The 115,994-nt window shown below is 51.5% G+C and overlaps 3 protein-coding genes and 1 long non-coding RNA gene across 6 annotated transcripts; 2 read left to right on the top strand and 2 right to left on the bottom strand.

Annotated features, from left to right (window-relative positions):
- Nucleotides 1-11,784: 11,784 nt before the first annotated feature.
- Nucleotides 11,785-45,182, top strand: RASSF4 (Ras association domain family member 4). Of its 2 annotated transcripts, XM_010967079.3 has the most exons (11): nt 11,785-11,928; nt 21,017-21,109; nt 23,277-23,352; nt 34,342-34,484; nt 35,868-35,959; nt 36,627-36,784; nt 40,322-40,423; nt 40,693-40,744; nt 41,362-41,483; nt 42,342-42,439; nt 43,660-45,182. In XM_010967079.3, the coding sequence occupies exons 2-11, from the start codon at nt 21,048-21,050 to the stop codon at nt 43,718-43,720; spliced, it is 966 nt and encodes a 321-aa protein (XP_010965381.1). In that variant the 5' UTR covers nt 11,785-11,928; nt 21,017-21,047; the 3' UTR covers nt 43,721-45,182. The 2 variants fall into 2 exon arrangements, with proteins under 2 accessions (XP_010965381.1, XP_010965382.1); XM_010967080.3 differs by lacking the exon at nt 42,342-42,439.
- On the bottom strand, nt 28,954-30,399 carry DEPP1 (DEPP autophagy regulator 1). The gene is made up of 2 exons (XM_010967078.3): nt 30,161-30,399; nt 28,954-29,639 (listed from the first exon to the last, which is right to left on the bottom strand). Exon 2 carries the CDS (start codon nt 29,610-29,612, stop codon nt 28,986-28,988), a length of 627 nt encoding a protein of 208 aa, XP_010965380.1. The 5' UTR covers nt 29,613-29,639; nt 30,161-30,399; the 3' UTR covers nt 28,954-28,985.
- Nucleotides 45,183-49,309: 4,127 nt separating the features above from the next.
- Nucleotides 49,310-75,406, bottom strand: LOC123619300 (uncharacterized). 2 transcript variants are annotated; one of them, XR_012510347.1, is made up of 3 exons: nt 71,423-75,406; nt 62,173-62,365; nt 49,310-51,382 (listed from the first exon to the last, which is right to left on the bottom strand). It is a non-coding gene; the product is annotated as an uncharacterized LOC123619300 (long non-coding RNA). The 2 variants fall into 2 exon arrangements; XR_012510348.1 differs by lacking the exon at nt 49,310-51,382 and having other exon boundaries at nt 60,666-62,365; nt 71,423-71,531; nt 72,825-75,406.
- ZNF22 (zinc finger protein 22) lies at nt 51,756-56,473 on the top strand. Its single transcript, XM_074374401.1, has 2 exons — nt 51,756-52,014; nt 54,455-56,473. The coding sequence occupies exon 2, from the start codon at nt 54,544-54,546 to the stop codon at nt 55,219-55,221; it is 678 nt and encodes a 225-aa protein (XP_074230502.1). The 5' UTR covers nt 51,756-52,014; nt 54,455-54,543; the 3' UTR covers nt 55,222-56,473.
- Nucleotides 75,407-115,994: the final 40,588 nt, after the last annotated feature.

The following is a 115,994-nucleotide window of genomic DNA, read 5'->3' as shown; positions in this document are numbered from 1 at the left end:
TGCAACCAACAGTGCTCAAGGGTTTCCTTTTCTCGACACCCTCACCAACTGTTATCTCTTGTCTTTTTATTCTTTCACCTTTATTGAGATTCAGGATTACAAAGTGGGAGGCAAACAGCATTCTGTAAGTTTAGGGTGTATAACATAATGATTTGACTTGCATATATTGTGAGATAATTACCACAATAAGCTTAATTAACATCCATCATCTATGTACATACACCAGTAAGTGCTTAATGAATATTTGCGGCTCATGGACATCACAAGAATAAAAAACTATTTATCAAGATCAATAGTCCTCATGAATATAGACACAAAAGTCCTCAACAAAACACAGCAACTGTAAAACAACCCAACAACATATGAAAAGGCTTGTTTATCATGAGCGGGATTTATCCCAGGAATATAAGGTTGGTTAAGCATTTGAAAATTAGTGAATGTAATAAACCATATCAATAAAATAAAGGACAAAAAAATATGATCATCTCAAAAGATGCAGAAAAAGCATTCCAATAACCTTTCATGATAAAATCACTCAACAAGTTGGAAATAGAAATTTCCTCAACCTCTTAAAAGGCATCTACCAAAAAAACCTAGCTAGCGTCATGCTCAGTGGTGAAAGATGGAATGCTTTCCCTGGGAATCAGGAGCAGGATAAGGATGTCTGCTCTGGTTCTGTTCAATGTTGTAGTAGTGGTTGTAGCCAGGGAAATTAGGCAAGAATGAGAACTAAAAGGCTTTCAGATTGAAGCTTCCAGGAAGCCAGGAGTATGGTCCCACTTGGCTCTGCTGAGATTTGGGGTCTTTGGTCCTTCCTCATACATAACATGAGGGAATGAGGTCATTTCTAAAGATCCTGCTAGCTCCAAGCCTCAGGAACGCCCAGCTGGGCCCATCAACAGGGAGCATTTCCCCAGACTTCAGAGCAGACCCAAGGAAAATTCAATACTGAGTCGAAAGATAGGCTGTGTGATTTTTTTTTTTACAGCATGAGTTTCCAGGAGATTTGTATAGTCTCTTAAGACAGGGATCTGGGGCAGTGGGGAGCATGAGCGCTGCAGAAGTATACCGAAAGATACTGGGGCAGGTGCAAGAACCCATCCAATGAAATGTTTACCGCCTAATGGATATTGAAAGCCTTTGTGAGTCTCAAATCAAATTTCACTTTAAAGAGAAGATGACAAGTAAAGTAAACGGGCAGTGCCTGTGATGATTCATTTGTCCCTAAACAGCAGCTTGTGCCTGAGGCTGGGCATGGCCCAGAGTCGGGGTGAGGGCCCACGAGCCCACGATCACTTCAGTTTCCAGTTTCCAGGAAACTCGATGAGACGTTTGCAGGTCCTGTGTCTCAGGTTCCTCTTTCCAAAGTGGAATACATTTCTAAACCAGCAGCACTGGTATAAACTTAGAGACTAGGTTGCTAAGGACAGGAGACTTTTTAACTCAACAAATACTCATGAAGCCCTTACTGGTGGGCCAGGTGCTGGACTAGAGGGGTGAATTGGGCTTACTGTCCGATCCCATAGATGGACCGTAAATGTGGCCGACATGAGGCAGAGGTAAGTGTTACAGTGAAACTGCAGACAATGTGCCATGAGAGATGAATTCAGAGGGAAATCTAAGAAGGTAGATTTGTATTGAGCTTCAGAAGGACTAGAATATTACCAGGTATGTAATTGTCTATCCTGGGACAAGGGAAGTTTGGCCAAATCCGTTGGAATCTGAAGTCAGCACATATGTTTCCAATACATAACAAAGATGTGTGTGCAGGAGAAAAAGCATAAGGCAAAGAGCCCCACCAACAACAATGACAATGACCATGGACAGAATTGAGACCTGAGTGTGTGCAGGGCATTCAGTGCTTTGCATATTCCATCTCCTCTAGTCCTCACCGCTGTCGACTGAAATAAAACGCACAACCTATAAGTTGAGATTTATGTTTTAATCAGTAGACTTTCTGAGGACTCTATCCTGGGAGGCAGCCTCTCAGATTGCTCTAAGAGACTGTTCCGCGGAGGCAAGGGAGAAGCCAGGACATATAGGAGTTATTGCAGCAAAGACCAGGTTGTTGGAACATCAAAAGATTACTGTTAATTAAAGAAAATGAGATATCTCAAGTTAAGGAATTTAGCGCTCTTCTCTGTACGGGAAGGTGCAAAGGTCTGGACTCATTGAAATCATTCCTTTTATAGTCACCTAGCTGTCTAGGGCCAGTATCCTGTCCACATCCTGAGTTCCCTCAGGGGGCACCATTGGGGATGGCAGCACCAGCTGGGCTGCCTGCTTGTCGGCGTCCTGAGCTCCCTCTGCTCTGTCGGGGGTGGCCGGTAATGGCTGATGACTTGATGACCACAGCATCCTTTGTTTACTGATACAGCTGGTGATATTCTTCATTCATACCACCTATGAGGCAGGGTCTTTTACAATTACATGTTATGAATGGGTAATCACAGCACAGAGAATTTAGTAACTTGCACACTGGCATGCAGCTGCAAAGCAGTAGAGTCAGTATTCATTCCAGGCTCCAGAGATGGGACTCTTAACATGATCAGGAGAAGAAAGTCTTAGATTGGCCACAGACCTCAGCAGCCCGTAGCCTTGACCACACCACCTTCCCCTGGGCCTCTCTCCCCTCTTTTTGAATGAGAAGGGTGTTGACCAGAAGACCCTAAGTTCCCTTCCATCTAAGTCATCGGAGACATTTTTCCTCAGGGGTGGATGGAGAGGAAGAACGGAACAAGGAGGAAGGAAAGACGAAGGCGAATGGGGAGAGCTAACTTAGGAAGGACGAGGCGGAAGGCCAATTCCCCACAGTGGCTGTGACTGTTTACCTCACTTTTCACCCCTCTCTTGGATGCCCGGGGGCGGTTTCTACTCTGAGCACTAAACACTCCCATCCCAACACACAGAGAGCCTGAGCAGGGCCTGACTGGCTCTCCTGCCCCCCAGCACAGTCAGTGCTGTGCGGTCACACAGCCAGAGGCCTGGCACCTTTGGGATTCCCCTGGTGGCTGGTGGGTCTGAACAAAGCCTGGAAGTTGCCAAGCCTGCCCCTCAGTCCCAGGACTAAACCCCCAGCCTCAGCAGGGTCTCCCCTGCCCCATGCAGGTAAGAAGAGGCTAAGCAGACATCTCTTTGACACTTCAGAAGACAGCATCAACCCCCAAGCTACCCTCTGGTTTCCTTCCAGTGGCCCAGGTCCCCTGCTGTCCCTGCTTGCTGCGCTCCAGGCCCTTATAAGGAAGGTCAGCAGAAAGGGGCCAGCCAGCACAGCCTCCCAACAAGCCCCTTGCTCCCCTGAGCCCAGAGCACCCCTGGCTAAGGTCTCCCAGCACCAAGTGGGAGGCCTTTCTGAACTCAGGTCCCCACTGCCACACTTCATTTCTCCACCAGCCCTTTATTATTTTTTTTTTAAGATTTTTGCTTTTTTAACTTTTTGTGTGTGTTTCTATTGAAGCATAGTCAGTTTACAATGTTGTGTCCATTTCTGGTGTACAGCATAATGTTTCAGTCATTCATATACATATAGATATCCGTTTTCATATGCTTTTTCATTACAGGCTACTACAAGATATTGAATATAGCTCCCTGTGCTATGCAGAAGAAACTTGTTTATCTATTTTATATATAGTAGTTGGTGTCTGCAAGTCTCAAGCTCCCACTTTATCTCTTCCCGTCCCCCTTCCCCTCTGGTAACCATAAGTTTCAATTCCCATTTCTCTGCCTTGGGCAGCTCCCTGTGCTCACAATCAGACCACTTTTCTCTACCCAGGGTCCTCTCCCAGTTACCCAGAGCCTCCACCCTGCATACACTGTACTCAGCAGAGGACTCTGCTCTCCTGAACTTCTCTCTACCTGTTCCCTGCTTCTTCTCCTTCAGACCCAGCTCATTCAACACAAGGCAGTGACCTTGCCCCCTGAAGTGGGCCCCCCTCCCACCCCATCTACTGGGACTATGCATTTAGGGCAGGGATTCCCCAGCTTCTTCCCAGGGGCACAGTTGATCCCTCGCTTGCTGGTAGAGCCTGAATTTTCACAGCAGACCTACTTTCCCCACCCTCAGCAGGTCATGTGCTTCACCCAGCCAGTCACAGTGGGTGCATCCTCTGTGTCTCACCCATATGATACTTCTGGACAATGAGAAGTAAGGGGAGATGGTCCAGCACCTGCTGGAAAAGGTTTCCTTGTGTTAAAATGAGCCTCACTGGAGCACACCCTTCCTCGTCTTCCACTGAATGTGGCCGTGTCTGCTGAGAAATATAGGAACCATCTGAAGATGTGAGGGGGAACCAAGCCACTGTGCTGAAGATGACAGAGTGCAGAGGCGGAAAGAACCTGGGTCCTTGAAAATGTCTAAGACACTGACTTAACCACCCGTGGAACTACCCATTCCAGGGACTTTTGAGCTCTGTGAGATAATAAACTTCTTATGTTTTTAAAAAATTATTATTATGTATTTTTTATTTTTTTATTTTGGTTTTTCTTTGTTGATGGGGGAGGTAATTAGGTTTATTCATTTATTTCCTTATTTTAAGGGTGGTACCGAGGACTGGACCCAGGACCTCATACATGCTAAGTGCACACTCTACCACTAAGCCATACCCTCCCCTGCCAACCTTCCTATGTTTTGATTTTTTATTCCTCACAGCTGAAATCATGCTATCCTACAGTGTAATTTACCCACCCTCTTTACCAGATTTTGCGTTAAGGAAAAGGTCCAATATCAACTCAGATTCTTTCTTTACCCCTGGACCAAATCAGGCCCTCTGCTTGTTTTTGTAAAGAAAGTTTTATTGGAACACAGACATGCCATTTGTATACAGATTGTCTATGACTGCTTTTCCTTGAGTAGTGAGATGGTATAGTCTACAAATAACAAAATATGAATGGACCTGGAGACCGTCATTCTAAGGGAAGTAAGCCAGAAAGAGAACGAAAAATACCATATGATATCACTCCTATGTAGGATTTAAAAAAATGAAAAGAAAAAAGGAGGACACCAATGAATTCATCCACAAAACAGAAACAGACTCGCAGACATAGTAAACAGTCTTGTGGTTACCAGGGGAAAGGTGGTGGGAAGGGGTAAATCTGGAAGTTTGAGATTTGCAAATGTTAACCACTTTATATAAAAATAGATAAAAAAACAGATTTCTTCTGTATAGCACAGGGAACTATATTTAATATCTTGTAATAATCTTTAATGAAAATGAATATATGTATATATATGTATGACTGGGACATTATGCTGTGCACCAGAAATTGACACATTGTAACTGACTATACTTCAATTTAAAAAAATGTGTACTATCTGGCCAACTGCTAATTTAAACTCAGTAGGCCAACAGAGGTACAAAAGTTCCTCCAAAATTTCCACAGATTATACAGGTACACTAAAACATGAAATCCTTGGGAAAGAAGGCACTGTCACACCCTGAAGTGTCTTGAAATGCTGAGTATCAGGCCACACCAGAGAGGGACATGATGGGGTACAAACTGTAGGTCAAACTCACTGGTCATGACAGTTAACTTTAGGTGTCCACTTAGCTAAGTCATGGTGCCCAGCTGTTCAAACACAAGTCTAAATGTTGCTGTGAAGGTGTTTTTTTAAAAGATGTGATTAACATTTAAATCAGTATAATTTGAGTAAAGCAAACTACCCTCCATGATGTAGGTCTCATCCAATCATTTGGAGACTTTCAGAGCAAAGACTGAGGTTTCCCAAGGAAGAAGTAATTCTGCCTCAGGGTTTTAACATAGAAACCCTGACTGAGTTTTCAGCCTTCAGGCCTACGGATTTCAGACTCAAGACTGTTACATCAACTCTTACCTGAACCCCCAGCGTGCTGGCTTGCCCAAAAGATTTTGGATACGTCAGCCTCCACAGTCACATGAGCCAATTCCTTAAAATCGATCAACCAATCAATCAATCTCTCATTTCTATCTCAGTAGGATATATACATGTTGCTCTCGAAAACCCTATTACACTGAGCATTCTAATTCTGTCTCAGTTGTAAGATCAACATCTTATTGTTACAATGAGAGTTTTCAAAATGAAAGGCCAGGAACGATTCCCAAGTGGGCACAAAATTTAAGAAGGTGAGTAATTATATGGTGCTACCCTTTCTTAAACACCCAGGTCATCAGTTTACAGTTATGAAGTTTGGGAAGGAAACTTGGGGATGGGCAGCTTTTGTCACACCAGGGGCTAACCAGAAGTGGCTTTGATGGCAGATTCAGAGGTAAAGTCAACTCAGCTGAGCCATCTTTTTAAACTATCTTTTAAAATCTGGCCAGACTGCCCCTTCCCGTTGAGGATGTTCAACATTTCCTGGGAAGCTGCGTGCTTAGAAGTACAGGAGGTTGCTCTTCCCTCCAGGAGGCAAGCCACATTCTCTAGCTTATGAGTCTCCCCAAAGTGCCTGAGGATGATCTGTTTTGAAATTCACAACCCAGGAGCTGGACAAATGGCCCTTGTTTGTCTAATGCTCTGTGCTCTCTCAAGATTCCTTTATTTTCCATCTGGAAGGTCTCCACTTCCTTTGGCTTCTCAATATCCTGGCTTGAGGGAATGTCCTAATCACTTAGGAGTTCTCAGGCTTGACTATCAGTCAGTATCTTGCTATTCATAGAAATTCTGGCTCCCAAGCAACACGAGACTCTGTGTCTTGTCTGTGTCTTGCTATTTGTTAAATGAATCAAAATACTGAACAACATAAAGTCATTTTATATTATTAAAATTATAACTACAATGATAATGTAGTTTGCTCAGGAGTCTTGCATTGCCAGAGTTATTTTCGTCTTATTTTTAAGAAGTTATCAACTCACAGCCATTACAATATCCTTTCATGATAATCAACATACCGGCAGCCCCACATTGTCAGCATCCTCCAGGAACACAGCCACATAGAAGGTGAAATGAAGTATGAGATGTGGGTGGGGAGATGACAGGTCTGGGGAGGCTTGGGAAGGTGGGGAAAATCCAAGGAAGTGAAGAGATGTCCCCTCCTTAGCTGTCTGATTTGTAATGTTAGATGAACCAAAAAAAAAAAAAAAAAAAAAGTATATGTGTTCAGCATCAGAAAGACAGGAGGGAGGGAGTGAAGAGAAAGATTTTTGACTCATCAACAAATCTGGCTTATTTTTACTCTGCCTATAGCTGTTCATGACATCCCTGTCCTCAGATTTTTTTTTTTTTTTTTTTGAGCAGATCTGGGGACATCCTTTTCTCAGGACCAAGTGGACAGAGAGCTTGAGCTAAGCAGTTATTTTTCCCCAAAAGGAAGTTTCAGCAGCAATCTTTAGCTATGTCCCCTTTTAAAGCAAGCTCTCTCTCTCTTAGGAAACCCTGTGTCTAAGCACTTATTAGTTCTACAGCATGGGCTACAAAAACTTATCCAAAGCACAACCTGAAGGAAAAGTGATACATTAAGTGTGTGTGCATGCCTGCTCATGCGCGGGTTTAACAAGAAGGCGCTTAACGTGATATTTATCATTGAAATTTACGTCCATTTAGAGAATAAATTCTCATTTTCAGCCTGCCTCTGAAATGGGTTGCAGAGTTCCAAGTATTATTAACCCGAAGCCATTATTTACATGCTAACAAACAGAGTTAATGAAAACCATGTCACATAGGAAGGAAGGGTAGATGGTATGCAGATTATTTGAGAAATCATCTGAAAACTGATGGCAAACACTGCTGCCTGTTTAGACTATGCAATGGGATGACCTCACTACTCAATGATTCCACCAAAGTGAATGGTGTAAGAAGCATCCTGTAAGTGCCCTCTTCCTGCTGGTGGGCTTAATAAAGTAGAGCCCATTAAAGGCAAAGAAAAGCTGCTTGGTTTAAACTGAATCTTACAGATCTCAATCGAGCGCAATGAACCAATTGTTATCTAAAGAATATACACTTGGAATCTGCAGACTTTTTGAAAAATTACTTTAAAAACTCACTTGTTCAGAATCTTATGTCAGTGAGAGTGAAGGGGAAAAAAAATCATACAAAGTCACCCATTAGAGGCCTTAGGTAATTAACCAGTCATTTTAATTCAAATTCTCATTTACTATTTGAAGGGAATGGCCTCAAAAATGATCTTCATTATTAATATTATTGGTGTTAAAATATGTAAACCTATTTTTCAAGACTCAGAGAAATCTCAGTTACATCTCAACTGCAGGCGATGACACCCAGGCATTTTTACGACTTGCCTCTTGAAGCATCAGGGGGAAGGAGGTAATTTCTCACTCTTCCGGGAACGGTGCCCTGGTGCCGAGAAGCTTCAAGGAAAATCTGAGCAGAGCACCCCGGGGCAGCCTTACCTGATGCAAGAAGTCACACGTGTTTTATCAGATTCAGGCTTCTTAATGTTTCCAAGCTAACAAATCAAATGTAGATTTATTCTCTGTTGCTCTTTCTTGGCTAAAAACTTTGGCTCGTGAATGCTTCCAATTGACTTTTTATGGATCATACAAGTCATTGTGGACTGTTCACAAAATAATGACTGTTCTAAAGACTTTCTGATGCAGGAATGCTGTAAAAAGGGAGATGGACCAAGGATAATGCCCTGTTCCCTTAATGGACTCCCAAAGGTCTGGAGGAAAAAGTCTTGCAGAAACTTCTGGGTGGCCCCAGTTCCCCTGAGGCCTAATCTTCCAACTGAGGCAGATGCTGCTTTACCCTCATCCCCTGGTGACACAAACATGACTGCCAGGGCCACTGGGGGGACAAACCTAGATTCTACCACTTTATTCATTTTGTCCACTTGGACAGAGTAATTACCTGAATCTGGAAGAAAGGAAAAAATAATCAATCATATACCAAATATTGATTAAACACCTTGACATTCAAGGCAGAGTCAGTGTATAAGGAAAGAGAAACCATCTCCCTCCCTCAAGGAGATCATGATGAAGGAGTGAAATACACAGCATGCTAGAGAGTAGTATGTGTGCTCCAGGGAGGGGCATTTTAGATGGTGGGCCAGGGAAGACCTCAGAGAAAAAATAATTTGTGTGTAAACCCTAAAGGAGGTGAACAAGTGGGTCCTGTAGACATTTAGGGGAAGAGCCTTCCAGGCTGAGCATGTACAAAGGCCCTGAGGTGGGAGTGGGCTGGTAAATGGGAAGAAGATTGCGACCAGAACAGAGAGAAGGAGGGAAAGTAGGAGGAGATGATGTCAGAGAGGCAATAATAGAGGCAAGATCATCTATGGAAAGAGTTAGCACACTACAGCCCGTGGATCACATGTGGCCTGCTGCCTGTTTTGTAAATAGTTTTATTGGAACCTCAGCCATGCCCAGTGATTTATATATTGTCTATGGATGCTGTCAAACTACAATAGCAGAGCTCAGTAGTTGCAATACAGACCATTTAGCCCACAAAGTCTAAAATACTTACTCTCTGGCCCTTTATAGAAAAGATTTATCAACCTCTGCTTAAACAAACAGAGGTTTATTTTCCTCCATGGCAGGAAGTCTAGAGTAGGTGGTGAAGGCATTGTGCAGCAGCTCCGTAATGTTAATGAAGATCCACACTTCTTTTGTTTTTGGGCTCCACCAGCTTTAGTATGTGGACATGTATCATAATCTCAAAATGGCTGCCAATGCTCCAGGCATTACACATTGTATCCACAACTGAGACAGAAAAGCAGTGAAAAGGGGTATCCATCTGTTCCTCCTAAAAGGAAAGCAAAAGCTGTCCCTACCCTCCCTTCAACTCCCCTCCTCCAGCACACTTTTCCCTATCTCTTGGCCCAGAAGTATGTCATATGGCCAATCCTAGCTTCAAAGGAAGCTGAGAAAGCCATGAAAAAGATTGTCAAGACTGCCTTAATGGCTTTCAAACTTCTTTGACTGTGGCCCACAGTGAGAAACACATTTTATATCACAGCTTAATACACATAACTAGAACAATGCAAACACATTTCATGAGACACAACTTACATTTACTATGTGTGCTATACACTGCTATTTTCTAGTTTTTAAAATGCTAGTCAAATTTAATTTCATGACACACTGCTGGGCTGTGAGTACAGTATGAAAAATACAAGTTGTCATGACCATGACTAGTGGCTGGCATGTTGCTGCTCCAGATAAGTTGCTTGTTCTTGCTCGCTCCCTCTCTATTTGTCTCTCTCTCAACCTTCCTTTCTTTCCCTTTCCTTCCTTCCTCTCCTTCTTTTTTCCAAAGAAGGGAATGTGTACTGGGTTGACAACTAACAGTATACACAACACCCACCATAAGTCATCCTAAGGCCAAATACAGTTCCATCGAATAGACAAGGGAAAGGTGATCCTTCTTCTGCAGGAACTGAGGACCCTGACAATGGACACTTGTGTCCCATGTAAAATGCAGGTAGTAACACCCACTCCCCAGGAATGTTGAGGGGCTTGTATGAGACCCCTGATGGAAAGCACCTAGCAGAGTGCCTGACACACAGTGGGAGTGCAGGACCCATCAGGTTGCTTCATCAAAGTCAGTCATCATTCCAGGCTAGTCGTGGCCCTGGAGACATAGCATCAGCTACATTAGCAGTCTCAAGTCAGGGAAGGCCCCCGGGAAATTGTATGTTACCCCAGAGCTATGTGCACTCATCCTATTGGATTGAATGAATGCTCAGTGGTTGAGGGCTCTGTTTACTTTTAAATCTTTTGGAAGCACCCAAATATTGCCCTCAGCTTTGATGATCAGGCCTTTGGGCTGTGCAGTAGTGGAGGTCGCTGACCACGGGGATGCACTGAGCTGGCAGAGGATGGGCCATTCTTCATGAATTCTTGGCAAAAGTCAGAGCTGGAAGATCCCCAGCCTACTCATCTTTAGCTCCCTCCTTTTTACAGGTGGGGAAACTGAGGCCCACTATGATGGCAACATGGCAAATTCACACAGGAAGTAGATGGCAGAAGCTGATCTCTTTACCCTTAATCCAGCAGCCCTAACAATGGTTAGCACAGCCTCCCTCAAGTGGGGTCCAGAGATTTTTGTCTATATGGGCCCCTCCATTTTTCTAGAAGGCCATGACTCTAAAAAGATTAGGAACCACAGACTGAATGAAAGTGAAATGATTTATCTTGGGGGGACAGGAGGGGCAGTCCCGAGATCAGGACTTGGAACAGTGATAAAAAAAACAGAAATTGCAAATGTTTCCCTCAACCCCTTCCCCTTCCTTGCTACCCCACACCCCAGAATCACTGAACTATTCCTAGTTCCCCAGAAGGCCTGTGGTCTTCTGTCCTCTCTGCCTCCGCGCAGGCAAATCCTTCTGCTGAGGCGATGACTGGGAGAGAAGTTTATCTCCTCTTAATCATCGGAGGATCTGATTTCTTAAATGCGGTGGAGCTCTGAGAAGCCACGCCAAGCAAACAGCCGGACTGCACACAGGTGGCCCTCAAGCAAAAACTAACATCGCTCGGGGCTCTCTTGATAATCCTATCTCCTAACACGCACACTAGTAATTGCGGGGCCCGCACCGCGACCTTTGTTGGAAACTAAGGGTATCTGTGCCCCCAGGGTCCCTGACCTTAGCCCGCATACCAGACTCTCCAGACAGAATTAATTGTGCGCGCTTCCGGGCGCTCTCGGGGTTGTCCGGGGACACCTAGCAAAGCCAGCGCCCCAAACCTTCCCCGCTGCCCCTTAGGCACCGCCGGGAGCCGACCCTCCCGCGTGCGCCCTGGGCTGAGCTGGCCGAACAAGGTGACGTGACTCCATTGGCCGGTGTGGGGCGAGGGGCGGGAAGAGGAGAGGAGGGGCGGGGCGTAAAGGGAGTGACGGGGCGCCACGATTGGCCGGCGTGGCTCGAGGGGCGGGGAGGGGCGGGCCCGGCGCGCCGAGTCCAGGAGGACACGGGCAGCAGGCGCTGCGGCAGCATCTCGGGTGACAGCGAGGGCACAGCACCGTCAGCAGCTTCTGGACAGCGCGATGAGTGGACGGTGAGTGATGCACCGGCGGGAGAGTTCGGGGCGTCCACGGAGCGCAGACCCCCTCCCATCACCCCCAGGCTGAGGACCTTCCCCAGCCAGGGGCTCTGGAGTCTGGGCACCGCTGCTCCTTGGCTGCCGCGTGCAAAGTCTCCTCCCTCTGCCAGCCTGGCGCATTCTGTGCCTTGGGCCCAATGCTGAGAGTGGGCACTGCGCCAGGTACCTCTTCCAAGGAGATGGCACTTTGGAAGCTACAGTCTGAGCATGGCAGGTGTGCAGGGCCACAGGCCACATCTTTGCCCACCTTGTCTCTCTTCTTAACCAGTATCATAGAAGCATGGATCTTAGAATTATGGGGAGAGGCTCGTAGTGCCTCTGACACAATTCTCAGATTTCATGAATGGAAGACCAACACCAAAATAATAGCAGGACCTCACAATCGTTTATAGAGGATTCACCTTGTTCCCAGACCTGTGTTAAGAGCCTTAGCACAATATGCCACCTACTTCTCACAGCCTTGATACTTTCATTATTCCCATTTTCAGACGAGAAAACTGAGGCTTAAAGGGTTATGGAATTGTCCAGTTTTACCCAGATGAGTCAGTGGTGGAGTCAGGATTTTAACCCAGGTTTTGTTGTGGCAGCTCTCATTCGTTTCACCCACTGACTTCAGCGCTCACCCTGCCTGCCACCCTGCTCGCCCTCGCCCTCGCCCTCTCTCTCCTGACTCTTAGTCCTTCTTCCCACTCTGGAGAGAGATGCCTTTGTTTTATCAGTCAGGCACAGCCCTGGGGGAGGGAGGGCCTTCTCTCACATCAGGATCAGTGCCAGGCCAGTGCCACTGTTTTCTTCAAACACCGTAAAGAGAGCTTTAGTAACCCCACTGCACAGAGGAATTAAATAGGGTCACAACAGGTGAGGGCTGGGATTCTGGAATTTGAACCCAAGCTGGTGGGATTCCAAAGCCATACACTCGCACTTGCAGAAAAGACCCTGACTAGCTTCTCTGTAGTTTAACTGCTCATAGCACAATCTAGATTTGTTGCCAGAAGCCATGAGTAAACAATAACCACAAGGAAGAAAACAGATCTGCCTGCCTTCTGCTCCCCTGAGTAATTCCTTAACCGCTGCCAGCAGGCCGGGAGGGGCTGGGGGAAGGGAGGGAGGAAGGAGGGGCTGGGGAGGGAGAGGCTGGGGAGGGAGAGGGGACGAAGAGGAAGGAGAGAAAAGATGAATGCCTTTAACTCAGGTTAAAAAATTTCTGGCTGGAAGTTGTCTTGGGGTGTGTTTCAATACTGTCAGTACATTTTCATCAGTTTTTGTCATGATTCCGTCTGTGTGTAGTGCAGGTGGTTCAAGACTTTGCAGTGAAAGAGAAATTAAAGCATCACTGAGAGCGGGGAGGTGGGGCCCCATCTCCACCAGGAGATTCCAGCAGGTGGCCTGGAGGTGGAGAACAGAGTGAAGGTCCCGGGTGCCCCTGGGTCAGAGTCAGCTGGACAATGACCTGTGATGATAGAGCATGAACAGAACTCCAGTGTGTGTTACAGTTCAGATCCTGTAAATGGAAAGTCTTAAAGGGGAGACCCCAACCATATGGTCTACCAGAAAGTACTCTGGCCTGGACCCTGGTTTTGAGAGTGAACTCAGCCAGATGCCATGGCTCACAGACACTCCTGCTGAGGTCTGTCAACCTCTCTGAGTCCCACATTCCCATCTCAACAACCTCACTGTCTCTCTGGAGCCCCTGACTCCCATTGTGACCTCTCCTGGGAATTTCTATTCATTATGGGGGAACCCCAAATAAGGTTCTTCTTGCCTGTTTCCTCCTTCACCTTTACAGAAGTCAATGATTCAACTAATGAGGAGTCTGAGGTTCAGAGAGGGCAAGGGACTTGCCTAAAGTCACACAGGTAAAGAGTCACAGAGCAGAGCTTTAAACCCAGATCCTTGCCAAGGCTGATGGTGATCCTATGACAGAGTACACTGGAAAAAATGGTTTCAGATTGTTTTACAGTAAATTAAAGATCAAATAGGAAGTGGCTACACTTCCCAAAGCTTCTGGAGTTTTTTCACTCTTGTTAAAGGGGAACTTGCAGTTTGCTCAGTCTCCTTTTCTGGCTGGCTGACCTCCTTCCCCAGGATGCACTGCTGAGAGAGATTTGGAACCCCCTCCCTTTGCCTGGCCTGACCTTGTGAGGTGAGAATGAGGGGGTCATACAGCTCCATAGCCACAGAGCTGGAAGAGACCCAAAGATACCCTAAACCAACTGCAAGTACAATCCTGGCTAAACTGAGACCCAAGAAATGGCGCAGCAGGCTGAAGTCGCAGGCCAAGTTGATACCCTGGCAGGACTCACACCCAGACTTCTCTCTAGGGTGCCCCTTTGCCTCCTCTCTCTTGCTGTGATGAGTTTCAGCAGAAGCCCTTTACCTGGGATCTGTGGATCCAGGGCACAAGAACAGGGGCTTCCTGACCCTACCACAATGGTGTGCAAATTCAGCGTGTGCCTGTGTGCACACTCATGCACACACAAGCATTTTTCTGGGGAGAGTGTGTTAAGCTTTCAAGAGACTCCAAAGGGCTCCATGGCCAAGAAGATTCTGAACCGAATTGTGTCTCACAGGAAACCAGCTCCTGCTGGTGCAGCGGGGAGCACTGGCTTGGGGGTATGAGATGGGGGACAGCCATGCAGAGCACCCAGTGCAGCCCTGGGGCAGCTGACCCCTAGCATGCAGAGGGCCTGCACCTCTGGCCCCAGGCAATCAGGATATTGGCCGGTAGTCATTCTGAATCCCTGTTTGGCCCAAAAAGCATGGGAGTATTCCTCTTTCCACAGATCCCTTCCTCCACGGCAAGAGGGGAGCCCATTTGGGTAGGGAGATACCCACAGGGCCAGGGACTGTGTGTGTCGGGGCTGGGTCAGGAAGGAGCCAGAGAATTGGAAACACTTTCTTGCCCCAGGTTGCCCTTGCCCTGAAGCAAGGGTGGAAACTGAGATCTGGCTGCAGGGGTCTGAGTGCAAGAGGGCTTCTAGGTGGAGGCTGTCGGGCAGTTTGGGAGGAAAGCCAGCCTGCGTGGGTGCAGAAGGCAGGCTCTTCAGAGGAAGAGCAACGTTCATTGTCAGAGAGGCCTGGTTGCTGGAGGGGGCTCAGGGAGAGGAGTTGGTGGAAGCGCAGGACCTTGGGGGAGGGGTGGGGGGAGGATAAGGTATACAGCCAGGGGGTGGACCCAAGGGAAGGCGGTGGCTGGAGGTGCCTAGTGGCTCTCCCTCCAAATGGACTGTGCATAGTGTCTTCCCTGGGCTCCCAAGCAAGCGCCTAGCCAGGAGCCCTGAGCTGCCAGGGCTGGAGCAGGGAGGTGTGGCCAAGCCAGAGTGCGTAATGATGGAGGAGGGAGGGAGGGTGGCAGAGGTGGGAGCCACAGCTGCTGGGTCACTGCCTGCCATGCACATCCCAACAGCTGGCTTCCTCAGCAAAAATGTGTTGCTGAGGGGTGGCCTATGTCTGGCCAGACCCCCTCGCACAGGCAGCTGGTACCAGCAGGCACTGCAGCTTCCTCCCCAGCCACGCTTCTGCCATTTGCTGGTGAACAGGTGCTAGGGAGGGCCCACTTAAAGGTTCATTGTTTTCCCCGCCTTCCTGCTGGCCTGGCCAAGGCTGGCATTTAAAAGTTGTAGCCAAGGGCTGCAGAGCAGAGGCCTCAGGCTTCCTGGGAACGCCTGGTAGTGCGGCCAGCACCTGCCCTCTCCTTCCCAACCTCCTACCTCCTTCTAGTCTGAGCAGCCTGGGCTGGGAGGCTCCCAGCTGTGCCCCACATACTCTGTCCCCCTTTTTTTTTTTCTCCCTCATGTCACTTTCTTTACAGATTTGACTTTAATCATGCTGAAATAAGAGCATCCGAGTCTGAATTTTTTAAGATGTGAGAACAGAGGTTTACCAAGAGCTCAGATGACACAGACATCCTCAGAACATTTTAATTGGGATTCCGATACCTTTTCCATTTTGCCCAGTGAGGACTTGGAGGGACTGGAATGCAGGCAGCACATCGTCTTGAAATAAAAGGCTTTCAAGTGCAGTTGATTGAGCTTCATGAAAACGCCACCTCCGTAGCCTTCCTTCCCTGCTTTTACCACTGGCCACTAGGCATTGGGCTGTAGTCATGGCCTGAGGAGCCACAGAGCTGCCTTCTCCTGTGATCCCCGGCTCCACAGCCACAAAAGGGGGAAGATGGGCCAAGCCAGGCAGTTGTAAAGGCTTCAGTTTCCTTTGTCCCAGACCAAAGGCCAGGGACAATAGCGAGGGCAGACAGCGGGGCCCACTGTCCCCAGCAGCACCCCCTCACGGTTGGCAGAGTGGCCACTGAAGTGGAAAGCAAAACAGTTCACTGCCTGTTCGCTGCGGACAGGCGACCGTGGCTGGCATGCCGCCCTGGGGCCCCTCCTCAGGGGGACAGGGAGCCCTGGCTGCCACTTGGGACCTCTGGTTAGGGACAGAGCCTCCTCCAGTCAGGGAAGCCAGTGTGGAGGCCTGAGCTGTGTGCCCTGAGGCCTGGGGTGAGGGGAGCAGGCAGGACAAAGAGGGCTGGACTTCGAAGAGCCACAGGGCTTGGCCTGCCCCGCTGCATCTGTCACTCTGGGCTTTGCAGATGCCAGGATGGCAGGCCAGGCCCTCCCATCCTCTCCTGATCCCTGCTTCAACCAAAGCAGCCTTGCTTTAATTCACGTGCAGATTAAGCTTCTCCTAGGGTTTTATTTACAGAGAAGACTGTGCTTTTTATAAAGGTAGAAACACACTCTGTTGGAGATTCACTAAGGATGAATGCCCAGTATACAAGGAGAGTCAGTGTTTAAGGGGCAGTTTCTGGAACGTGTTCCAAATGGAGAGCAATCTCCGTTGGCTTTCTTCCTGGAGCAGGTGTGCTCACTCTCCCCGCCCCACCGAGCTCTCTCATTCAAGTTACCTCGACGATGCCTCTTAGGTACACGTGCAGCTCTCTCTAGAACTGGACCGGACACTGGGGATATCAAAATGAATGAAAACCCCTTCGACCTTCAGTCTGGTAAAGGGCACACAAAGGCAGTGTTGGCGTTTGGAGTGCAATTCTGTGAGCTACCCCAGAACTCAAGTCTGGAAAAGCCAGGAGATGGAGGTGTTGCCTACTTGGGATGAGGGGATGGGACATGGAAGAACCAGTGACCATGTGACTTGCTTTGGGCCACACCTATGATGGATGTCAGAGGACACGGAAGTATGTGGTTCTCTCAAAGAAGAGACTGTTTTTCTATGGGGCAGAGGTTCCTACCCCACAAGGCTTACAGCCAGCTCTGCAAGTTGGAAGAGCCCCCATTTGTGGGCCCTTTGTTGCCTCCCCCAGCCTTGCTCACTTCCCTCATTCCTCCCCTGGGATAGTGTACCCTAGTCTCTTTCTCTGCCCCGTAAGCTGTATACCCTACCAGCTGCCTTCCCCTTTCTCTTTTTACTTTGCTATCTGCAATCCAGGACCCTGCTCTACTTTGCTCCTGATTTCCTCCTCTGAGCAGCTAATGTCACTCAACTCCAGCTAGAGACACTCAGCACGTTGGTCATGTCCTTTAAATAAGCGGTCTCTCGAGGGTAAGGCACTCCTCAGCTGTGTTACTCAGCACAGTGCTTTGCAAACAGTATTATCCAGAGCCCTAGGCAAAGCAGTGGATGGGGTTCCCCCTGTCACCCCCCTCACCTTTAACCAGAGCAGCTCCCTTTCATCTGATTTGCATAAACATCCCAGTTGAACCAAGAGTTCTACAGCTGAGAAAATTCTAACCCCTTGGAGAACAATATTTTCATTTCACAGATGGGAAAATCAAGTCTCAGAAAGGAAAAAGCATGCAGCTAAAGCTCCTCAGGTCTTGAGCATCTCCCAGCCAGCCCAGAGCACTTTAGGAAGCATCTTCTGTTAATAACTAATCCCTGCTTGATTATAGAGAATTCCACTTATAAATGTCCCTACTAAATAGAGCAAAGTGGGCAAAGTCCCCACATGCTGTGGGAGAATGAAAGTCCTGAAAACTGAGTCATGTCATGAGTCAGCAGTTTTATGTGTATATATGTATATGTGTTCATTTTAATTGAATTATTTATTGCATTAGTCAGGATAGTCTAGGTTATGCTGCAGTAACAAATCCCTGAAACACGACGGGGTTCATTTCTCTTTCCCAGTCCACATCTGCTGTGGATTGGCAGGGGGTTTCAGTCCACAGAGACACTTGGGGGCCCTGGCTGGCCATCAAGAATCTGTCCTAATTAGGACATGGGGCTTTCTGGGTCACCACGGATGGGAACAAGATTGCTTCAGAGTCACACATTGACTCAAGTGCACTGGCCTGGGAGTGACACACAACACTGCTGTCAGCGGAGCTAGTCACACGGCCCAGAGCTGCAGAGGTCTGGGGGAGGTGAGCTGCCCTGTGGTCATTCCAGGGGCAGTAACTGTCTCCACCACAGTCCCCCAACTTTAACCAGTGGAACATAGCCTATAAAAATCCAGATTTCTGGCTTCTCATGAAACATGAGAAGAGCTTCCCTTCCGGAGGAGGACTGTGTCCCCAGTTCCCCACAGATTCCACTGCCCGGTGTCCCTCAGCCCGGTCACTTCCCTGGCCCCTGGAGACTCTTACATGATTTATTCCAGCTGTCTGTGCACAAGTCTGAGAAAGCTGGCTTTGGGGGGTGCCATGAGGCTTCTTGTATCCATCCAATAATTTAACAGCCATGTATGGGCCTTCGGCAGGGTGCTGGGGTCACACCCCATGCTAGAAGCAAGCAGTGAGGCAGAAAGGCAGCAGCCCTGCCACACCACGCTTCTCTTCTCCTGGGAGCATCCAAAGAGGCAGGCCCTGCGCTGGAAAGCCTGGGGCAGGTGCTGCTGATGCTGCAGGAGGGGGTGCTGCCTGGTGGAGGGCTTCCTGGAGATGCCGACATCAGGGTATAGGACGGGGAGGAGGCCGTGTTCTGAGCGGAGAATGGCTGTGAAAGCCGAAAGGCAGGAAAAAGCACAGAAGCTGTTAGGGGAACTGGGAGCAGCTCAGAAAGGCTGGAGCTCAGAGCCCGAAGCAGGAGCTGGTGGCGACAGAGGAAGGCCAGAGAAAAAACCACCTCCTGTTATTTCAGGGTAAATCTAGCCCTTCCTCTAATGAGCTTGCGTAAAGCAAGACATGGTTGTCACAGACCCACAGAAACAGGGTGGATGGAGAAACCTAGCCTCACCCTGGGCTGAAGCCAGCTTCTGCAGCGGAAGCATTGGAGGAACTGCCCAGAGAGAGAGGCGGGCAGATCACTTTTTCCATAGGAGAGCTGAGGTGCTAAGGAACTGAAACCCTATTTTGAAATAGGCTGAGAAGAATGCAGCTGGAGGTCCCCAGGTCCAGGCCCCCAAGGTGCCAGAACCCTGTGCCCTGTGGAGAGGGCCTGGCTGCTGGCCACCCCTGGGGGCCCATCCTCTCTGCAGGCCAGTTTGCCTCACTGGAGACCAAGGCATAAGGGAAGTAATTTATGGGATGACCCTGATGTCACTGGGAAGCCCACCTCCCTCAAATCATTCCCCCTCTCCATGCCAACCGTGCGTCCCCTGCCTCCGGAGTCAAACACTCATTCGGGGCCGATGTCAACGCAGAAGGCAGGCTCTTGTCTGTGGGTGGTTTCAAGCAATCAGGGAAAGAGTGTGCGGGGCTGGTGGGAGTCAGTGCCCAAGGGGACAGGTGCTCTGCAGTGACAGGCTCCACTCTGGGGCCACTGATATGATAGCACTTGGACCTGACCCCAACTCCCCCCACAGTGGCACTGGCACACACACAGGTTAGGTACATGTGACTGTGTGAACAGATGTTGGGGCTATGTGAAGGAGCCTAGCGCCATGGCGTGAAAGACACACCACGCGCCATGTCTGTGCCACCTCCCAGTGCAATGGAGCCCCTCCAGTTCCTGGCTGCAACTTGGGAGGAAGGAGTAGAGGCAGGGTCAAGGTTAGAGTATGTGTGTGTGTGTGTGAAGCTGTGACTCAGTGCCCAATGCCTGGGGACCTTGACAAGAGAGTACTCGGCCAGGACAATGCAGAGAGAGAGGGGGGTAGAAATCTGTACGTAAGATGCCAACAGGATAGAGAAAGCTCTGCAGATTTAGCCTCCATGAAGGAATCCAGGAGGGCTGAAGAAGCTCCCCAGATCTTTCCAGGTTGTGAATGAGAAGAGATAGAGACCACTGCATGTGTAAATCCACTAACTACACCATAGGGTAGAGGTTACTCCATTGTACAGGTGAGACCATGAACAGCCCGGGGGTTTAAGTCACTGTCCAAGATCAGTATAGAGAAGGGGTCAAAAGACCAAAATCTAGGGCCTAGATGCTTGTGTTCAAACAGTGAGTTTGCCATTTTTTCACTGGGTATCTCGGGCAAAGCATCTAACTTCTGTCCTTGTTTTCTCATCTGTGAAATGGGAATAGGACGGTACTTACTTCATAATGGTGCTGTCAGGAATAAGTAAGATAACTCATAGACTGTGCTCAGCAGTCTCCAGCACGTAGTGAATGTGGTGCCGATTAGCCCTTCCCTAGGAGAGCTGGCCCACGGATGCTGGCTCCAAAGGCAGTGACAGGGCGATCTCCTCAGGCTCAGTAGGAATGGAGGAGAAAGTCCCGGGGCGATTTGGAGATTCGGGAGAGCGATCGAGGCAGAAACCATCGTTTACAGTGTCCTAGCAAGGAAAGAGCACAGAGTCTGAAACACTGAGGAGACTGGTCGGATTCCTAGGGATTACGAAGAGGTTTCGGGAGGGACAGTGATAGGGCAGTTCTGGCCCGGCCCTGCCAGGCTGACAAATGTGGGCGTGGGGTCCCAGTAAGTCCTCTGGGACTGACCCTTCAGTCTCAGCCACCCTGGGGGGAGGGGGCGGGGGGAGGGTAGGGAGTGAGGTAGGGGATGGGAGAGGCTGGGATTGAGAAGGCGGGGGAGGTGGGAGGTGAGGCAGGGACTCCAGCCTCTGCACCAAAGCTCTGGACGAGGCACTGGCCATCTCTCCTCCCGGCTTACCTGTCTGTGGGCCCTTCCCTGTGTTCCGGGCAGGTAACTCCGAATCTGCAGACAAGAGGACAAGATGAAGGAAGACTGTCCACCCAGTTCTCACGTGCCTGTCAGCGACAGCAAGTCCATCCTGAAGTAAGCGATTGTGCACAGAGTGGGGCGCCCCATGCCTGCCGTCTCCTGTGGCCACTTCCCCGCCCTGGGCAGCCTTTGGGTGGAGGGATTGTGGGCACTTTTGATGGATATGATGGTGTGCCTGTGCCTGCCCCAGGGACAGTGATGGGCTCTTCTTTCTGAAGCCTTTCTCTTTGGTGATCAAGGATCAAAGCATGAGTTTGACCCCTGCCTCCTTGAGTCCACAGAAGCAGGAAAGTGTGACAGTGCCTGCTGGGACTCTGCAGAGATGGCATTTAATTTATTTAAAAACTAGGGGAGGTGGGTATAGCTTAGGGGTAGAGTGAATGCTTAGCATGCATGCGGTCCTGGGTTCAATCCCCAGTACCTCCATTAAATAAATGAAAGAAAGAGAGAAAGAGAGAAAGAAAGAAACCTAATTACCCCACCACCAAAAAATAAAATAAAACAAAAAACTAGAGCAATACTAACACACTTTTACTGCATTAAACTGTTCAGAGGGGGAAAAAAACCCTCAAAACTGGTTTTGGGTTTTTATTGAAAAAAAAGTATACTTTATTGACATAATGATTTTTAACTCTGTCTATTTTTCTTTTATTTACTCCCTGTCTCATCATAAAAAACTGTTTGGGATCCTTTCCCAAATTCATTTCTGAACTAAAGAAAAGTATATTTTTCATTTTATCTTGCTTTTTGAGTCCTGAGTCCAAATTTTTTCTGGCTTTGGGCAGCCCCTATCTGCCAACATGAAGACAAACCAAGCCTCCTTGAAAGGGACTAGGTTTGCTGAGGTCCTGCCCCCTGGGGTCCTCCTAGCAGAGACCCTGAGAAAACAGTCAATACTGCCCACGCCATCATTTTCCTCATTTAGATTTGATAATAAGAACAGTTTTGATAAAAAGCCATAATAATAACCATAATGTGATTAATTTAATGTATCTGTGTGTCCTAACAATTTTACATTCACACCTATAAGCACAGTAAACGTGCAATGTTGAATCCTGCATTGTTAATGCCATTAAGTTGTAAAATCACTTCCCTTGTCTGTTACCATCATCCCACGTCACACAGGGCCGCACACCAGAGCACCAGAGCGCGTTTTGCTCACCCAGGCCCTGGGTTGCTGAATGTGGGTCAGAGCACTGCCTGAGGAGTTTCTAGAGCCTCTCTGTCTAGTAGGGGAGCCACCAGCCACGTGTGGCTGCCGGGCACGTGACTTGTGCCTGGAGACGTGTGGTGAATATAAAAGATACTCCAAGTGGTAAACATTTCTTACAAAATGAAATAATGAACAAGACCTCATTAATAACTTTTACATAGGTTACATGTTGACATGATAATATTTTAGATATATTGGGTGCAGTAAAATGTGTTATTAAAACAAATTTCCCCTGTCATTTTCCTTTGTCATGTGGCTACTAGAACATTTGAAATGACATGTGTAGCTTGCATTTCATGTCTGTGGGACTGCACTGCCCTGCAGAGCCCAGCTTGCATGCAGGGAACTGTCCTCATCTTCTCTCTGCCACACCTCAGCCAAGCAACACCTCAGCCAAGGCACACACGGTGGCTTTCCCTTTATTCTGAGAGAAAGCGTTTGGGCAGAGTGTCCTCCCCAGGGCCCTCAGGATCTTACTCTCAGGACTGTCACCCTCATCCCTTGATCACACCTCCAGAAAGTCAGGATGGGGAAGAGGCAGGCACCTCTGGTACCTCTGGTGGTACCCACCTCCCACCAGCAGTCACCCCAGACCCTTATATGAAGTAATATGGGGAAAAAAGCAAAAGTCTTTAAAGTGCCAATTATCCAAGCCCAAGGCAGTGACTCAGAAGTAAAGTACAGGGAGATTGTTGGGAAGTCTTATCTGTAATTGTGAAAGTGTGCAAACACCCTAGATGTACAATGATGGGGGCCCCTCTGTGAATTTCACTTCCTTCCCAGCCCCACCCCTATGCCTTCCAGAAGCACTGATAAGCAAAACCCTCTAGAAGCCTAAAGGGCGGGTGCCCGATGGCAAAGTCTAGTCCCTCAATGGCTTATACGTGGCTGGAAGGACATCTCCATTATACCCACTTTACGAATGAGGAAACTGTGGCCATCGAGGCCAAACGCCTTAGCCAAAAGCCCCCACATTCCAAAAGCCTGTATGTGTCTCTACCTTTTTAGGTCGGAGCTGTTAAGCCTGCTGAAAACCTACAACTGCTACCACGAGGGCAGAAGCTTTCAGCTGAGACACCGAGAAGTAAGGCCTATTTCTCTTCTTTTTCTTAGGGTCACCATTTATCCTGGCTTGCTGAAAAGACTCCTGTGTTACACCCATTAATCAAGGGTAATTCATAAGACTACCCCCTTCACTCTCAGAAGTGTCCCAGTTTGGATAATGAATTTTAAAGTCATCCATCCCCTGAGTTGGGGACCAGGTTACCAGCCGCCAGGGTATCTCCTTTAAGGTTCCTGCAAGAGGTGCTGAGGGTTGGACCATCCCTGTGCAGAGCAGGTGGAAATCACCTTGTGCGCCTTCCCCTTCCACCTGAGACTTTGTCCAGGTGAAGGCCAGGACACTGAAGTTTGAATCTTTGAGGCTGCACAGCCCAGTCCTTCTGCTCATCCCACAGAACAAATAAGGAATTCAGCCCAAGCTTACAGGGCAATCTAGGAGCGAAAGCAGAGCCTCTGTGATTGTCAACCAAGAGGAAAACATTGCGATAGAGGAGGACTCCCTAAAAGATGCTCCTGGGGCCAGGCGGTGCCAAACAGGAGCAGCAGGGTGGGCGTGGGAAGTGGAGGTCATCAGAGAGCTCAGGTCCCTTCTGCAGCCCACTGCTGCCTGTCCGATCAAACCCAGGTCAGCTTTGTAGGAATCTGGGCTCAGTATACCCAGACCCTTTCTGGTTTGTCTAAAGAAGCTAGATATCTAGTGTTTGATGTGGAATTTCCCAAGCCTCCAAATATCAGGTGGGCTAAACGTAACCCGTCTGTAGGCCAAACACAGCCCATGGGCACCAGCTGGACTCTAGGGAGTGGCCGGGAGGACCCAAGCTCAGAGACCAGGCAGATCACGTGGAGGCTTGGTCTTGCCACAATCCATAACCTGCAGACCTCTCCCATGGGAACCCTGGTCGGGCATTTGGAAAGCCAAATGGGGAGTTCTTATTCATGGTCAGGTTTTATTTGGGGGATTTCCATGGTTGCAATCAGGTTGGCTCTTGGACTCTCCCCAGCCCATCAGGGTCTGGCCAGGGCCAGCGGCCTCTGAGTTCCTCTTCTGCTGTTGAATGTGGAAATGGGCATTTCAAGCGCTGGCAACCCGCAGAGGCCTCCCGCAGGCAGAGACCACTCCGCTCACTGATCTCGCTTCCTTTAGTTCCTCAAACAGCCACCCGTCCTTGTGGCATTAGCAGACCGGAGGGTGAACCCTGTCTAGGCAGCTCTGGGCAGCTGAGGGGTCACCAGTCAGCGACAGGAAGGAGAGCCAATGGGAATCCACCCACCAGATGACCTCGGTCAGCCAGGCCAGTGTCACGCAGTTCGAGAGCCTGGATAGGAGGGGGGTCTGCTAGCTCCTGGCCCAGGCAGTGCTGGGCTGCCTGTGACAACCTGGAATGGCACAGACCTCACCTCTGCCTCCCCTTGACCCACCCACCCTGCATGGGGCCGTGGGACCATTCCTGACAACGTACTTCTCTCTGCAGGGCAGCCTCTCTGACACCTGTCTCACCCGCCCGCCCTGTCCCAGCTTCTTACTGCTGCAGGCAGGACTCTCATCCTGCTATCCTACTGTCTCTGACTTTGCTGTCTCTCTTCTTACTTGAGTGATAAGCCCCTGGAGCCAGGCCTGAGTGCCCTCCGGTTTCCACATCCCCAGGGCTGGGCACAATGCCCATGCATAGGTGTTGGATAACTAACCAGCAGGTGCAGGCCTGGGGGCAGCGGGGATGAGGCCTGAGCTCCAGTGAGCTGGGCAGTTTTGATCTGTGCTGCTAAGTGAGGAGCTTGGCTCACTTCCCATCCTGAGCTGGAGACATGGGGTGGGGTCTTCTGGGTGGACCCTGCTCCTCAGGTCTGGGCCATTCAGGGATTGATCTAAGTCCTTGGTGGTTCTCAACCTGTGGTCCCCACACCAGCAGCTTCAGCATCACCTGGGAACTGGTTAGAACTGCGAGTCTTATCACCTTCCTTCCCCTAGGCCTGATGAATCAGAAACTCTTCATTCTCCCAGCTGTGTTTGAACAAGCCTTCCAGGGGATTCTGTTGAAGGCCAAGTTTGAGAACTGCGAGTCTAAGAGCTTGAACTTGGCACTTGGGATTCCCCAAAACAATCCCCTCTGTAGGAACAGCCATGTGGGGAGAGGGACTGGGAAGCCCCAAACCTGTTTGTGTGATGGGACAGTCCACACATAAGAAGGGAGGACCGTGCAGCCCGGAGGAGTGTTCCCAGCAGCCCCCAGGGGGAGGAGGCTAACATCCCACAGGCAGGGATATTCATGTTCCCATCCCTAAAGGAGGTGTGAGGGTCTGACTTGATCTTCTTGGAGCCCAAAAGCACTTTTCAAGAAACTTCTGCAGCTTGAACAGCCAAAGTGTGCCAGCCTGAGGGACTGTGTGTCTTTGGGAGGTGACCACTGCCATAGAGACAGGCCACCAGCTTGGGAGTCAGGGAACTCTCAGGCCAAAATGTATGACTGGTTCCTGGGGCCCCATGTCTCTGGGTGACCCACCCGCCACCCAGCGTCTGGGCCTCTGCAGTTCCCCCGATTGCTGACCTGGGACTCCCTGGGCCTGGGAGACTCACAGTTCTGGGCACTTGCTGCAGGGCAGCCCCAGACTCACCTCTCCTGGGGCACTGCAGGCCCTGAGGGCTGGGCACACAGGAGGAGCTGTGCCTCTTTTTATTTATTGTAATACAAGAGCTTTTTGATGGAGGAGCAACCATTTTCCAAACAGAAACTGAGACTTTTAAGGTCTCTGGTCCAAGATGGCACTGCCGGCAGTGAAAGACACTAGCGTGGCTCCAAGGCCCAGGCAGAGACGTGTGATAAATACAGCGATACCGCGGCCAGCATTAAGCTTTGGAGGTCTTGGCTATGGCGACTCAACAGGCCTCAGGGACGCAGAGGGCTGTCTGTCACCCTCGATCCCTAATGATCCCCAAGCTAAGCACTGGGGGCTCGGCACTGGGTGCGCCCTCCCAGAGCCACACAGGGCCCTGAAAGTAACCCCCTAACACCGCCCCATTGTCACGGACTGCCGTCAGCAGTCAGTCTGCTGCAGTTTGGGCCCCTTCTCCTCCACTGTCTCCTCTGGGGTCCATAGAACAGAGAGGACATGTGTCCTGGGGTAAGCGTTTCCCTGTGAACTTTCCCTCAGCCTCTAAAGGGCTAGATGCCAGGGACTCCTGGCTCAGGAGGCCAAAGCACCAGCATCCTTCATTGTAAACCTGGCCTTTGAGATAATTTTGCTTGTTTTACAATGAAAAGTGTGAGCGACTGGGAGTAAGCCATGCCTTTTGAAGATAGCAAAGCATTTTAACCAGGCTGGTTTGGCGTCTGGAGAGAATAATGGACATGTAGAGATGCGTTGGGGTGGGGGGTGGTAAATATATCACTGTTGCCTAATTGTGTGAGCAAAAGGCAGTAGGACCCTCATGTGTGATGTGTGGCCCCTCCGAAGGCCAACCTCCCACCCTGCCCTGCACTCAGCTCTCAGCGGGCTCAAGGCTCCCCCTGGTGGCCCAAACACACACTACACCTGGACCTCAGTCCTGGACCTCAGCCCCAGGCGCAGTGTAAGGAAAGGAGCTTCCCTCTGCCGGGGTCTCTGTCTCTCCTCGGGGCCGGAAAGTCAGGATCCCCTCCCCTAGTGTAATGACCACCCTTCTTGTAAGGCCTGAAGGCAGGAGTGACGGGGCTGACAGACCACTGGCCCACGGGTGAGTGCTGGGGTGTGTTCCCTGGAAGTTGCAGCGTGCTTTCCAGCTGCCGTTCCAGGCAGGAGGGGCACTTGTGTCTCTTCTCATACTCAGTGGTGGGTGGGAGGAGAACGAGACTGCTCCACAGGGCCCCGCCACGAAGACTTTCTGCTAGGCTGTTCTGTCCTCGGGAGCCTGGGACACTACCAGAAGCCCCTCCCCCCAGCCCTTCATTTTTTCTCTCTCTCTCTCTCCCTCTCTTTTTTAGGACACCTTCTGAAAGTGCGATTAGCCTCTTTCACAGGAGGGATATTAGCAGAGGAACCCAGAGCCCAGGGATCCCCAAATGCAAGTGTGTGATTTCTGAGCTTGGCCAACGTCATCGTAGTTTCACACTGTTTCTCTGTGAGGCTGGCCCAGTAGGCCTGGCCCTTCCAGTCACCAGCTGGGTGCCTGCTCAGTAGGTCAGCCCTCCTCACCACCTCCTAAGGATATTCTGGCCAAAGCCTGCCCCACACATGTTTGCTGGAGAAGGTCAGGACCCCACAGGTTTGAGCTGACCAGAGAGGTACAGCAGTTTGTGACAGCTGGCAAATTTGTGTACAGTGCTTTTAACTCCATCTCCAAGTTCATCTGTCCAGTTTCCCCAACCACTGTAGAGTACGAAGGACAAGCGTTGGTGTCCCCATTTTACAGATCAGGAAACTGAGTACATTGCTTGTCTGAAACCTTGTCTTTTCAATGTACAGTTTACATTCTGCCTCCCCACAAAGCACACATAAAAGAGGACAGGTAAACACCACAAAAGTCCAAAGCAGTTTTTAGAATATTTTAAATAGAAAGAAAGAGAGAGAGAGGTAGGGAGGGAGGAAGGAAGGAAAGGGAAGCAAGGAAGGAAAGGAAAGAAGGAAAGGAGAGAAAGACAGAAAGAGAGAAAGACTTGGCCCAGGAGAACAGGGTGACAGGTCTCAGGTCTGACTCGATTCTCTGATGTCTCACCTGCCTCACCTGCCTCTCTGAGGAAGGAAACCCACCCCCTCCCAACTCCGCAACTCCCTGCTTGCCAGATGCCTCTGGGAACCGGGGTTTGTCAGGATGTGGGGATCCAGGGCTCTGGAAGACCCATGAACATGTGGAGTGAGGCCCTAGCACCCGAACTTGCCCGAGAGCAGGGCCCCTGGACCACACCCTGCACTTCGCCCCATGGCTGAGAGGGTGGAGGCAGGTGCAGGTGGGGATGGGTGAGGACGGGTCCGCCGTGTGGTACCCTGCAGGCTGAGCTGGTGCAGGGTCTGTCTCGGCCTCCAGCATGGGGAACTCTCCCAATGATACAACAGAACTTGTGAGCCGGAGCCACGGAGGTGCCCAAGGTTGCCCCAGTGACAGGCCCCCCCAAAACACGGCAGGGGAATTTTGCTGAGACCCCAGGTTTTCTCAGGGGCTCGTGGGAGTGAGGCCAAGAGGTTGACTTGGGGGTGCCCAGGGCTTTGCTCTGATCCTGGGGGCTGAGACCTTCGATTTGCCTCTCCCCACGCCTACCTTGTTTCCCCGCCTGTGACACAACCATGCAGACAATAACTACTCTATGTCTGGGCTCCTAACAAGCACCCCACGATGTGTGTGGGTTTTAGCCCATTTACTCGTCGGCACAGCCTAGGAGGCAGGTCCCATTCATTATCCCCGTTTTACCCATGAGAAAACCTAGGAACAGAGACATTAAATTACTCGCCCAAGGTGATCAGCTGGTCAGGGACAGCGCAGATGGGATGAGTAGCTAATTAACACCACATCATGTGAGATAACGACATTATTCAGAGTAGGGGTCTCCCTACGAATTGCCAAATACAGCCCTTGCAGAGAGGCAGTTCTCTCCCAGAGCCCCGCCAGGAGCAGTGCCCACCTCAACGGGAGGGTGGGGAGCTGACACAGACCTGGTGCGATTTACAGAAGCCTTTATTGGGGAGGGGTCACAGTTCATGGATCACTGGGAGGTGCAAATAGAGAGTTCTGAGGACGCTTCTGGGACGGGGGCTGGTGGGGGAGGCTGCATCCTGGCCACATTGCCTGGATGCCTGGGAACACTGACGCCAGTTCCTCGATGGTCTCCCCAGAGAGTGCCCTGGTGCCCTGGCATCACAGAGCCTCCCGCGGGGGGCCCCCTGGGCCTTGCCACTGTCCATCTGTCTGCATGAAGCCCAGGGGTCAGCCGAGGGTGCCGTACTCCTTGGCAGGTCCCTCCTACTTGGCCGCTTTTCCTGAGACTCCCCAAAGAGCCAGTCCAGGGGGTCAGCAGGGCTAGCCCCAGGCAGTGCGGGCTGCTGGCCGCTGAAGCGGGTGGTGATGTCCCGTAGGGACCCAGTGGGGCGGCTCTTCTCGCAGGAACGGGCTGGCCGGTGGGGTCTGCTGGGTCGGGCCCTGGCTGCGGCCTCATCCAGCACCGAGGTGGGCTGGGCTAGCTGACAGATGGACCTCACGTAGTCGTCCAGGCTGGGGGAGGCGGGGGGCTCCTCTCCAGGAACCCCAGGCAGCATCTCCTCCGAGGTCTCCCGAATCGTGGGCAGGTGGGCCACAGAAAGCAAAAGCCGGGACCTCATGGCTGCCGGCAACGGGGAAGCAGCAACCTGTTGATTGACAGGGGACCAGGGGTGAGGGACTGCCGTACCATCCTGACACCCCTCCTGTGTCCCCTCCCCCATCTGAGCTGTCTGGGGGAAACATATGCCTGAGAGCGGTGTAAAGTCTACAGATCCAAGACCAGTCTCGAACTCCTGGACTCTTCCTTCCTGCCAACATTACTTAAGGCTCAATCATTACTGTTGTTTAAGACCCTGTTCAAATAAGAGAACCCAGCCCTAAGGGACAGTAGTCAGAGGAAATCTGCCTTTAAAACCAAGCTCTGCACTTCCTGACCTGGGGTCCTTTGGCAAAGTTCCGTCTCCAAGCCTCCGCTTACTCGTCCATAAAATGAGGTTATAAATCCCCACCTCTCGGGGGTGCTCGGAGAAACATATGGAATGATACCTCATGTGAAAACCCTTTATAAATATAAAGCCCTCTGTAGCTTTTAGCTGCATTCTGGTCTCTAACCTGCAGTGAGGCTGTGCACATCCAACGTTGAGAAGTGCCCTCAAAGGTCTCTTACCTGTAGCGGAGGAGGTCTGGGGGTAGCTGGGAAGCTGGATGAGCAAGGAAGTCCCAGGAAACTCAGAGCAGAGGGATAGGGGTCCGGGAGCTGGAGCGCTGGGTCCAACGTCGGATTTCTGGGAGGAGGGCGAGGATGTAACCTCTGTCAGATGTGCTGGGGCCCAGGGTGGTCTCCTCCCTGAGCTGTCTGACGAATCCCGGGACCTGGCAGTTGCTTTTATACATTTCCACCCACAATCAGTTACTGTCATGAGGGCCAAAAATAGCAGTGCTCAGGAAGGCTCTCAGAAGAAAACAGCTTGGTGGGCGGGGTCTGGTCCAGCTGCCAGCTTGGAGCAAGTGTTTGTGCCTGTGGGAGGTTCTGGGAATGTTTACTCTGCAGAGTGAGGGTGGGGTGGCCACAACTCCTGCCACCTCAGGCCACTGGGAGAGGCGGGAGCTCCACCGGGCTCCCCCAAGCAGCCTCGGGGTCTGCCACCGTCACCTAGAAGGGCTCCCCACTACATCTTACACCAGCAGCCTGCAACCCCAGGACACCCTGGCCGGGTGTGAGCTCTGGCAGAGGCCTGGGCCTGCACCTGCAAGGCACTTTGCCAGACAGGGCAATGCAGGGCTCAGCCTGGGGGCGGCGGAGGCCGGGCTCCTGGGCCTGCTGGGAATCGAGATATACCCCCCTTCGTCTGGGACCAAGGGCAGCTTGCGGGATCCTGGTCTCACTCCTTTCCAGATGTGGTGCTTTCAGATGAGAGCTGCTTTGTTTATTTGCTTCCCAGGTGTCTAATTAGGACTCCTGTGCACCCGTGACTGTTCTAGGCACGGAGAATGAAGCAGTGAATGAAGTCACTGTGTCCTAGAGCTCAGCTTTTAGTGAGGAAGAGGATTAAGTACTCAGTGGCTCGGTGCTGTAATGTTGGGTACCAACCACAGCTGCACAGGGAAGGACAGCTGCCCTGTGGTGGACAGGTCAGGAGTGTCTGCGCTAAGAGGGGACATTGAGCAGAGATCTGAGCAAATGAGTGTCGTGTGTTCCCCGTGGAGGGGTCAGCATGTTCAAAGCCACTGTGATGAGAGTATCCTGGGCATGCTCGGGGGACAGCAAAGGGCCCGCATGATGGGCCCACGTAAGGAGTAGTCAGTGTGTCTTGGTGTGGACACTGGGTCTCCCTCTGAAGGGGCTGGAAGGACATTGCAGGGTTCAAACAAGGATGCAAGAATCTAGCATCTGCTTCAAAGGATTGGAACTTAGCCGCTGTGCATGGGCCAAAAGGGGCAGCTAACAGGGAGACTGGGAAACACCTGGGCTGTGTTAGGCAGCCACTGCCAATGTCTGGGGTGAGTGTGTCAGCACAGGAGGCGGCTGAGGCCGAGCTGGGCAACCCTGGAAAGCTCTTGTAAAAGCCAGCGCTATGCACTTCTCAGACAGACCTCAGATCATCATCCGCCCAGCATGAGACCACCCAGGACATGTCTGTCTTGCCTCTGCAGGCAGCGGACAGAAAGCAGTCCCCGAGACAGCAATCCGAGCCTGAGGTCTGACTGCTGAGCAGACCCCACATGCCGAGGCAAAGCAGGAGGGCCTGGCAGTCCCACGTGCGTGCCTTCTGGACGGGGTCTTCCTGATGGGCCAAGGATGGGGCCAACCAGTGATGGGGATTTCCGTTAGACATGAAATTCCTACCTTGATGGCTCTTCTATCTGGAAGCTTCTGTGCAGCCTGCGTCTGTTTCTCTGGCTCTCTTTGATTCATTAGCAACAAGCAAGTGAGCCAGTAGACTGCGTGGAGGAGGGAAGTGTTGGCTGGGTCAGTGAATTAGAGGGCCCAGGATGATTGCCTAACGTGTAGGATTTCCCGGACCTGTGTTTTTGTCATGTCCTTCCCCACCTGGAGTGTAAGGGCTGCCCAGTAGCCTAGGGGTGCCTCTCCTCTACCTTGGGTCTCCTCTGATTCGATCAGGGAATGCTGCAGGCAGACAGGACAGCCCCTCCATTCCTATGAGGGCAGGCTGAGGGGTGCCAGAGCAGCAGTAAGGGGCTCAGATTAGGGGCACCCATGCTGAGTCACATCAGGCCAGCCGATCCCCAGCACAGCTCAGCCTGGCCTTGGAGGCAGCAGCTCCCAGTCCCAGAGCAAGTCTTCCTGCCTCCTTCCTCCCTGCACAGCCCCCAGAACCTTCACATGGTATCTTTGAAGCCTGGCCTCAGCATGTCCAACCTCACTGCCCCTGCCCCAGAGGTGCCCCCTTTTCCTCCCCCTGAAACATCAAATGGCCTGGAGCGGTGTCTGCTGCTTCTCCCTCCACCCAGAGTCCATCCTGGGGCTGGTGTCTATGAATAAACATGTGAATGAACACGGCGAGATGTTCCTGGTGGGGCAGAGGCTCTCTCTGGCGATGTATCAACATCTGACAGAGGTGTCTGAAGCCAAGACTGATAAAGAACTGAGCCCCACTTTGGGTTTTTTTACTCTTCCCACGAGACCTTTAACTCCACCGGATCAATCTAGTCTTTCCTTTCCAGGGAGGGTTAGTTACGTATCTGCGCCCATGGAGCATCAGAGGTTATCAAAAATAGCTGTAGGGTCTTTTTGCTGTTTGTTTTCTTTTTTCGCAAATAGTGCAAGGCCATTCCAGAAAGCGATGTGTGTTTTTGATACCCTTGAACAGAGCACTGTTTTCTCTGTGGATAGCAGGGTGTTTTAAACTCTTACTAACTAACCGTGAAATTGACACTGCAGGACACCTCTGTAAGCACTGCCAGGGACATAAAGCTTTCCAGAAGGTCTCTGTTCTCACAGTGTTTTCAGTGCCAGCCAGGAGAAAGAAATGGAATTTGTTATTTTTATTTTTATTTATTTTTTTATTGAAGTATATATAGTCAGTTTACAATGTTGTGTCAATTTCTGGTATACAGCACAATGCTTCAGTCATACATGAATGTACATATATTCGTTTTCATATTCTTTTTCACCGTAAGCTACTATAAGATATTGAATATATTTCCCTGTACTATACAGTATAAGCTTTTAATCTATTTTATATATACCAGTCAGTATCTGCAAATCCCAAACTCCCAATTAAAAAATGGAATTTGTGAATCTAAAATGGTGCTTGAGATCGCATTGGGAGAGTGATGTTTTAAGTTCATTACCAAAAGATGAATATCAAAGCAGATTTGTAGCACAGTGCTGGGAAGACCTGGGTTCTGGGGAAGAGTGAGGCTGAGAAGGTTTCTGGCAGGTGCTCTGAGGGCGCAGACAAGGCAGCCTGGCCATGCCCACACGTTGGGGTGACTGGGCTGAGCACGGAGAGCCCAGAGGTGGTCATGCGCAGACAGGAGCCGGAAATAGGTCAGAGAAACAGAATCAAGGACCTGAGGGGAATGAGTGGGAGCTGGCCGAGGGTGCCTCTGGAGGGCTCTGTCCATTAAGACCTCAGGGTTTGGCGGCAGTGGAGTAGCCGTGCCATCTGCAGACCTAGTGATATGAAGGCTGGCTGGGGACACAGGATGGGAACTGTCGTAGATATTCTATGTGTGTGTGCCAGTGGTGGGCCGTGGGCTGGCTGTGTCCCAGGTGGTGAGAAAAGCAAGAATGGCCCTCAGGAAAGAAACCAGCTTGGAAATCTGGGGGTGGGTTCAGCCCACTAATGGGAACAGTGTAGGGAGAAGGGTAAGGCTGAGACCCAGCTCCGAGGAGCAGCCGTCTCTGCTGGAGTGGGCGTGAGTGCCTTTGGCACAGTCCCTGAGGACCAGGTGACCCTGGGACCCCCTGTCCAGGCAGTGATGGGTGGAGAGGCATCTTGTGTGGCACTGGTGTCAGCATGGCCATGTTTCCCTGGAACATGTTTCCTTGCCGCTGTGTGAACGTGCCGGCCAGACAGCAGCTGCGTTCCCGTGGGACACCTGACTCAGCTGCTGGCCGGGACCGAGCAGCCAAGCGGTGGAAGGGCACGCCTCAGGCTTCCTCTCGGGCCCGTGGCCTCGTGCCTTGGAGCACATAGAAGTTCGCAGGCCTTCCCCTGGAGGAGGGCAGGACCCCAGGGAGGGTGTGTTTGGGGGCCCCGAGCACACAGCGAGTCCCATGGACTGGTGCTAAGTCCTGACGGGGATGGGGAAGGGGGACAGTGACCCCTGAGGGCGGCTGCTCTCGGGGAAGAGGCTGATCTGTGTGGGTCCCCACAGGAAGAAGGGGCTCTGGTCATCGAGGGGCTCCTCAGCATCTCCTGGGGACTGAGGCGGCCCATCCGGCTGCAGATACAGGATGACAGGGAGCGAGTACACCTCTCCTCTACCTCCTGGATGCCTGGACAATCCAGCTGCCACCCGTGAGTGCCAGGCTGGGAGGGGCGGGGCCAGGTGGTCTCCAGGACACCTGTTCAACCCAAAAGTACTGTTTGGGGTGTCGGGGGTGGGGGAAATTGATCTCAGCTTCAGGGTGAAAGCCCCATTCTGGTTTGGGGCACGGGTCTGGGAGCATAACCCAGCCTCCTCCCTGTCACCCCCGCGACTGCCTCAGACCACGATCTCACCCGCCAACCTGCAGCCTCACCCTCAATGGTCCTTCTCCATGACGACCAAGTCACCGCCCTCCTGGAGAAGGGTCCAGGCTCCCTTCACCTCCAGTTGTGTTTCTCAAACATTCCTTGTCTGTAAGAGAGAGCGGGCTGTAGGTGGGGAGCTCCCAACACCTTTTGCAAGCTCAGGATCGCAGCATTTCCTCTTCAATCTTTAAAAATACGTACACATTTAGCCTCCTCCTGCTCTGCTTTTATTTCAATATCAGAACTTCGTTTTATAACTTTTTTCAGAATTTACTATCAGATTTCTTTTAACATCAGAGGAATGTTTTGATCAGGACAAAATGGTTTTCCACCGGTCTTACCGTTTAATGGACGTTTGCCTTGTCCCACCCCAGCCGCAAAGACAGGCAGTTGGCTGCTGAGTTTTGCTTGCTTCTGTGTGTGCTAAATCTCTCTAAAATTCAGAAATTTAAAACGTTTTCCCCTTCAAAAATTCAAGTAAAGTTGCTGCGCTGAGGGCCCTTACTTAGCAGGCTGACACCCCTGGCAGCCCCAGGTGTCCCTGGTCAAGTGCGGATGGGCTCCTTAGAGAGGCCGCCAGGATGACTCGTGTTTCCCCCTCCCCAAGGTAAAACTGGTCACACGAGCAGTCTCAGACAAGGACCCTCAGAGGCCTCTCAGCGTTGGCCAGGCTCCTCCCCGGCTCGCTCTCTCTGCACGGTTAGGTCCTATCGCACCCAGTCCTCCAGCCCCTCACCGGCTGCCCTGGCTTGGAGTTCACTCTGCTCAGTGGCCTGGAGGTCGGCCCCCTCCAGGTCGCTCCTGCCCAACTCCCCCAGGCCTGAGGGCAGCCCAGAGAGCGCACTCGGCACGTGGCCGCAGAGGCCAGCCACTTCTGCCCGGTGCCCAGGAGCGCAGGCACTGTGTGTGTCCCTGTGTCCGTGCAGTGGGGCCCAGCACAGGCCACTCAGATCTGCAGGGCAGACTCCCTCTCCTCCCAGCAGACACTGTGACAATCCTCTGCTTTCCTTTACATCTTTGACATAGACTTGGTGGGAAATCCTGGCCTCGACTCTGCCTGCCCTGCCTCTCTGTGTCCTGTCTAGAGTCAGCTGAGCCTCTTCTCTTTGGCCAGAGTTACTTTCCTCTGCCAACAGCCCTCTGAGAACCATGACTGTCTTCTTTTAGGAAGGAGCCACCTCTTCAGGATGGTGGGGTCACAGCCCAGGAACCAAGTGCTCAGGCTGGACACAGGGAGGAGAGTTCTAGAGACGGCTCAGGTAAGGGGGCCCTCGAGCTACGTGGGACCCTGTCCCACTCGTCTGGGGTAGGAGAGGCGGGGTTGGCTCATGTCCACCGTCTCTGAAGACCAGCTTTGTGGAGCAGCAAAGAGTGGCTTCATTTGCCTTCAGGAGCAGCCCCTGCTAAATCTCTCCTCCATCTGTGGCATTCTCCTTGACTCCTCGCTTAGGGATAAGGAAGCAGAGGCTTGCAGAGGTGACATTGTTTGATGTCGTTTGCCTGAGTCCTTGTACTGTGCTGTCTTACAGAAACAAGAGAACATCAGCAGAGGGCCTTGCAGGCCCCTGGGACTCTTCCCTCCATACTGGGACCCATGACCATGTGTCTGTCCCCCTGTGGTCCCCACTCACACTCAGTGAAGTGCTTGTCCCAGAGGACAGGGATGGGGGCTGTCAAAGACCTGCCCTGGGTGCCCGGAGACAGAGGCCCAGAGGCCTATGGCCCTCTGCCGTGACACAGGTTATCCCGTCTGGGGGTCACCTTTCCTGTCTGCAAGGCGGGCATCACTCAAGCTGGAGCCCGGCCTCTGGCGCAGGGACAGCGTTAATGTTACTGTCTGCTGCCCCACACAGAGCACGGCCACAGGAGCGGTGCTGTCACCAGTGTGCCCCAAGGCCTGACCCTCCAGTCCATTTCCCGCTGCAGAGCCCCTGGAGGAGGACGAGGAGACCCCACAGCTGATGCGGACCAAGAGCGATGCAGCCTGTGTGGTCCAGAGAAGGCCCAGGTGCCGCGCACCCGGGGAGGCCCAGAAGATCCGGCGACACCGCTTCTCCATCAACGGGCACTTTTACAACCACAAGGTGATGTCCCAGCCTGGCCTCTCCTCTGAGCCCTGAAGCTGAGGCCACAGGGAACCTGCCCCAAGCAAGCGTGCAGTCGTTGGGCCTTCTGTAGGCTGGGTCCAGTGATAGTCATGCCAGAATTCACCCTCACCATGACCCTGTGTGCAGATGTGGTCGTGCCCCTGTCCTGATGGAGAAACGGGCTCAGGAGGGGAAATCTCTTGCCCAAAGTCACATCGAAACAATGTTCCAGTTCATGACTCCAAAGCCTGTATTTTTTCCGCCACACACACACTGTCAGTTCATTCCCACGAGTTGCAGGGATTTTTGGAACGTGATGCCAAATTAATCTTTAACCAGGCAGTTTTCTCGGAGGTTTCCACCCGAGCTCAGCTGAGATTTTCACGGGAACGTCATGTACCCTACTGTCATGTCACGCAGTAGATTAAGCCAACTTGGTTGGGGTGAGCCCAGGAGCACGTGGGTCTGGGTCCCAGAGAACCCACACTGCTCCCGATTCCCAGCACTTAGCCTTTTGTCCAAGGATGTATTGTACTGACCTCAGGAAAAAAGATCTCCTTCCCCAGATGACATCATTCCATAAACAAACCAAACTGTAAAAAGAGAAGTTGATTGTTACTATAAATGGCGTGAGTGGCAGTTTGGGTGAGGCCTGGATGGAGTGTCCTGTAACAGGGCCACATCCTGCAGCACTGAGAAATTGGAAGCCAAGCTTTCCAGGTTAAGCAGCTGCCCTTCTTGATAGGTGATGACTCATGGGAGGAGGAGGGGGCCAGGGTCAGATGTGAAGGACAGTCGCACAGGGGAGGTCTGCCAGGAGCCAGTCAAGCTGCTCTGGGGGTGCCCTGCACTGGAGGATGAAGAATGCAACAAAATGAGCTGAAGGCACTCTGCTTTACTAACAAGCCCTCCCTCCACTCCCTGCTAAGTTTGCAGCATGTGATAATGAGTGATGAGAGGGTATCTCTGCTAAATCCAGGAAAACCCAGGACTATTTGAGAGTAGAGTTTCCCGAGAGGGTGAGAGTGAGGGAGAGCTGAAGTTACACCGAGATTAAGAGTGTTTAAATTAGCCCAAGGACCCGCCATCGGATTTGAGTAGTCTTTGTATCTTGTTCCAAAGGGGTTTGGTCTGTAAAGTGTTAAGTAAGCACCACCTGCTGGTATTTGAATATATATTAATACGCTATTTTAAGGGATTCTTCAAAAAATTTAAAAGACTATTTGCACGGGTTTAAGCTCTTTCTAGTTCTGCATTTCTAAAAATGGAGGCTTTTGCTCCATGACTCAAGGTACTGAATAGTGGGTTTGTTTTCAGTACATTCACTTCTCCTCTAAGGGAGCCATTCATCTCTAAGAGGTGTGTTGGACACAATAAACCTTATGTTAGTCATTGCAAATGTCACGAGGACGTGGAGATGTCTGAGTGCTCTGTAGCCTTTGAAATGAACAGAAATGAACAGTGGGGGCTTTCATCACAGCCTTTCACATCCATTGGAGCCATCCTCCCAAGAAGGGCTTCCTAGCCAGCCCCACACTAGACACACTAGCCTGTCACCTGGTCAAGGCAGCTTTCCCCCAACTCACAGCTTTACCTGCGAAATGCGATTCCGTTCTTCCAGGCAAACAGAGTACCTTCCAGGACATGAACTTGTGTCTCAGGCATGTTGGACAGTGGACTCATCTCCTGGATGAGTGAGGGGCCCCCTCTTTTTCACCTTGTTCTACATCCTTTCAGAATCAGTGTCCTTAGAAATCAGGTAACAAAGTACTTGAGTCATAGGCAACAATTTTAAGAAAGAAAGAAAGAAATTCCTAGAATTAATTTCCTCGGTGGTTGTTCTAGGTTTTATTTCTTAGAACTGTATACTACTGCTACACTCAATTATTTTCCAAAACTGTTCTTATTCACAATAATGTTGGCTTGGTTTCCAGATTGGGTAAAGCTTGGTACCTGTTTTCACTGCTTGTCCCTGACCTGTTAAACTCAGTGTGTTCTTTGAGGGAGAAATCATAGTGGTCAGAGATGGGAAAACAGCCAGGGGACCTTTGTTCCTACTGGGAGCCGGTTGGTATCAGCTTGAGAAAGGACTTCAGGCAGAAGAAACGCTAACAATGTCTTGTTGACATGACCTCTCTCCTCCTAGAAATAGCTGGACTCCTCTAGTCCACATTTCCTGGAAACTGAAAGCCTCATCTACCTTTCTGTATAACCCAGAGTCATTCCACGTCTCCACTGTGGAGAAGGCAGGTCTGGGTTTGAGTCTGGCTCTAGTACTTGGGGACCAGCTGGGGACACTGAACAAGTCCCTCACACGTCCCGAGCCCCAGTTACATCCTGGGAAAAGCAGGGCTAGGACCCTGTAGGAGGAATGTGTGAACTGGAATTCCATTTTGGAAAGTGGGGAGGAGCTTACCCACAGGGGAGCCGTGCACGCAGGGAGGCCCCCTGTGCTTCGGTGGTAAAGCCTGAGGTTTGGGGTGGCTCTGTCCTTTCTAGATGGGTGATGCCGACTTGCTACTTAACCTCTCTAAGTCTCCATGTCTTTCCGAAGAAAAGGAGACTAGTGACAGATACTTCTCAGGGCTGTTACGAGGATTAAATGCAAGATTATATGTAAAGTGTTTCGCGGGCTTACTACCTGGCTAGTGTTCACTGAGGACTTGTTTAGCCTCAGGCAATGCCCTGGCTGACTTCACATACGGTGTCTCATGAACAAAGGCAAGATGCCTTCAAGAATATCACTGGCCCCCAAACTGGGGTGCAGAAGCTGTGTGGCTGGAACACAGGGTGCGTGGGCGGGAACCACGGTACCACACGGGCATGATGTCAGAGGAGCCATGATGGCATTGTTTAGGCTGTGGGCTGTGCTCTAAGACAGTACGCCTCAAATCATACTGTACTGATAGCATCTCAGGCCATTTTCCTCAAGTGCAGACTTTGACTCAGGAGTCTGGGCCGGCGGCGCCAGAGGCTTTATGCAGCTGGTCCAGAACACCCTTCAAGTTGTAAAATTTTTGAAAGATCGTTCCTTCAGGCAACAGTGTGGAAAATGGATTGAAAGGGCTGAGACGGGAAGGGGAAACGTTGGGAGGCTGATGCAGTATAAATCGAGGGCCTCTACTTTGGGAGGATAGAGAGGAAGGGCAGCTTTGAGAACTTTCAGCCTTCGAATCAGCAGACACTTAGTGATTTGATGGATAGAAAGAGTGAAGGAGAGACTGGTACCTCAGACCCCTGGGAATTTCATCCAGGGCCCTGGTTACCTAGAATCCAGAGAGCTGGCCCTTACAGCTTTCTTGGCATCATTCTTAGAGCCCATCGTAAGATGTGAGCTATTACAGCTGCCCAGATCTGGGCACAGCTTGGGTAGAATCTGTGTGAATGGACAATGCAGGTGTACCCAGGGCCCAAGTTCACCTGCTGCTCCAGTCTTCTTGGTAGCATCTGGCCAACAGGATGCCCAGCCCCGTGTGACGTCAGCCCCGTGTCCCCACTGGCCTTGCCCTGAACTGCCTCCCCCTTCCTGTACAGACTTCCGTGTTCACTCCTGCCTATGGGTCCATGACCAACGTGAGAGTCAACAGCACCATGACCACTCTGCAGGTGCTCACCCTGCTGCTGAACAAGTTCCGAGTAAGTCTGGCCCCCTGCGGCCTTGCCCCAGATGCCGGTGGTTTGCTGTTGCATGGGGGGAGGGGGCTGGCAAGAGCCCTTGGCTCTTTGGGTAGAAGCAGGGAGGTTTCCTCTGCTGAGCTGGCGTCTCTGGAATTTAAGCAGAAGGAGGGGAGGGTCCCTGGGATTTGTGTGTGTGACACTGGGGATGTGATTACTGCCAGGGGTCCCTTTCTATCTCTCCTATATTGAAAAAGCCATGGCCTGACTTTCTGTCCCTGCCTGTGCAGGTGGAAAATGGCCCCAGTGAGTTTGCTCTCTACATGGTCCATGAGTCTGGGGGTAAGTGTCTGCCTTTACTTCTTCATCAGAAAAACAAAAGTCTGTCCATTTGGCAAGCTCACTCTGTGTGCTCCTTCTCCGAGGGCTGGGCTGACTTGTGCGGCAGGCCCGGGGCAGCTGGCCCTCCTGGCCTTGGGACACGCTGTGCCCCCACATTGATCGCCCCTCCCAGGCCCAGATCCAGGCACACTTGTCATCCCTTTCAGAGTGCCAGCAAAACCACGTGGGAAGCCGCTGTCTCCAGTAGGTTCAGCGGGGAGTGGGGAGGAGGGGCATCTGGGTCTTCGAGGTGGATCTGAAGCCCCTCGCCCACTGACACCTGCTGTTGCAGAGCCCACGCTGCACGACCCTCTGTGCACAGCCCAGGTCTGATCACTGAGTGGGCCTGGCCTCCACAGGTCCACTTCCCATCTCCCGCTCCTTCGGCCTCTGTTTCTCCCCAAGCTGGGCCTTTGCAGAATGACGTGATCACACATCCTCAGGGCACTGTCTACCACACAACAGCTGGTGGTGTTGCCAGGACCCCTGGACATCTGTCTTCCATCTCATTCTGGTCCCGGAACAAAGACAAGTGTTCCTAATTTCCCATGAATTTTGTCTACAACCTCGTTTTTCAGAGCGGACAAAATTAAAAGACTGTGAGTACCCACTGATTTCCAGAATCCTGCATGGGCCATGTGAGAAGATCGCCAAGATATTCCTGATGGAGGCTGACTTGGGCGAGGAAGTCCCCCATGATGTGAGTGGGGGCTGGGGGGCTTTCTCCTGAGGGAGGGGCTGGGTGACAGCGTGGGGACTCCCAAGGACTCTTATGGTGACCTCGGGCAGAGCCCTCTTGGGCGGTGTTTCCAGGGGCCCCACGGCCGTCCTGAAGGACCAGCGCAGTGCTGATTCCAGCCCTTCTTCCTGTGAGACATCACCAGATCCATCCGCTGGCTTAGGGAAAAAAGATGTTGGGTCTTAGAAAATCATGGCCTGGCCTTTTCCTCTCTCAGGCAGGTAGTCTCTGGCTTCACTGAAGTGTGTTCTGTTGTTATAACATTAAAGATGTGGCCTGGTTAAGGGTTCCTTAACTAGGGCCTGATGGGGGCTTATGGAAAGGAACCTAAGGGTCTCTGTGTCTCAGGACAACCTGGGTCCTGGCTGGGCGATGAGCACATTTCCAGACTCCCCAGCACAGAAAAACCGACAGGGTGTGGACCCAAAGGAGCAGGCCTGGTGACCCTGTGTCCCTGTGCATTCACAGACTAGTGTAGTTTCATTCCATTGTTGGAAACAATGTGTTCCCACCATCTCCTCCCCACCCCGCAGAGAATACCCAGTGTGACTCTGCTCACTATTAAATGCTTTTCCTAAAATTCAGCTGGATCTTTCCTCCCACTGTTCAGAGTTCCCTCTGAGGTCAGAATGGGCTCCAGCCTCGCGTCCTGGCACACACAGAACAGCGTTGCGGGTGGGAGACTAGAGGGCAGCCTCTTCCTTGGATATGAGACGTTGCCGAGTCGGCCATGCCATTGGCTCTGGAAGCCATGAGGAAAAGAAAACGTATGTTTGGCTTCTAATTTAAAGCACATTAAAATGTTCTTGGATTTTCTAGGTCGCTCAGTACATTAAGTTTGAAATGCCGGTGCTGGACAGTTTTGTTGAAAAATTAAAAGAAGAGGAGGAAAGAGAAATAATCAAACTGACCATGAAGTAAGCAGCACTTAAAGAGCCAGTCGTGGGTCCTGCCCATCAGGGCAAGTCTGCAGGGCAGACGCCCCGGGCCCGGGGCTGGGAGAGCTCTCCCCTCCCGGAGTGCCGGGTGCCCTCATGCGGCTTGGGGAGGCCTGCTAACCGCCCTCTGGCCCCTGGCTTGAAATGGACACCAAGCTGGGGTGACAGCTGGCCATCTAGCCTCGGCACCTCACCAGCACGGGGCAGGCACAAGCTGTGAAAACTTGGCAGGAGAGTTAGACAGGAGCACGGTGGGCACTGGACCTGGGTTGTGAGTTCTGCTGGTGACACTGTTCTGGAGGAGCGACTGAGGAGGGGGCCCGCTCGCTGCATGTTTAGCCTGGTCTGGGCCTTTCATCCTTGCGGGAGTTCTGAGCCTGCCAAAAAGCAGCCGTTAGTGGGACTCCTTGCACCAGCCAATGTTTTCAGGTGCAGGGGACCAGTTCAATGGACAGGTGAACAGGTGTCCTGTGCTGGCTCCTGGGGAAGCTACATCAGAGCCCAGCTGTGTCAGCCAGGTTGCTCATCCCAGTGATCAGTCTCTCCATCTGTAGGGCAAAGCCCAGCCCCAGAGTTCCTCTTAGGGAGGGATTGAGGTAGGCTGCTCACTATCAGGGCCTGTGGCCAGCGGGCTGGTTCAGATTCTGCTTCTGGCTGAATAATTCTTGGAAAGCCACAGCCCCCCAACCACCCCCACCCCAAGGCTTCTATCAGGGCCGTCAGGTCCCATTCAGGTAGTCTGCAGAGACCTCAATCAGAGGAAATAGTCCACATGCAGTCAGCAGTGTCACGCGAGCTGGAAAGGACCTGGGGGCCACCGGGTCAGTCTGGTCAGTGTACAGAGAAGAAACAGCCTGAGATGAGGAAGGAGGCAGCACCCCGTGACCGCAGAGCCAGGGCCTGTCTACTCCCACACACTCCCGTACTTACTGGAGAATCTTGCAATAGAAACGGCAGCATTCTGCTTTGAAGCTTGACAGGGTCTGCAGCCCTGTTTGACGTTCCTAGAAGCCACTGGCCTCCCAGGATGCAGGCGTGGCTCCTCCCTCTCCTTGGCAGAGGAGAGATGGTGGCCACTAATCCACTAGTCGGGGAGCCATGGGTCTCCGGGCCCAGGCATCTGGACGCTCTCTCCCTCTGCTTTCCCCTCCCTGTTCCCTCCTGTATCAGTGAGCCCTCTGGGCTGTGTCTCCTTCCAGGTTCCAAGCTCTGCGTCTGACAATGCTACAGCGCCTGGAGCAGCTGGTGGCGGCCAAGTAGTCCACCAGCACCAGCCTCTTCCGGGGCCCCCAGCAGCCGGTGCACACTGAGTGCTGGTGGCCAGGCCCTGATTGGTTGCACCAGCTGAGGAATCCAGAACCTGTGTTTCTATCTGTCCACCCGCCCAGGTGCCATGAGTCGCATGTCCCTGGTGCTTGGCTCCAAGGTGAGCACTCACAGGATGCAGACCCAAGCCTGAGGAGCCAGGAACTTGCTCGTTGGGGTCTGCATGGGAGACTGGCCCGAGCAGTGAGCAACCCTGAAGCTGTGACTTGGGCCGTGTTATGTGGCTGGATGGCATGGTCTATTCACTGTTCACTCCACACCTCTCTTGCTCAGGAGAGCAGAACATGACCTAGCTTCCAGGGCATGGGCTTCAGCTACCTCCCCAGTGCCTGGCCCAGAGTTCCCGCAGAACCACAAGCCCTTATCCTCATCAGACACGTGAACCACTGGACCCCCACCTGCCATCACCTCATGCTGCCACTCAGAAACTCTGCTGGGAGAAGCAAGGGCAGCCAGCAGGTAGAGGACATGCCTGCTCCAAGCCATCACTTCACCATGGCGACCTTGGCCCTCGAGCCTCCAGTCTCCGGTGTCACTCCGTGAGCCTCACAGAGCCCAGCACCCTGGTGGCAGAGGTCAGACCAGGAATATGACCACCAGGAGCCCATTTTCTCTCTGCAGCACTCACTCTGAATTTCCTCAGCAGGACCTGAGGAATTCCTAGAAGGAGCTCACTGCAAGAAACGTGTCAATTTGATCACATTGAGGAGGTGACCCATGTGGCACTGAAAGGATGCTGCCCAAATGGGAGAGAATCCAGGAGCTGTCCGGGACTGCCAGGCAGCAGCTTGGGGAGGCCACACTCAGCCCCATCGCTGCCCTCCCTCGGACACCTGTGTGCCTCTTGACCTCTCTGGGTTTGCGTTCCTCTCTCTCAATACTTCCCATCAAAGGAGCACCATGAGGGGAAAAAAAAGTCTGTTTGAGGATAAAGGGCTTTGAATTCCCTAGGGCCAGACACTGAATAATTTGGGTTTTTCAGCTGATGGGGAATTTCTGGAATGTACAAGAAGTCCTTTGCAAAGTTATGCAACAGTTTACATCAGTCATGTGAAGTGTGTGTCCAAAACCTCAAACTGGAGACCCAGTTCTCCCACTGGGGCCTGTGGATAATGAATTTAAAGGGAAAAACTATAAAGTCTCCCAAATAGAGGAGAGATTCCATCTCTGCCTCATGCAGCAGCTCTTGTAAAGAGCAGAGCTTGCGAGTGGAGTTTGGGAGCAGCCATGCCGTTTGAACCCACTGTTACTTCACACCAGGACTGCCCCGACCTAGCACCGCTATCACATAAGCACGCACAGAGATGCCAGGGGAGGCTGCTGCAGTTTCTCTTGTCTCTGCTCATCTTCGGCAGCATCGTTTCTTAGGTACTCAATAAAGGTATGCTGTACTGAACTGAAGGAGTTAGGACTAAACTTTTTTTTCCACTTGTCGGTGTCCATCCTGACCCTTGGCTCCAACTTCTGAAACTCTTATCCTATAGTACATGTGGCCAAGTTTGGCAGAAGAGCCAGAGCTGAGCCACGGTCCGCTGCCCTTGACAATGACATGACCCCTTCCTTTCTGTGCACATCCTTGGGATGGGTGTGGGGCCTGAGGACTGAGGGAGCTGAAGGGCACAGAGGAGGAGGCATTGGTGGGGGTTGGGAGTAGTCTGGCCAGTAAGTGATAGGGTCACCCCGAATGACAGAGTCTCAACATCAGGAGGACCTCAGGAATCTTCTAGAAGGGGCTCAGGTGGGATGGTGGCAGGGTCCAGGAGAGGATAGAAAATGATTCAAACAGGGCTCCTCCATGAAGTAGTAAAATAACTCCGCATGAGACAGGAAGGAAGGGGGCAGAGCACAACCATTAAAAGAATGGCAAAGCAATTGAGGGTGCGACATAAACTGATTAGAGCCAACTAGCCCAGGGTGGCAGAAGATTCAACTTGTAGTAAGCCTTGGGCCTCATTAGACATTTATTGTAATACATTAGCATGCTAAATGACACACCTACGGGCACCATGACTGTTCCCAGGCTGACCATAAAAAGCCAAAAAGTGGGTAGGGGTGCAATTCCTGGAAACCCCGGCCCCTTCCCCAAAATAGTTGGACTAATCCTCGCAATTATTAGCATATGAAGTTACCCAGCCCATAAAAACTAACCACACCCACAGCCTGGGGCCCACCTCTCTTGCCTTCAGAGACAGCCTGCACTCTGTCTACGGAGTGTTTATCTCCCTGAATAAATCTACTTTCACTTTACCACGGCTTGCTCTTGAATTCTTTCCTGCTCAAGACAAGAACCGATCCTCCGGCAACACCCAGACTGTATTTACAACCTCCGGTCAAGGACAACCGTTGTCCATTGTTCAGCAGTAACTGAGTGCCTGCTTCATGCCAGACCTGTGCTCAGCCCTGGGGGGACAAAGACAGAGCCATGGTGCACCCTGTGTTCAGGGGTCTCCTAACTGGAAGAAGCAGGCCACACACACTGCAAAGTCAGGGGACCAGCAGGGCAGAGAGATGGGTCCCCAGAAGCTAAGACAGTGCGTGTGACGTTCCAGCCTGAAGACACCTGTCAGCCCTGGAGAAGACAGGGCTTGGCACACAGGAAGCCATCAGATGAGGAGACTTTTTGTGAACATTCGCCAGTTTTTGTTTGTTTGTTTGGTTTGGGTGTTTTGTGTTTTTTTTCCAGTTATTACAATATTACTTCATTTAAGGCCTGTCTTGATAAGTGTTACTTGCAAAATAGAATTATCAAAACTAGCTTCTGAATAACATAGCTAAGAAAATACCCTAACAAGTTGCACAAAAAGGGGTGACTTGTACAGGCATACCTCAGAGATATTGCAGGTTTGGTTCCGGACCACCCAGAATATCACAGCAAAGTGAATCACCCAAATTGTTTGGTTTCCAGGTGCATATAAAAGATACGTTTATGCCATGCTGTAGTCTATTAAGTGTACAATAGCTTTATGTCTAAAGAAAAGTACACACCTTAAATAAAAAATACTTTCTTGATAAAAAAAAAGCTAACCATCCTCTGAGCCTTCAGCAAGTCATAATCTTTTTACAATAGCAACATCAAAGATTATTGATCATCGATCACCATAATAAATATAATAATGAAAGACTAAAAATTTGTTATGTTGACTTAAAAAAAAAAAAAAAAACAGCAACCTAAAGGTTGTGAGTTGGGTTTTATTTGGGGAACTTACTGAGGACCACAGTCCAGGAGACAGCCTCTCAGATAGCTCTGAGGAACTGTTCCAAAGAGGTAAGGGAGGAGCCAGGATATATAGGAGTTTTGCGGAAAATAAATAAACAAAACATGGACTTGAACATCAAAGGATTACTGCTAATCACAAAAAACCAGACATCTCAAGTTAATAATTTAGTGCTTTTTTTGTTGTTGTTGTTTTTGGGAAGATGTAAGAGTCTGGGCTCACTGAAATTACTCCTTAGATATGCATCTTAACTATCTAGGGCCAGTATCCTGTTTTTCTCCATCGGAATTACCCTCCAGGTGCACCATTGGGGATTGCAGCTGCAGTGGCTGATGGCTTGATAGCGGGCAATGTTCACTGTTTACTTAAGTGGCAGGCAACAATTTTTGTCGGTGATAAGAATTACCAAAATGTGACACACACACCCAGTGAGCAAAGGCTATTAGAAAAATAGCACCAGAAGACTTAACGCAGGGTTGCCACAAACCTTCCATTAAAAAAAAAAATACAATATCTGCAAAGAACAATAAAATGAGGTCTGCCTGTACACTTCTACAATCATCTGAGGGGTTACAAATTTTTTTTTATCAACGTTATTTGCTTTTCAGAGGCAATTTGAAAAGCTGCTAATTCAGCTCACCATGCATGATACCACAATTTCAGACTTTCTCTTAGGTTCTGTGGTTTCCTGCTGGTTTCCTTGGGAGTTCTGGGTTCCTCTCTCCATAGACCTTACGGTATTTGTTATATGTCCCTTCACTCACTGATATCTCAGGTAGTAAATGGATGTAAAGATACAGGGAAGATGCCTGTGATGGCGTGTCCTCTCCTAAAACAGGACTGTCCTCCCAGATCAGGCCTCAGGAACCAGAGAAAATAATAAACACAGGATAAAATCAACATGATTGCAAAAGAAGGCCTGGACTCAGGAAAAACAGGGTGAGTTGACCAGAACAAATTACCAGAAGGAATCAAAAAACAGCTTGTTTTTCCCATGGTGATAACCACATGCTACCTGCTTGCAATGTTTACCAGAAAATAGATTAAAGACCTTCCCACTGTTAAAATAAAGCCATTCGTTCACCCAGGATACAGCTGGCCCCTTAGTCTTAGGGAAACGAACAAGAGGCTTATCCGGTCAGACCAGGTAATTTGTGGAGAAGCTGGCAATACACTAGGTGCCTGTGTGGGTGGGACACAGGTACCCTGAAGCTGCAAAGCCCTGGTAGGCAGCAGCCGCCCTGCCCCTCAGTCCCTCAGCCCTGATCAGGCAGGAAAGGCAGTCAGATTCAAGCCTTTCCAAATGTAAAAACAGCAAATGCATGTGCTGTAGTTAGGCCCCGCAAGAGGGAGCTGTGATTGTCTGGGAGAGAGCCAGCTGCTCACCCGCGCCGGCCTCCCAACATGTGGGTGGGGCTCTGCTCCCCACCCTGGCTGGGCTTTTAATGGAGATGTTTTCTGCAAACTCAGGAATGGGAATTCCCAGAGTTTCCTTTCCCAGAGAACCCAGAGGAAACAGAAAGCAAAGTCTCAGGCTTGGTGGACAGAACCATTGTTCAGGGTCCCTTGAAGGGAGATAGACCACTCTTGTCACTGCACCCAGGCCTTGGGCCACAGGTAGGACCAGCCTCTTTTGCATTGCTGCCAAATGCAGACACATGGCAGCAGCCCTCTCTGTTGAGACAGTACTTTTTTGGTGTGTCTGTCTGTCTGTCTGCAAGGGAGTGGGGGTGCAAAAGACAAAGCTATAGTAAAAGGAAGCTGTCTTGCCAAGCCCATTCTCAGCCCAGAAGCCATTTTCTCCTAGAATGAGCCAACACAACTCAGGGGCTCAGGGACACAATGGCCCCCACTGGGTGCAGTTTCCCAGAGGAGCTCCAGCCATTAACTCGTGGCCCAGTTTTCCTAGAAAGAAGTGCTGTTAGGAGAACATAGTGTATCTTTTCTCCTCTGACCGTCCATCCCTCCCACCTCTCCCCTCTTTATATCTTTGTGTTTTGTAAATATCCAGTGCAACCAATTTCAATCATTTAAATTTGCTTTAAAATAATGTGGGATTCCATTGGAGAGACACTGCTAGGTAGAGGTTTCTTAACCTAGTTCTTGCATTGGCTCCAGAGCCAAACCCTCTGGCTTCAAAGCCTGGCTCTGCTGTTTATGAACATGTGGCCTTGGGCAAGTTACCTGCCTCCATTTTCTCATCTGTAAGATGAGAATTCTAACAATTCCTATGTGTGAGAGTTGTGGAAGGTATATCCGTCAGCTTTGCTATAGTAGCAAATGACAACCAAAATCTCAGTGGCTACAACTGCATTTATTTCTCTGACATGTTACAGGTGAGTGCAGGGGGCTGCAGCTGGGCTTATGGGGCTCTGCTCCACATGTCTTCTCATCCTGGGCTGAAGGCTGAAGGCACAGCCCCTACTTGGGACATATTATTCTCAAGGCGGAGGGAAAGAACAGAGTGGTGGCAGAAACACAGTGACCCAAAGCTGCTTCCAGGATGGGTTACACCTGGAGTTGGCCAACACTAGTCACGTGTCAAGTCAACATTAGCGGGGTGGGATATTGTTCACTAGGAGGCAGTGAAAGTCACACACCATTAAGCAGGGATATAAAATCCAAGAAGGGCGGAGCGAACGCTCAGGAACAATCATATGACAGGAATAGTGAAGGAGGTACTGCCAGCGCTTTCAACAGTACCTGGAACATAATTAGCACTCAGTTCGTGTTGACTATTATTATACTAACAAAGAAATGGAGGGCGTAAAACCCTGCCTGTTTTCTCTCTTTCTTTTTCCCCTTTTCCCCTTTATTCTTCCTCCTCCTCCCCATCCCTTATTTTTTTTCTATCTCTTGCCTTTCTCCATCCTTACCTCCTACTCTGTCCACACTTGGCCACTCACAGCCCTTTATTTCCTGGCTTTTCTATTTCTCTTAAAAATTCATCTTTCTTTAGCCAATTCTCTTCTTCTCTAATCTACACCTCTCTGGGCCTTCTGTAGCTGGCCCAACTGTTCTCAGGTACAGGAAAAAGAGATAACCCACCTTTATCTGGGACACTATATTATTTTTAATTCGTGACTCTCTTACTCAGAAAATTTTTGAAAAATATTTTCTTATTATTTTACTGGACATAAAGCAATCAGTCCCAGCAGTTCATTTTTATTTTTGAAACGCTTCCTGAACTATCTGTGGCCACTGTCCCCTACCTCAGCCCCCACCAGCCACTAGCATCAACAAACTGTAATCACAATTTAATAATAAAATAGCAATGTCTCATGTTTCTTACGTGTTACGCATTGTGCTAAGTGCCTAACATGATCTCATTTCATCTTTACAACAGTCCAGCTCCATTACTGAGCTGACATTCCTTGTCCAGGCCTCAGTCGGCTTCATGCTTTGCCATCTGCAGAGCAAGAAGTTCCAGCTTGAGATCTGAGCCTTTGATCTAGTCTGGCCTCTGCCATGAACTCCCTGTGTCACTTTGGGCAAGTTTCCCTCTCAGCCTCATTTCACTGATCTGCAAGACTGATATGAGGATCCCTGCTTCCTGAGACCACAGTGAAATAAAGATGAATGACCAGAGAATAGATGTAAAATCCCTTTGTAAACAGTGAGGCATCTTATAAATTCATTCATTCAACAAACACTTGCTTAGTGCGTGCTACCTTCTGAGCACTGTTTTTAACACTTACAACAAAGAACAAATGTTGGATTGTAACAGCTTTTTGCGCCACTGTGAGGCCGTGAGTTCATGCTAATAACATGAGAAGCCTTTGGAGGGTTTTGAACAAAATGAATGACATGATCTGACTTGGGTTTTAAGAGGATCATTCTGCAGCTGTGAGTAGACCGTAGGGAGACCAGTGAGGAAGCCAATGCAATAATCCAGACAGGAGATAAGAGCAGCTTCCTGGAGGGTATAGCAGTGGAGGTGTTGAGAGTGGCTCATTTCTTGATATATTTTGAAGATAGAGCCAACAGACTTACTGATGTCTTGGATTTGGGTTTGGGGTGAAAAAAGAGACCACAGAGACATCAAGATTTTTGACGTGAGCAACTGGAAAGATGGAGTTGCCATCAATGGTTGAGGGGAACAGGTTAGGTGAATACCAGAAGTTCCTCTGGGGGGTTGTTAGGTACAGGATGTCCGTTACACATGCAAATGGCACTGAGTAATCAGCTGGATATACAAGTCCCAGAGTTCAGTAAGATCTGCATCCCAAGGTCGGACTGGAGTTACCAGAACGCGCGTCTTCAGCACATACAGATGGTATCTGAAGCCGTTAGACTGGAGGAGTTCTGAACGCCAGGGAGGGCCCAGGAGAGGAGAGGTCATATGACCCGGCCCAGGCCAGGCTGGCTGGGGAGGAGGACCCTGTAAGAGATGAGGACCAGGAGAGATCATGACTAAGGAGAAACAAGGGGGTGTGTTGAAAACGACGGGGCTTTGGAGCTGAAAGACCGGTTTCAAGCCTGGGTTATCCACTTACACACTGTGTGAACTTGTGCAAACTTCTACTCTAAACCTTGGTTTCTTTAACTGTAAAATAAGTATGATCATTCCCATCTTGTAGGGGCTTTTTGGTAATAATTAAATAAAGTGACTCATGAAAAACAAAAGTACCTGCACATAATTAGTAAGTGCTCGATACTTGTGGAAAGAACTAAGCCCCGGAATCAGACGGGCTGGTTGCGTTTGAAAAGCCCCGACACACAGGCTGCGGCTCGCCTGCCCTGAAGGCCGCTCCCCCCTCACAAAGGGAGATGATCACAGATCTTGTGGTCCCGGGGGCCCCAGGACGCCTTCCGAGGGGTAGGAGAGGAAAACAAAACAACGGGAAGAAAGGAGTTCATTTTTTCCGGTAGGCCCGGGACCATAGAGGGTCGCTCCGCCAGGTTCCTAGAGCGGCGGCGGCGGTGGCGCTGACAAACTGCGCGGCCCGCACTTCCGGCGGCGCGAGGGTCGCCAGGCGAGCGAGCCACCGGAGGCGGCGGCCGGTGGGCGCGGTGAGTGGGCCCGGGGCGCGCGGCTCGGGGCTTGGGGGCCGCCCCGGCGCGAGGTGGACGCGGCGGGGCGACGCCGACCGGGCAACGGCGTGGCGGGCGCGGCTTCGGGCCTCCGCTCCCGGGCTGCCCGCGATGGCTGCGCGCCCGCCGGGGGCCGGGGGCCGGGGCGGAGGGAGCGGGGCGGGCCTGGCCTGTGGGAGCGACAGTCGGAGGCCTCGGGAAGGCGGAGGCCTTCATGGGATCCCCGGCGAGTTGAGGCCAGAGGAGGACGGGCCCAGGCCCCTGAATTCGCCTTCCTTATGCTGTTCACCAGGCGCGTGTCAGCATTGAACAGGCTGAACCAACGCCTGGGTGGCACGGGCCGTTCTGAGCGATTTACAGACATTGAAACTTGTAACTCCCTAATAATGCAGAAGCTTTATTGTCATTCCAGTTTTATGTATGAGGAAGCAAGCAAGCACGTTCCAGTTTCCCATCACTCAGGTTTACCTTAATAACCCACGCCTGCTGTGGAATTACGCTGATGACCAGAGCGCTGTACTTGGCATTGGAAGTTCTAGGGTCAGGTTGCTAGGAGAGGGGAACCTGGCCAGAGTATACCTGCCTTTCCTTAGCTGTAAAATGAAGGTAATCCCATAAACCTGCTCTGGAAAGAAATGAGATCGCCCAGTGACTGGCACACAGCCTCCCTGTTGGTATGATTTCTTCATCTGTAGTGTTCTAGCTGGGTTAGTCTTTGAGTTTCCTGCCAGAACTGACTTCCATAGTATGAAAAAGTAAATGTTTTTTTTTTTCAGCGTATTATTACCAGTACAGCTGTTTTTTAAAACACCGACATGTTTCTCACAAATGTCTCCTTGTAATAAATGTCCTATAAATATTTACTGAAGTTAAGAAATGAGTACCGCTCTCAGTGTTGTGTTGTATGCAGTTTGCTCTTTCTGATACTTAACTATGGTAGATATAATTATTAAATATCCGGATAAAATCTCAGCACTATGAGGCCTGGCATCTCAGTTATACAGTAAGTTGCAGAAAAGGCAAGAACAGTGATGTAATTTTTGTTTTCAATTATTTACTTTATAAGCTTGTATGCAAGAGACCCAGGGTAGTTATTCCCATTTTAAAGTCTGCTTCCTGACACAAGATGTGGAAATTAGTTCTAATAATTGTATTACCTTTGCAGACCTAGGTTCTCCCACATTGTCACCTATTTGGAGTTTGTGCATGTTTGCTTATGGCCCTTGTTTTAGGTAACCTTATATGTAATTAAATGAAATTAATTTGAAATTTTGAATTTTTGCAGCATTTGGGTATTTTAAAAATTCCTTCCTATTTTTACATGTAAACTTACTTTCTTCTCCTTTTCCTGTATTCTACCCACCACATTTTTGGGGGTAGGTGGTTAATTAGGTTTGCTTATGTATTTATTTTTAACAGAGGTACTGGGGATTGAACCCAGGACCTCATGCATGTGCATGCTAAGGCATGCTCTCTACTGCTGTGCTCTACCCTCTCCCCGACCCACTACCTTTTATTCTGCTGTTTCATTCCACTATCAAGTAAAAGTTCTGAGATTTTTCTTTCTCCAAAAAAAAAAAGAAAAAATCCTCATGTTTCAAGTTTTCCAAGAATTGTCTTTCTTGGATCATGGGAATCTAGAAGAAATAATAATGAAACATCTTTTCATTGACGTTTTCTTCATCCAGTATTTATTGAGTAGACTCACATAAGCTTTCCACTCCTTTTAGAGTAGTTCCTACATTCAAAACAGTTTATGCTACAAAGTTAGAGCTAAGTTATTCTCTATAGCAGTGAAAGTAGAGTGGCTAAACAAATAAGGATAAACAGGAATATTTAATAAAGTAATATGATTTGTCATTTCTTCCTAATTTGGGCACCTTAGTTAGTCACCAGTGAGTGAGTGTAAATTTAACACGGGAATAAATGTTAACACACAATGATATCAACCAATAATACCTACTTGAATCTATGTGAAATTGTTTTTTCTTCTTCTTTTTTTTAAATAATGATAATCTATTACCCAAATTTTGATTGTCTTTTGGAGTTATTTCTTTTATTCTCATTAAAATGTATTGTCTCTACTTTTTAATCCTTCAGAATTATATACTTATTTGTTATTGCCCAATATGAATTTATATTTCATACTATCACTTTTTTGTTGTTGTTCCAACACAGAAAAACTCCAAAGGTAAATTTGGTTAAAATTTGGTGGTATTTAATGAAGTTTAAACTCTGGAATGACTAGAATTATTTTGCGAGTATTTTTTTCCCCAGAATTGTCTTTGTTTTCATATATATATTGAATACATTTTAAATTTTAAAATGGATGAAATTTTGATGGGTTGAAGAGGTATTAAAGTTGAATAATTAACAAGTCATTTATAATTTGTTTTTTATTCTTTTCTTCCATACATAGAAAATTCTGAGCTGCATAGCTCTAGAAAGTGAAACATTCATTCAGAAGAAGAGCATAGACTCTCTTAAGAATACATTTGGCTCTTCACCATGCGGCTAGGAAAACCTAAAGGAGGAATTTCTCGGAGCTCAAGCCAAGGAAGAGCCTATGAGAGTCAGCGCAAATCAGGCCGGCAGCGGCCAAAATGGGGAGTGACTGTTCGATTTGACTCAGGCTTGAGCAGACTGAGAAGAAGCTTGGATGAGAAGCCTTACAAATGTACTGAATGCGAAAAGAGTTTCAGTCAGAGCTCAACTCTTTTTCAGCACCAGAAGATCCATACCGGAAAGAAATCCCATAAATGTGCAGATTGTGGGAAAAGTTTCTTTCAGAGTTCTAATCTTATTCAGCATCGACGGATCCATACTGGGGAAAAGCCCTATAAATGTGATGAGTGTGGAGAACGGTTTAAGCAGAGCTCAAACCTCATTCAGCACCAGAGAATTCATACTGGAGAAAAACCCTATCAGTGTGATGAATGTGGCCGATGTTTCAGCCAGAGTTCCCACCTCATTCAGCATCAGAGAACCCACACAGGGGAGAAACCCTACCAGTGCAGTGAATGTGGCAAATGCTTCAGCCAGAGTTCTCATCTCAGGCAGCACATGAAGGTGCACAAGGAAGAGAAGCCTCGTAAAACCCGGGGCAAAAATATTAGGGCAAAAAGTCACTTAGTATCATCTTGGAAAGCTGGTAAAGGAAGGAAGTCAGTGGCTGGTCTCCGCTAAGTAAAAGGCACTGCTTCAGTCCTCTCTTAAAAAAATAAGAAGCATTTCTTTTAGAACTGGAGATACTTTATAAAAATTCACTTAAATACTGTATCCTTTTCTAGCATGGAGAGGTTGGGAGTTTAATGACAGTGGACTGAGAGGAATTACATTGAGTCCAGCCTTCCTCATTTTTTATGTAATCTGGAGTACGAAGAACTGAAAATATGTTTTGAGAGAATGTAAGTTCCTTGATCTCATTTGAAGTTGCTTCCTGCATCATTTTGACAAACAATCATCATGTTTTGATGACACTTGTGTAAAAGTGTAGGAATTCCAATGACTACTCAGTTTTAGGAATTTCTGTGGAAGGAGTACTTAAAAGGGAGAAGAAATTAATTCCATTAGTTTTGGAGTTCTGCAATAGATGAGAGTTTATGTTTGTATAGTTTTGCAGTATATTAACCATTGGTTTGTTAGTATGACTCAAGATTCAACATATTAAAATTAATTCATTTTCACAGATTTTTTAATCAATAAGGTCCACCACTCTGTTAGTTTTCTTTTGTTTCTTTTCTGCTGCTTATGGACAGTTACTAATTAAAGGAAAAGAATTCCCCTCTTTTTCTCTAAATTCTTAGTAAGATGCTCTAGAAGCCAAAGAGAGAATTGAATTAGACCACAAATCTCCTCTTCCTCCTAGTTCTGATCTTTCTGGTGATGTTACACTCTGTCACTTGTTTTCCAGAAGTTGGAATGGATTTATGTTAGTCCATCACCATGTTTTTTACTTCTTTCAGGATTCTCTTGTGCTCTGACAAACTGAGCTAGCCTTTTACAGCTACATGAATAAATAACTAAACCAAAATTATTTTTCCAAAACAATCTCAACTTGTGAATTAAAAATCTACAATTTCCATGCCTCCCTGCCTTCCCTTTTGAGAGCTTCAGATAACTCTGGTTACCTTAAGTGTTTGCCAGCAGCAGACGTAAGGTTTTTGAAAAGTCAGTCACGTCAGTGCATTGTAGTTCCTTTGAAACCTAAGTTTTTTTCTGAGTTATATGAATTATTTACAAAACCAAACAAGTTTCTTATCTTTCATCAGAACAGTGCCAAGTGTTAAACATTCTGATCAGCCTTCAGCTCAGGTTTTAATTTCTGTTGAATGCTAACATTCTTCTGATTTTATATCTTTTATAATCATATCTGTTCCTGCTGTATTAATGACAGTTATCCATAAAAATAAAAAAAAAAGGACTATTTTGCATACTACTTTCTGTTAATTTTTCTCCTGGGAAATTGTTTTCATGATGTAGGCAACATCTAAAATCACAGCCTCCTGAAGAATCACTTATTTTGCCTATCTTTGATTGCCTCAGACTTGAACTTTGCCTCCCTCCTGGCCCTGCATTTGAGTGCAAGGTCATAGAAGATGGCCTTATTGACAACTATTTCATCCAGTAGGTTATCCACAAAGTATTTTGTCCATACAGGCATGTCTTGGAGATGTGGGCTCAGGTCCAGACCACCACAATAAAGGCAATAATCTCAATAAAGTGAGTCACATGAATTTTTTGGTTTCCCAGTGCATATGGAAGTTATGTTTACAGTATACTGTAGTCTGTTAACAGCAATAGCATTATGCCTAAAAAACAACGTATACACCTTAATTAAAATTATTGCTAAAAAAAATGCTATCATCTGAGCCTCCAGTGAGTCATAGCAATAACATCAAAGATCACTGATCACAGGTTACCATAACAAATATAATAGTGAAGAAAATTTGAAACATTGCAAGAATTGCCAAAATGGGACACAAAACACCAAGTGAACAAGTGCTGTTGCAAAAAAATGGCGCTGACACACATGCTCAACACAGGGTTGTCACAAACCTTCAATTTGTTGGAAAAAAAATCAGTAAAAGCACAGTGAAACAAGGTATGCCTTATGAAGTGATCACAGTTATCTTTTACAAAAGCCATTGTTTAGATTTTACTCTGATTTATGAGGTTGTCAGAGGCAGAGAAGCCATTAAGTCATCTGAAATTGTCAGTGGCAAAAGTATTACTCCCATAAATTTAAAGGTGAGTTCAGTTTTATTTTCACTGATTTAATACTCTTGAGAGATACATATAAAGGGCAAGAACCATCTAATAAGTTTCTAAGAGAAATTTTAAGAATTTGTATGAATTTTTTTGACAGGTGGTGGGAGTACCTCTTCAAAATGGAAATACATATCCACAGAGAGCATTTATTCCCAATGTTAAGGAAGCAAAGTGCTCTCATCTTGTTGAAAAAATAAATACTTGTTAAACACTGGGCATGTGTAAAAGACTGGTAAACAAAAAGCAAAGGTACCCTTTGTAAAAATAATACTAAAGTAAGTCATGAATATACAGTATGATTGCCATTCATCCTGGGAGAATCTACACCTGGTACAGGGAAGGACAAGATCTTGGAAGAGACGACACTTAGTTTAGGGAATAGAAACCCAAAATGTAGGAGCCAGGCAGCTACTGTAAATGAAGTGGGATGTGAGTGCTGTCAGCTGAAGTGCACAGCCCCACATGAGAGGATAACCCTGAGTCAGTCTTAGCTGATTGCTGCCATGCAGAGATTCTGGCCCAGGTACACCGGCTCTTGATTTTTCAAGAGACGCTAGAAATCCAGATTGTAAAGTTCACAACACGTCTTACCAGTTTGTCACACCGGAACTGTTTTGAAGGCTCCATAACTTGTTCCTGTGTTGGAGGAGGAGTGGCAGGGGGAAGAGTGCCTAGTGTGGTGAGAGGCAGAGATACATGATGGAGCAGAAGCTGTGTAGCACAGGGCAATCTGCTCAAAAGAGCAGCAAGTAGCTGATTCATTGACAGTCCAGTTTCATCCAAGAGTTGTGAGGGAGGGAGGGTGAGAGTGGGCCTCTAGGAGAGCCTTAAATACCCCTTGAGAGTGAAACAGTTTGATAAGATGGGCAGTATGAAGTTTCCCAGAGCATAGGTTAGAAGGTGATGGATGGTCCAATGGGAAATAACCAGCCAGAAGAAAAATCTGTAAGGCCCACTTGGGTAACTGGACCTACAAGGCTTCTCCTCCTGCCTTGAACCTCAAGTCTTACCTCCTTTCATTCCTTGCCTCATGCCTAATGGCAGTAACTCCAAACTGCTCTGTACCTTTGCTTGTTCTGCTTTGATCAATATCTATTCTGAGAGTTAGGCCTCCAGAAAGTAGGCTTTGAACCTTCCTTAGGTGTTCTTCCTTTAATTGGAAATCGTAATGATCATGTTCCAATCTCTCTCTTGTTCTCCCTCTGACCTAGGCAGTGAACTTCTGGCTTACAGTAGTCACTCAGTTGAAAGTTTTAATGAAGAAAGGCCAAGAAGAAGTACTGAAAGAAAGTTAGAGAAAGAGTAAGAAGTTCTGGAAAGTTTCCAGCCTGGCTGTCAGCTATCATGCCTACCTAGCTGGAGAGGCACACCTGGCACTTCTCTTTAAGTGGGTGATGAAAGAACAAATGTATACAACGCCATCAAATTTTAAGCAATCAGATTTTCATGGTCTGAGGAACCTGGGAAGACCACTTACCTCACCCTCCCCTAAAGTGGATGATTATTTTGTAATGACCAGACACTTCTTTTATACTGTTTGCATTATAAAATACATACACACAGGATCTATATAGTTCTATAAAATTGGTATCATTTTCAACTTTTAAACTGGAGCATCTTTAGGACTTGGCAGACTTTAAACTACACACACACTTTTTTTTTTTTTTTTTTTTTTTTTTTTGACTGTCAACTTTGTGAACAAGCAATTCCAGATCCTTCAAAAGTCAATGAAGTTTTTGGGAAGAGGTGTTAAGTTGGTGACTTGAAGACACTCTTTATGATTTGAAAGGTAGACACTTGGCTCAAGGAGACCACTTGGTGTCAATGATCATCAAGAGTACTCTTAGGACAGTCCAAGGAGGAAGAAATGTCTAAAGCAGGGTTGTAGAGTGGAGAGTCCAAGGAGGAGCAGAAGTAAGAGATACTGTTGTACTGGGGGCCAGGCCTGGAGGCACCACAGATTTGACGTGCAAGCAAGGCAGGAAAGAAGATAATGGAGGCTTCCGGCTTTGGTGACTGGGAGGGTTGGGGGAGAAGATGATTAATTTGCTTTAGGAAATGTGGATTTGGAGATGCTTGGAGTATCTGGGTGAAAAAAGTGTAACAGGAAATTGAATATCTGTGTCTGAAATGTAGAAGATACTGAAGAAGGAAATTAATTTCATTTGTGCCAGGTGTGTGTGTGTGTGTGTGTGTATGTATGTATGTATGTATGTATAATATATAAACACCAGAAATTTAATTCTGCCAGTTTTCAATGCTGAGAAGTCCAAGACCACAGTGTGCACAGATTCCGTGTCTGGTGAGACACATGTTCTGGTTCATAGGAGGCCATCTTTCTCTGTGTTCTCACCCATCAGAAGGGGCAAGGGGGCTGTCTCAGGCCTCTGTCACAAGGGCATTCATCCCATTTAGGAGGCCTCTGCCTTCTGACCTAATCAGCTCCCTAAGGCCCCACCTCCTAATGCCATCACCTTAGAGGTTCAGATGCCAGCATATGAATTTGGGGGGAAATAAATATTCAGTCCTCAGCACAGGCCTAGTAATTATTCCCCTCAGAGGAGTCTCTCATCTCACCCAGCATCCAGACAACAGAGCTTCCTTAGTGAGTAAAATGTTTTCTACTCAACCTTCTATTAGGGGCATAATCCATCCACAGACCTGGCTTTATGTGCGTTTATGTCTGCACCCTTGATCCTTCCTCTTCTCCCATCAAAAGGAGTGAAGCTCGGAAAGATGCTCACCTGGTTCTGTGGACCAATAGCAGGGCCCCCTCCCCCACAGCTGACACATTGGATCACAAACTGGAGCCCTGTTCACCCTTCCTCTTCACTCTGAGGCCTCTCCTTTTCTCTCTCCTGAGCCTGGCCAGACCATCCCACATCTGGGTGTTTGCAGAACAAGGGTGTTTGGACTGTGTGGTCTACATTTTGCCTGGACCAGGAGCTGTCATATCCTTAGCAGTTGCAACCTGCTTTGTTAACAGTGAGAAAACACATAGGCATTGAGCAAACAATAATCTTTTGTGGGGTTTTTTAGTGTAGTATTTTTTCATGCTTTCTATACGTGAAAAATAATTCTGCTTCTCTATTACTGTATTTTAAAGTATAATAAAATAAAATTTTAAAATAAAATAAATTTAAGAATTCTGGGAAGATGGCCATGGTCATGGACACATAGTTTTTGTCTTCCAGAATCTCCACATAAACACAGAGCATAAGGTATTAAAACCAAAACCCATGGGCAATATTGATAACAAGTTTAGATTACAAGGTATTCTCCCGTTACCACCAAATACAAGTGGGTGGATAACAGCCATGAGTCCTGCCCGATATCTCATAAGTCTGAGCAAAGTAGACTTAGCAAGTAAACAGATGCCTGAGGGCCTTGCGCGTGCTCAGTACAGTAGCAAAAACAGCATCCCCCCACTTCCCAGGAGAGCCCCACTCATGCGCGATACAGAGGCCTAATTAGGACCAACAGCAGTGCCTTGAGATTGTTCAATGCAGAAGTCAGGCAAGGACTTGCCACTAAATCGTAGAGGAACTTGGTTCATGCCACCAGTGACTGAGGCATAGATTTTAATCCTTGATTTCATCTTGGTTTTTAAAACTAATTCATCAGCTTTGCAGGCTATCGGGGTAGCAATTCATTATCTTGATGATGGATAAATAAATGAAAAAAAAGAAGCATCTAAACAGCCTTTCCTCTATGAACCATTTCAATGGGTGACCAAACAGTAGATGAAGGAAAGTGTCCCTTTACATTATTAAACCAGCTGATAAATGAAAAAGGAATGATGTAATTACAATAATCATCATTCTTCACCCCAAATGGATTAACCAATGTAAGCACTGAACATCATTGCTGCTAACATCTCAAAAATAGGCAGGTAACCTGACATTATTTGTTCCTTGATGAAAAAGCACATCAATATATAGGGTCTTATCAAACATCTTGATCCTGAGTCTGATCAAGCCTCTGAATACAGCTGAAAATCTGCAGGAAATGGAAATAAGAGAGGGATGGATTGAACTGCATCTTGAGAACACAGTCTGCAAAGTCCATACTGGGAAGTCCTATGGGGAAAGGGCCCAGGCTCGTCCATGGATACAGGATAAGAAAGAGAAAGGGGGTGGAGAAGGAACTTACAGACTAAAAGAGATTTAAAGACATCAGCACAATGAGCAAGCCTAATCTATAGGACCTAGAGAGGCACACCTGGGTGATAAGAACAATAAAGAAACTCAAGGAGAGTAATAACTATAAAAATCAGGACAGTGAGTACTTTTGGGAGGAGGGAGCTGGTTGAGATTGGGATGGGGCACAGGGAGGGTGTGCTGGCTTGGCTGGAAAAGTACAGTTGATTGGCCTGGATGGTGGTTACAAGAGTGTTCTTCTTTTTTTTTTTTTTAATGAGGTATAGTTGATATACAATATTATAGTAGTTTCAAGTGTTCAACATAGTAATTCAGAATCTTACAGATTATACTCCATTTAAAGTTATTTAAAATATTGGCTATATTCCCTGTGTTGTACAGTGTACCCTTGTAGCTTATTTATTTACTTTTAAATTTATTTTTAAATCTCAAAATATTTATGCTCAGTAAAAGCAGCCAGATGCTTTCTGCAGTACAGAAAGATGTCATTCATATTAAATGCTGTGTTATCTACAGTGGAAGAAAGCAGATTACTGTTTGCCTAATGACTGGAGGGAAGGAGGGAGGTGTGGATTACAAAGAGGCATGAGGAAACTTCAGGGGGCAATGGCTATGTTTTTAATCTTAATTAGGTTGATTTTCTGGGTATATACATATGTGAAAACTGAGTGAAATATACACTTTAAATATGTGCACTGTTTTGTACCTCATTTGTCCATCCATGAACTTGTGAATAAAGAAGCACAGACTGAATGATGTGGAGCAGTATTTCTCCCATCTTTGCTGGTGTTAAGATGCCCCTGGTGCTGTGGAAAGTCCACACTCCTGGTCCTGCTGCTGAGTCTTCCAGGAAGCACCAGGTGAATTGTGCTTTCAGCAAGGGCTACATGAATAAGTTTCTGGAAAACAAAAGTTACCAAAATTAAATCTAGAAAATATAAAACTCTGTGAACAGTTGTCTTTCTTGAAAGAATTGTGAAAGTTGGTCACACATCCACCTCGGGTGGCCTGAGATGCTGGTTCTTTTGAGTTGTTTGAAAGCTTGGCAGCTATTTTACAAAGGTAGCTTCACCCCACCCCAGCATCCACCAACACCCCCAGGATGAAACTGGGGCTTGTTTAAGTTTAAAACACACAAGTAAACATTCCTATAGACACAGAGCTTATTTGTTTTATACTTAGTAGTTTGTGTCTCTTAATCCTTTACCCCTTCTTGGCCCTCCCCCCTTCCCTCTCACCACAAGTAAGAACTAGTTTGTTCTCTATATCTGCGAGGCTATTTTGGTTTTATTATATATGTTCACTTGTTTTATATTTCAGATTCCACATGTAAATGATAACATCCAGTATTTGTCTTCTCTGTCTGACCTATTCCTCTAAGCATAATATCCTTCAGGTCATTCCATGTTGTTTCAAATGAAAAATGTCAGCGTTTTTTATGGCTGATTAGTAGTCTATTCTATATATATGTGTGTGTGTGTGTGTGTGTGTGTGTATAGTTGTATATATATACATATAAAATACATATATACATATATATATATATATTTTTTTTTATTTATTCATCTATTCCTGGACAGTTACTTAGATTGCTTCCATTTTGGGGCTGTTCTAAGTAATACTGTTATAAACATTGGGATGCAACTATCGTTTTGAACTGGTGTTTTTCTTTTCTTCAAATATATATCCAGATGTGGGATTTCTGGATCATATGATAGGTTTATATTTAGTGTTTGAGGAATCTTCATATTGTTTTCCATACTGGCTGCAACAATTTACATTCCCACCAACACTGCAAGGGTTCCCCTTTTTCCACTTCCTCACAAACATTTGTTATTTGTGATCTTTTTGATGATGGCCATTCTGGCAACTGTGATGTGATATCTCATTGGGGTTTTGAGGTGCATTTCTCAGATAATTAATGATGTTGAGCACCTGTTCATGTGCCTGTTGGCCATCTGGAGGTCATTTTCGGAAAAATGTCTATTCAGACCCTGTGCCCATTTTTTAATGAGGATTTGTTTGTTTGTTATTGAGTTGTGTGAGCTCTTTATATATTTTGGAAATTACCCCTAATCAGATCTGAATTGCAGATATTTTCTCCCATTTCATTCCTCACCTTTTCAGATTGTACATTGTATCCTTTGCTGTGCAGGAGATTTTCAGTTTGATGTAGTCTCAGTTGTTAATTTTTGCTTTCATCTCTTCTGCTTTTTGGAGTCAGCACCAACAATTTAAAACTAAATCTGACGTTAAGGAGCTCACTGCCTAGTCTTTCTTGGGGTTAAATTATTTCAGGCCTTCTATTCAAGGCTTTATCCATTTTGACTTCCTTTCTGTGTATGATATAAGATAAGCAGTCCAGTGTGTTTCTTTTGCATGTAGCTGTCCAGTTTCCCCACACTATTTATTGTAGAGACTGTCCTTTCCCCTACTGTGCATTTTAGGCTTCTTTGTTGCACATTTCTTGACCATACATGTGAAGATTTATTTCTGGGCTCTGTATTCTGTTCCATTGATCTGCATATCTGTTTATATGTCAATACCTTTGGGTCACTACATTTTTTGCTTGCTTTCTTCTTCTCTAAATACCACCTGGAAAACCAGCAGTGGGGCAGAGCCCGCAAGGGCTGTGGGCCCTTTTTCTGGAGTTGACAAGGGGCTATAGAGCCAGCTGGGCTCACCTGCAAGCCAGTTGCAGGATAAGACATGGGACTGGGGACCTGAGGTTTCCTAGAGTCCCAGCTTCCTGCCACTTCCCAGGCAAATACTGAGGCATATGCGGCCAGACTGCATCTCCTAGAGCTATGGAAAGAGCCCTGGGGGAGGAACTGAGGGCCCAGGGCAGAGCGACCTCCAGGTGTACCTTCTTTGAGGTACACCTCAAGAAGTCATCCAGGTAAAGAGCTCAATGGGCTCCCAGCCTGGGGATTTTGAAGATGCAGAAGGAGATGGTCCTGAGAAGAACAGATAGAGTCCAGTGTGGCTGAACCAAGGGGAGCAAGGCCAGGTGGGCTGCTGGCAGGAGGAGGGCCTTCAGGTCTGGCTGAGGATTGGGGCTTGTCCCCAAATGCCCGAGAGATTTCTTATGTGTTAGCACAGATACCCAAACAGATGTATCTTTTCAATATCCCTGTATTGGATCAAAGGGAGTGAGAAATGGAAGAAAAGAGCATGAATCTGGGACAGTGTCAGTGGTGGCCTGGACAGGGAGGGGGAGGGAGATTCAGAGAGGTGATGAAAGCATTTGAAGTTGGGACCCAGGGACAGAGGAGGAGCCAACTGCATGTGGAATGAGGAAGAAAGAGGGAGCAGACAGAGTCCCAGGTTCTGGTTTGAGCCCATTGGGAGATGGAGCTGCTGCAAGGATATGGGGAGGGGTGGGAAGAGAGTCCCAGAAGGCATCTTGGGGCCACTTAAACCTTGAACGCTTATGAGATTAGATCAGTTCTGATACACTTTATTTTTTCATGGACGTAGATTTGATTTACAATGTTGTATAAGTTCCTGGTGTACAACATACTGCTTCAGTTATACATGTATATATATTCTTTCTCATATTCTATTCCATTGTAAGTTATTACAAGTTACTGGATATATTTCCCAGTGTTACACAGTAGGTCTTTGTTGTTTATCAATTTTGTACATACTATTGTATACGTGTAATCCCACACTCCTACTTTATCCCTTCCCACCACCACTTTCCCCCCTGGTAACCACAGATTGTTTTCTATGTCTGTGAGTCTGTTTCTGTTTTGTAAATAAGGTCATTTGTATCACTTATTTGTTTGTTTGTTTCCACATGTAAGATATAAATTTATCTTACTCTGAATTACTTCACTAAGTATGATAATCTCTGCATGCATTCCATTTACCTGGAAATAATATTATTTCATTAATTTTTTATGGCTGACTAGTAATCCATGGTGTGTATAGGCCACATCTTCCTTATCCATTCATCTGTCGATGGACATGTACTTTGCTTCCACATCTTGGCTGTTGTAAATACAGCTGCTGTAAACATTAAGGAGTATGTCTGGGAAACCTAGAAATTATCATATTATGTGAAGTAAGTCAGACAAAGACAAATTATATGTGATATAAATAATATGAGGAATCTAAACAAATGAGAAAATGAATATGACTTTATAATGAAACCACTGGGAAAAACTGCTTCCCAGGGGGTTTCAAGCAAGCGGCGGTACACGGATGATGAAAAATACTCTGTTCATGATGACCCAGACGCTATTTATACTGCACTTGGAACTGGATAAAACCTGACAGCAAGCCTGAGACTTGGGGAGAGTCATTTAAGAGTAGGAACAGGAAGGAAGTAGCAAATAACATTGACAAGCCCAATGGTGATGGCAGCCATCATCTGACTGTCAGTCCCTGGGCCACTATGGGTACAGCCAGAGAAATTGAGCCAGACAGGCTAAAAGGGACAGTCTCCTGCCTCCAGCACAGTGGCACTGAGTGTGGACAGTGAAGCCAGAAACTGTGTGATCTCAGCTCCAGCCCTGCTACCTGAAGGCCTTGAGTCATGAACTCTGACCTCCTAACCAGGGCCTCAGCCCCTCTCGAGTTTGCTCTGGAAATTAGAAACCCTCAGACCTCAGGATGCTCTTGTCCATCCCTCCTGTGTGGGGGAAGTTTTCTGCTGGCCACACAGAGTGTGCGAACTGGCATTATCACACACACATGCACAAAGACACAATCACAAAGACACACACATACACACACGTGAACCACTGTACATCTGTACATTGAATAAGGATGATGGGGGGATCATAAGAGGAACAGACATGGAGGAGGAAGTCAGAGGAAGATAACTTGGGTCACAGGCAACACCTACAGGTGACATCACTCTCCAATTTCTTAGGCCTTATTCCACTTGCACCTGAGGACATCCCTAGAAGTACTTGGTAGAATCATTCCCACTGTGCAGCTGGGGAGACACACCGGCCTGGACACACACTAGGGCTTCCCCAGGATGGAGAATAGGTAAGAATGAGGAGTGCAGTCTGGAAGCCAGGGCATCTCCTCACAGCTGCATGCAGACCCTCTCAGCAGCAATAGGGATGGCGGGGCTGCTGTAACTGTGGAAGAGTTGGGTTTGCATGGTGAAGGCGGTGAGCAGGCAGCAATCCAGAGGGCTGTGTGTTCAGGTGTTGTCTGAGGAAGGGGTTCCAGGAAGTGGACCGCAGGAAGTCACATCACATCCTTAACAGACCCCAACCGAAATGGAACCTGGTTACCAGGCACCCACATTCAAGTGATGGCCCCAGAGCCAGTGCACTTGGCTGGAGACAGTTGAAGACACAGGATGTTCTCCTCTTGTTTCCCGGTCTCCCGGGGCTTCTCCGCCAGGAAGCCCTGGACTGCGAGGTTCTTCGGTGGCTGTAGGCGTCTGTGGAACCCTCCACCCAGGCGCCTGTGGCCTATTTTGAGGAGGTCACCTAAGGTAACGCAGGGTGGCCTGGAGAAGGCCAGTCTGGGACTGGTCTCCATAAGTGTCCCTCCCTGGACAGACCCACTTCCCTCATCTCGATGTCGGAGAACGGGGACTTAAGGGGAGGTGTCCCCGCTGGGAAGGAATGGCTTATTGAATGCTTGGTAAACTTGTGGTCCTTTCATGGCCGCACGCAAGGACAGGGCTGATAAGGGGGAAATAAGTGTCCTTAGGGGCATCTTCCCTGTGTCAAAGGGAATACAAAGCCCCCAATTTGTCAGCTTTTCTGCCCCTGAAGGAGGTCTGTGCAGACAGCGGTGAATGTGTGTCAGGACTGGAGATGACTTATGGGTCGGAGAACCAGACAGGGCTCTGAGGCTCCTGCCAGGCCTCTGAGCCCTGTATTTACAGGACTCAACACACGGGACGGGACAGGACCTGGTCCATGGAGATCCCCGCTCCACCTCCCTGCAGGAGGCACAGGTGCCCCACGACAGCAGCAGAGCCCAGGACGTGCTCAGGGTGAGTGCGAGCGAGGAGACTCCATACCCAGGAAGCCCCAGGCCCCCTGCTGCCCAAGGGTGCCTCTTAGAGACCTGCTGGCAAAGGAATCTAATGCCCCATCTCCCCCACCTGCCCTCACAGCCCAGGACCTGACTTGGGCAGATGCAAAGGCAGTGACCAAATATGAGTGTGAAACTCAGAAAGAGACTTGGACAGAACTTCAGTCTATGTAAAGTCAAGGGTATTTCCGAATTTTCTACACGTTGCCCTGATTCTTCTCCATCCCGACGTGTCCACATTAACCTGAAGATCCTGAGCCCTCCCACCCCAGGCTCAGCCGCTGGTTTCTCATCCCTAGAATGGGATGTGTGACAGCAGGCACAAGGATAAAGTGGTGCATGCAGGGAGGGGCCGGCACTGCGGTGCTGACACAGGGATCTGAGACACTGACGCATTTCATCATCACCCATCTCCCCTGGTACTGGTGATGCCGAGTATCTTGGATCTGCTCAGGGCTCCCCTGTTCCACCTCAGGCACAAGAGCTTGAGGCTTGAGGATTCGGTCTAACCTCCAGCCCCAAGTGCCTGGGGGTCCCCGGTGCTGCCTCTGATTCACGTCATTCCTCTTTCCAACCCAGGGGGGAGCTGGACCATCAGGGAGCAGGGATGAGGCCTACAGGGCGTGGAGCCTCCAGCGACACAGGCTGGAGAAGCTGGTGGCAAAGCTGGTGCCTGCCGTCCTGGGCGGCCACCCCTCCTATGTGAACACATTTCTGGGCAGTTATCGAACATTTGCCACCGCCCAGCAGGTGCTGGACCATCTGTTCCGAAGGTGAGCACTCTGTCTTCTTGGGACATTGGGGACCTGGCCACCTACCAGCAGTGCCATCAGGCATTGTTCCTCTAACTCTCTAAGCCTCAGTTTCCCCTCTGCACACTGGGGTCAAGAGAGGATCAGGCCCTAGGAGGGTAGGAACAGAGGGAGACCTTCATGGAAGGTGCTCTCCGGGGACCTGGCTCACGGAAAGGGCAGCTGGCAGGGCTGTGGTTGTGCGAATTTGTCGTTGTCCTCCTGCCCAAGAGCTAGCGTCTGCCTCCTGTGTCACTGGGACTTTGGCCTTGGGTGGAACTGTTTTCCCATTTCAAAGGGGATCTGTGATGCCATTAGCTGTCCCTGTCCTGGGAGAGTGAGAGCAGGGATCCCTGGGAGGGACAAGTGGGGTCCCAGGCCCACTCAGATGTGCGCTGTGGGGCCGGGTGGGCTCACTCACTCATTCCCCCAATGTATAGGAAGGGCCCCCAGGGACAGGGGCTCTTCTAGGAACAACCATCATTTAATGCATCGAGCAGACATCAGCCCTGCCCTCCAGGGCTTCCATTCTCTTGGGTGTCACACTGTCACACAAGACAGCACATCCAGCTAGTGTGCTCGGGACAGTACATGTGACACCTTCCTGCTCTCCTGTAGATACGGATGCATCCTCCCTGTTATAGAAGAGGATGGGGGACCCCTGCACGAGCTGAAACAGTGAGTCTCTTGGATTGAAGCGGGAAGGACTACATTCCCAAACAGTGTGTGAAGCTCTGGGCACTCTGGCTGGTCCAAGGTGGGCGGAATCCAGGATCCCACATATCCTGCGAGTCTGGCTTGAGAGCAGAAGTCCTAGGGCTTCCCCTGGCAAAGAGGAGACGAGACCCAGAGAGCTGTGGGTGGGACTGTGGCACTGTGAGGGGCATCTGGGAGGTCAGAGGACAGAGTCAAAACTGAAGAAAACCCACAACCATCCCCTATCCATCCCATCTCTGCCCACACGCCCTTTGGGAGACACAGAACACAACGGGTGGAAAGCATCCTGCCCACCATCTACTGGAGCCTCATGGTGGGGACTCAGCTGCTGCTCAGGGGACCCAGTGAGCCTCAGGGGACAGGTGAGCACATCCTGATGATGCTGAGTGGCAGGGGCAGAAGGAGACCCAGGCAGGGTCCCTGGAGGATTCTGCAGCCAGCAGGTGCAGGGGCTAAAGTCTGAGGAGTGAGGAGGCCCGTGGGAAGCCTGGAAGGCCGACATAGCCTGTGTGTTCCCTCCTGGCTCAAGCACTCATAGAGCAGCTCCTGTGTCCCTTAGAGGGCAGTGCCCAGAGCGCACAGCCTGCCTGTCCTCTCAGAGGTGCCATCCAGTGGGGAGAGGCAGGGAGAGGGACATAGCAGTGTGACAGGTGTCCCTGAAGAGGTGGAGAGGTGCTCACAACATTTAGCCAGGGCTGTCTGTTCAGAAGGCTGGTAGCAGTGCCTCCACTGTGTCCAAACCTGCTTCTGCCCACACTGCCAGCTGAGATGGGACATGGAGCAGAGCCGGCCTCTGGATGGGCAGGAGCCAAAGGCAAAAAGGCCCAGGTCTCCACAGGTCAACCCTGGTAGCCCAACATATAAGAAAGGCGAAGTCTCTGACTCTGGAGTCCCCCTGACTACCCCCAGGGCCATGGCCTCCATCCTGAGCACCTGGCTGTTCCAGTACCCAGATGATTTCCACCACCATCCAGAATTCCCATGCCTTAAGACCATTGTCACTTACATAGAGCTCAGCATGGCTGGCTCAGACCTGGAGCAGCAGGCCCACCTCCTCCTGACACAGCTGGAGCAACTGGAGCTCCCAGAGGCAGACAGTGATGGTGAGGATGATGCAGGGTGAGGGATCTGTTGGGTGGGCGGGGGGAAGGCACTGGACCACACAGAGCAGAGTCTGGGAAGACTCCCTGGGGGTGGAATCATGGAGTGAGATTTGATTGAGTAGCAGTGAGGGCTCCCCTGGCTTTGGGAGACACGTGGGAAAGCAGTCCTATTGATAAGAGTTTCCCTTCTTGGAGCTACAGCACCAGCTCCAGAACCCGCTGGGGAAACCCCTCTGCATGGAGAGCCAGCTCCAGCTCTCCTGCCTGCAACAACACCAGAGCCAGAACACAGGGACGCACTGTAAGTATCAGTGCGACTCTGCAGCCACCCATCACATTCAGGGCCTGGACGCCCACAGTTCTTGAGGTGTCTGTGATTTACAATTCCGGATTATTCTTAGAGGTGATAACATATTCCTTGCGGCCTGTTGTGTCTGTGTTTTATTCTTAATATAAACATCAAAGTGCCCTACATGTCTCTGTTTGGATAGACTCACTCCTCTGCACCAGACACACAGGGCGGGGATGTGGACAAGTGACCCCAGCACGTTCCCACTCTCTCCCTGAAGGTCCTGTGTGGCAGCGGCCTCTGCTCCCTTGTCTGCTGTGGACCCAGGGCCCAGCTCAGGGCCTCCATCAACACTCCCTGAGACCCCACCCTTGGTAAGTGGCCGGTCATGTCATGATCAAGACAAGGACTTAGAAGGCAACCCCAAATTTTGATCTTAGAGGATTGGTTTTTGTCCAGCAGTAAGACTGATGTTGTGTTTGTGTGAATGTTGCCTGTTTGTCCGACATCCATGGAGCCAGCAGCTCACATGCCATTCCCCATACGGCCACCAGAGGGAGGGGTGTCACTGCTTCTGAGAAACACTGTTCCATTCCAAAGTGCTCCTTCCCAATTTAGCCCTCCTCAGAACATGTTTTAGAGAGTGAGGATTTCTTTAAGCTATAGAGGTTTGGTTTTTTTCTTCAATCTCGTTTCAGGTCTAAGCTCAATACACTCTAATTTACAAACAGAATTTGGACACTGAGTGGACGTTGTCCCTTGGGATACACAGACATGTGTTATTCTGTGTCCAGCCCCCATCTGTGTCCACCTCTGTCCCTTCCTCTCTCCCTACAGCCGTCTGTGTTTGTAAATATCTATTTAAATAAAAGACTTTGACAATCAGTGCAATGTAGTAGAGATATTTTAATTCATGTTGCCTTGTGTGCGTGTGATGTAGATTTGGGTAGAAAGAGGTCTGCTCACAGGACAGTGGGGTTGTCCCTGAATCCCTAGGAGACAATTAAAGTGGGGCAGCAGGTCTCAGTGGGAGTCACTCACCGGGGAAGATCTCCTGCTCAGCACAGCCAAGGTGGGTCCTCATGGACTTCTATCCCCAGAGCACTGAGTCTGCTTTCGCCTGGGGCGCTTTGCTACAATCCTGTGTATCCTAAAGTGTCAGAAGAAAGAACAGTGATGATAAGAACTGTGGGAGAGGGACAGGTTTTGATTTCAATTACCTGCTCCTCTACCTACAACGGCTTTCCTTGGATTGTATTATAACGAACGCTCAGCCACGTGGGAGCAGAGTCTATGCATGGTTTTGAGTATATTACAGGTCTCCAGCCCAGCACTTGGCCAAGAAGATGGACGTGTATTGCTGAATGAATACAGTTGCGAGGGAAGATAGGACAGGTTCGGGAATGTATTTGAAATGGGGGCTCTCCTGGAGCTGTCCCGACAGGAGGTCATCATACATAGGCACCTTCCTCACCTGCCAGGCCCTTTACTCCTGAAGACCTTCCCACAGAGCCCCTCAGCCAGGACCCACCTGATCCCAGGGCTCTCCCACGTCACATCTCAGCAGCTGCTCTCACTTCTTTTCTCATTTTGGCCCCTTTGACTGTCCTAATGTGTGGCTCTGCACTCTCGGTCTCAGGGGACACCTCGGATTCCCTCAGGGATCCAAAGTCAGAATATTAGATCCTATGGACCTGAAGTTTCACGATGGGACTGAATTTAGGAATCAGTCACCACATGGAGAAACACCGCTCTGCATGACTGTCATAATGGGGGAGGGGGTTTCCCTTGAACAATCTATGTTAAAATCCATGGCATAAAAGAAGCATGTTTTCCTTGCAATGAGCATCCCTACTAAATTGAGCCATTTCTCTCATGAGGTTCTATAAGGCCTGACGCACAGCATGAGGAACAGAGGGAAGTGATACTGTGCTATAATGCGATATATAATGGTGTGATACTTCTAAACATTGTTATTAGCCAGTTGGGCTAGAATTATTTTTAAAAGAACATTGTTTGAATATGACCCTTTAAATTAGTCGTGTTTCCATGAAATTCAGAAGATGGTGGTGAATTCATCCATTTCCTTCTCGGCATTCATTGAGATGCTCCTGTTTTTTCTCCTCACACTCTTAATGGAATGGAGTACAGTCATGCATTTTTCTAGGGTGAAGCCATCGTGCATTCCAGGAATCTTTCCCACTTGTTCATGGTGGGCAATTCTTCTTACACAGATGGATATGAGTGGCTAGTATATAGGTACATTTCTGCCCTTTCTGCCTCAGCTCAGCCTTCCTGAGCCCTGGTAGGGTGGCCGGTGATGGCCAGGACACAACACTGAACCACAGAGGTTTCTGCCTTCTCATTAGCCATGATCATTGTTCTTACTAACCCCTGATGCTTGATTTACACAGTCATGACTGTCAGACAGACTTGCACTCACCCGTTCCCCACCTCGTGTCTCACTCTCCACTCGTTCCTTCTGGGAGTCATTCACTTCTTCCTTCATTCCACCCGTCCTCACTCTCAGTGACAGCCTGACAGCGGCAAACTGTCTGAGTCTCTTGGATCTGAACACAATGTTATTTTGCTTTTACTCCTCAGTCATGGCTGAGAAGGAAAAATATATGGACATTCCTGTGATGTGTCCCTTCACATCTGAGATGTCTTTCTGAAGTCATGAAGTCAGTGGCAGCCTGGCCTCGCACAAAGGTGGCTCACTTGGACCACTGGGCCCTGGCTGGGCTGAGAAGCATCCGTGCAGATGGGGCACTGCCCTTGGAGGGGCATCAGCAGGGCCCTCGCGGGTCAGGGGGCAGGGGAGGGGAAAAAGTGGCAAGAGCCTCTCCTGTGGTTTCCATGGGGAGCAACAGGGAGGCAGGACTAGCAGGTGGGAGGAATCGGCATCTCTGGGTGGAGGGGCTGCCCCTACTTGTCTGTCCCGGCCCTGGGTGTGCTCACTGGCATCTTCTACTGTCTCTAGGAACTGACTAGCCCTGGGAGGGGCAGCCCCTCCAGGGTCAGTGGACCCAGAAGTCAAAGTGCCAGAAAACACACAATAAAAAACGGCTAGCACTCATGTCCAAACCACAGGCCTCCTCCGTTTCTGCATCCATGGAGTGTGGGATTGGTCTCAGTGGCACTCCAAGGCCCAGCCCTGCACTCTCAGAGTCCAGCCAGCTCCCAGGACCTCCCCAGATTCTGGTCCTAACCGTCTGGGGTCAGCAAGGCAGCCATGCCAATACCCAGCCCTGCAGCTCAGGCATTTCAAGGCCAGCGGGTCACCTGGGGCCTCTGTGGCACATGAGAGCAGGCCGTGGTGGGGCTGCTGGCTCAGCCTCCAGGACGGACTTCACAAAATGGCCAGGGGGCTCTGGGCTGGAATAATGCAGGCTTGTTTGCCAAGGGGAAGGACGGGGGTAACCGAGTCAGAGCACAGACTGCCAGTGCCTGGAGAACCATGCTGAGGCCCAGCGCCGACGGGGTCGGCAACTGGGAGGGCGCATCCTGCCGGGATCCTGTGAGATGGTGGCTGGTGATTAATGCTGAAGCTCACACTGCCCAGAAGGCTTCTGGAAATAAACATGCTCTCATAAACACAGGAACATCCTGAGAAGACAGTCAAACGAGGCTGCGAGACAAACGCGGGGCACGCGGCCCACCGCCCATCAGAAAGCACCCCTCACACCCACTCCCCTTGTCACCACGGCTGCCTGGCCTGTCAGTGGTGACAGCGAGTGGCCTGCTTTCCTGACCGCTTGGCCAGTGGCCAAAAGTCAGGGCTGAGGTTGGCACTTGTTCACCAGTGCTGTCCAGGGGACAGCAGGTGCCACAGAAGGATCTGCGGGGCCTCCTTGTGTCTGGCCAGAGGGACAAGATCTGCAGAGGGGTGTGGGGGTGCTGATCCTGCACCCAGGAAGTACACTGGCTAACTGGCCATCCTTTCCTGGAATCCCTGAGAACCAGCAAGATGGGGACCTTGACATTGGGGGCCGGACTGAGCCACCCCATGTCTCTTCTGAGTCTTGTCTTTCTGCCTGTCCTCCTGACAAGGTGGCGCTCTGAGCATTTTCATCTGGAGACAGGAAGACAGAGGCTCACAGGGGCAAAGTGACCTGCCCAAGGCCACACAGCCACAGCCAGGAGGGGCTCAGACTCCATGTCCAGCCCCTTCCCACTGGGACATGGCCTGTAGCTGCAGAAGGCCCCAGCTGCAGCCCACAGAGGGTTCTCGGGAGTCATTCTGACTCCAGAACCAGGGAGAGCAGGAGAGCCCCAGGCCCCACATCTGCAACTGATAGCTACTGATAAAAAAAAAAAAAAAAAAAAAAATAGGCATATCCAGAGCGGCCCAGGGCCAGAGTATCGTTCTTGAAGGCAGAAGGTGAGTCAGCTGGCCTCCTTCTTGCCAGGGTGGGTGGGATCCTGGTCCTCAGCCCCTGACACAGCACTGGTGCATTTGGGGGACCCCGCAGCCCTTAAAACAAGCTCCTGGACCCCCTTGCCAGTCACTTGGCATACCTTCTCCCTTCTGGCTGCCAGGATTTCTTCAATATTCCTCTTCCCATCCAGGTCCGAGAACCACCCCAGGTTGTCGAGGGTGGTGTGGTGGGTCTGGCAGCCAGGACAGGTCACAATGACCACACCCTGGTGATAGGCAAGCTTGGAGATATGCTTGGAGTACCTAGTCCCACAGCCAATGCAGGTGAAGACTAGCTGGTAGTGCGCGGGCGCGGGTCCCTTGTCGGAGCTGGAGGGACGCCAGCCCCAGCCCCAGCCCCAGGCCCGCCTTCTCCCTGCAGCCTCCAGGCAGGCACCGAGCCCCCAGTAGCCACCTCAGGCCAAGCCTCCAGTAGTCGCGCGCCTCTCAACAGTCTCGGCAGGCGGCTCAGCGCTGTCCACAGCAGCCCGCCCGCAGGCCCCACCCGCCACGATCTGCGCAGCGGAGACCGACCCCCGCCCCTGCTCTCCCCGCGCGGCAGAGGCCGCCTCCGGACCAGACTGTCCAGCCGCAGCCGAAATCGCCCCCCGCCCCATGCCCCGGCTCGACGGCGCGGCAGAGAACGACCCCCGACCCGGCTCTCCCCGCCACACCTCTCCCCGCCTGGCTGAGGCCGCCCCGCCCCGGCTCTCCCCGCCCCAGATCTCCCCGCCCAGCCGAGGCCGGCCCCCGCCCCAGCTCACCCCGCACAGCCATGACCGCCCCAACCGGGCTCTCTGCTCCTGGCCCAGCCCTTCCCCTGCCCCTACTCCGCAGATTTCTCCCCTCCTCTTCTGGCCCTCCCCGCACGGCCCATACCGCCCCTCCCACCCGACCCTAGCTCTGAGCTTGACCCAGGCCACGCCTTCGACCCCTTGGAAGCAGGCTTCCCTAGGCTGTTGCTTTAAAGATGGTTTTGAAGGAAAAAAAAGGAAAAACAGAAAAGAACATAAATACAAAACAGAAACAGACTCATACAAATAGAAAACAAACTTGTGGTTGCCAACGGGGAGGGGCGTGGGACGGGACAGACTGGGAGTTGGAAATGTGCACACACTGACAGGCAGATGCAGAATAGATGAACAACGTTATACTGTATAGCACAGGGAAATACATACAAGATCTTGTGGTAGCTCACAGCCAAAGACATTGTTCCAATGAATAGGTGTATGTTCATGTATCACTGAAAAATTGTGCTCTCCACGGGAAATTGACAAAATTATAAAGAAAGATTCATTAATTGCCCAAATACCTGTCTATATAAATCAACCTTTTGAAATAAAATACCAAAAAGTGGAGGGGGAAATAAAAGCTGCGGATTATTTCCATAGCATCCCGGTGTGTTTGACGACGTGGAATGACCCTATTTGTTCCTTCAGCGAGCATTCGTTGAACGCCTCCTATGCGCCTGATACTGTGCCTGGTGCCCAAGAAATCTTCCCTGTCCTGAAAAAGCGTACAGTCGGACATGGAAATGAGCAGCTACAGCAGCGTATGAGCAGTTCTGTCATACTCACCCGGGCCCCGCTAGTTCAGACATGATCACAATTTGGGGAAGGACTGAGATAAGGACTGCATTCGTGGTAGTCTAGAAAGCATGTCGTCTAAGCAAACTGAAAGACAGAGCATTAAGCATTCCTCCACCTAAAAGTACAAATGGCTTCAAGGGCCCTAAGAGCATCCATTGACATGCTACAGCAGTGAAGGCAGAATCCACTTTAAGGAGCAGAGAACACACAAAACACTCACCTTACAAGGGCAAACCTCTGACTGCCCCGTTGCCATCCCACTTGAGGGAGTGGGACCTATAGGAAGGAAAAGTGACCTGAAAGTAAAAAGGTAAGTGGTAATATGATAAGGCTGAGAAAGGGCCAAATGAGCAGCCGTGGCAATGACACAGTAGCTTCTGTGAATCAGTGTCATGTGAGCTGCCTGAACATGTAAACCGCAATATCTCAGTGGCTTAATACAATCCCGGGCTTTTCTTCACTTGCGTAACGTCCAAAATGGGTTTATCTTCCTTGGTGGGTAGCTTTTCTCCTAGCCAGAGTTCGGGTTCCAGGTTCTTTTTATCCGCTGAATCGATCATCTTCGACATATGGCTTCTCAGCTCTCAAGGACGTGAAGGAGTACGTATGGGAGATCTTTATGGGCTGCGCTGAAGTTCACATGCCACCGTTAGACCTCAACACCTGACCAAGCCCGACTGCGAGGGAGGCCGGGAAATGGAGTCCAGCTGCATCTGTGCCCACGAACAGGAGGCAGTGACCTTGGTAAGCAGCTAGGCCAGAGCGCCACACGGAGCTAGAGGTAGAGGCCAGCTCCCTGTGGGTGGGCACCCTCTCTCGGCCTCACCTTGCTATCTCTGATGCCGAGTTGAGAATCATGGGCCCCCTGGTCATGAGGTCCCTACTGTCATTTGCTCCATGCCATGCTGCCCGTGGCCTTGCTCTCTCTCACGTCCCCAGTGTATTCCATCAGAGCACTTATTACTTCCTGATTACATCCTTCCTTGTCATTCAGTTTACTCGCTGGCCTTCCTCCTACCTGGACGGAACCTCCATGAAGGCAAGGAAGCAGCCAACGAGATGGTCACGCCACTCTAGTGATGTCAGCCACCATCTGCCCATCTGTCCCTGGGTCACTGCATATCCAGCTGGAGAAGTTCAGCGTGCCAGACTGTGTAATCAGAGAAGTGGACAGTTTTCCTGCTCCCAGGACTGTGCTACTGAGTGTGCACAGTGGACACAGGCTGTCTATAATCCCAGTTCCAGCCCTGCTACCTGCATGGCCTTGACTCATGAGCTCTAAACTTCCAGCAAGGGCCTCAGACTTTCTCATTCGGTTTGCTTTAGAAAACTGAAACCCTCAGACCTCAGGATGCTCTTGCCCATTTCTCCTGTGTGGGGACAGTTTCCTATGGGCGACACAGAGTGTGACCACTGGTTTACACACACACACACACACACACACACACACACACACACACACACACACACACACACATACAAAGACACACACACAAAAAGACACCCGTGTAAAATGACATTGAATAAGAATTATCACGTCACATCATAAGAGGAACAGCCGTGGAGGAGGAAGTCAGAGGAAGATAACTTGGGTCGCAGGCAACACCTCCAGGTGACATCACTCTCCACTTTTTTAGGCCTTATTCCACTTGCACCTGAGGACGTCCCTAGAAGTACTTGCTAGAATCATTCCCACTGTGCAGCTGGGGAGACACACCGGCCTGGAGACACACCAGGACTTCCCCAGGATGGAGAACAGGTAAGAATGAGGAGTGGAGTCTGGAAGCCAGGGCGTCTCCTCAAAGCTGCATGCAGACCCTCCCCGGCAGCTCTAGAGACGGCGGGGCTGCTATAACTGTGCAAGATGCGGGTTTGCGTGGAGGAGGGCGTGAGCAGGCAAGCGGCCCAGAGGGCAGTGTGTGGAGGTGTTGTCTGAGGAGGGGGTTCCAGGAAGTGGACCCCAGGAAGTGACATCACATCCTTCACAGACCCCAACCGAATTGGAACCTGGTTACCAGGCACCCACATTCTAACGACAGCTCCAGAGCCAGTGCACTTGGCTGGAGACAGTTGAAGACACAGGATGTTCTCCTCTTGTTTCCCGGTCTCCCGGGGCTTCTCCGCCAGGAAGCCCTGGACTGCGAGGTTCTTCGGTGGCTGTAGGCGTCTGTGGAACCCTCCACCCAGGCGCCTGTGGCCTATTTTGAGGAGGTCACCTAAGGTAACGCAGGGTGGCCTGGAGAAGGCCAGTCTGGGACCGGCCTCCGTTGGGGGCCCTCCCTGGGCAGGCCCACTTTCCCTCATCTCCATGTCGCTGAAGAGGGACTTGAGAGGAGGTGTCCCCTCTGGGCAGGAATGGCTTGTTGAACACTTGGTAACCTGGTGGTCCTGTCATGGCCGCACCCAAGGACAGGGCTGAGAAGGGGGAAAGAGGACTCCTGAGGGGCATCTTCTCTGTGTCAATGGGAATACAAGGCTCCCACTTTGTCAGCTTTTCTGCCCCTGAAGGAGGTCTGTGCAGACAGTGGTGGATGTGTGTCACGACTGGAGATGACTTATGGGTCAGAGAACCAGACAGGGCTCTGAGGCTCCTGCCTGGCCTCTGGGCACTGTATTTACAGGACTCAACACACGGGACGGGACAGGACCTGGTCCATGGAGATCCCCGCTCCACCTCCCTGCAGGAGGCGCAGGTGCCCCACGACAGCAGCAGAGCCCAGGACGCGCTGAGGGTGAGTGCGAGCGAGGAGACTCCACACCCAGGAAGCCCCGGGCCCCACTGCTGCCCCGCTTCTCCCCTGGGCTGCCTCTTAAGGGAGCTGCTGGCAAAGGGTTCTGATGCCCCGTCTCCACCATCTGCCGTCACAACCCAGGCCCTGCCTTGGCCAGATGCAAAGTCAGTGCCCAAATATGAGTCCGAATCTCAGAAAGAGACTCGGACAGAACTTCAGTATATGTAAAGTCACGGGTGTTTCTGCATTTTTCTTCATGTTGTCCTGTTTCTTCTCCATCCCAACGTGTCCACATTAACCTGAAGATCCTGAGCCCTCCCACCCCAGGCTCAGCCGCTGTGTTCTCATCCCTAGAATGGGATGTTGTGACCCGCAGGCACGGGGATGAAGTGGTGCGTGCAGGGAGGGGCCGGCACTGCGGTGCTGACACAGGGATCTGAGACACTGATGCATTTCACCATCGCCCTTCGCCCCTGGTACTGGTGGTGCTGAGAATCTTGGATCTGCTCAGGGCTCCCCTGTTCCACCTCAGGCACAAGAGCTTGAGGCTTGAGGATTCGGTCTAACCTCCAGCCCCAAGTGCCTGGGGGTCCCCGGTGCTGCCTCTGACTCACGTCTCTCCTCTTTCCACCCCAGGGGGGAGCTGGACCATCAGGGAGCAGGGATGAGGCCTACAGGGCGTGGAGCCTCCAGCGACACAGGCTGGAGAAGCTGGTGGCAAAGCTGGTGCCTGCCGTCCTGGGCGGCCACCCCTCCTATGTGAACACATTTCTGGGCAGTTATCGAACATTTGCCACCGCCCAGCAGGTGCTGGACCATCTGTTCCGAAGGTGAGCACTCTGTCTTCATGGGACATTGGGGACCTGGCCACCTACCAGCAGTGCCATGAGGCATTGTTCCTCTACCTCTTTAAGCCTCAGTTTCCCCTCTGCACACTGGGGTCAAGAGAGGATCAGGCCCTAGGAGGGTAGGAACAGAGGGAGACCTTCATGGAAGGTGCTCTCCGGGGACCTGGCTCACGGAAAGGGCAGCTGGCAGGGCTGTGGTTGTGCGAATTTGTCGTTGTCCTCCTGCCCAAGAGCTAGCGTCTGCCTCCTGTGTCACTGGGACTTTGGCCTTGGGTGGAACTGTTTTCCCATTTCAAAGGGGATCTGTGACGCCATTAGCTGTCCCTGTCCTGGGAGAGTGAGAGCAGGGATCCCTGGGAGGGACAAGTGGGGTCCCAGGCCCACTCAGATGTGCGCTGTGGGGCCGGGTGGGCTCACTCACTCATTCCCCCAATGTATAGGAAGGGCCCCCAGGGACAGGGGCTTTTCTAGGAACAACCATCATTTAATGCATCGAGCAGACATCAGCCCTGCCCTCCAGGGCTTCCATTCTCTCGGGTGTCACACTGTCACACTAGACAGCACATCCAGCTCGTGTGCTCGGGACAGTCCATGTGATGCCTTCCTGCTCTCCTCTAGATACGGATGCATCCTCCCTTTTACTGAGGAGGACGGGGGACCCCTGCACCAGCTGAAACAGTGAGTCTCTTGGATTGAAGCGGGAAGGACTCCTTCCCCAAACAGTGTGTGAAGCTCTGGGCTCTCTGGTTGGGCAGAGGTGGGCGGAATCCTGGATCCCACATATCCTGCGAGTCTGGCTTGAGAGCAGAAGTCCTAGGGCTTCCCCTGGCAAAGAGGAGACGAGACCCAGAGAGCTGTGGGTGGGACTGTGGCAATGTGAGGGGCATCTGGGAGGTCAGAGGACAGAGTCAAAACTGAAGAAAACCCACAACCATCCCCTATCCATCCCATCCCTGCCCTCATGCACTTTGGGAGGCACAGAGCACAAGGGGTGGAGAGCATCCTGCCCACCATCAAGTGGAGCCTCAATGATGGGGACTCAGCTGCTGCTCAGGGGACCCAGTGAGCCTCAGGGGACAGCTGAGCCCATCCTGATGATGCTGAGTGGCAGGGGCAGAAGGAGACCCAGGCGGGGTCCCTGGAGGATTCTGCAGCCAGCAGGTGCAGGAGCTAAAGTCTGAGGAGTGTGCAGGCCCGTGGGCAGCCTGGAAGGCCGACACAGCCTGTCTGTTCCCTCCTGGCTCAGGCACTCATAGAGCAGCTCCCGTGTCCCTTAGAGGGCAGTGCCCAGAGCGCACAGCCTGCCTGTCCTCTCAGAGGTGCCATCCAGTGGGGAGGGGCAGGGAGAGGGACATAGCAGTGTGACAGGTGTCCCTGAAGCGGTGGACAGGTGGTCACACCATTGAGCCAGGGCTGTCCCTTCAGAAGGCTGGTAGCAGCGCGTCCTCTGTGTCCAAGCCCGCCTCTGCCCACACTGCCAGCTGAGATGGGACATGGAGCAGAGCCGGCCTCTGGATGGGCAGGAGCCAAAGGCAAAAAGGCCCAGGTCCCCGCAGAGCTACCCTGGGAGCCCAACGTGGTAGGAAAGGCCAAGCCTCTGACTCTGGTGTCCCCCTGACTAACCCCAGGGCCATGGCCTCCATCCTGGGCACCTGGCTGCTCCAATTCCCAGACGATTTCCACCAGCCTCCAGAATTCCCATGCCTTAAGACCATTGTCACTTACATAGAGCTCAGCATGGCTGGCTCAGACCTGGAGCAGCAGGCCCACCTCCTCCTGACACAGCTGGAGCAACTGGAGCTCCCAGAGGCAGACAGTGATGGTGAGGAGGATGCAGGGTGGGGGATCTGTTGGGTGGGCGGGGGGAAGGCACTGGACCACACAGAGCAGAGTCTGGGAAGACTCCCTGGGGGTGGAATCATGGAGTGAGATTTGATTGAGTAGCAGTGAGGGCTCCCCTGGCTTTGGGAGACACGTGGGAAAGCAGTCCTATTGATAAGAGTTTCCCTTCTTGGAGCTACAGCACCAGCTCCAGAACCCGCTCGGGAAACCCCTCTGCATGGAGAGCCAGCTCCAGCTCTCCTGCCTGCGACAGCGCCAGAGCCAGAGTCAGACACAGAGCCAGAGCAGAGGGACGTGCTGTAAGTATCAGTCAGGCTCTGCTGCCTCCCGTCGCCTTCAGGGCCGGGACGCCCACTGTTCTTGAGGTGTCTGTGATTTACAATTCCGGATGATTCTTAGAGGTGATAACATATTCCTTGCGGCCTGTTGTGTCTGTGTTTTATTCTTAATATAAACATCAAAGTGCCCTACATGCCTCTGTTTGGATAGACTCACTCCTCTGCACCAGACACACAGGGCGGGGATGTGGACAAGTGACCCCAGCACGTTCCCACTCTCTCCCTGCAGGTCCTGTGAGGCAGCGGCCTCCTCTCTCTTGTCTGCTGTGGACCCAGGGCCCAGCTCAGGGCCTCCATCAACACTCCCTGAGACCCCACCCTTGGTAAGTGGCCGGTCATGTCATGATCAAGACAAGGACTTAGAAGGCAACCCCAAATTTTGATCTTAGAGGATTGGTTTTTGTCCAGCAGTAAGACTGATGTTGTGTTTGTGTGAATGTTGCCTGTTTGTCCGACATCCATGGAGCCAGCAGCTCACATGCCATTCCCCATACGGCCACCAGAGGGAGGGGTGTCACTGCTTCTGAGAAACACTGTTCCATTCCAAAGTGCTCCTTCCCAATTTAGCCCTCCTCAGAACATGTTTTAGAGAGTGAGGATTTCTTTAAGCTATAGAGGTTTGGTTTTTTTCTTCAATCTCGTTTCAGGTCTAAGCTCAAACAGAAGTTGGCCACTGAGTGGAAGTTGTCCCTTGGGATACACAGACATGTGTTATTCTGTGTCCAGCCCCCATCTGCGTCCACCTCTGTCCCTTCCTCTCTCCCTACAGCCGTCTGTGTTTGTAAATATCTATTTAAATAAAAGACTTTGACAATCAGTGCAATGTAGTAGAGATATTTTAATTCATGTTGCCTTGTGTGCGTGTGATGTAGATTTGGGTAGAAAGAGGTCTGCTCACAGGACAGGGGGGTTGTCCCTGAATCCCTAGGAGACAATTAAAGTGGGGCAGCAGGTCTCAGTGGGAGTCACTCACCGGGGAAGATCTCCTGCTCAGCACAGCCAAGGTGGGTCCTCATGGACTTCTATCCCCAGAGCACTGAGTCTGCTTTCGCCTGGGGTGCTTTGCTACAATCCTGTGTATCCTAAAGTGTCAGAAGAAAGAACAGTGATGATAAGAACTGTGGGAGAGGGACAGGTTTTGATTTCAATTACCTGCTCCTCTACCTACAACGGCTTTCCTTGGATTGTATTATAACGAACGCTCAGCCACGTGGGAGCAGAGTCTATGCATGGTTTTGAGTATATTACAGGTCTCCAGCCCAGCACTTGGCCAAGAAGATGGACGTGTATTGCTGAATGAATACAGTTGCGAGGGAAGATAGGACAGGTTCGGGAATGTATTTGAAATGGGGGCTCTCCTGGAGCTGTCCCGACAGGAGGTCATCATACATAGGCACCTTCCTCACCTGCCAGGCCCTTTACTCCTGAAGACCTTCCCACAGAGCCCCTCAGCCAGGACCCACCTGATCCCAGGGCTCTCCCACGTCACATCTCAGCAGCTGCTCTCACTTCTTTTCTCATTTTGGCCCCTTTGACTGTCCTAATGTGTGGCTCTGCACTCTCGGTCTCAGGGGACACCTCGGATTCCCTCAGGGATCCAAAGTCAGAATATTAGATCCTATGGACCTGAAGTTTCACGATGGGACTGAATTTAGGAATCAGTCACCACATGGAGAAACACCGCTCTGCATGACTGTCATAATGGGGGAGGGGGTTTCCCTTGAACAATCTATGTTAAAATCCATGGCATAAAAGCAGCATGTTTTCCTTGCAATGAGCATCCCTACTAAATTGAGCCATTTCTCTCATGAGGTTCTATAAGGCCTGACGCACAGCATGAGGAACAGAGGGAAGTGATACTGTGCTATAATGCGATATATAATGGTGTGATACTTCTAAACATTGTTATTAGCCAGTTGGGCTAGAATTATTTTTAAAAGAACATTGTTTGAATATGACCCTTTAAATTAGTCGTGTTTCCATGAAATTCAGAAGATGGTGGTGAATTCATCCATTTCCTTCTCGGCATTCATTGAGATGCTCCTGTTTTTTCTCCTCACACTCTTAATGGAATGGAGTACAGTCATGCATTTTTCTAGGGTGAAGCCATCGTGCATTCCAGGAATCTTTCCCACTTGTTCATGGTGGGCAATTCTTCTTACACAGATGGATATGAGTGGCTAGTATATAGGTACATTTCTGCCCTTTCTGCCTCAGCTCAGCCTTCCTGAGCCCTGGTAGGGTGGCCGGTGATGGCCAGGACACAACACTGAACCACAGAGGTTTCTGCCTTCTCATTAGCCATGATCATTGTTCTTACTAACCCCTGATGCTTGATTTACACAGTCATGACTGTCAGACAGACTTGCACTCACCCGTTCCCCACCTCGTGTCTCACTCTCCACTCGTTCCTTCTGGGAGTCATTCACTTCTTCCTTCATTCCACCCGTCCTCACTCTCAGTGACAGCCTGACAGCGGCAAACTGTCTGAGTCTCTTGGATCTGAACACAATGTTATTTTGCTTTTACTCCTCAGTCATGGCTGAGAAGGAAAAATATATGGACATTCCTGTGATGTGTCCCTTCACATCTGAGATGTCTTTCTGAAGTCATGAAGTCAGTGGCAGCCTGGCCTCGCACAAAGGTGGCTCACTTGGACCACTGGGCCCTGGCTGGGCTGAGAAGCATCCGTGCAGATGGGGCACTGCCCTTGGAGGGGCATCAGCAGGGCCCTCGCGGGTCAGGGGGCAGGGGAGGGGAAAAAGTGGCAAGAGCCTCTCCTGTGGTTTCCATGGGGAGCAACAGGGAGGCAGGACTAGCAGGTGGGAGGAATCGGCATCTCTGGGTGGAGGGGCTGCCCCTACTTGTCTGTCCCGGCCCTGGGTGTGCTCACTGGCATCTTCTACTGTCTCTAGGAACTGACTAGCCCTGGGAGGGGCAGCCCCTCCAGGGTCAGTGGACCCAGAAGTCAAAGTGCCAGAAAACACACAATAAAAAACGGCTAGCACTCATGTCCAAACCACAGGCCTCCTCCGTTTCCGCATCCATGGAGTGTGGGATTGGTCTCAGTGGCACTCCAAGGCCCAGCCCTGCACTCTCAGAGTCCAGCCAGCTCCCAGGACCTCCCCAGATTCTGGTCCTAACCGTCTGGGGTCAGCAAGGCAGCCATGCCAATACCCAGCCCTGCAGCTCAGGCATTTCAAGGCCAGCGGGTCACCTGGGGCCTCTGTGGCACATGAGAGCAGGCCGTGGTGGGGCTGCTGGCTCAGCCTCCAGGACGGACTTCACAAAATGGCCAGGGGGCTCTGGGCTGGAATAATGCAGGCTTGTTTGCCAAGGGGAAGGACGGGGGTAACCGAGTCAGAGCACAGACTGCCAGTGCCTGGAGAACCATGCTGAGGCCCAGCGCCGACGGGGTCGGCAACTGGGAGGGCGCATCCTGCCGGGATCCTGTGAGATGGTGGCTGGTGATTAATGCTGAAGCTCACACTGCCCAGAAGGCTTCTGGAAATAAACATGCTCTCATAAACACAGGAACATCCTGAGAAGACAGTCAAACGAGGCTGCGAGACAAACGCGGGGCACGCGGCCCACCGCCCATCAGAAAGCACCCCTCACACCCACTCCCCTTGTCACCACGGCTGCCTGGCCTGTCAGTGGTGACAGCGAGTGGCCTGCTTTCCTGACCGCTTGGCCAGTGGCCAAAAGTCAGGGCTGAGGTTGGCACTTGTTCACCAGTGCTGTCCAGGGGACAGCAGGTGCCACAGAAGGATCTGCGGGGCCTCCTTGTGTCTGGCCAGAGGGACAAGATCTGCAGAGGGGTGTGGGGGTGCTGATCCTGCACCCAGGAAGTACACTGGCTAACTGGCCATCCTTTCCTGGAATCCCTGAGAACCAGCAAGATGGGGACCTTGACATTGGGGGCCGGACTGAGCCACCCCATGTCTCTTCTGAGTCTTGTCTTTCTGCCTGTCCTCCTGACAAGGTGGCGCTCTGAGCATTTTCATCTGGAGACAGGAAGACAGAGGCTCACAGGGGCAAAGTGACCTGCCCAAGGCCACACAGCCACAGCCAGGAGGGGCTCAGACTCCATGTCCAGCCCCTTCCCACTGGGACATGGCCTGTAGCTGCAGAAGGCCCCAGCTGCAGCCCACAGAGGGTTCTCGGGAGTCATTCTGACTCCAGAACCAGGGAGAGCAGGAGAGCCCCAGGCCCCACATCTGCAACTGATAGCTACTGATAAAAAAAAAAAAAAAAAAAAAAATAGGCATATCCAGAGCGGCCCAGGGCCAGAGTATCGTTCTTGAAGGCAGAAGGTGAGTCAGCTGGCCTCCTTCTTGCCAGGGTGGGTGGGATCCTGGTCCTCAGCCCCTGACACAGCACTGGTGCATTTGGGGGACCCCGCAGCCCTTAAAACAAGCTCCTGGACCCCCTTGCCAGTCACTTGGCATACCTTCTCCCTTCTGGCTGCCAGGATTTCTTCAATATTCCTCTTCCCATCCAGGTCCGAGAACCACCCCAGGTTGTCGAGGGTGGTGTGGTGGGTCTGGCAGCCAGGACAGGTCACAATGACCACACCCTGGTGATAGGCAAGCTTGGAGATATGCTTGGAGTACCTAGTCCCACAGCCAATGCAGGTGAAGACTAGCTGGTAGTGCGCGGGCGCGGGTCCCTTGTCGGAGCTGGAGGGACGCCAGCCCCAGCCCCAGCCCCAGGCCCGCCTTCTCCCTGCAGCCTCCAGGCAGGCACCGAGCCCCCAGTAGCCACCTCAGGCCAAGCCTCCAGTAGTCGCGCGCCTCTCAACAGTCTCGGCAGGCGGCTCAGCGCTGTCCACAGCAGCCCGCCCGCAGGCCCCACCCGCCACGATCTGCGCAGCGGAGACCGACCCCCGCCCCTGCTCTCCCCGCGCGGCAGAGGCCGCCTCCGGACCAGACTGTCCAGCCGCAGCCGAAATCGCCCCCCGCCCCATGCCCCGGCTCGACGGCGCGGCCGAGAACGACCCCAGACCCGGCTCTCCCCGCGCCCCGGCTCTCCCCGCGCGGCAGAGGCCGCCTATGGACCACACTGTGCAGACGCAGCCGAGATCGCCCCTCGCCCACAAGCCCCGGCTTTCCCGGCACGGCCGAGAATGACCCCCGCCCAGGCTCTCCCCGCCCCAGCTCTACCGCCCGGCCGAGGACGCCCCCCCACCCCGGCTGTCCCGCCGCAGCCGAGATCACCCCCCGCCCCATGCCCCGGCTCGATGGCGCGGCAGAGAACGACCCCTGACCCGGCTCTCCCCGCCACACCTCTCCCCGCCTGGCTGAGGCCGCCCCGGCCCCGGCTCTCCCCGCCCCAGATCTCCCCGCCCAGCCGAGGCCGCCCCAACCGGGCTCTCTGCTCCTGGCCCAGCCCTTCCCCTGCCCCTGCTCCGCAGATTTCTCCCCTCCTCTTCTGGCCCTCCCCGCACAGCCCATACCGCCCCTCCCACCCGACCCAAGCTCCGAGCTCGGCCCAGGCCACGCCTTCGACCCCTTGGAAGCAGGCTTCCCTAGGCTGTTGCTTTAAAGATGGTTTTGAAGGAAAAAAAAGGAAAAACAGAAAAGAACATAAATACAAAACAGAAACACACTCATACAAATAGAAAACAAACTTGTGGTTGCCAACGGGGAGGGGCGTGGGACGGGACAGACTGGGAGTTGGAAATGTGCACACACTGACAGGCAGATGCAGAATAGATGAACAACGTTATACTGTATAGCACAGGGAAATACATACAAGATCTTGTGGTAGCTCACAGCCAAAGGCATTGTTCCAATGAATAGGTGTATGTTCATGTATCACTGAAAAATTGTGCTCTCCACGGGAAATTGACAAAATTATAAAGAAAGATTCATTAATTGCCCAAATACCTGTCTATATAAATCAACCTTTTGAAATAAAATACCAAAAAGTGGAGGGGGAAATAAAAGCTGCGGATTATTTCCATAGCATCCCGGTGTGTTTGACGACGTGGAATGACCCTATTTGTTCCTTCAGCGAGCATTCGTTGAACGCCTCCTATGCGCCTGATACTGTGCCTGGTGCCCAAGAAATCTTCCCTGTCCTGAAAAAGCGTACAGTCGGACATGGAAATGAGCAGCTACAGCAGCGTATGAGCAGTTCTGTCATACTCACCCGGGCCCCGCTAGTTCAGACATGATCACAATTTGGGGAAGGACTGAGATAAGGACTGCATTCGTGGTAGTCTAGAAAGCATGTCGTCTAAGCAAGCTGAAAGACAGAGCATTAAGCATTCCTCCACCTAAAAGTACAAATGGCTTCAAGGGCCCTAAGAGCATCCATTGACATGCTACAGCAGTGAAGGCAGAATCCACTTTAAGGAGCAGAGAACACACAAAACACTCACCTTACAAGGGCAAACCTCTGACTGCCCCGTTGCCATCCCACTTGAGGGAGTGGGACCTATAGGAAGGAAAAGTGACCTGAAAGTAAAAAGGTAAGTGGTAATATGATAAGGCTGAGAAAGGGCCAAATGAGCAGCCGTGGCAATGACACAGTGGCTTCAGTGAATCAGTGTCATGTGAGCTGCCTGAACATGTAAACCGCAATATCTCAGTGGCTTAATACAATCCCGGGCTTTTCTTCACTTGCGTAACGTCCAAAATGGGTTTATCTTCCTTGGTGGGTAGCTCTTCTCCTAGCCAGAGTTCGGGTTCCAGGTTCTTTTTATCCGCTGAATCGATCATCTTCGACATATGGCTTCTCAGCTCTCAAGGACGTGAAGGAGTACGTATGGGAGATCTTTATGGGCTGCGCTGAAGTTCACATGCCACCGTTAGACCTCAACACCTGACCAAGCCCGACTGCGAGGGAGGCCGGGAAATGGAGTCCAGCTGCATCTGTGCCCACGAACAGGAGGCAGTGACCTTGGTAAGCAGCTAGGCCAGAGCGCCACACGGAGCTAGAGGTAGAGGCCAGCTCCCTGTGGGTGGGCACCCTCTCTCGGCCTCACCTTGCTATCTCTGATGCCGAGTTGAGAATCGTGGGCCCCCTGGTCATGAGGTCCCTACTGTCATTTGCTCCATGCCATGCTGCCCGTGGCCTTGCTCTCTCTCACGTCCCCAGTGTATTCCATCAGAGCACTTATTACTTCCTGATTACATCCTTCCTTGTCATTCAGTTTACTCGCTGGCCTTCCTCCTACCTGGACGGAACCTCCATGAAGGCAAGGAAGCAGCCAACGAGATGGTCACGCCACTCTAGTGATGTCAGCCACCATCTGCCCATCTGTCCCTGGGTCACTGCATATCCAGCTGGAGAAGTTCAGCGTGCCAGACTGTGTAATCAGAGAAGTGGACAGTTTTCCTGCTCCCAGGACTGTGCTACTGAGTGTGCACAGTGGACACAGGCTGTCTATAATCCCAGTTCCAGCCCTGCTACCTGCATGGCCTTGACTCATGAGCTCTAAACTTCCAGCAAGGGCCTCAGACTTTCTCATTCGGTTTGCTTTAGAAAACTGAAACCCTCAGACCTCAGGATGCTCTTGCCCATTTCTCCTGTGTGGGGACAGTTTCCTACGGGCGACACAGAGTGTGACCACTGGTTTACACACACACACACACACACACACACACACACACACACACACACACACACACAAAGACACACACAAAGACACCCGTGTAAAATGACATTGAATAAGAATTATCACGTCACATCATAAGAGGAACAGCCGTGGAGGAGGAAGTCAGAGGAAGATAACTTGGGTCGCAGGCAACACCTCCAGGTGACATCACTCTCCACTTTTTTAGGCCTTATTCCACTTGCACCTGAGGACGTCCCTAGAAGTACTTGCTAGAATCATTCCCACTGTGCAGCTGGGGAGACACACCGGCCTGGACACACACCAGGACTTCCCCAGGATGGAGAACAGGTAAGAATGAGGAGTGGAGTCTGGAAGCCAGGGCGTCTCCTCAAAGCTGCATGCAGACCCTCCCCGGCAGCTCTAGAGACGGCGGGGCTGCTATAACTGTGCAAGATGCGGGTTTGCGTGGAGGAGGGCGTGAGCAGGCAAGCGGCCCAGAGGGCAGTGTGTGGAGGTGTTGTCTGAGGAGGGGGTTCCAGGAAGTGGACCCCAGGAAGTGACATCACATCCTTCACAGACCCCAACCGAATTGGAACCTGGTTACCAGGCACCCACATTCTAACGACAGCTCCAGAGCCAGCGCACTTGGCTGGAGACAGTTGAAGACACAGGATGTTCTCCTCTTGTTTCCCGGTCTCCCGGGGCTCCTCCGCCAGGAAGCCCTGGACTGCGAGGTTCTTCGGTGGCTGTAGGCGTCTGTGGAACCCTCCACCCAGGCGCCTGTGGCCTATTTTGAGGAGGTCACCTAAGGTAACGCAGGGTGGCCTGGAGAAGGCCAGTCTGGGACCAGCCTCCGTTGGGGGCCCTCCCTGGGCAGGCCCACTTTCCCTCATCTCCATGTCGCTGAAGAGGGACTTGAGAGGAGGTGTCCCCTCTGGGCAGGAATGGCTTGTTGAACACTTGGTAACCTGGTGGTCCTGTCATGGCCGCACCCAAGGACAGGGCTGAGAAGGGGGAAAGAGGACTCCTGAGGGGCATCTTCTCTGTGTCAATGGGAATACAAGGCTCCCACTTTGTCAGCTTTTCTGCCCCTGAAGGAGGTCTGTGCAGACAGTGGTGGATGTGTGTCACGACTGGAGATGACTTATGGGTCGGAGAACCAGACAGGGCTCTGAGGCTCCTGCCTGGCCTCTGGGCACTGTATTTACAGGACTCAACACACGGGACGGGACAGGACCTGGTCCATGGAGATCCCCGCTCCACCTCCCTGCAGGAGGCGCAGGTGCCCCACGACAGCAGCAGAGCCCAGGACGCGCTGAGGGTGAGTGCGAGCGAGGAGACTCCACACCCAGGAAGCCCCGGGCCCCACTGCTGCCCCGCTTCTCCCCTGGGCTGCCTCTTAAGGGAGCTTCTGGCAAAGGGTTCTGATGCCCCGTCTCCACCATCTGCCGTCACAACCCAGGCCCTGCCTTGGCCAGATGCAAAGTCAGTGCCCAAATATGAGTCCGAATCTCAGAAAGAGACTCGGACAGAACTTCAGTATATGTAAAGTCACGGGTGTTTCTGCATTTTTCTTCATGTTGTCCTGTTTCTTCTCCATCCCAACGTGTCCACATTAACCTGAAGATCCTGAGCCCTCCCACCCCAGGCTCAGCCGCTGTGTTCTCATCCCTAGAATGGGATGTTGTGACCCGCAGGCACGGGGATGAAGTGGTGCGTGCAGGGAGGGGCCGGCACTGCGGTGCTGACACAGGGATCTGAGACACTGATGCATTTCACCATCGCCCTTCGCCCCTGGTACTGGTGGTGCTGAGAATCTTGGATCTGCTCAGGGCTCCCCTGTTCCACCTCAGGCACAAGAGCTTGAGGCTTGAGGATTCGGTCTAACCTCCAGCCCCAAGTGCCTGGGGGTCCCCGGTGCTGCCTCTGACTCACGTCTCTCCTCTTTCCACCCCAGGGGGGAGCTGGACCATCAGGGAGCAGGGATGAGGCCTACAGGGCGTGGAGCCTCCAGCGACACAGGCTGGAGAAGCTGGTGGCAAAGCTGGTGCCTGCCGTCCTGGGCGGCCACCCCTCCTATGTGAACACATTTCTGGGCAGTTATCGAACATTTGCCACCGCCCAGCAGGTGCTGGACCATCTGTTCCGAAGGTGAGCACTCTGTCTTCATGGGACATTGGGGACCTGGCCACCTACCAGCAGTGCCATGAGGCATTGTTCCTCTACCTCTTTAAGCCTCAGTTTCCCCTCTGCACACTGGGGTCAAGAGAGGATCAGGCCCTAGGAGGGTAGGAACAGAGGGAGACCTTCATGGAAGGTGCTCTCCGGGGACCTGGCTCACGGAAAGGGCAGCTGGCAGGGCTGTGGTTGTGCGAATTTGTCGTTGTCCTCCTGCCCAAGAGCTAGCGTCTGCCTCCTGTGTCACTGGGACTTTGGCCTTGGGTGGAACTGTTTTCCCATTTCAAAGGGGATCTGTGACGCCATTAGCTGTCCCTGTCCTGGGAGAGTGAGAGCAGGGATCCCTGGGAGGGACAAGTGGGGTCCCAGGCCCACTCAGATGTGCGCTGTGGGGCCGGGTGGGCTCACTCACTCATTCCCCCAATGTATAGGAAGGGCCCCCAGGGACAGGGGCTTTTCTAGGAACAACCATCATTTAATGCATCGAGCAGACATCAGCCCTGCCCTCCAGGGCTTCCATTCTCTCGGGTGTCACACTGTCACACTAGACAGCACATCCAGCTCGTGTGCTCGGGACAGTCCATGTGATGCCTTCCTGCTCTCCTCTAGATACGGATGCATCCTCCCTTTTACTGAGGAGGACGGGGGACCCCTGCACCAGCTGAAACAGTGAGTCTCTTGGATTGAAGCGGGAAGGACTCCTTCCCCAAACAGTGTGTGAAGCTCTGGGCTCTCTGGTTGGGCAGAGGTGGGCGGAATCCTGGATCCCACATATCCTGCGAGTCTGGCTTGAGAGCAGAAGTCCTAGGGCTTCCCCTGGCAAAGAGGAGACGAGACCCAGAGAGCTGTGGGTGGGACTGTGGCACTGTGAGGGGCATCTGGGAGGTCAGAGGACAGAGTCAAAACTGAAGAAAACCCACAACCATCCCCTATCCATCCCATCCCTGCCCTCATGCACTTTGGGAGGCACAGAACACAAGGGGTGGAGAGCATCCTGCCCACCATCAAGTGGAGCCTCAATGATGGGGACTCAGCTGCTGCTCAGGGGACCCAGTGAGCCTCAGGGGACAGCTGAGCCCATCCTGATGATGCTGAGTGGCAGGGGCAGAAGGAGACCCAGGCGGGGTCCCTGGAGGATTCTGCAGCCAGCAGGTGCAGGAGCTAAAGTCTGAGGAGTGTGCAGGCCCGTGGGCAGCCTGGAAGGCCGACACAGCCTGTCTGTTCCCTCCTGGCTCAGGCACTCATAGAGCAGCTCCCGTGTCCCTTAGAGGGCAGTGCCCAGAGCGCACAGCCTGCCTGTCCTCTCAGAGGTGCCATCCAGTGGGGAGGGGCAGGGAGAGGGACATAGCAGTGTGACAGGTGTCCCTGAAGCGGTGGACAGGTGGTCACACCATTGAGCCAGGGCTGTCCCTTCAGAAGGCTGGTAGCAGCGCGTCCTCTGTGTCCAAGCCCGCCTCTGCCCACACTGCCAGCTGAGATGGGACATGGAGCAGAGCCGGCCTCTGGATGGGCAGGAGCCAAAGGCAAAAAGGCCCAGGTCCCCGCAGAGCTACCCTGGGAGCCCAACGTGGTAGGAAAGGCCAAGCCTCTGACTCTGGTGTCCCCCTGACTAACCCCAGGGCCATGGCCTCCATCCTGGGCACCTGGCTGCTCCAATTCCCAGACGATTTCCACCAGCCTCCAGAATTCCCATGCCTTAAGACCATTGTCACTTACATAGAGCTCAGCATGGCTGGCTCAGACCTGGAGCAGCAGGCCCACCTCCTCCTGACACAGCTGGAGCAACTGGAGCTCCCAGAGGCAGACAGTGATGGTGAAGAGGATGCAGGGTGGGGGATCTGTTGGGTGGGCGGGGGGAAGGCACTGGACCACACAGAGCAGAGTCTGGGAAGACTCCCTGGGGGTGGAATCATGGAGTGAGATTTGATTGAGTAGCAGTGAGGGCTCCCCTGGCTTTGGGAGACACGTGGGAAAGCAGTCCTATTGATAAGAGTTTCCCTTCTTGGAGCTACAGCACCAGCTCCAGAACCCGCTGGGGAAACCCCTCTGCATGGAGAGCCAGCTCCAGCTCTCCTGCCTGCGACAGCGCCAGAGCCAGAGTCAGACACAGAGCCAGAGCAGAGGGACGTGCTGTAAGTATCAGTCAGGCTCTGCTGCCTCCCGTCGCCTTCAGGGCCGGGACGCCCACTGTTCTTGAGGTGTCTGTGATTTACAATTCCGGATGATTCTTAGAGGTGATAACATATTCCTTGCGGCCTGTTGTGTCTGTGTTTTATTCTTAATATAAACATCAAAGTGCCCTACATGCCTCTGTTTGGATAGACTCACTCCTCTGCACCAGACACACAGGGCGGGGATGTGGACAAGTGACCCCAGCACGTTCCCACTCTCTCCCTGCAGGTCCTGTGAGGCAGCGGCCTCCTCTCTCTTGTCTGCTGTGGACCCAGGGCCCAGCTCAGGGCCTCCATCAACACTCCCTGAGACCCCACCCTTGGTAAGTGGCCGGTCATGTCATGATCAAGACAAGGACTTAGAAGGCAACCCCAAATTTTGATCTTAGAGGATTGGTTTTTGTCCAGCAGTAAGACTGATGTTGTGTTTGTGTGAATGTTGCCTGTTTGTCCGACATCCATGGAGCCAGCAGCTCACATGCCATTCCCCATACGGCCACCAGAGGGAGGGGTGTCACTGCTTCTGAGAAACACTGTTCCATTCCAAAGTGCTCCTTCCCAATTTAGCCCTCCTCAGAACATGTTTTAGAGAGTGAGGATTTCTTTAAGCTATAGAGGTTTGGTTTTTTTCTTCAATCTCGTTTCAGGTCTAAGCTCAAACAGAAGTTGGCCACTGAGTGGAAGTTGTCCCTTGGGATACACAGACATGTGTTATTCTGTGTCCAGCCCCCATCTGCGTCCACCTCTGTCCCTTCCTCTCTCCCTACAGCCGTCTGTGTTTGTAAATATCTATTTAAATAAAAGACTTTGACAATCAGTGCAATGTAGTAGAGATATTTTAATTCATGTTGCCTTGTGTGCGTGTGATGTAGATTTGGGTAGAAAGAGGTCTGCTCACAGGACACTGGGGTTGTCCCTGAATCCCTAGGAGACAATTAAAGTGGGGCAGCAGGTCTCAGTGGGAGTCACTCACCGGGGAAGATCTCCTGCTCAGCACAGCCAAGGTGGGTCCTCATGGACTTCTATCCCCAGAGCACTGAGTCTGCTTTCGCCTGGGGCGCTTTGCTACAATCCTGTGTATCCTAAAGTGTCAGAAGAAAGAACAGTGATGATAAGAACTGTGGGAGAGGGACAGGTTTTGATTTCAATTACCTGCTCCTCTACCTACAACGGCTTTCCTTGGATTGTATTATAACGAACGCTCAGCCACGTGGGAGCAGAGTCTATGCATGGTTTTGAGTATATTACAGGTCTCCAGCCCAGCACTTGGCCAAGAAGATGGACGTGTATTGCTGAATGAATACAGTTGCGAGGGAAGATAGGACAGGTTCGGGAATGTATTTGAAATGGGGGCTCTCCTGGAGCTGTCCCGACAGGAGGTCATCATACATAGGCACCTTCCTCACCTGCCAGGCCCTTTACTCCTGAAGACCTTCCCACAGAGCCCCTCAGCCAGGACCCACCTGATCCCAGGGCTCTCCCACGTCACATCTCAGCAGCTGCTCTCACTTCTTTTCTCATTTTGGCCCCTTTGACTGTCCTAATGTGTGGCTCTGCACTCTCGGTCTCAGGGGACACCTCGGATTCCCTCAGGGATCCAAAGTCAGAATATTAGATCCTATGGACCTGAAGTTTCACGATGGGACTGAATTTAGGAATCAGTCACCACATGGAGAAACACCGCTCTGCATGACTGTCATAATGGGGGAGGGGGTTTCCCTTGAACAATCTATGTTAAAATCCATGGCATAAAAGAAGCATGTTTTCCTTGCAATGAGCATCCCTACTAAATTGAGCCATTTCTCTCATGAGGTTCTATAAGGCCTGACGCACAGCATGAGGAACAGAGGGAAGTGATACTGTGCTATAATGCGATATATAATGGTGTGATACTTCTAAACATTGTTATTAGCCAGTTGGGCTAGAATTATTTTTAAAAGAACATTGTTTGAATATGACCCTTTAAATTAGTCGTGTTTCCATGAAATTCAGAAGATGGTGGTGAATTCATCCATTTCCTTCTCGGCATTCATTGAGATGCTCCTGTTTTTTCTCCTCACACTCTTAATGGAATGGAGTACAGTCATGCATTTTTCTAGGGTGAAGCCATCGTGCATTCCAGGAATCTTTCCCACTTGTTCATGGTGGGCAATTCTTCTTACACAGATGGATATGAGTGGCTAGTATATAGGTACATTTCTGCCCTTTCTGCCTCAGCTCAGCCTTCCTGAGCCCTGGTAGGGTGGCCGGTGATGGCCAGGACACAACACTGAACCACAGAGGTTTCTGCCTTCTCATTAGCCATGATCATTGTTCTTACTAACCCCTGATGCTTGATTTACACAGTCATGACTGTCAGACAGACTTGCACTCACCCGTTCCCCACCTCGTGTCTCACTCTCCACTCGTTCCTTCTGGGAGTCATTCACTTCTTCCTTCATTCCACCCGTCCTCACTCTCAGTGACAGCCTGACAGCGGCAAACTGTCTGAGTCTCTTGGATCTGAACACAATGTTATTTTGCTTTTACTCCTCAGTCATGGCTGAGAAGGAAAAATATATGGACATTCCTGTGATGTGTCCCTTCACATCTGAGATGTCTTTCTGAAGTCATGAAGTCAGTGGCAGCCTGGCCTCGCACAAAGGTGGCTCACTTGGACCACTGGGCCCTGGCTGGGCTGAGAAGCATCCGTGCAGATGGGGCACTGCCCTTGGAGGGGCATCAGCAGGGCCCTCGCGGGTCAGGGGGCAGGGGAGGGGAAAAAGTGGCAAGAGCCTCTCCTGTGGTTTCCATGGGGAGCAACAGGGAGGCAGGACTAGCAGGTGGGAGGAATCGGCATCTCTGGGTGGAGGGGCTGCCCCTACTTGTCTGTCCCGGCCCTGGGTGTGCTCACTGGCATCTTCTACTGTCTCTAGGAACTGACTAGCCCTGGGAGGGGCAGCCCCTCCAGGGTCAGTGGACCCAGAAGTCAAAGTGCCAGAAAACACACAATAAAAAACGGCTAGCACTCATGTCCAAACCACAGGCCTCCTCCGTTTCTGCATCCATGGAGTGTGGGATTGGTCTCAGTGGCACTCCAAGGCCCAGCCCTGCACTCTCAGAGTCCAGCCAGCTCCCAGGACCTCCCCAGATTCTGGTCCTAACCGTCTGGGGTCAGCAAGGCAGCCATGCCAATACCCAGCCCTGCAGCTCAGGCATTTCAAGGCCAGCGGGTCACCTGGGGCCTCTGTGGCACATGAGAGCAGGCCGTGGTGGGGCTGCTGGCTCAGCCTCCAGGACGGACTTCACAAAATGGCCAGGGGGCTCTGGGCTGGAATAATGCAGGCTTGTTTGCCAAGGGGAAGGACGGGGGTAACCGAGTCAGAGCACAGACTGCCAGTGCCTGGAGAACCATGCTGAGGCCCAGCGCCGACGGGGTCGGCAACTGGGAGGGCGCATCCTGCCGGGATCCTGTGAGATGGTGGCTGGTGATTAATGCTGAAGCTCACACTGCCCAGAAGGCTTCTGGAAATAAACATGCTCTCATAAACACAGGAACATCCTGAGAAGACAGTCAAACGAGGCTGCGAGACAAACGCGGGGCACGCGGCCCACCGCCCATCAGAAAGCACCCCTCACACCCACTCCCCTTGTCACCACGGCTGCCTGGCCTGTCAGTGGTGACAGCGAGTGGCCTGCTTTCCTGACCGCTTGGCCAGTGGCCAAAAGTCAGGGCTGAGGTTGGCACTTGTTCACCAGTGCTGTCCAGGGGACAGCAGGTGCCACAGAAGGATCTGCGGGGCCTCCTTGTGTCTGGCCAGAGGGACAAGATCTGCAGAGGGGTGTGGGGGTGCTGATCCTGCACCCAGGAAGTACACTGGCTAACTGGCCATCCTTTCCTGGAATCCCTGAGAACCAGCAAGATGGGGACCTTGACATTGGGGGCCGGACTGAGCCACCCCATGTCTCTTCTGAGTCTTGTCTTTCTGCCTGTCCTCCTGACAAGGTGGCGCTCTGAGCATTTTCATCTGGAGACAGGAAGACAGAGGCTCACAGGGGCAAAGTGACCTGCCCAAGGCCACACAGCCACAGCCAGGAGGGGCTCAGACTCCATGTCCAGCCCCTTCCCACTGGGACATGGCCTGTAGCTGCAGAAGGCCCCAGCTGCAGCCCACAGAGGGTTCTCGGGAGTCATTCTGACTCCAGAACCAGGGAGAGCAGGAGAGCCCCAGGCCCCACATCTGCAACTGATAGCTACTGATAAAAAAAAAAAAAAAAAAAAAATAGGCATATCCAGAGCGGCCCAGGGCCAGAGTATCGTTCTTGAAGGCAGAAGGTGAGTCAGCTGGCCTCCTTCTTGCCAGGGTGGGTGGGATCCTGGTCCTCAGCCCCTGACACAGCACTGGTGCATTTGGGGGACCCCGCAGCCCTTAAAACAAGCTCCTGGACCCCCTTGCCAGTCACTTGGCATACCTTCTCCCTTCTGGCTGCCAGGATTTCTTCAATATTCCTCTTCCCATCCAGGTCCGAGAACCACCCCAGGTTGTCGAGGGTGGTGTGGTGGGTCTGGCAGCCAGGACAGGTCACAATGACCACACCCTGGTGATAGGCAAGCTTGGAGATATGCTTGGAGTACCTAGTCCCACAGCCAATGCAGGTGAAGACTAGCTGGTAGTGCGCGGGCGCGGGTCCCTTGTCGGAGCTGGAGGGACGCCAGCCCCAGCCCCAGCCCCAGGCCCGCCTTCTCCCTGCAGCCTCCAGGCAGGCACCGAGCCCCCAGTAGCCACCTCAGGCCAAGCCTCCAGTAGTCGCGCGCCTCTCAACAGTCTCGGCAGGCGGCTCAGCGCTGTCCACAGCAGCCCGCCCGCAGGCCCCACCCGCCACGATCTGCGCAGCGGAGACCGACCCCCGCCCCTGCTCTCCCCGCGCGGCAGAGGCCGCCTCCGGACCAGACTGTCCAGCCGCAGCCGAAATCGCCCCCCGCCCCATGCCCCGGCTCGACGGCGCGGCAGAGAACGACCCCCGACCCGGCTCTCCCCGCCACACCTCTCCCCGCCTGGCTGAGGCCGCCCCGCCCCGGCTCTCCCCGCCCCAGATCTCCCCGCCCAGCCGAGGCCGCCCCCCGCCCCAGCTCACCCCGCACAGCCATGACCGCCCCAACAGGGCTCTCTGCTCCTGGCCCAGCCCTTCCCCTGCCCCTACTCCGCAGATTTCTCCCCTCCTCTTCTGGCCCTCCCCGCATGGCCCATACCGCCCCTCCCACCCGACCCTAGCTCTGAGCTTGACCCAGGCCACGCCTTCGACCCCTTGGAAGCAGGCTTCCCTAGGCTGTTGCTTTAAAGATGGTTTTGAAGGAAAAAAAAGGAAAAACAGAAAAGAACATAAATACAAAACAGAAACAGACTCATACAAATAGAAAACAAACTTGTGGTTGCCAACGGGGAGGGGCGTGGGACGGGACAGACTGGGAGTTGGAAATGTGCACACACTGACAGGCAGATGCAGAATAGATGAACAACGTTATACTGTATAGCACAGGGAAATACATACAAGATCTTGTGGTAGCTCACAGCCAAAGACATTGTTCCAATGAATAGGTGTATGTTCATGTATCACTGAAAAATTGTGCTCTCCACGGGAAATTGACAAAATTATAAAGAAAGATTCATTAATTGCCCAAATACCTGTCTATATAAATCAACCTTTTGAAATAAAATACCAAAAAGTGGAGGGGGAAATAAAAGCTGCGGATTATTTCCATAGCATCCCGGTGTGTTTGACGACGTGGAATGACCCTATTTGTTCCTTCAGCGAGCATTCGTTGAACGCCTCCTATGCGCCTGATACTGTGCCTGGTGCCCAAGAAATCTTCCCTGTCCTGAAAAAGCGTACAGTCGGACATGGAAATGAGCAGCTACAGCAGCGTATGAGCAGTTCTGTCATACTCACCCGGGCCCCGCTAGTTCAGACATGATCACAATTTGGGGAAGGACTGAGATAAGGACTGCATTCGTGGTAGTCTAGAAAGCATGTCGTCTAAGCAAACTGAAAGACAGAGCATTAAGCATTCCTCCACCTAAAAGTACAAATGGCTTCAAGGGCCCTAAGAGCATCCATTGACATGCTACAGCAGTGAAGGCAGAATCCACTTTAAGGAGCAGAGAACACACAAAACACTCACCTTACAAGGGCAAACCTCTGACTGCCCCGTTGCCATCCCACTTGAGGGAGTGGGACCTATAGGAAGGAAAAGTGACCTGAAAGTAAAAAGGTAAGTGGTAATATGATAAGGCTGAGAAAGGGCCAAATGAGCAGCCGTGGCAATGACACAGTAGCTTCTGTGAATCAGTGTCATGTGAGCTGCCTGAACATGTAAACCGCAATATCTCAGTGGCTTAATACAATCCCGGGCTTTTCTTCACTTGCGTAACGTCCAAAATGGGTTTATCTTCCTTGGTGGGTAGCTTTTCTCCTAGCCAGAGTTCGGGTTCCAGGTTCTATTTATCCGCTGAATCGATCATCTTCGACATATGGCTTCTCAGCTCTCAAGGACGTGAAGGAGTACGTATGGGAGATCTTTATGGGCTGCGCTGAAGTTCACATGCCACCGTTAGACCTCAACACCTGACCAAGCCCGACTGCGAGGGAGGCCGGGAAATGGAGTCCAGCTGCATCTGTGCCCACGAACAGGAGGCAGTGACCTTGGTAAGCAGCTAGGCCAGAGCGCCACACGGAGCTAGAGGTAGAGGCCAGCTCCCTGTGGGTGGGCACCCTCTCTCGGCCTCACCTTGCTATCTCTGATGCCGAGTTGAGAATCATGGGCCCCCTGGTCATGAGGTCCCTACTGTCATTTGCTCCATGCCATGCTGCCCGTGGCCTTGCTCTCTCTCACGTCCCCAGTGTATTCCATCAGAGCACTTATTACTTCCTGATTACATCCTTCCTTGTCATTCAGTTTACTCGCTGGCCTTCCTCCTACCTGGACGGAACCTCCATGAAGGCAAGGAAGCAGCCAACGAGATGGTCACGCCACTCTAGTGATGTCAGCCACCATCTGCCCATCTGTCCCTGGGTCACTGCATATCCAGCTGGAGAAGTTCAGCGTGCCAGACTGTGTAATCAGAGAAGTGGACAGTTTTCCTGCTCCCAGGACTGTGCTACTGAGTGTGCACAGTGGACACAGGCTGTCTATAATCCCAGTTCCAGCCCTGCTACCTGCATGGCCTTGACTCATGAGCTCTAAACTTCCAGCAAGGGCCTCAGACTTTCTCATTCGGTTTGCTTTAGAAAACTGAAACCCTCAGACCTCAGGATGCTCTTGCCCATTTCTCCTGTGTGGGGACAGTTTCCTATGGGCGACACAGAGTGTGACCACTGGTTTACACACACACACACACACACACACACACACACACACACACACACATACAAAGACACACACACAAAAAGACACCCGTGTAAAATGACATTGAATAAGAATTATCACGTCACATCATAAGAGGAACAGCCGTGGAGGAGGAAGTCAGAGGAAGATAACTTGGGTCGCAGGCAACACCTCCAGGTGACATCACTCTCCACTTTTTTAGGCCTTATTCCACTTGCACCTGAGGACGTCCCTAGAAGTACTTGCTAGAATCATTCCCACTGTGCAGCTGGGGAGACACACCGGCCTGGACACACACCAGGACTTCCCCAGGATGGAGAACAGGTAAGAATGAGGAGTGGAGTCTGGAAGCCAGGGCGTCTCCTCAAAGCTGCATGCAGACCCTCCCCGGCAGCTCTAGAGACGGCGGGGCTGCTATAACTGTGCAAGATGCGGGTTTGCGTGGAGGAGGGCGTGAGCAGGCAAGCGGCCCAGAGGGCAGTGTGTGGAGGTGTTGTCTGAGGAGGGGGTTCCAGGAAGTGGACCCCAGGAAGTGACATCACATCCTTCACAGACCCCAACCGAATTGGAACCTGGTTACCAGGCACCCACATTCTAACGACAGCTCCAGAGCCAGTGCACTTGGCTGGAGACAGTTGAAGACACAGGATGTTCTCCTCTTGTTTCCCGGTCTCCCGGGGCTTCTCCGCCAGGAAGCCCTGGACTGCGAGGTTCTTCGGTGGCTGTAGGCGTCTGTGGAACCCTCCACCCAGGCGCCTGTGGCCTATTTTGAGGAGGTCACCTAAGGTAACGCAGGGTGGCCTGGAGAAGGCCAGTCTGGGACCGGCCTCCGTTGGGGGCCCTCCCTGGGCAGGCCCACTTTCCCTCATCTCCATGTCGCTGAAGAGGGACTTGAGAGGAGGTGTCCCCTCTGGGCAGGAATGGCTTGTTGAACACTTGGTAACCTGGTGGTCCTGTCATGGCCGCACCCAAGGACAGGGCTGAGAAGGGGGAAAGAGGACTCCTGAGGGGCATCTTCTCTGTGTCAATGGGAATACAAGGCTCCCACTTTGTCAGCTTTTCTGCCCCTGAAGGAGGTCTGTGCAGACAGTGGTGGATGTGTGTCACGACTGGAGATGACTTATGGGTCAGAGAACCAGACAGGGCTCTGAGGCTCCTGCCTGGCCTCTGGGCACTGTATTTACAGGACTCAACACACGGGACGGGACAGGACCTGGTCCATGGAGATCCCCGCTCCACCTCCCTGCAGGAGGCGCAGGTGCCCCACGACAGCAGCAGAGCCCAGGACGCGCTGAGGGTGAGTGCGAGCGAGGAGACTCCACACCCAGGAAGCCCCGGGCCCCACTGCTGCCCCGCTTCTCCCCTGGGCTGCCTCTTAAGGGAGCTTCTGGCAAAGGGTTCTGATGCCCCGTCTCCACCATCTGCCGTCACAACCCAGGCCCTGCCTTGGCCAGATGCAAAGTCAGTGCCCAAATATGAGTCCGAATCTCAGAAAGAGACTCGGACAGAACTTCAGTATATGTAAAGTCACGGGTGTTTCTGCATTTTTCTTCATGTTGTCCTGTTTCTTCTCCATCCCAACGTGTCCACATTAACCTGAAGATCCTGAGCCCTCCCACCCCAGGCTCAGCCGCTGTGTTCTCATCCCTAGAATGGGATGTTGTGACCCGCAGGCACGGGGATGAAGTGGTGCGTGCAGGGAGGGGCCGGCACTGCGGTGCTGACACAGGGATCTGAGACACTGATGCATTTCACCATCGCCCTTCGCCCCTGGTACTGGTGGTGCTGAGAATCTTGGATCTGCTCAGGGCTCCCCTGTTCCACCTCAGGCACAAGAGCTTGAGGCTTGAGGATTCGGTCTAACCTCCAGCCCCAAGTGCCTGGGGGTCCCCGGTGCTGCCTCTGACTCACGTCTCTCCTCTTTCCACCCCAGGGGGGAGCTGGACCATCAGGGAGCAGGGATGAGGCCTACAGGGCGTGGAGCCTCCAGCGACACAGGCTGGAGAAGCTGGTGGCAAAGCTGGTGCCTGCCGTCCTGGGCGGCCACCCCTCCTATGTGAACACATTTCTGGGCAGTTATCGAACATTTGCCACCGCCCAGCAGGTGCTGGACCATCTGTTCCGAAGGTGAGCACTCTGTCTTCATGGGACATTGGGGACCTGGCCACCTACCAGCAGTGCCATGAGGCATTGTTCCTCTACCTCTTTAAGCCTCAGTTTCCCCTCTGCACACTGGGGTCAAGAGAGGATCAGGCCCTAGGAGGGTAGGAACAGAGGGAGACCTTCATGGAAGGTGCTCTCCGGGGACCTGGCTCACGGAAAGGGCAGCTGGCAGGGCTGTGGTTGTGCGAATTTGTCGTTGTCCTCCTGCCCAAGAGCTAGCGTCTGCCTCCTGTGTCACTGGGACTTTGGCCTTGGGTGGAACTGTTTTCCCATTTCAAAGGGGATCTGTGACGCCATTAGCTGTCCCTGTCCTGGGAGAGTGAGAGCAGGGATCCCTGGGAGGGACAAGTGGGGTCCCAGGCCCACTCAGATGTGCGCTGTGGGGCCGGGTGGGCTCACTCACTCATTCCCCCAATGTATAGGAAGGGCCCCCAGGGACAGGGGCTTTTCTAGGAACAACCATCATTTAATGCATCGAGCAGACATCAGCCCTGCCCTCCAGGGCTTCCATTCTCTCGGGTGTCACACTGTCACACTAGACAGCACATCCAGCTCGTGTGCTCGGGACAGTCCATGTGATGCCTTCCTGCTCTCCTCTAGATACGGATGCATCCTCCCTTTTACTGAGGAGGACGGGGGACCCCTGCACCAGCTGAAACAGTGAGTCTCTTGGATTGAAGCGGGAAGGACTCCTTCCCCAAACAGTGTGTGAAGCTCTGGGCTCTCTGGTTGGGCAGAGGTGGGCGGAATCCTGGATCCCACATATCCTGCGAGTCTGGCTTGAGAGCAGAAGTCCTAGGGCTTCCCCTGGCAAAGAGGAGACGAGACCCAGAGAGCTGTGGGTGGGACTGTGGCAATGTGAGGGGCATCTGGGAGGTCAGAGGACAGAGTCAAAACTGAAGAAAACCCACAACCATCCCCTATCCATCCCATCCCTGCCCTCATGCACTTTGGGAGGCACAGAGCACAAGGGGTGGAGAGCATCCTGCCCACCATCAAGTGGAGCCTCAATGATGGGGACTCAGCTGCTGCTCAGGGGACCCAGTGAGCCTCAGGGGACAGCTGAGCCCATCCTGATGATGCTGAGTGGCAGGGGCAGAAGGAGACCCAGGCGGGGTCCCTGGAGGATTCTGCAGCCAGCAGGTGCAGGAGCTAAAGTCTGAGGAGTGTGCAGGCCCGTGGGCAGCCTGGAAGGCCGACACAGCCTGTCTGTTCCCTCCTGGCTCAGGCACTCATAGAGCAGCTCCCGTGTCCCTTAGAGGGCAGTGCCCAGAGCGCACAGCCTGCCTGTCCTCTCAGAGGTGCCATCCAGTGGGGAGGGGCAGGGAGAGGGACATAGCAGTGTGACAGGTGTCCCTGAAGCGGTGGACAGGTGGTCACACCATTGAGCCAGGGCTGTCCCTTCAGAAGGCTGGTAGCAGCGCGTCCTCTGTGTCCAAGCCCGCCTCTGCCCACACTGCCAGCTGAGATGGGACATGGAGCAGAGCCGGCCTCTGGATGGGCAGGAGCCAAAGGCAAAAAGGCCCAGGTCCCCGCAGAGCTACCCTGGGAGCCCAACGTGGTAGGAAAGGCCAAGCCTCTGACTCTGGTGTCCCCCTGACTAACCCCAGGGCCATGGCCTCCATCCTGGGCACCTGGCTGCTCCAATTCCCAGACAATTTCCACCAGCCTCCAGAATTCCCATGCCTTAAGACCATTGTCACTTACATAGAGCTCAGCATGGCTGGCTCAGACCTGGAGCAGCAGGCCCACCTCCTCCTGACACAGCTGGAGCAACTGGAGCTCCCAGAGGCAGACAGTGATGGTGAGGAGGATGCAGGGTGGGGGATCTGTTGGGTGGGCGGGGGGAAGGCACTGGACCACACAGAGCAGAGTCTGGGAAGACTCCCTGGGGGTGGAATCATGGAGTGAGATTTGATTGAGTAGCAGTGAGGGCTCCCCTGGCTTTGGGAGACACGTGGGAAAGCAGTCCTATTGATAAGAGTTTCCCTTCTTGGAGCTACAGCACCAGCTCCAGAACCCGCTCGGGAAACCCCTCTGCATGGAGAGCCAGCTCCAGCTCTCCTGCCTGCGACAGCGCCAGAGCCAGAGTCAGACACAGAGCCAGAGCAGAGGGACGTGCTGTAAGTATCAGTCAGGCTCTGCTGCCTCCCGTCGCCTTCAGGGCCGGGACGCCCACTGTTCTTGAGGTGTCTGTGATTTACAATTCCGGATGATTCTTAGAGGTGATAACATATTCCTTGCGGCCTGTTGTGTCTGTGTTTTATTCTTAATATAAACATCAAAGTGCCCTACATGCCTCTGTTTGGATAGACTCACTCCTCTGCACCAGACACACAGGGCGGGGATGTGGACAAGTGACCCCAGCACGTTCCCACTCTCTCCCTGCAGGTCCTGTGAGGCAGCGGCCTCCTCTCTCTTGTCTGCTGTGGACCCAGGGCCCAGCTCAGGGCCTCCATCAACACTCCCTGAGACCCCACCCTTGGTAAGTGGCCGGTCATGTCATGATCAAGACAAGGACTTAGAAGGCAACCCCAAATTTTGATCTTAGAGGATTGGTTTTTGTCCAGCAGTAAGACTGATGTTGTGTTTGTGTGAATGTTGCCTGTTTGTCCGACATCCATGGAGCCAGCAGCTCACATGCCATTCCCCATACGGCCACCAGAGGGAGGGGTGTCACTGCTTCTGAGAAACACTGTTCCATTCCAAAGTGCTCCTTCCCAATTTAGCCCTCCTCAGAACATGTTTTAGAGAGTGAGGATTTCTTTAAGCTATAGAGGTTTGGTTTTTTTCTTCAATCTCGTTTCAGGTCTAAGCTCAAACAGAAGTTGGCCACTGAGTGGAAGTTGTCCCTTGGGATACACAGACATGTGTTATTCTGTGTCCAGCCCCCATCTGCGTCCACCTCTGTCCCTTCCTCTCTCCCTACAGCCGTCTGTGTTTGTAAATATCTATTTAAATAAAAGACTTTGACAATCAGTGCAATGTAGTAGAGATATTTTAATTCATGTTGCCTTGTGTGCGTGTGATGTAGATTTGGGTAGAAAGAGGTCTGCTCACAGGACAGGGGGGTTGTCCCTGAATCCCTAGGAGACAATTAAAGTGGGGCAGCAGGTCTCAGTGGGAGTCACTCACCGGGGAAGATCTCCTGCTCAGCACAGCCAAGGTGGGTCCTCATGGACTTCTATCCCCAGAGCACTGAGTCTGCTTTCGCCTGGGGTGCTTTGCTACAATCCTGTGTATCCTAAAGTGTCAGAAGAAAGAACAGTGATGATAAGAACTGTGGGAGAGGGACAGGTTTTGATTTCAATTACCTGCTCCTCTACCTACAACGGCTTTCCTTGGATTGTATTATAACGAACGCTCAGCCACGTGGGAGCAGAGTCTATGCATGGTTTTGAGTATATTACAGGTCTCCAGCCCAGCACTTGGCCAAGAAGATGGACGTGTATTGCTGAATGAATACAGTTGCGAGGGAAGATAGGACAGGTTCGGGAATGTATTTGAAATGGGGGCTCTCCTGGAGCTGTCCCGACAGGAGGTCATCATACATAGGCACCTTCCTCACCTGCCAGGCCCTTTACTCCTGAAGACCTTCCCACAGAGCCCCTCAGCCAGGACCCACCTGATCCCAGGGCTCTCCCACGTCACATCTCAGCAGCTGCTCTCACTTCTTTTCTCATTTTGGCCCCTTTGACTGTCCTAATGTGTGGCTCTGCACTCTCGGTCTCAGGGGACACCTCGGATTCCCTCAGGGATCCAAAGTCAGAATATTAGATCCTATGGACCTGAAGTTTCACGATGGGACTGAATTTAGGAATCAGTCACCACATGGAGAAACACCGCTCTGCATGACTGTCATAATGGGGGAGGGGGTTTCCCTTGAACAATCTATGTTAAAATCCATGGCATAAAAGCAGCATGTTTTCCTTGCAATGAGCATCCCTACTAAATTGAGCCATTTCTCTCATGAGGTTCTATAAGGCCTGACGCACAGCATGAGGAACAGAGGGAAGTGATACTGTGCTATAATGCGATATATAATGGTGTGATACTTCTAAACATTGTTATTAGCCAGTTGGGCTAGAATTATTTTTAAAAGAACATTGTTTGAATATGACCCTTTAAATTAGTCGTGTTTCCATGAAATTCAGAAGATGGTGGTGAATTCATCCATTTCCTTCTCGGCATTCATTGAGATGCTCCTGTTTTTTCTCCTCACACTCTTAATGGAATGGAGTACAGTCATGCATTTTTCTAGGGTGAAGCCATCGTGCATTCCAGGAATCTTTCCCACTTGTTCATGGTGGGCAATTCTTCTTACACAGATGGATATGAGTGGCTAGTATATAGGTACATTTCTGCCCTTTCTGCCTCAGCTCAGCCTTCCTGAGCCCTGGTAGGGTGGCCGGTGATGGCCAGGACACAACACTGAACCACAGAGGTTTCTGCCTTCTCATTAGCCATGATCATTGTTCTTACTAACCCCTGATGCTTGATTTACACAGTCATGACTGTCAGACAGACTTGCACTCACCCGTTCCCCACCTCGTGTCTCACTCTCCACTCGTTCCTTCTGGGAGTCATTCACTTCTTCCTTCATTCCACCCGTCCTCACTCTCAGTGACAGCCTGACAGCGGCAAACTGTCTGAGTCTCTTGGATCTGAACACAATGTTATTTTGCTTTTACTCCTCAGTCATGGCTGAGAAGGAAAAATATATGGACATTCCTGTGATGTGTCCCTTCACATCTGAGATGTCTTTCTGAAGTCATGAAGTCAGTGGCAGCCTGGCCTCGCACAAAGGTGGCTCACTTGGACCACTGGGCCCTGGCTGGGCTGAGAAGCATCCGTGCAGATGGGGCACTGCCCTTGGAGGGGCATCAGCAGGGCCCTCGCGGGTCAGGGGGCAGGGGAGGGGAAAAAGTGGCAAGAGCCTCTCCTGTGGTTTCCATGGGGAGCAACAGGGAGGCAGGACTAGCAGGTGGGAGGAATCGGCATCTCTGGGTGGAGGGGCTGCCCCTACTTGTCTGTCCCGGCCCTGGGTGTGCTCACTGGCATCTTCTACTGTCTCTAGGAACTGACTAGCCCTGGGAGGGGCAGCCCCTCCAGGGTCAGTGGACCCAGAAGTCAAAGTGCCAGAAAACACACAATAAAAAACGGCTAGCACTCATGTCCAAACCACAGGCCTCCTCCGTTTCCGCATCCATGGAGTGTGGGATTGGTCTCAGTGGCACTCCAAGGCCCAGCCCTGCACTCTCAGAGTCCAGCCAGCTCCCAGGACCTCCCCAGATTCTGGTCCTAACCGTCTGGGGTCAGCAAGGCAGCCATGCCAATACCCAGCCCTGCAGCTCAGGCATTTCAAGGCCAGCGGGTCACCTGGGGCCTCTGTGGCACATGAGAGCAGGCCGTGGTGGGGCTGCTGGCTCAGCCTCCAGGACGGACTTCACAAAATGGCCAGGGGGCTCTGGGCTGGAATAATGCAGGCTTGTTTGCCAAGGGGAAGGACGGGGGTAACCGAGTCAGAGCACAGACTGCCAGTGCCTGGAGAACCATGCTGAGGCCCAGCGCCGACGGGGTCGGCAACTGGGAGGGCGCATCCTGCCGGGATCCTGTGAGATGGTGGCTGGTGATTAATGCTGAAGCTCACACTGCCCAGAAGGCTTCTGGAAATAAACATGCTCTCATAAACACAGGAACATCCTGAGAAGACAGTCAAACGAGGCTGCGAGACAAACGCGGGGCACGCGGCCCACCGCCCATCAGAAAGCACCCCTCACACCCACTCCCCTTGTCACCACGGCTGCCTGGCCTGTCAGTGGTGACAGCGAGTGGCCTGCTTTCCTGACCGCTTGGCCAGTGGCCAAAAGTCAGGGCTGAGGTTGGCACTTGTTCACCAGTGCTGTCCAGGGGACAGCAGGTGCCACAGAAGGATCTGCGGGGCCTCCTTGTGTCTGGCCAGAGGGACAAGATCTGCAGAGGGGTGTGGGGGTGCTGATCCTGCACCCAGGAAGTACACTGGCTAACTGGCCATCCTTTCCTGGAATCCCTGAGAACCAGCAAGATGGGGACCTTGACATTGGGGGCCGGACTGAGCCACCCCATGTCTCTTCTGAGTCTTGTCTTTCTGCCTGTCCTCCTGACAAGGTGGCGCTCTGAGCATTTTCATCTGGAGACAGGAAGACAGAGGCTCACAGGGGCAAAGTGACCTGCCCAAGGCCACACAGCCACAGCCAGGAGGGGCTCAGACTCCATGTCCAGCCCCTTCCCACTGGGACATGGCCTGTAGCTGCAGAAGGCCCCAGCTGCAGCCCACAGAGGGTTCTCGGGAGTCATTCTGACTCCAGAACCAGGGAGAGCAGGAGAGCCCCAGGCCCCACATCTGCAACTGATAGCTACTGATAAAAAAAAAAAAAAAAAAAAAAATAGGCATATCCAGAGCGGCCCAGGGCCAGAGTATCGTTCTTGAAGGCAGAAGGTGAGTCAGCTGGCCTCCTTCTTGCCAGGGTGGGTGGGATCCTGGTCCTCAGCCCCTGACACAGCACTGGTGGATTTGGGGGACCCCGCAGCCCTTAAAACAAGCTCCTGGACCCCCTTGCCAGTCACTTGGCATACCTTCTCCCTTCTGGCTGCCAGGATTTCTTCAATATTCCTCTTCCCATCCAGGTCCGAGAACCACCCCAGGTTGTCGAGGGTGGTGTGGTGGGTCTGGCAGCCAGGACAGGTCACAATGACCACACCCTGGTGATAGGCAAGCTTGGAGATATGCTTGGAGTACCTAGTCCCACAGCCAATGCAGGTGAAGACTAGCTGGTAGTGCGCGGGCGCGGGTCCCTTGTCGGAGCTGGAGGGACGCCAGCCCCAGCCCCAGCCCCAGGCCCGCCTTCTCCCTGCAGCCTCCAGGCAGGCACCGAGCCCCCAGTAGCCACCTCAGGCCAAGCCTCCAGTAGTCGCGCGCCTCTCAACAGTCTCGGCAGGCGGCTCAGCGCTGTCCACAGCAGCCCGCCCGCAGGCCCCACCCGCCACGATCTGCGCAGCGGAGACCGACCCCCGCCCCTGCTCTCCCCGCGCGGCAGAGGCCGCCTCCGGACCAGACTGTCCAGCCGCAGCCGAAATCGCCCCCCGCCCCATGCCCCGGCTCGACGGCGCGGCCGAGAACGACCCCAGACCCGGCTCTCCCCGCGCCCCGGCTCTCCCCGCGCGGCAGAGGCCGCCTATGGACCACACTGTGCAGACGCAGCCGAGATCGCCCCTCGCCCACAAGCCCCGGCTTTCCCGGCACGGCCGAGAATGACCCCCGCCCAGGCTCTCCCCGCCCCAGCTCTACCGCCCGGCCGAGGACGCCCCCCCACCCCGGCTGTCCCGCCGCAGCCGAGATCACCCCCCGCCCCATGCCCCGGCTCGATGGCGCGGCAGAGAACGACCCCTGACCCGGCTCTCCCCGCCACACCTCTCCCCGCCTGGCTGAGGCCGCCCCGGCCCCGGCTCTCCCCGCCCCAGATCTCCCCGCCCAGCCGAGGCCGCCCCAACCGGGCTCTCTGCTCCTGGCCCAGCCCTTCCCCTGCCCCTGCTCCGCAGATTTCTCCCCTCCTCTTCTGGCCCTCCCCGCACAGCCCATACCGCCCCTCCCACCCGACCCAAGCTCCGAGCTCGGCCCAGGCCACGCCTTCGACCCCTTGGAAGCAGGCTTCCCTAGGCTGTTGCTTTAAAGATGGTTTTGAAGGAAAAAAAAGGAAAAACAGAAAAGAACATAAATACAAAACAGAAACACACTCATACAAATAGAAAACAAACTTGTGGTTGCCAACGGGGAGGGGCGTGGGACGGGACAGACTGGGAGTTGGAAATGTGCACACACTGACAGGCAGATGCAGAATAGATGAACAACGTTATACTGTATAGCACAGGGAAATACATACAAGATCTTGTGGTAGCTCACAGCCAAAGGCATTGTTCCAATGAATAGGTGTATGTTCATGTATCACTGAAAAATTGTGCTCTCCACGGGAAATTGACAAAATTATAAAGAAAGATTCATTAATTGCCCAAATACCTGTCTATATAAATCAACCTTTTGAAATAAAATACCAAAAAGTGGAGGGGGAAATAAAAGCTGCGGATTATTTCCATAGCATCCCGGTGTGTTTGACGACGTGGAATGACCCTATTTGTTCCTTCAGCGAGCATTCGTTGAACGCCTCCTATGCGCCTGATACTGTGCCTGGTGCCCAAGAAATCTTCCCTGTCCTGAAAAAGCGTACAGTCGGACATGGAAATGAGCAGCTACAGCAGCGTATGAGCAGTTCTGTCATACTCACCCGGGCCCCGCTAGTTCAGACATGATCACAATTTGGGGAAGGACTGAGATAAGGACTGCATTCGTGGTAGTCTAGAAAGCATGTCGTCTAAGCAAGCTGAAAGACAGAGCATTAAGCATTCCTCCACCTAAAAGTACAAATGGCTTCAAGGGCCCTAAGAGCATCCATTGACATGCTACAGCAGTGAAGGCAGAATCCACTTTAAGGAGCAGAGAACACACAAAACACTCACCTTACAAGGGCAAACCTCTGACTGCCCCGTTGCCATCCCACTTGAGGGAGTGGGACCTATAGGAAGGAAAAGTGACCTGAAAGTAAAAAGGTAAGTGGTAATATGATAAGGCTGAGAAAGGGCCAAATGAGCAGCCGTGGCAATGACACAGTGGCTTCAGTGAATCAGTGTCATGTGAGCTGCCTGAACATGTAAACCGCAATATCTCAGTGGCTTAATACAATCCCGGGCTTTTCTTCACTTGCGTAACGTCCAAAATGGGTTTATCTTCCTTGGTGGGTAGCTCTTCTCCTAGCCAGAGTTCGGGTTCCAGGTTCTTTTTATCCGCTGAATCGATCATCTTCGACATATGGCTTCTCAGCTCTCAAGGACGTGAAGGAGTACGTATGGGAGATCTTTATGGGCTGCGCTGAAGTTCACATGCCACCGTTAGACCTCAACACCTGACCAAGCCCGACTGCGAGGGAGGCCGGGAAATGGAGTCCAGCTGCATCTGTGCCCACGAACAGGAGGCAGTGACCTTGGTAAGCAGCTAGGCCAGAGCGCCACACGGAGCTAGAGGTAGAGGCCAGCTCCCTGTGGGTGGGCACCCTCTCTCGGCCTCACCTTGCTATCTCTGATGCCGAGTTGAGAATCGTGGGCCCCCTGGTCATGAGGTCCCTACTGTCATTTGCTCCATGCCATGCTGCCCGTGGCCTTGCTCTCTCTCACGTCCCCAGTGTATTCCATCAGAGCACTTATTACTTCCTGATTACATCCTTCCTTGTCATTCAGTTTACTCGCTGGCCTTCCTCCTACCTGGACGGAACCTCCATGAAGGCAAGGAAGCAGCCAACGAGATGGTCACGCCACTCTAGTGATGTCAGCCACCATCTGCCCATCTGTCCCTGGGTCACTGCATATCCAGCTGGAGAAGTTCAGCGTGCCAGACTGTGTAATCAGAGAAGTGGACAGTTTTCCTGCTCCCAGGACTGTGCTACTGAGTGTGCACAGTGGACACAGGCTGTCTATAATCCCAGTTCCAGCCCTGCTACCTGCATGGCCTTGACTCATGAGCTCTAAACTTCCAGCAAGGGCCTCAGACTTTCTCATTCGGTTTGCTTTAGAAAACTGAAACCCTCAGACCTCAGGATGCTCTTGCCCATTTCTCCTGTGTGGGGACAGTTTCCTACGGGCGACACAGAGTGTGACCACTGGTTTACACACACACACACACACACACACACACACACACACACACACACACACACACACAAAGACACACACAAAGACACCCGTGTAAAATGACATTGAATAAGAATTATCACGTCACATCATAAGAGGAACAGCCGTGGAGGAGGAAGTCAGAGGAAGATAACTTGGGTCGCAGGCAACACCTCCAGGTGACATCACTCTCCACTTTTTTAGGCCTTATTCCACTTGCACCTGAGGACGTCCCTAGAAGTACTTGCTAGAATCATTCCCACTGTGCAGCTGGGGAGACACACCGGCCTGGACACACACCAGGACTTCCCCAGGATGGAGAACAGGTAAGAATGAGGAGTGGAGTCTGGAAGCCAGGGCGTCTCCTCAAAGCTGCATGCAGACCCTCCCCGGCAGCTCTAGAGACGGCGGGGCTGCTATAACTGTGCAAGATGCGGGTTTGCGTGGAGGAGGGCGTGAGCAGGCAAGCGGCCCAGAGGGCAGTGTGTGGAGGTGTTGTCTGAGGAGGGGGTTCCAGGAAGTGGACCCCAGGAAGTGACATCACATCCTTCACAGACCCCAACCGAATTGGAACCTGGTTACCAGGCACCCACATTCTAACGACAGCTCCAGAGCCAGCGCACTTGGCTGGAGACAGTTGAAGACACAGGATGTTCTCCTCTTGTTTCCCGGTCTCCCGGGGCTCCTCCGCCAGGAAGCCCTGGACTGCGAGGTTCTTCGGTGGCTGTAGGCGTCTGTGGAACCCTCCACCCAGGCGCCTGTGGCCTATTTTGAGGAGGTCACCTAAGGTAACGCAGGGTGGCCTGGAGAAGGCCAGTCTGGGACCAGCCTCCGTTGGGGGCCCTCCCTGGGCAGGCCCACTTTCCCTCATCTCCATGTCGCTGAAGAGGGACTTGAGAGGAGGTGTCCCCTCTGGGCAGGAATGGCTTGTTGAACACTTGGTAACCTGGTGGTCCTGTCATGGCCGCACCCAAGGACAGGGCTGAGAAGGGGGAAAGAGGACTCCTGAGGGGCATCTTCTCTGTGTCAATGGGAATACAAGGCTCCCACTTTGTCAGCTTTTCTGCCCCTGAAGGAGGTCTGTGCAGACAGTGGTGGATGTGTGTCACGACTGGAGATGACTTATGGGTCGGAGAACCAGACAGGGCTCTGAGGCTCCTGCCTGGCCTCTGGGCACTGTATTTACAGGACTCAACACACGGGACGGGACAGGACCTGGTCCATGGAGATCCCCGCTCCACCTCCCTGCAGGAGGCGCAGGTGCCCCACGACAGCAGCAGAGCCCAGGACGCGCTGAGGGTGAGTGCGAGCGAGGAGACTCCACACCCAGGAAGCCCCGGGCCCCACTGCTGCCCCGCTTCTCCCCTGGGCTGCCTCTTAAGGGAGCTTCTGGCAAAGGGTTCTGATGCCCCGTCTCCACCATCTGCCGTCACAACCCAGGCCCTGCCTTGGCCAGATGCAAAGTCAGTGCCCAAATATGAGTCCGAATCTCAGAAAGAGACTCGGACAGAACTTCAGTATATGTAAAGTCACGGGTGTTTCTGCATTTTTCTTCATGTTGTCCTGTTTCTTCTCCATCCCAACGTGTCCACATTAACCTGAAGATCCTGAGCCCTCCCACCCCAGGCTCAGCCGCTGTGTTCTCATCCCTAGAATGGGATGTTGTGACCCGCAGGCACGGGGATGAAGTGGTGCGTGCAGGGAGGGGCCGGCACTGCGGTGCTGACACAGGGATCTGAGACACTGATGCATTTCACCATCGCCCTTCGCCCCTGGTACTGGTGGTGCTGAGAATCTTGGATCTGCTCAGGGCTCCCCTGTTCCACCTCAGGCACAAGAGCTTGAGGCTTGAGGATTCGGTCTAACCTCCAGCCCCAAGTGCCTGGGGGTCCCCGGTGCTGCCTCTGACTCACGTCTCTCCTCTTTCCACCCCAGGGGGGAGCTGGACCATCAGGGAGCAGGGATGAGGCCTACAGGGCGTGGAGCCTCCAGCGACACAGGCTGGAGAAGCTGGTGGCAAAGCTGGTGCCTGCCGTCCTGGGCGGCCACCCCTCCTATGTGAACACATTTCTGGGCAGTTATCGAACATTTGCCACCGCCCAGCAGGTGCTGGACCATCTGTTCCGAAGGTGAGCACTCTGTCTTCATGGGACATTGGGGACCTGGCCACCTACCAGCAGTGCCATGAGGCATTGTTCCTCTACCTCTTTAAGCCTCAGTTTCCCCTCTGCACACTGGGGTCAAGAGAGGATCAGGCCCTAGGAGGGTAGGAACAGAGGGAGACCTTCATGGAAGGTGCTCTCCGGGGACCTGGCTCACGGAAAGGGCAGCTGGCAGGGCTGTGGTTGTGCGAATTTGTCGTTGTCCTCCTGCCCAAGAGCTAGCGTCTGCCTCCTGTGTCACTGGGACTTTGGCCTTGGGTGGAACTGTTTTCCCATTTCAAAGGGGATCTGTGACGCCATTAGCTGTCCCTGTCCTGGGAGAGTGAGAGCAGGGATCCCTGGGAGGGACAAGTGGGGTCCCAGGCCCACTCAGATGTGCGCTGTGGGGCCGGGTGGGCTCACTCACTCATTCCCCCAATGTATAGGAAGGGCCCCCAGGGACAGGGGCTTTTCTAGGAACAACCATCATTTAATGCATCGAGCAGAC

Source organism: Camelus bactrianus, chromosome 11 (genome assembly GCF_048773025.1).
Source record: "Camelus bactrianus isolate YW-2024 breed Bactrian camel chromosome 11, ASM4877302v1, whole genome shotgun sequence".
Lineage (NCBI taxonomy): Eukaryota > Metazoa > Chordata > Mammalia > Artiodactyla > Camelidae > Camelus > Camelus bactrianus.
Note: the sequence above shows the minus strand (reverse complement) of the source record. Positions and strands in the feature narration are given on the sequence as shown.

Coding starts and splice junctions, on each gene's coding strand:
- DEPP1 (XM_010967078.3), bottom strand. CDS start 29,612: ATGAGGTCCCGGCTTTTGCTTTCTGTGGCCCACCTGCCCACGATTCGG.
- ZNF22 (XM_074374401.1), top strand. CDS start 54,544: ATGCGGCTAGGAAAACCTAAAGGAGGAATTTCTCGGAGCTCAAGCCAA.
- RASSF4 (XM_010967079.3), top strand. CDS start 21,048: ATGAAGGAAGACTGTCCACCCAGTTCTCACGTGCCTGTCAGCGACAGC. Junction 34,485..35,867: donor GGACAATCCAGCTGCCACCC/GTGAGTGCCAGG, acceptor GTCTTCTTTTAG/GAAGGAGCCACCTCTTCAGG. Junction 35,960..36,626: donor GAGTTCTAGAGACGGCTCAG/GTAAGGGGGCCC, acceptor TTCCCGCTGCAG/AGCCCCTGGAGGAGGACGAG.